Source organism: Castor canadensis, chromosome 2, assembly GCF_047511655.1.
Source record: "Castor canadensis chromosome 2, mCasCan1.hap1v2, whole genome shotgun sequence".
NCBI classification, from domain to species: Eukaryota; Metazoa; Chordata; class Mammalia; order Rodentia; family Castoridae; genus Castor; species Castor canadensis.
In genome coordinates, this window is record NC_133387.1 from 102,291,035 (window position 1) to 102,435,213 (window position 144,179).

General features: G+C 41.6%; 1 protein-coding gene and 1 long non-coding RNA gene across 6 annotated transcripts; one reads left to right on the top strand and one right to left on the bottom strand.

Annotated features, from left to right (window-relative positions):
* Positions 1–14,685: 14,685 nt before the first annotated feature.
* LOC109676331 (uncharacterized) lies at positions 14,686–103,520 on the bottom strand. 5 transcript variants are annotated; one of them, XM_074065396.1, is made up of 7 exons: positions 103,498–103,520; positions 36,119–36,208; positions 31,250–31,715; positions 29,310–29,435; positions 21,513–21,634; positions 19,801–19,890; positions 14,686–17,527 (listed from the first exon to the last, which is right to left on the bottom strand). In XM_074065396.1, the coding sequence occupies exons 6-7, from the start codon at positions 19,829–19,831 to the stop codon at positions 16,176–16,178; spliced, it is 1,383 nt and encodes a 460-aa protein (XP_073921497.1). In that variant the 5' UTR covers positions 19,832–19,890; positions 21,513–21,634; positions 29,310–29,435; positions 31,250–31,715; positions 36,119–36,208; positions 103,498–103,520; the 3' UTR covers positions 14,686–16,175. The 5 variants fall into 5 exon arrangements, with proteins under 5 accessions (XP_073921497.1, XP_073921495.1, XP_073921496.1 ...); XM_074065394.1 differs by lacking the exons at positions 36,119–36,208; positions 103,498–103,520 and adding an exon at positions 20,655–20,796 and having other exon boundaries at positions 31,250–31,331; positions 31,491–31,715; XM_074065395.1 differs by lacking the exons at positions 36,119–36,208; positions 103,498–103,520 and adding an exon at positions 20,655–20,796 and having other exon boundaries at positions 31,506–31,715.
* A 226-nt stretch (positions 103,521–103,746) lies between these two features.
* On the top strand, positions 103,747–114,180 carry LOC141417383 (uncharacterized). Its single transcript, XR_012441922.1, has 3 exons — positions 103,747–104,035; positions 112,390–112,524; positions 113,383–114,180. It is a non-coding gene; the product is annotated as an uncharacterized lncRNA (long non-coding RNA).
* The last annotated feature ends 29,999 nt before the right edge of the window (positions 114,181–144,179 follow it).

The following is a 144,179-nucleotide window of genomic DNA, read 5'->3' on the forward strand; positions in this document are numbered from 1 at the left end:
AGTGTGGTACACATGGAGTACTGCTCAGCCTTAGAGAAGAGTGAAATTACATTGTTTGGAGGTAAACACATGGAATTGGAGGACATTATGTTAAGCAAAGTAAGCAAGGTTCAGACACAAAGGTCACATGTTTTCTCTCATATGTGGAAGATAGATCCAAAAGATAAATGCATAGACAAAAAGAAACATGATCATGTACACATTTATATATCTAACATGTTTGTAATAATAGAACTTGCTATGGAACTTGGGGAGGAGGGAAAGGAAAAAAGAATAATATAGAGTAAATAATATCAAAACAATTACATCTCTGCATGTAGAGGACATAAAGATATATAGTGAAAGCTACTGAATGCTAGAGAATAGGAGAAGTGCACGGGAGGAATAATAGAGGGCGTGTAAATGACCAAAGTAAATTATACTCACCCCTTTGAACAATGGCCTTTAAAATTAAATATGAAGGACAGGATTGTAAAATTGGTCCTAGGAGAAGGGATATTGTGGAAGGGAGGAGAGAAAATGTGAAGATGAAGGAGGATGAATACAGTGAATGTGCTTTGAAATGGAACAAAAACACCTGTTGTAATTATTTTAAGTGGAGTGGGTTGAGGGACAGAAGGAGCAACCTATCAATGTTGAATGTAAGGTTATTCAGGATTGTCACAATGAATCCTCACTGTACAATTAATGTATGCTAATAAAAAATGAAAAAAAATAGAAGTAGTTTGAAGACAAGTGGTAAAGGGAAATAATTTTCATGGGCACGCCTGATGCCATCCTGGATTTCATGTGGATTGAATTTTAATGGAAATATTTAAAATACGTCAAGGAATATCTTACAGTGGCTTGAAAAATTATAAGAACATATGACCAAAGCACACTAAGTTAGGATTTACTGTTGTAAAGGCATGTTGATAGTGTTATATTTGTGCTTTGAACATTATGACACAAATATGAAATACAAAACATCCAGTGTTAACTGATCTCCCAAGCCTGACTCAGATTTAGATGCTGAGTATTTTATATCTTATAGAAAGAATTTTCAAAGTTCTGTCAATGCTTGTAGTATGTGCAATTATTCCTTACCAAGATCTTCATGACATTTAAAAGGCTGATATTAAAAGTACTTATTTCTTTTCTTGGATATCCTAAAATGTCAGTATGGGCTACACCTCAAGGTTTCGGGGCATGGGTACAAATAGAGTATTCAAGAATGTTTTAATACATTTAAGATCATTTCACTTCTAGTTGTGCCAGGAAAACCTTTAATATTTAGGTGTTTAAAAATAAAATACCCTAAGAAAACATAAAAAAAAGTTGAACTAGTAACAGGCAGGGTGATAGTTACAAAGGCCAAGGAGGGGAGAGGCAGGGAGCTATGGAAGGAGAAGGTGAGTCAAAGGGTGAGACAGGAGACATCACAAAACTGGGGGACCATGAATCCCATCCTGTGTAGTTCAAAGTCTTTTCAAGTGTCTCCCTGCAATTTAAGCACAAGGAGGATTCAGGACGCCATGCATCCTGATGTCATGATGTGTGGGATGAGCAAAGTGTGACAGAAACAGCAACAGGAGGGAGCTAGGAAGAAAGTTGATGCTGCTGTAAACAGCCAACCCAAAGGACTCAGGAAAAGTCCTTTGGAAGGAAGAAGTGCAAATGCACATGGACAAGAGGATATCCCACTCCAGACTGCCTGGAGATGGGCAGCCCAAGCCTCCACCTGGGGAATAAATCAGACATTCTTTCCCTTCACACATCTGCTCTGTACTTAAAAACTTCTGTTTCTCATTAGTTTTATAATGAATTGATTTTCCTGAATGTTAATCATAGGTCTCCCACTGTCTTGTACTCTCCTTGTGCCAGCTTCATTAGAGCATAGTGGGCATGATGCAGTAATGGGAATTACCCAAAATCCTAAGGGAAAAGTCATTTCAGAGATGATCTATGTCACCCCATCTGTAGCTACTGATTAAAAGCACTTTTGAATAGACATGGCTCTGAGTTCCTTCATGGCAGAAATGCAGACCCTATGTTCAGTGACCTTCAGACACTGGTTTCACCAGGCTACCATTTTCAGAAGGACCATAAGAATGTTAGATGCCAGTGTTCTGTCCTAATTCTGCCAGAAATTTGCAATCACATGGATGATGTCCTGTGATCACACACTGTTGGGAGTCAGAGATGAGGTGTGTATATTATCTCCAGAACTCTATTCTAGCATACAAGGGGTTTGATTTTTCCATGATGATCTCTCTCCTTTTTAGAGCTGGTTTGAGGTTCTGAGACATGCTGCGAAGTGAGCCAGATATCTTGAGGGTCAGAGGAGGATGGGTGGCAAGTGAAAGAAGGCCAGACACCTGCCATCGTTGCAGAGGTCCTGACCTGTCATTACACGTACCACAGACACATCCAACCCTGGAACAGGTTAAGAACTCCAACTGAAGTAGAGGTTCTGGCAAGGACCATGAGGTAAAATAAACTTCTCACGTACATCCTTGTAGCCAGAAAGAAAAGAGAAAGCTGGGTGTTATAACAAGGATCTTCCCTCAAACCACTTACACTCTGAATCAATAAGTGGATTAATCCATTCCTGAGGTCAGGGCCCTGATGTCCCAGTCATCTAACAAAAGTCCCTTTTCTGACTGCTGCATTGAGGGCCAAGTCTTCAACACATGAATGATTGGGGGCATTTACCATCTACACCATAACACTGAATCTCTGTCCCCAAAGGTTCAGGACCATCTCTCATGGAAAATGAATTCAGTTCTTCTGCATGAGTTCCCATAGTCTTAACAGTTCAGGAGTTGCTCAAAATTTCAGTGTCTCCTCAGATCCAACACAAACTCTCAGCTGTGAAACTGCAGAGAATCAAAAAGAATGTTACATATTTCAAGGTATAGTGGTTCATGGTTAAACATTCTCATTCCAAAAGGGAGGAACAGGAAAATGTAAGAAAAAAATCAGACCAAAGCAAGACCAAAAACAAGCATGGCAAACAAATAAGAAACTCTATACCATGAGACCCAGCCTCTGGGACACATGGTGGTGTGATCTGAGCTCCAAAGATCTCATGCAGTCTTATCTCTATGGCCTTGACTGGTACAACCAACATGGCTGCTCTTGGGCTGATTGTGCTCAGTGCTTGTGGCCTTCCCTTTTCATATCATCCACCTTCCTAGCAACTGACCTCTCAGAGTCTCTGTGGCAGCTCAGGTTCACTCTCACAGCTTCACACCTTGACATCTCAGTGGCTACTTGTAGAGATTCTGGCCCTCCTGTATATTGCTTTACCCCCTGGGTATTCCTTTGAAATCTTGATGGAAGCCTCTATGACCCCACATTTCTTGCATTCCGCAGACCTAAAAACAAGCATCATGTGGAGTATGCCAATGCCAGCCACTAACTTGTTCTGTACAGCTTGGGTCCACTTGAACCTTAGCTTCAGCAGCCTCTGAGAACCTAGATAACTGACCATGGGGAAATGAATTCCAGGGGGAAAGCAGAGAATTCAGGGCTCTACTCAGACAAAAGTCTCTAAAAGAAATGGGCATTTGTGGCTCACACCTGTAATCCTAGCTACGTGGGAGCATTAGGTCAAGTGGATTATGGTTTGAGGCCCACTGGGGCAAATAGTTATCAAGACCCCATTTCCAAAATGTCCAGAGTAAATGGACTGGAGGTGTGACTCAAGCAGCAAAGCTTTTGGTGTAAGGCATCTGCACTGTTTCCATAGCTTGGCTATTATGAATAGTGCTATGATGAACATTGTTGTACAGGTGTCTCTGTTGGATCTTGACTTACATTCTTTTGGGTAGATTCCAGGAGGGAGTGGTGTCGCTGGATCATATGACAGTTCTATCTTTAGTTTTTTGAGGAATCTCCATGCTGATTTCCATAGTGGTTGTACTAATTTGCATCCTCACCAACAGTGTATAAGGGTTCCTGTTTTGCCACATCATCACCAGCATTTGTTGTTTTTGCCATTGTATATGGTCATCCTAAGTAGGGCGAGATGAAATCTAAGTGTTGTTTTCATTTGCATCTCTTTTATAACCAGGGAAGTTGAACACTTCTTCATTTATTTACTGGCCATTTGTACCTCTTCCTTTGAGAATTCCCTGTTTAGTTCATGTGCACATTTCTTCATTGGAATGTTGATTCTTTGGGGGCTTAATTTATTGAGTTTCCTGTAGATACTGGAATTTAGTCTTTATGGGATTAGTAACTGGAAAGATTTTCTCCCACTCTGTGGACTGTGTCTTGAGTCTAGTGACTTTTTGTTTTGCTGTGCAGAAGCTATTTAGTTTGATGCAGTCCCATTTGTTCATTCTTTCTCATAGATGATGAACCTTTTCAGTTCTACTTATGAACTCATTCCCTGTATCTACATGTTCTGGTGTATTTTCTACTTCCTGGAGTTGTTTCAAAGTTTAAGGCTTTATATTAAAGTTTTTGATTCACTTTGAGTTTATTTTGGTACAGGGTGAAAGACAGGGATCTAGTTTCATCTTTCTGCATGTGGATATTCAGTTTTCTTAACAACATAAGTTTAAGTGGCTGCCTTTTCTCCGTCCTGCATTTGGGCTCCTTTGTCAAAGATCAGTTGGCTATAGATGAGTAGGTTTATGTCTAGGTCTTCTATTTTGATCCAGTTCTCATCCTGACTGTTTTTGTGCCAACACCAAGTTTTTTTGTTGGTTATTGCTCTGTAGTATAGTTTGAAGTCAGGTATTGTGATGCCTCCAGCATTGGACTTTTTGCTCAGAATTGTTTTGGCTATTTGAGGTCTTTTGTGTTTCCAAATGTTTTCAGGATTGAGTTTCCTAATTTTTGCAAAATATCATTGTAATATTGATAGGGGTTGCATTGGACATGTAGATGGCTTTTGGTACTATGACCATTTTCACAATGTTGATTCTACCAGTTCATGAAATGGGAGATCTTTCCATCTTCTCATGTCTTCTTCAATTTCTCTCTTCATTGGGTTTTAGTTTTCATTAAAAAGGTCTTTGGTTTCCTTTATTAAATTTATTCCAATGTACTTTATTGTTTTTATGCGTTTATTGTACATGGGATAGTTTCTGAAATTTCTTTCTCAGTCTGTCCATTGTTGGTATATAGGAAGGATACTGATTTTTGTATGTTAATTTTCTATACTGCTACTTTGCCCAAACAATTTATAATTTCTAATAGTTTTGAGGTAGAGTTGTTAGGGCCTTTTATGTATAAAATCATGTCATCTGCAAATAGGGATAGTTTGATGTCTTCATTCCCTAATTGAATCCCTTTTATTTCTTGCTCTTATCTTATTGCACTGGTTAGGAATTCTAGAACTATATTGAATAGGAGTGGAGAAATGGGCATCCCTCTCTTCTTTCTGACTTTAATGGGATTGGTTTCATTTATTCTCCATTTAGTAGATGTTGGCCATAGGTTTGTCATATATAGCCTTTATTATGTTCAGGAACATTCCTTCTATTCCTAGTTTCTTCAGAGTTTTTATCATGAAAGGTGTTGAATTTATAAAAGGCTTTTTCTCATTCTGTTGAGTAGATTATGTGAGTTTTGCCCTTGCTTCGCTTACATGATGTATTATGTTTATGGATTTATGTATGTTGAACCATCCTCACATCCCTGGAATGAAACCAACTTGTTCATTGTGTATGATCTTTTTGATTTGTTATTGAATTGTTTTCAAGTATTTTGTTGAGAATACTTAATACTTATTTAATGAATGTGTCTACATTCATTAAAGATATTGCTGTATAATTCTCTGTTTTGGTTGTATTTTTATTAGGTTTTGAAATGAGTGTAAGGCTGGGAATCAGAATGGTAGTGTTCCTTCTCTTTCTATATCCTGGAAAAGATAGATGTATTGGTATTAACTCTGCTTTGGGGTTTGGTGAAATTTGGCCATGAATCCAACAGGACCTGGACTATTCTTTGTAGGGAGGATCATCTTACTGCTTCAATTCCATTGCTTGTAATAGGTCTATTAAATGAGTTCAAATCCCAATCCCTCCCCCTACCCCTCAAAAACAGTCTCTGAAAGGAGATTACAGTTTTGGGCCCTTGAACTGTGCTGGTTGGGGTTTTGCTGATTCTGTAGAATAGAAAAGCAAAAGAAAAACCATTAACACCAAATATTGGTTCTTTGACAAAAACTAATAAACTTTACAAACCTCTAGCTACAATAGCAAAGAAGAAAACTAGAGGACTTAAGTTATAAAATTTGAAACTAAAGTGGAAATATTACTACCAACATTTCAGTAATAAAACGGATAATGAGTAATATACAACAGTGCATGCCAGCACCATAGAATTGAGTACTATTCAGCCATAAGCAAGAATGGAGCACTGATAGGTGCTAGAACATGGACGAATCTTGTGGATTATGATTCGATTTATAAGACACAGAATTCATAGATACACAGCAGTCATTATTAGGAGTGGAGAGGGAAATGGAAAGTTTGCATTTCATGCAAACAGAGTTTCTGTTTGGGTAATGAGAGAATCAGAGGTGCTTCATTTTTAGGGCATTGAAAAACTGCTCCTTGGCTACAGAACATTCTGGAGACTCTCATGGTTTAAACCACTAAATATATTCACCAGCTCTTTATTTTATTTTATTCCCAAAATACTCAGCCTAGATCTTTCTACTTCCAGCCTATATCTTTCTACTTCCTGCTTTTACATGCTCCTCTAAGCAAATGGTTTAGTTCTACATAATTAATTTTCAGGAGATCATATTTATTTGCCCATTGAAATACAGTATGATGTAGAAGCATTTCACAATGTAACATGTGTTGACTGCTTTTCACCACTGTGTGGAATTTCCTACTCCTTTATGATCACTTTATCTATGCTAAACCTGCAATGTAAGGTGTGCACACTTAAAATTGTCATAGCAGCCTGACAGGTGGAATTTTTTAACACTCCTTTATAGATTTGGAACTATCTTTAAAAATACTTTGTACTTTAAAGCCAACTCTGCCTGGAATAAGTATAGGTATTCTAACATACTTTTAGTTTCTCTTTCCATAAGATACACCTTAGCATTTATTTCTCTTCTATGTGAACTCACTGGTATTTAAAGTCTGTATCTTATAAACAGCATTTGGTAGATATCAGAGAGTGTGACCAGAGCATGGGCTGTCCCTAGTGAGCAGTGGTGGCAAAATTATGACTTTGACATCTGTCTTAGGATGGGAATTGGAGCCTGATCAGTAGATACCTGCGTGAAGTGATCTACTCCAAGCAGGTACACACTGAGATCTAAGACCAATGCAAACCTAATCAGAGTTCAGAAAAGGCTTGTGGATGTGGGAGAGATGTCAACACAGGTCTTAAGTGAAATAATGGATAAATATCAGTGGTCATAAAGTGTGGAGAGTGGAACATGAGAAGCCTCTGAGAAATTGACATGAGCACACCATGTCAAATAATCTGCAGGCTGGGATTGGCACAGCCCCCAGCTGCAGAAGAGAGAGAGAGCAAAATGCAGCACAGCTGCTTTGAGTATGAACAGGGATATTTACATCATGACCTTCAGACAGGAATAGTATGTGCAGAAAGTAATGATCACAGGTTCCCCCTGTTCCTGATAACTACAAGGTCATGCTTCCCCAGGAACTGTTGCCATTCTGACTTCTCTATCCCACTCCTTGTTTGTAGCTGTATATAATAAACTTGCTGGAGTTGGTTGAAGCTGTTCTGTGTTTCCACCAGAACACCCAGCCCACCTGATCCCAGCTTTTTGCATGTTTGTGTTTTGTCCTTTCTCAATCTCCCATTGCTCCCAGTTAGGTTTCTAGGGAGAGCTTGTGCAGGTCACAAGAGGTGGCCCCCAAACACCTAACTATGGGGGAACTTGAAGTCCAAGACAAGAAGATGCTCTCCAAGAAGTGCACGTGTAAAACAAGCAAGGTGTGTGGGAGAGTGAATTAAATACAGTCAGGTGTAAAAACATCGGATAGCACAAGTCTAAGGACCAAGAACTCCATATACAAACTTTAAACGCTATGCCAAAGACTAGAGGAGCAGGGTCAGGTCGCTTTGGCTTATGCAGTTTTTAGATTTTGTACAGTGATAGTCACTATGTGGTAGATTTTTTATGCCGCACTGAAACTGCTTATATCAGCCATATTAGTAGTGAAGAGTTATTTAGTCTTTTCTTTCAGTTGTGTAGTCTGGTGTGAACCCACCTTTATCCCTGTTTTGTGAGCCATTTGTGCTCACATTCTAATCTCCCTAGCCCACTTGCTGACTATAATGCCTGGGAAGATAACCTAGCCTCTGGGTTTGCCTTGGGCTTGCCCACACAAACTGCCACTCAATTAAGTCACACTTTGTACCCATCAAAATGCTTCAGCCTTGTGTAGTCAATTTCACCTTACTACAGAACAGGCTTCACAAATTAAATCATGCCAGCAGTGTGTTACCTTTGCCACATGTGACTGAGGAGGTTGGCCTCCAGGACCTTTGGCCTGGAATCTTGTCGCAGAAGGATCTCACTCACATTCCCTCCTTTGGTTGGCAGTACTATGTTCATCTGTCAGTGGACACTTATTCAGGTTATATCTATGCCTCTGCACATGCTGGTGAGGCTACTAAGCATGTCATCACCCATTGTTTGGCTTCCTTTGATGCCATCGGTAAACCCCAACAGCTCAAGACCAACAATGGCCCTGAATATACTTCAACTGCTTTCAGTGGTTTTGTGAGGCCTATCAGATACATCATACCACCGGCATTCCTTATAATCCTCAAGGGCAGGCCATAGTGGAACACACACATACCACTCTCAAAATGCAATTAAAAAATTAAAAGGGGGAGATGAGGTACTCCCCCCCCAGCTAGCCAATTACATAAACCTTTATATACCCATAATTTTTTGAATTGCCCAGAACAGGGTTTAACACCAGCTGAAAAGCATTAGCAACCTCAGGAGCTGACTGTCAGGCCTCAAGTCCTTTGGAAAGATGTGTTGACTGGAAAATGGCATGGTCCTAGTCCTGTCCTGATATGGAGTTGAAGGCATGCTTACGTTTTTCCTGAAGGTGCAGCACACCCAGCGTGGGTACCATCATGGTTTGTCAAGCCTCATGGACAAACCCTTGGTCCCAAAGATGAGGAGGCTGAGACTGGAAGACTCACCCCAGGACAGTGAACCACTGAAGCTGATTCCTCCACTGACCAGAGGGTGACCAAGGAGGTGGCCACCGGCAAGACAGGAGAGTGAGCCACCAACCTGGGGTCAAATCAAGAAACTGATGGACATGGTGACAATGGCAACCATCAGAAGCTGTGCAGTGCAAAGACAGCTCCTTTGATTATGGGTCAGGCTTCATCAGGAGCATTTAAGAAATAAAAAAGGGGGAGACGTGGAGAGCACATATGAGACACCTATGAGAACTTGACATGAGCACAGCTATGTCAAATAATCTGCAGGCTGGGATCAGCACAGCCCCAGCTGCAAAAGGGAGCAAGCACAGGTATGTCAAATAATCTGCAGGCTGGGATTGTCACAGCCCTCAGCTGCAGAAGGGAGAGAGAGCAAAATGCAGCACATCTGCTTTGCGTTTGAACAGGGATATTTGCACCATGACCTTTAGACAGGAACAGTGTGTGCAGAAAGTAGCGATCACACGTTCCTCCTGTTCCCAATAACTACAAGGTCATGCTTCCCCAAGAACTGTTGCTTTGTTGACTTCGCTATCCCACTTCCTTGTTCGCTGCTGTATATAATAAACTCACTGGAAGTGGTTGAGGCTGTTGTGTGTCTCCACCAGAGCACACAGTCCACCTGATCCAGCTTTTTGCATGTTTGTCTTTTGTCCTTTCTCAAATCCCATTGCCACCAGTTAGGTTTCATGATCAACTCATGCAGACCGTGAGAATAAAGAAGTGAATATTCACTCTATAACACAGAGTACAAACCTACTGTAATTTTAAGACATTAAAAAAAGATGTCAGAAACAGGGCAAATTCAGTCAATGTGGGACTCAATTACAAACAGAAGTGACCCACCTGTACAGACAGGGAGCCAAAGAAAAAAAACACCCAATGGAAAAAAAATACAGTTGTCTTCTATCAGTCACATAGGCTGGACCTCAGGGATGTTCAGAATACCTGGATCTTTAGGCGTTCAGTACACACTGCTCACAGCTTCTCTACACCTTATAAACACAGACTCCTGATGGTATGGGAAGCTCCAGGTTCACTTACAAAGTCAGTGATTATCAAGATTTCAGGGCCAATGGGCACTTACTTGCCACCTGCTATGAAGTGTGCACATGCAGCATTTAATGGCTGTCACATCAGGCTGAGGTGACATCCCTGTGGTCACACTCATGGCTTGTAATTAAAATACTGTGGGGAAGAAATGTTGGGCAGATGAAAGTAACAGACACCCCAAATAATCCTCTAAAATGTGATGGAGATGGAATTTTAAATCAGGGGGTGTTATGAACAGAATGTCTATTTCTTCCCTAAATTTTCATGTCAAAGCCCTAAACCCCAATGAGACTGCATTGCACACAGGGGATTTAAGATGATTTAGGTCAAATGAGGTAACAGTACAGGGGTCTATGATCACAGGACTGCTGTTCTTTTAAAAGGAAGAGACAACAGAGTGTTCTCGCTCATCAAAACAGTGGAAAGGTTACATGAAGGCACAGGGGAAAAAAGGCAGGTGTCTGAGTAAAAAGCCTTTCCAGGAATAAACCCATCAGTCTGTATCATGCACTTTTGGTATCTGACCAATGAGAACATACACATCTCATTTGGGCTGGGGGATATAGCTCAGTGTTGAAAAACTTGCCTGGCACATGGAAGGCCCTGGCCTCTATCCATATCCATAGATTAAATTTTTCAGAATGTGTGCTACTGGGCTCTCAGTTGCTCATCACACACACTCTGCCATGTACTGGATAAACTATAAAGAACAGGTTTATTTTGGCCTACAGTTCTGTTGCTGCAAGATGGAGGGGAACATATGGTGGTGGCCTCCTTGCTATTAGACTGATGCAGGGCAACACATGACAAGAGACAGAGAGCCTGTGTCTATGTATGCCTCCTCTGGTCTCTGCTCCCTATAAATCCATGAAGAGTCAATAATGTTGGTTCTTCCTCAATGACTTCATCTAATCTCAAATCACTTTTTGAAGGTACCACCTCAAAACACTATAGTTAGGCTAAATTTCTATCTTGATAACTTACAAAGATGATTAAATTTCAACACACAAAATCTTGGGGGACCACAGAACTGTGGTATTTTATTATGGCAGTCTAAGCAGCAAACCAGACAAGGTGAGGAGTAAATTAGACCATAAGAAGTAGTACAGGGAATAAAGATTGGAAGACAGGCAGGTACTCAACTCACACCAGATTTTGTCAAGCAACACCACACAGAGATGTCAGTGGACTTTTTTGTACTTTTATGCAACACTGGGGTTTAAATTCAGGGTGTACACCTTGAGGCACTATGCCAGCCCCCTTTTTTATGATGGGTTCAAACCCAAGTACCAAAAACAAACAAAATCAATAGTGTACAAACAATATACAAACACATTTCTTTCAAACAATTGAATATTTGGTCCTTGGAGTGGTCCTCAATGATTTAATAGCCATCCTTGAACATATTCTGAAAGGTAGCATTTCTTCCCTGGAAGTGCAATCTGCAATGCTTCCAAAGTGAATAAATGTTATAAAATTAACTTAACATGAAGATTTTAAGAAAGAAGAAAACACAACTTCACTGTTCTAAAGACAAGGAACTATTCTCCACATGTGCTAATGTGAACTCTAAAGAATCACGCCCTCAAATAAATCCTCTGTTCCAGAATGTGGAGGGGACCTGATATATGGCTCTCACAAACAATATGAGAAACATGCAGCAATGTGACTCACATGATGACATGAAGTCCAAGCTGATCCTAGCACACTGGAGTGAAACCCTGCTCCATGGGTCATGAGGAAGCAAGCAGTCCATGTGCTTTGTCTACAAAAAAGGAACCGTGAGTAGCCTCTAGTCAAAACCAGTAAGAAAGCCCTTGGACTATGTCACTGAGGAAAAAATTTGTGCCAAAACCCAAATGAGTTTGGAAGTAGTGCCCTTAGGTTAGTCTCCAGGTGGAATGCAGCCCAGCTGACACCTTGATTGCACACTTCTGAGATCTGCTGCAGAGGACCTGCCCAAGTCATCTTCAGACTCTGCCTCACAGACACAGATAGTAATTCCGTCATTTTTAGCTAATACTGGCTGTTTCTATTGAAGCAGGACAAATCCGATACCCAGTTAAATATCCTAAAACAAAGCAACTGCAAGTGGGCTCCTTCAGTTGCCTTCACATAATTCATGTTGGGTGTATAGCCCTCTGCCTAGGCACTCTCAGACCCAAATGAGGCCACATATGCAACCATAAGAATGTCAAAAAATAGCCATGTCTTCCAACACGTGTTCCATAGCTACAGTTTTACTTTGTGAGTATATTCTCAGACATGTCTCTGAATCCTGTTATATCCCTGAACAGTGGGGACATGGACTGAGAATAAAAGGATTCCTAAAGAAAGTATTACTCAAGTTAATCATAAAAAGAGGAACCAAAATAAATCCCTGAATCGCTGTGTAGAAGTGGATAACATAACCAAATCAAGATGTTGTCAAGCCAGGGATGGTGGTTTACACCTATAATTGCAGCTACTCAGAAAACAGAGATCAAGATTGAGGTTTGAGGCCAGCCCAGGGAAAAGAGCAAGTCCATCTCAATTAATAAGCCTGGTATGGTGGAGGCACCTTTGATCCCAGCTACATGAGCCACATAAAAGAATAGCAATGGGAGGCCAGTTCTGGGCAAAAACTTGAGACCCTACCTTAAAAATGAGTAAAGCTAAGGGAATGGCTCATGTAGTAGATGATCTGGCTAGCAAGCATGAGGTCATGATTTCAAATTCCAGTACTGCAACAACAAAAAAGTTGGTCAAACAATTGAAGATGGCTGTTTTGAAGCCCAACACATCTGTTACAGACTGCAGGGGCTAGGGGTATGGCTCAAGTGGTAGAGGGACAGCCTAAGACTGCTATCACTTTAATATAGTAATTTTATATGTGATGAGAATTACTGTAACCATCATGGCTAGACTGTATGCTATTTATCAAGTGCCAGGGAATATTGGAAGAACTGACCTAATTTACTGACTCTTTGATGCAGATTCCATTTTTATTTCCATTTTGAACATGAAGAAACAGAAGCCTAGCAAGGGGAAGGAGAGAAGTCTTAGCTTAGGTGGTGTAGCCAGAATTTAGTGTGTGGCCTTTCTTAGTGGGGTTGTGCCCACCACCCCATCACTGAAAATGCAGAGGCTGCTCAGAAGCACAGCACTCAGCACACACATGCACAGCTATGCTGCTACTCCATTGAGGATGGGTAACAGGAACCGAGGGGGAAATTCACTTCTAGACATTGTTGTTCACTGAATAGAACGAAACCAGTGGCACTGATCACAGGTGTGTGAGATGACTCAAGCTTAAGCTGTGGCTGTCTTGTTTGAGTCAATGAAAATGTTCCTTTTAGACCCACAAATGGCACTGTATTAGCTGCCGAATCTAGGTGAATATAATCTTCTTAAAAATTTGGAGGTAGGTACAGTGGCATACGCCTGTAATCCCAGGACTTGGGAGGCTGAGGCAGGAGATTTGAGGCCAACTTGGACCTCAGACCTGTCTCAAGGATAAAAAAATGGTAATAATGGCAATATATATTGATATACATTAACAGAAAAGCTTTTAAGACAACATTTTCTACTTAATATACCTAACAATATATAAAGCTAGAGTGACATTTAATGATAAAAGTCCTAATATGACAGTTTTGGTATGCTGTGTTCCATCAAAGACTCCTGAGCTACATGGAACCCAGAATCTCAGTGTGGTGAACTTTTAAAAGGTGTGGCCTAGTGGAGGCTCTTAGGACTGGAAAACAGTGCCCCAAAGTGAATCAGTGATAATCTTACAATTCCCACAAGAACGGGTCATGAAAAAGCCATACATTTGGCATGGACACAGCCAAACCAGGAGGCTGAAATTAAGGGACCACCTCATATTGGAATTTCAGTCTCCAAAACTGTGAGAAAAGTCATGATAGCAAAGCTTGTCAAATGATCGGCATGAGAAGCAACTGGACTAGTGAAGCACCCTGGTGAGTGTGCCTGTGAGGGTGAGGGTTCTGTCTACCTGAGAGCTGTCAGGCTCATTACAGGCTCCCTGCCAGAATGCTATGCCTCACCATGGGGCCAGAAGCAACAGAGCCAAGGACTGACGCCATGAGCCAAATCATTCTTCCCCTGTTGTTTTCTCAGACATTTTGTCACAGAAAATGGAAAGTGACTAACATGAAATTAAACCTATTTTCATAAAATAGTCTTGACAGAAATGGAGTGCACAAGAACCTCAATCACAATATTCTATTTGGTTCCCTTGGTGGTTCTGGGCCCTGTTAAAGAAAATTCTTGTCATAAAATACTCGTAAGCAGAGGGGCTGGTCTGTGTTCTGTATGCTGTAATCCCTCCTCTGAACCCTGGGGTCTAGATGTCATCACTACCTCCCAACCTCCAGTCGTGACAACAAAAATGTCTCCAAACACAGTAAATGTACCTTGGCAGGCAATAGCACCACTCACATCTCATTAGTGGTATATAATCAAATGTTTTATATTTTTGAGACTATAACTAAAATTTGTATTTGAAAAGCTACATCAGTACTACAGACCACAGATACTTTTCCTGTCATTACAAATTCTCTGATACTAACAAATAAAAATTTGGTGATAGTGGAGTATGAATTCACACTCTCTTTCACATTAATTTGCAAGGCATGTGCTCTACCACTTCAGCCACACCTGTGGCACAAAGATGGCTTTATACAAAGGTTGAATGCATTACAAATATAGAATTACTTTACTGTCAGTGTTCAGCAAGATAGCCCTCCCTGATAAAGACATTTCCAAATTTATTTCAGCATTTCTCCACTTTGGGGGGAGGGATGGTGGTGGTACCAAGGTTTAAAGTCAGGACCTCAAGCTTGCAAGGCATTCATTTACCACTTGAGTCATATTTCAAGCCTTTGTTTTTAAGTTATTTTTCACATAGGTTTCAGTTTTTGTCTAGAGCAATCTGGAACACAATCCTGTCTATACCAATCAGAGCTAGAGTTACAGCTGTATACATCTGTGTTGACACCTGGCTTACTAGATGAGATGAGGTCTTGAGAACTCTTTTTCCAGGATGGCCTCAAACCACAATCCTCCAAACTCCACCTCTCAAATAGTTGGGATTATAGTCACGTGGAACTGCTCCTGGGCCCTCACATTTCTTTCATTCTCCTAAAACCTGATTTGGAGATGAAAGATGACAAAACAGGTTTCTCTTCTGTATGAATTATCTGATAATCATGAACTGGGTGAGTCTCTCAGGAATACTTCCCAAACTCATAAAATGAGTAAGCAACAGTGACTATGGGTGCTGAAATGCACAGACCACACATAAAATGGTTCAACATAATAGGTATTTTCTCTCACATGTAACAAATATGGGTCATTGGGCCAGTATGGAAAGTCCTCTGCTCTCTTCAATTCTGTCTTAAACCATGATGATTTAAGACACCTATGGCTCCCATTCCAAGTCTGGGAGGATTTTTCCAACATGTAAATTCTCTGGTATTTCCTGAGGTTTAATTTCTATAAAACGCTCTTCCACCTTCAACGGCTCCTCTCTTGTGAGTGGTCTGATGCTTCCTGAGTGTGACTTCCAGTCAAAGGTTTTTCCACATTGATCACACTAATAGAGCTTCTCCCCAGTATGAATTATCTCATGCTTCATTTCTGTCTTAAATCACAGTGACTGAAGACACCCATGGCTCCCATCCTGAATCTGGGAGGACAGTAAAGTTATTGTTACATTACAGGCTAGGAAGTTAATTTTCATCACTTGTGTCTGAATCTCCACAGACTTGTGAACTTTTTGCCATAATAAGTGGAGGCAGAAAAAAGCACATGATATATCAGAAAAAAGAAAATGGCTTTTGGGGGACACATAGTCTCTGCCATACAAGAATTTCCCATCATGTGAATTCTCTGATGTTTTCTGAGGTTTGAAATCTGAGAAAGCTCTTCTGCCATCAAAAGACTCCTCTCTTGTGAGTGGTCTGATGCCTGCTGAGGTTTGACTTCCGGCCAAAGGTTTTTCCACACTGATTACACTTATAGGGCTTCTCCCCAGTATGAATTCTTTCATGCTTAGTGAGGTGTGATTTCCGGCCAAAGTTTTTTCCACACTGTTTACACTGATAGTGCTTTTCCCCAGTGTGAATTATTTCATGTATAGTGAGGCTTGACTTCTGGCGATAAGATTTTGCACACTGACTACACTGATAGGGCTTGTCTCCAGTGTGAATTCTCTCATGCTGGGTGAGGTGTGACTTCCAGCAAAAAATTTTTCCACAATGATTACACTGATAGGGCTTGTTCCCAGTGTGAATTATTTCATGATAGGTGAGTTGTGACTTCCAGCCAAAGGTTTTTCCACATATATTACACTTATAGGGCTTCTCCCCAGTGTGAATTCTCTCATGCTTGGTGAGCTCTGACTTCCAGCCAAAGGATTTTCCACATTGATTACAATGATAGGGCTTCTCCCCAGTGTGCATTATTGCATGGTCAGCAAGTTGCGACTTCTGGCCAAAGGTTTTTCCACACTGATTACACTGATAGGGCTTCTCCCCTGTGTGAATTATCTCATGTCTATTGAGGGTTGACTTAAAGTGAAAGGATTTTCCACACTGACTACACTGATAGGGTTTCTCCCCAGTGTGAATCATCTTGTGCATAGTGAGTTGTGATTTCCAGACAAAGCTTTTATGACACTGACTACACTTATGGGGCTTCTCCTCATTGTGAATCATCTCATGATAGTTGAGGAGTGACTTCCAGCCAAAGATTTTACCACACTGATTACACTGATAGGGCTTCTCAGTGTGAATCATCTCATGCATGGTCAGGTATGACTTCCGGCGAAAGGTTTTACCACACTGACAACACATATATGGCTTCTCTCCAGTGTGAATTCTCTTATGTTGGGTGAGTCTTGATTTCCAGCCAAAGGTTTTTCCACATTGATTGCACTTATAGGGCTTCTTCCCAGTGTGAGTCACCTCATTCTTGGTGAGGTGGGACTTCTGGACAAAGTATTTTCTATACTGATTACACTGATAGGGTCTCTCACTAGCATACATCCTCTCAGGCCTACTATGGAGATGCGTGTTCTGACATACATTCAAATTCTCAAACTTCACTCCTAAAGAGCTTGTATTCTTTACAATCAAATTTGAAATATGGTTGGAACTGAAACAAAAGGCATGTCCTATTGTGACTCTTTCCTTAGTTAACATGTCATTCCTAGTGATTCCACCTTGCCGCAAATGTCTGTCTTGTCTTTCCTCACTGGTCTCAATTACATCAACCTTCTGGACATCTGAAATGAGAAAAAGAAAATAACCATATGCATGTAATACAACTAACATTTCTATGAAATGTGCATGTGTATACAAAGGATGTTCTTCCCCTCCTATTGGCGTAAGATTACAATAGGTATTGGCTTATAAGTAAATAATTTTCTTCCTTCTGACTTCAAATAATAAATAACACTGAAAAATTTTATATTGTTGAACTGTTTTTTTCTTACGTCTTTAATTTTATTTCCATGAGGAAGTACTTGATTAAAATATTCACCTACAATCTATCATGTTTTCCATGGTATGCTTCTCCCCTGTCATCTTTCCCCCATTCTTTGAATCTATTGTTTTGACAATGCTGGGGTCTCCTACTTCTGTTCTTCTCATTATTCTACATACAAATTTGCAAGAATTTTCAGGCCAGCAACTTAAATAATACAAGTGAGGTCCAAGTGACTGCCACCTGAACAGGAACATGGCTTTGGGACAGCAGTTTGCATCTATATTTGTTTAGCTTTCATTCTTACCTAGGAAATAACCATACAAATCTAGGGAATTGTTCCAAAAAATATATATTCTTTATCATTCTAGATGAAAACAGTTTCCTACAAAGTCCTAATTTAACCTCACTTACTCTGTTTCTCAGAATTACAAGTTTTTTTCTTCACCGTATCACCCTGGACACCCACCTTTGAAACCCACCATCTTTATAAAGTGCTTTTCTGGCTCATTCTGAGATCAACAGACCTGGAATTGTCAATTCCAGGTACAGGCACCCTTGCTTGATAATCTACTTCTCCCAAATGATGTTATCTTGTGCACTGGTTTGTCAGCTTTCTCCTACTTTCATAGAAAATAAAGTCTTCTGAACATTTCTTTCTTGTTTGTAATGAAATTCACTAAGAGAAGATGGGACTTACTCCCAAACAGAGATCTGTGCTCTTGAACACGAAACCCTTTGTTCACTCGGGCTTGGGATCAAGAATGTCCTGGCTCTTCCCCAAATACAGACCAATATGATGGATTCTCCATTTTCATGGTGTCTGACACCATGGTTCACCAGGCTAACTCTTGATTTTTCTCATTTTATTATCCACTCCCTATGTGAACTGCTCTGTAAGTTTAAATAACAGCTTCAAGCTACTAATTTCCAAATTTGTGCTTCCAATAGTGATGTAGATTTTCAAACGTAGATCTTCATATTCACCTATTATGTGTAAAAATTTTGAAAACAGGAACTAAAACTCAAGCTATGTCAAAATGAACACTTAATAATCCCACTACAAATGTAGCCCAGTGGTACAATACTTGACCAGCACCCTTGAGGCTCTGGGTTCAATCTCTAGCACAGCAAATTTAAACGAACCAACCCCACCTAAGACTGTCTTCTCTAACCATCCTTCCTAAATGATCACATTGTTTTTCTCATGTTGATATAATATTGCTCTGGTTCTTATTTGACTACTTAAAAAACATTACTTTTTTTTTTCTCTCAGCACACTATAAATTCAATGAAAGAGACATCATTTTGATAATTTCTTTCATCATTATAACTATGAAATCTCCAAAGCTTAAAATCAGCTTCAGTATGTGATGAAGCATAAATAATTTATGAATAAATATCAGACAATACAAGTCCATGAGAAGACAAGTATGGTGGCAGGCACCCATTCCTAAGGAGGCAGAAGCAGGAAGATTGAGACTACAAGGCCAGCCAGGATATGTGTCAGGAGTCTGTCTCAAAAAAAAATTTTTTGAACCAGATGCCAGAGGTTCACACCTATAATTCTGCCCATGTAGGAGGGTGAGATCAGGAAGATATTGGTTTGAAGCCAGCTCAAGGGAAATATTTCACAGGATTCCACTTCCAAAATAACTATAGCAAAATGGACTGGAGGTGTGGCTCTATTGGTAGAGTGCCTGCTTTGCAAGTGACTTCCTGCTTTGGAATACTGAAGCCCTGAATTCAAACCCCACTCCCACAAAAAAATAGTTAACTAAAAGTAAATAAATTTTTTAAATTCCATGAGGAAGGAGAGTGAGGCAACTGAGAACACCGAGAAAGTAAACAAGCAAAGAAAAATAGGAAGAACAGGGTTTAGACTTGGAATAAAGATAACAATATAAGTGTGAGAGCCTTCCCTGGACACTGTAATGCACAGGTTTGATGTGTGCAAGCCCACTGTCCTCAGGTCTGCAATCTGCAAGATAATCTGGTGAAGTCAGCACAACATGGCCAGCATCGGCTGGGCTCCCTTTGCATGGCCTCCGCACCCAGAATGCACTTGCTGACCTAAAGGGCTCTGATTTTGGCAGTCTTCCATGCATGTCTCTGCTCCTTGCTCCAGCTTGAAGATCAGCTTGGGTTTGGTGATGCATTGCCCTGTTCATGGAAAACAATGTAGAATTTTGTCAAATGATTAAGTCAGGACTTTTCTGTCAATATCCCTTTCTGAAATGATGGACATGATCTGGACTGGTGGTGCCAGCATGGAAGCTGCTAGCCACAGTGGTTACAAACACATGAACTCGGACTAGAATGACTGTGGGGGTACATTTAAAATTTTAGTTAATTTCTTTTTCTTGTTTCTTTTATTGATATATTATCCTGATATAGTTGTACGGGGGGGTACAATGTGACATTTACAAAGTGCTTACATACATTATAGTTAGTTAGATTCAAACTTTCCATCATTCTCCTTTATCCTACCTCCCGCCATTCTTAGAAGAGATGCAATAGGTCTCACTGTCTCCTTTTCATGCACAAATATATAATACTTTTACCATATTCACCCTCCTTTCTTATGTTATTCCAAACCCTGGACTTCTTTTTACCTATCTTCCCTTTATTTTTTTTAATTTTGTTTGTTTATGAGGGCTACACAGGGAATTTCACTGTGACATTTCCTTAAAATACATACATGTATTATACCCTGAATTGGTTTATCCCCTCCATTATAAATTAGGTTCTTTAAAACTGGACAAACCCCAGCTTTGTAATGGTGCAATGAAAGGGCACATGTGAACTTTTCATAAGGGAGGGTAAAGAAGTGAGTTCTTCATGGGCTGGAACTGTGCAACTAAATAGTTTTCATATATTTACTAAGTCAGCACTTGCTCCTGAGGGCTACAGGGCATTTCACTCACCCAGGGACACCAGGCTGCTGTAGGTCTCCAGCATTACCTCCCTGTACAGGGTCCTCTGAGCCTCATTCAGGTCTTGCCACTCCTCCCAGGTAAAGTTCACAGCCACATCCTCAAAGGACACCAACTTAGTCGCAGAAATGTACTGCCATTGTAGTAATATATTAAGTAGTAAATAATATTAAAAATGTTATAACAAAGTTACCTCACACTTCTAAAAACATCCTTATCCCTCAGGAATAAAGTATGAATAAAAACAGGCCTGGTGGTACATGGCTGTAATCGCACCACTGAAGAGGATGAGACAGGAGCACTCTGAGTTCAAGGCAAACCTGGGCTACACAGCAAGTTCAATTCTATTAATAAACAAAACAAAACAAAACAAAACAAAAAGCCATGAACAAAATTTTGCTCCTTTAAGATGCTTATGATCTGATATGAAGAAACCATTAAATATAAATAAAAACCCAGAATCTGTTAGATGAATTCATTTACAGCTTCAATATATATGGGTCAAGGAAGGAGACCATATACTTCTATTTTGCATGATGAGGCTGCACTTCACTGAAAAGTCTAGAATGTTTAGCCCTTCCATTTGCTAAAAACATGTTCTCAAGGCTGAGGCAATAGCAGAAGTCCAGTCACAATCCCACAAACAACACCTACCATATTATTGGAACTACACATAAGTTTCATATTTAGCTTAATGACATTGGAACACGATGAAAATAAACACAATATTAAGGGCACTAATTATGCATTCTGTATACATAAATAATCTGTCACATTTTATGTGTTTGTTGTTTTCTAATGACATAAACTAAAAGTATACATGCAAGCATCACAACATCTCCTTCCTACCTCCAAAAGATTGTTTGTGTTCACTCCAGGCATCTCAGCCATTTCCCAAACAACGGGTGTAAAACATGAGGTCAGGTGAGAACAGGTGAGCAAACAGCAGATCTACATTCCAACAGTTATCCCTGGGAAGAGAATTGGAAAGGTTTAAGGGAAATTGAAGGGTAAGAAACCACAGTGAGACATCAGGTGATACAGAAGTAAGACTGCGGAACAGTGAGGTAACCTTAGGGAGATAAAGAAAACAAGGGCAGGAACAGAATTTGGTTAAGAATTTGTTGAACAAAGATAAAAAGATACTTTACTTCCACATGACCTGCATGATTGCTGCTACTTAAATACTGGCATCGTAATGTGAAATTTGGGAAATAGAAGAAGAATAAAACAGCAGGCCTGATGCGACTGGCTCACACCTGTAAACCTAGTTACTCTGGAGGCAGAGATCAGCAGGATCCAGGTTTTAAGCCATCCCAAAGAGTTCATGAGACCCTATTTCAAAAATACCCAATGCACACATACACACAAGAAAACAACAACAAAAAGAAAGAAATGAAAATACCTAGTATTAAAAAAAGGGCTGGCTGAGTACCAAAATGGTAGAGCACCTGCCAGCCCAGAGTTCAAACTCCAGCACTGCCAAAAAAGAATTCAACAAAGTGACCCAGACTTGAATATACCACATTTGGAATATCTGATACCACATGTATGGGATGGCCAACAACCACATATATACATGATTCCAGAGCTCAGGAGAGAGATGGAAGCTCAAGATTTAAAAAAAAAAAAAAAGGTAAAAAACAGAATTTTAGTGCTGCCTAAAGTTATTATTATAGTGAGTGAAATGGATGGTCTTCAGAGAAGGAAAGTAACAAGAAAAGAACATAAGGAAACTACTATTTCCTAATCAAGGACAAGAAATAGACTATAATGACCAAGAAAGAATTTTCTGAGTTTGTCCCAAAAATAAAGAAAAGGTCAATGTTAAGAACTCTGAGGCTTCATGGTGGTGCATGCTTGTAATCCCAAGACTCAGGGAGCTAAGGCAGGAGGATCATGAGTTCAAGGACAGCCTGGGCTATATAGTGAGACTCTGTCTCAGAAACAAAAATGGAAAAAGGAGCTCCACTAACATAATTAATTATATTCATATTCTATGGAGACAAATTATTTCTATGGTTCACACAGACATTGAGAAGGTTCTTTTTCAAATACCACCCTGGGCCAGGCATGCTGGTATACACCTGGAATCTAAGCACAGAGCGGGTAGAGACTGGACGGATCAAGAGTTTTAGGCCAGTCTGAGCTACACAGGGCTGATAATGACAGTATGAGATAAAGAGGGATCTTGCTTCAAAAATAAATAAATAAATGAAAAAATGGTGGAGTTGGGGTGAATGTGAACAAAGTACATTACATGCACATATGTATATAAAAATCACAATGAAACACCTTTGTAAAATTAATATATACTAACTAAATGTTAATTTTAAAAAGTAAATGGAGAAAATACTAATCAAAGGAAATCAGGGGCTGGTGACATAGCTGAGTTGTAGAGCACAAGCTTGGAAAGTGACCAAGAAAAGGGGCACTGGGTAAAAATACAGTGATCAGTTCTGCAACATGTAACAATTCTGAACTTGTATACATCTAACAAAAGATTCTGAAACTATGTGAATGCAACACTGCTGGAAGTTCAAGAAAAAGATGAACCCATAAGCACAAGTGAAGACTTCAACAATCCACTCTTCAAAGTGGACAGACCCACCAGGCATATAATCAGTAATGACACAGCGCAACTCAACAACAGTTGAGTTCCAGTGCATGTAATTGGCATCAATAGATCATCGCTTCCAGCAACAGATTACACGTCCTTCCAAAGTACATGTGGACAACCACCAACACAGGCTACCTTGTCAGCCATAAAACACACACTGGATTTAAAAGACTAGACAGCAGACAAAGTCTGCTTTCAGACCAGAGTGGAACAAATAACAAAAAGATAACTGAAAAATTCCAAATATGTGGAGATTAAACAATATACTTACAGATTGTAAAAAAGAACTCTCAAGAGTAACTTTTTAATTTTGAACTAAATGAAAACAAAAGCATATTTTATGAAAATATGTAGGATGCATACAAACCAGTGCTTATAAGACAATGGATGGCAGGAATATGTATAATAGACAAAAACAAGGGTTTAGAATAAGTAATCTAAATTCCTACCTTAGGAAACTAGAGGGGGGAAAGTAAAATTTAAAACCAGCAAAAGGAGAATTATAAGTGAAATCAGTGAAATTAAAACAGAAACTCAACTAAGAAAATCAGTAATGGGAAAAAAATGTTCCTTGAAAACATCAATAAAAAATAGAGAAGATGAAACAATTCAGGTTATAATAAATATATACATAGGAAATGTCACAAGGATACTCCCCATGTAGCTACCTTAAACAAAAATGATAATTCTTTTCATTTACAAAATCAGAGAAGCACAGGGAGGAACAGGTCCTGCCTGTGGGGGAGGGGTCCCAGTGGGAGGAGGGGAAAAGGTGTGCAAGGTTGAATATATTGCAAATACTGTGTACTCATGTACGTAAATTGAAAAATGAAATGAGACCTACTGAAACTGTTCCAGTAATGGGAGGAAGGAGAAAAAGGAGAATGATGGAGGGGGTGAACTCAAATATTATATATATGATACATTGTAAGAACTTCTGTAAATGTACCCCAACCCAGAACAACAATTTTTAAAAAGGAAGAAAAAAAAGCATACTGGCTGAAAAAAGAGAAACCATCAATAAAATTCCTAGTTATTGTGCCTCATGCCCTTAATTCCAACTACTCAGGAGACAGAGATGGACAGGACCACAGTTTGAGATCAAGCTGGGGTGGTGGCATGCTCCCAGCTACTTGTAAGGCTGTAGGTAGGAGGACTGCAGTCTGAGGACAGCCCAGCAAAAACCACAAGACCCTATGGGAAAACTCCCTATAGCAAAAATGGCTTGGAGGCATGATTCAAGTGGCAGACCACCTGCTTAATAAACACAGGGCCCTGAGTTTAAACACAAGTACCACCAAAAAAAAACTCAATAAAACCCTTAAGCATATAGACAGGTATGAAAAAATAATGGACAAAGGACACACAGTACAGAACACAGAAATGAAGAAAGGGGGTCAACTACTTTTTCTATGAACATTAAAAGAATAACACGGAATACTATGAACAAATCTATGACCACATACTCGACAGGAGAGGTAAAGTGGAACAATTTCACAAAAGACACAATATATGCAAATTCAGAAGTTAGAAATACACAGTGTGAACATATTTCTACTAAATTGAGGGCTACGAGGGTGGCTCAAGGGGTAGAGTGCTTGCCTGGCAAGAACAAGGCCCTGAGATCAAACCCTAGCACCACTTCTCAAAAAAAAGAAGGAATTCAAAAAGCAATGAATAATCTTTCAAAAACAGAAAGTATAATGACATTATACTTTGGTAAATTCAACCATGCATTACAAAACAACTTCTATCAATTCCCTATAATCTCTTCTAGAAGATAGAATCACAAGTACTTACTAATTTATTCTCCAATGACAGCATTACCCTAACACCAAAACCAAAAAATGCTTGTGGAATGGCTCGAGTGCCTGGCAAGTATGAGGCCCTCAGTTCAAATCCCAGTACCACTGGGAAAAAAAAAATCCAGAAAGCATCAATATTTGAAAATCAAATATTATACTTTGGAATAGTAGATTCAAAGAAATGTTCACAAGGGAAATGACAATGTATTTGTGGCAAATGTACACACTGTTACCAATGGCTTTCTGGAAGATTATAGGGACCACAAGTCCTCTTCAGTTCTTCTGTGTTGGAAATGTGAGCCTCGAACCTTGCCCAGCCTCAGTGATTTGGCTGGCCACCCAGCAAAGGTGGCATTTGGGGACTTCAGAGGTAAGGCTGCAAGAAGTCATGCAGCTTCACTAGTCTCTCATGGAAGACTAATTTTGGAGAAAGCCAGTCACTAGGTAGTACATCCAACTACCCTGTGACCTCTTTGGTACAGAACCACATGGAAGTAGGTGTGCTCGTAGACAGCCCCAGCAAGCCCCAGCAGCACAGTGCCAGCCCACAGTGAGTCTCCTCCAACACCAAGCAACCATTGGGTTTTCAGATGATCCTCCCCAGTTTTTTCTTCACTGCATCTGTACCTGAAATGAGCTAGGCACCAGAGTCTCCCTAAATCATGGAGTCAAGGCAATAACTGTTTCTAGTCACCACAATTTGAGCTGATTATTTTTCTTTTTTGAAGGCAGTAACATTTGAACTCAGGGCCTCATGCTTGCTGGGCAGACACTCTTACTAGTCCTGTGAGCCACTCCACCAGTGGGGTTTTTTTTTTTTTTTTTTGTAATCAGTTGTTGTCAAGATAGGATGTCAGGAACTATTTGCTAGGGATGGTTTTCAAACCTTCATCCTCCTGATCGCTGCCTCCTGAGTAGCCAGGATTAGACATTTTGCTCAAGCACCCATGTGAGTAGATCTTGTACACAGATGGGATAACTAAAATCTGGAATTCAGGAGTGTTGCTGTAATAAAAAGCTATAATGTGCCACACTGCTGGGGAAACAAGCAGAGGTGTGGCCTGCAGGACTCCTAATGCAAGCTAGAAGTGAGTCAGAACTCTTGGTAAGGATACATGTGTCACTGAAACCTACAGAAAAAGTTTTGTGGATCACAGACTGGAGAATAGTCAGCAAAACTTCTACCTCTCACAGCATGGAAACCTGAGAGGAAGGTTCACCTTGTCAGGATCTGCCTATGGAGACACCTGGGAAGAAGGTGGGGACTACCAGACCACCTCTCTCTGCCTCTAAGAAAAATCAGAGGACAGCAATGAATTAAAGACCATTTGACATTCCAAGTTTGCCTTAGAGAAGGGAAGGCCAGTGAACAGGACCGGTCACAAAGAGTTTGTATGAGGTGAGGAGGGGATAGCTTCTGTCTAATGGATTTTGGTACAAAGTAAGCATACTCTTAAAAAAAAAAAGTGATTACACTGTGTCATTGCCTGTATCCAAGGAGACAAGTGTCAGAAAAAATGAAAAGTAGGGACAACTAGAGGTGAAGCTCAGTAGTAGAGTATATGCTTAGCATTGAGGCCCTGAGATCAATACATACACACACACACATGAAATGAAAAGGGGGACACTGAATACTCAATTTAATGTAAGTAAGCCATAGGTGGAGAAAGCTCATCAACTGCAAACTGAGGTTTTTCTTAAGGAAACATAACATCAACTCAGAGAATGGCAAGATCCCACAGAGCAGAATGAAGAGGCATGAGCGTCTTTCCCAGGGACTAGAACTAGGTAATCAAAAAATTGGCTCAGGTGCTTGAACTCAGATCAGTGTGGGTAGGGTGCCTCCTGTAGACCCAAACCCAACACATTCATGTCACTGTCCTCACTGTGTGCTGGGTGTGTGTGGACAAGTTGATAAAGACCACTATGATGTAGGAGTCAAGGGCATGCAGGGTTAATGTGAAGATCTACAGGGGAGATAAGATCCAAAGCTCTCTGGCACCAAGATTGTGACAGGTAATAATAAGTTCTATTTAAGCCAGTAAGTTTTCTAGTTGGAACACCTTAAAAGTCACTAGCAACTTTAACAAGTACCTTAGATTTAGATTGAAACATGGAGTTTGGAGGCTTAGATTTAATTTTAGGCTCAAAATAAGTGAATGATAAAGCACATTTCACAATTTTGTTGTATCTCAAAATCAATTGTGAATTTAAATGTTCAGCTAATGAGGTTACCATGTTTTATCCTTTACCAACTATAAAATACAGTTATAGCCCATAAACATAGCCATAACTGGTGTAAATATCCATTTTTTGTTCTTCATTCTTAAATAGTTAGGTAAAATAGCAGAGAACTTAATAAATGCAGTATTTAAAGGAGTTTGTAAACATGACAAATCCTATTGAATTAAGACAGCAGTATATTAATAAAAAGTATAAATTTAGTCTCTGACAAATTTATATGAACAAGTTAGAAATAATGATAATTTGTGTTTCTGGTTTTATTCTTTGCATGTTTTTCCATTGACCTTTTCTAAACTGTGTTCCACTAACTCCTGAATGCTCTCTTGTAGGGGACTCCAGAGAATGTCACCGCATGTGCTGTTTAGAGGCACTATTCTGTGCAAATACACTCTTCCAGTTTTGCTAGGAACGACATCTCCAGTTAACCATGTTTATTCATGAGCATGATCAGATCCTCTCCCTACATGCACTGGGCTGACAGTAGGACAAAACGAAAAGAATAAACAAAAAGTTGCACAAGTTGATACCAGATGAGCTTAGACCTAACACAGAGGGAGGAGTCCAGGAAAAATCCCACTTTTGAGAGTTGGAACATTGGCAGGATGGCTGTGGTGCTGTATGTAAGGAAGTGTGAACCACAGTCAGTTAGATCCATATGGGAGATCCACTGAGTGAGAAGAAAGGAGCCTAGGATGGAGCACTTGGTTGGGTTATGTTAAGGAGCAGAAAAGGCAGAAGAATTCAGGGCAACAGAGAAGACATCATGAGAAACACTGTGATGGGGACTAACAAAGAATGTCAAGGAGTACATTACGTATAGTATCTTCAAATATGGTGAAATGCAATGGATGTGGACTACAACTTAGGTTACTAATGGGCTTCTGAATAGCTGAACTAAGCAATGCTGAATGAGTTAAAGGACAAATGAACAGTGAGAAGATCTGCCAGGAAATTTAACTTTGAACAGTGTGCAAATGTACATGTGGGCTGACAGATACCGAGTCAGTGAACAACCTGTGGTAAACTCAATCTTCAGATATTCCAGGTTTTATCCATGAATCAAATATAGCCTTTCAAAAGCTGCCTGAGATCACACTAATTTAGCAACTCCAGAAAAATTTATTGAGAGTATTACATTCGTACCAGATAATCATTTCCACTGCAGAACATTAGAAGTGATAATTCCAGGTTGGTTGTGAAAAACTCATTACACCATCTATGAAACAAGATATGTTAGCCTTTGGTGAAGTTTTTATGTCCCATGAGAAGTTAGCACGCTCTCTTCTCAGGTAGCATTCAAATCATGTAACAAATGTGACTTCTCCTTGTCATGGCATCAGAAAGACCAGAGATCAGGCCAGGCATGATGGCACACACTTTTAACCCTAGATACTTTGGAGCCAGAGACAGGAGGATTGTGGCTCAAAGTAATAAGGAGCAAAAATGTTAGCAAGACCTTATCTCAAAAACCAAGATGGGAGTGTTGGAGCACAACTACAATTCCAGAAACAAAGGAGATGGAGATAGGATTCTGGCGCTCCAGGCACAAACTCAAGTTCCTGCCTGAAACATAACTAAAGGAAAAAGGAGGCATGGCTTAAGTGGTACAGTGCATGTCTAATAAGCACAAGGTGTTCAAATCTCAATAATGAAAGTCCAGAGACAAATTTGTTCAACACAGACGTTTTTAGCATCTTAAAACCTGCCTGTGGCTGATGAGGTGGCTTAAGTGGTAGAGTGTCTGCCTACCATGTGGTAGAGTGTGTGTCCCTGAATCCCTGAGTTCAAACCCTAATACTGCAAAAAAAATAAAGAAAGAAGAAACCCTGCCTGTGTCTACATGTCAACTCTATCTTATTTATGTGCATTAACCTGAAGCCGTTTTATTCATTTCTACAATTCCATTTGTATTTACAGACTTCACAAAGCTCATAATATACTATATGAAACAAAGTGAAGAATAAACAAACAACTCACCAGAAATAGAGCCATTTTTAATTTTTCTCAGAAGCACATTCTGGAGGTGTAGCTGAGAAGAACAGACTCATCAGTCAACAGGTATTATTTGGTTCTGATTCTCCTGTGCAGAACTCTGTAAGTTAACTGGAAATATAGACCAAAAAAAAGAAAAATACCTCTGAGTGGAATAGTAGTCCCTTACACAAGAAAAGGCAACAAAGACCCCAATGTAGTAGAGAACATGCCTAGTAAGCTTAAGGTCCTGAGTTCAAACCCTAGTGCCAGCAAAAAAAAAATATATATATATATATATATATATATATATACACCTACAAGTCCATTAACTGGACTTGTTAATGGGCTGGGTGTTGGTGGCTCACATCTGTAATCCTAACTACTCAGGAGATAGAGACCAGGAGTGATAGGTAGCAGTTAGATATAGGTGGTGGTCACAAGAGTAGACAGGGAAATTATATTATTTTAATAAATTTAAAGGGACAGGCTCTGATATTGGAACCAGGAGAGCCAGAACAGCTAGCCCTCTCTCATGTCCTTTTAGATGCTAAGGAGATAGCTGTTTCTATCTTCCTCTTTGAGATGTTAAGGGGTTACAAGGATTCCTGGAAGGATGGGCAGTATTCAAAGGAAAGTTCTAAAGCACACCTATTGTCTAGATGATTTGGGTGGATGTGTGTGTGATTAGGTAGTGTAAACCCTCCCTGTTTTAACAGTCATCTCACCTACCCAGACCCATTATCTTTGATCAAGGATATTCCTTCAGCTCTCCAGTATAACAATTTTGAAATGGGGACCGCCATCTTGAGTTTTTGTTCCCATGTGTGGCATGAGGAACAGGAAATGTCTCTCCTGCCCCGACCCCTTGCTGTCATTCTAGAGAAAACCAGCTTTCAGTCTCTTGAAAGTGTAATGTTTTGTAATAAACTTTACTGTTACTTTCACTGAATCTTTGCATCTTGCTTTAATTCTTCTCCTGCGATATGGAAGAACTGAGGTAATTTTCAGGACCATTTTTCCATTAACAGGAGGATTGTGGTTTGCATTCAGCCTTGGGTAAATAGTTCCAGAGACCCTATCTTGAAAACTCCCATCACAAAAAAGGGGGCTAGGATAGCAGCTCAAGTAGCAACCCTGAGTTCAAACCCCAAACCCGTCTAAAACAATTGGGTTAATTAACACATAATCAACTCAATCAGCAATAAATAATGATCACAGTTTGAGGCCAGTACCAGCAAATATTTCATGAGACTCCCCTCCATCTCCAAAATAACCAGAGCATGGGCTGGCAGGATGGCTAAAGTGGTAGAAGTGCCTACTTAGCAAGCATGAGGTCCTGAGTTGAAACCCCACTACTACAGAGAGAGAGAGAGAGAGAGAGAGAGAGAGAGACAGAGAAAGAGAGAATACTTTAAACATTAAGTCTTTGATAAATACGCACCTGGGGCACACAGCATAATAACTAAATAAAAAAATTTAAAAAGGGTACTTATTCAGAAAAAAATGCACCTGGGGACCGGATATGGTGGCACATATCTTCAATCCCAGCTGCGAGGGAAGGTGAGGTGGGAGGAAGATCACAGTCTGAGGCCTTTCCAGGCAAAAGCAAGCACTATTTGAGAGATGGGGCATGGCTTCAAGGCCCTGATTTCAAGTCCAATTATCTCTAAACAAAAAAGTGTGGTAAAAAGACCCAATTTGAAAAAAGTAACTACAAGCAGAAAGGGTTGGGAGTAAAGCTCCAGGATGCAGTGCTTTTGAGGCTCTGCATCCAAACCCCAGTACTACCAAAAAAAGAGAAAGTCACTTGGGCTACAGGAGGAACTACTTACTCCCCCACGGGACTCCAAACGCGCATTCCCACTGTAATTCCTCCTCTTTTCATGGAGACATGCATGCTGAAACTCAGTATTTTTGCCATTGTGCTTGCATAACAAATGTACCTGGAACTTGGGGACACCATCCTGTGACAGTTCCAAGAAGGCGCCTCCACGCACCCGCAAGACAACGATCCGCGCTGTGCCACTAGACGTGACAGGACCAAGTAAGGAAAGGCTCTGCTCCAAGTTGAGCCTTCCCAGCCGCAGTCACACTGCAGACCCACAGCCAAGCAGCGACACACATGGCTGCTGCGACTTTCCCCACTAGCCCGGCTTGGCTCCACCCACCACCTGTGTCACTGACCCGAGGAAGGACAACCTGCGGTTCCGCCAACACCTCGTTAGGGTCGCTGGTCCTGCATCCTAAAGTCCTCAAAGCCGCTTTCTCTGTCACCCTCCAAGGTTCATCACCCCACAAGAGGATTTCGTGGAAGAACTCAAAGACCCTGCCACAGCATCCTCAGAACCGCCGGTCTGGCAACTTCCGGGGAAAACTTCCGGGTGGATTCTGGCGGGAGCGAGCCTGCGCCTGCGCAGAAGAAACCCGTAAGAGCCACTCTCCTGTTGATTCTGGTGACTGATCTGGATGAGACTACATTTCCCACAAGCCTCTGTGAAGGTTCCACAAGGGCAAGGGACACTACACCTCCTAGGTGATCTTTATTGCAAATAGACCAGGATGAAATGCTTTCAAACTGGTTCATACCCAAGTAATACCAGGAGGAATCCTGCTTCAGTATTAAATACTGCAGTCACATTCCAGCACATTGTGGGATAAAAGTTTAAAACTTTAAGCTTAAATACGTTGCGCCACAGCGGTGGCTCAATGCTGTATTCCTACCTACTCCAGACAGCAAGATAAGGAACATGATTGGACTGCCCTGGCAAAAAAATTCTAGAGATCCGGTTGAAGAACTCTCTTCTGCTGAAGCTCATTCCTTTGCTGTCCAGAAGATTCCCGGGGTTACTGGCATCGTATTTCAATTGGGGAAATTCCATGATGGACAACATGAGGTTTTGACCTAAAAGAGCTCCTGCCAAAAAAGGCAATGGCATCTTGAAGAGAGAGGGAAAATGCACTGCCTGCCCAGATGGGCCTCCAATCCCAGAGATTAAATTGCTGCCTCCAAACAATCTTTTAAAATAAGGGGGAGAAAGGCAAGGTGCTGGAGCAAAGCCTGGCCTCTGGGAAAGAAAATTTTCATTTAGCAAAGAAATTCATGAAGATATCTCAGGCATGTAATGCTAGAGCCAGGGCGGTGCCAATGTCATCAGTATCCAGTAATTATGAATGTCAGAGGGAACACTAGCAACACTGGATATCTTATTTTAGGACTCACTGCAGAAGACAACAGGAGGGCTCTGGAGTCAGACTCTTGTCTTAGAGTCTTTGTACAGATGAGCCTCGGTTCTGGAATCTGTAAAATGGGCTGTAATGGTAGTCACTTCTCCTTTGAGTGGTTAGGAGCAATACAGTATTTTATAAGTGATAGCTGCCATTGGATGTGTTAGATTGAATCTGGTGAAGTTGCCAATATTTGGCTGCATTGTTCACTTAATGGTACAGAGGCAGGCTAAGATAGGGAGAGACCAGGACTCTTTGACTTAATATTGTATTTCAGGATGAGCATTTTTCTCCCTTTCTCTTAGCCTTCCTTTCCATAGCAAATATGTGCAGATTGTTCACACCTTAGCTCAAACCACCACCTAGGGGCAGTGAGGCAATTTGCATTCAGTGTTAATATTGAGAGGTAAGTAAATCTCAATTCAAAATGAAACAGCAAGACAACCACTTTCTCTGCAAAGCCAACTCCAACACTAAGGATCTAAAAAACTGCATAGAGGAAAAATATCAAATATTGAATTCCAAAAAATAGTAATGATGATTAACAAGCTCAAAAAAGGGACACAAAAGCTAGTGTCTGACTCAAAGAGGACATGAATAAACTATTAAATGAGCTCAAAGAGAATACAAAAAACACCAGATTAATGAAAATAAGACTATGCAGGATATGAAAAGAGAGTTAATAAAGATATGGAAAACCTGGAAAATAATCAATTGGAAATAAACAGCTCAAAATCCCAAATAAAAATCTCAATTGAAAGCATGGTGAACAGGGGGTGGGGGCAGGGGGGAGAAATAAACCAAGCCTTGTATGCACATATGAATAATAAAAGAAAAATGAAAAAAAAAAAAGAAACTCCATATGGTATCTATATGCTGATGCCTAAAATAATTAAAGACAATATGGTTTCTAAAAAAAAAAAAAAAAAAAAAAAAAAAGCATGGTGAACAGAGTGGTGGCAAGATGAAAATAGAGTGTCAGTAACAGAAGACAAAGTAAAGGAATTAGATAAAACAGTAAAAGATCACAAAAAAATGCTAATATGTATGGAAAATCCAAGACATCTGGGACACCATGAAAACACCAAATCCACTAATCATGGGTGTAGAAGAGGGAGAAGATAAACAAACTAAAGGCATAGACAACATATACAATAGAATAATAGTTGAAAACTTCCCTAATCTCAAGAAAGAGAGAGTCATCCTGGTGCACGAAGCTTACAGAACATCAAATTGTCAAAACGAAAAAAGAAACACCCCCAGAGATATCATAATCAAAACACTCAGCACACAGAACAAAGAAAGCATACTGAAAGCAGCAAAAGAGAAAAGACAAGTCACAAATAAAGGCAAACCCATTAGAATAACAGCAAATTTCTCAACTCAAACTCTAAATACAAGGAGTTCATGGAAAGACATAATTCAGGCCCTGAAAAGAAGCAACTGTCAACCTAAATTAGTCCATTCAACAAAACTATCATTCCTAATTGAAAGAGAAATGAACACCTTCCATAACAAGGAAAAGCTAAAGGAATTTATGACTACCAAGCCAGCACTGCACAAGATAGTTCAAGGTCTTTTACACACAGAAGAAACAATAGTAAGACAGGAAGAGTCAAGAAAGAATAAACCCTTAAGACAAAGCAGACCAATAAACAAGAAAAGGTAACAGTAAACAACACAGGAATGAAAATGACTAGAAACAACATGCACGTTTTGACATTCTTTATTGGTTTGACAATGCTGGGGTCTCCTGCTGCTGTTCTTCTCATTATCCTACTTTGAACAGTGCAAGAATTTCAGGACCAGGTACTTGCAGAATACAAGTGAGGTCCAAGTGACTGCCAACTATACAGGAACATGGCTTTGGGACTGTGATTTGCATCCATGTTTCTTTAGTTTTTATTCTTACCTGGGAAATAACTTCAGGCATCTAAAGGAGTTTTTAAAATATAAAACCTCTTCTTTCCCACTCTGGATGAAAGCAGCCCTCTGTGAAGCCTAATTTAACTTCACTTACTCTGTTTCTCAGAAACATCAGTTTTTCTTCATTGCACCACCCTGGACACCAACCATTGATGCCCACCATCTCTATAAATTGCTTTTGTAGATCGTCTGAGATCAACAGCCCCAGCCTTCTCAACCCAATTCCAGGTACAGACACCCATGATTGATAATCAACTTCTCCCAAATGATGTTATCTTGTACACTGGACTGCCAGCTTTTTCCTACTTTCCTAGAAAATGGAGCCTTCAGAATATTTCTCCTATTCTTTTTTGTTTGTAATAAAATTCACTAAGAGAAGATAGGGAATGCTAACTTCAAACTCCACTGCCCAACAGAAATCTGAACTCTTGAACATAAAACACTTTGTTCACTTGGGCTTCAGACAAATAATGTCCTGGCTTTTCCTCTGATGCAGACCCATACGCTGGATCCTCCTTTTTCATGGTATCTGACACTATGGTTCCCAAGGCTAATTCTGGGCTTTTCTCATTTTCTTCTCAACTCCCTAGGTGAACTGCTCTGTAAGTTTAAATACAAGCTTCAAGCTACCAATTTCTAAATCTATGCTTCCAAGAGTGATGTAGACTCTCAAATACAGATCTTTGTATTCATAATTATGTGTAACATTTTGAAAACAGGAACTAAAACTCAAGGGACACCAAAAAAACCCTTAATAATCCTATGACAAATGGAGCCCAGTAGTACAGTACTTGATTAGCACACTCAAGGCCCTGGGTTCAATCCCCACTACAGTGAATTCAGACAAACTCCACCTAAGACTGTCTTCTCTGATCATCCTTCCTAAATGATCACATCTCATGTTTCTTTTTCTCACTTTGGTTAAATATTCCCCAGGTTCTTAAGGTTCTTAAAAATACATTACCTTCTTGTTTTTCTCTCATCAGACTGTAACTTCTACAAAAGAGACATTATTTTACAGTCTCTGTCATCAAGAGAACCATAAAATTGCTAGTGCTTAAAAACTGCTTCAGTGGAATGTGCTGAGGAGGAAATCATGTATGAATAAATGTCAGACAATACAAGTCCAGGAGAAGCCAAATGTAGTGGCAGGCACCTGTAATCCCATCCCTGAGGAGGAAGAAGCAAGAAGATTGAGAATACAAGGCCAGCACAGGCTATATAGCAAGAGTCTGTCTCAAAAGGGATTTTTAAACCAGGCACCTTCTTTGCAAGGGTCTCTCTGCTTTGCAAGCTCAAAACCCTGAAATCAAACACCAGTCCCACAAAAATTTAATTAGCTAAAAAGACAAATCAATATGGCTTTTATTTTTTAAAAAATCTGTGAGAATGGGGGGTGAGGCAACTGAGAACGCTGAGAAAGTAAATAGCAAAGAAATATATCTAAGAAGAATAGGGCTTAGATTTAGGATACAGGTAACAGTATACATGTGAGAGCCATCTTTGGAGACTGTAATGCACATGTTTGATTTGTGCAAGCCCACTGTCCTCAGATCTGCAATCTGAAAGGTAACCTGGTGAAATCAGTGCAATACAGCCAACATCTGTTGGGCGTTGGGCACTGCTCTTGTGGTCTCACTACCCAGTATTCAGTGACTGACCTGGTGGGCTCTGGTTTGGGGGTTCTCCTATCTAAGGCTCTGTTCCTTGCTCCAGCTTGAAGAACATCTCAGGTTTGATGGTTCATTGCCCTGTCATGCAAAACAATGTAGGATTTTCTCAAACAATGAAGTAAATCTTAAATAGATTCACCCCCTCCATCGTTGTCCTTTATCCTCCCTCCTCCCAATTCTTACAACAGTTTTAATAGGTCTCATTGTTCCATTTTCATATGTGAATACATAATACTTCCACTATTTCTTGTCTAAGACCTAATGTTACACCTAACTCTAACGGTAGTCTAAACCTAAAGCTAACAGCAGCTCCAACCTTAACCCTATTACTAGGCGTAACCCAAATCTAAGATCAGGACTAGCCCTAACTTTAACCTCTTAATCATATACTAACACAAGTCCTAAACGGAGATCTAGACTTAAACCTATCTTTATCCCTAGTCCTAGACTTCAACCTAAGCAGCACCCTAACATTCAATATTGCTCATAATGCAATTATATTCTCTAGGAGTAAGATACAGGCCATTTAAAAGCACACCCTTTCTCTAACACTACTCCTAAAACTAAACTCAATACTGGACCTCCTCTAAATATTACCCTAAACCTAGCCTTAATCCAAGAACAAGACTATACCGGTTCTTAAACATAATGTGAAGGATTTTTTTCTCTATGCAAAATAGTACCTATAAGAAAGAAAAATTCATTTTTATTCCTAAATCCATTATACAATTCCTGGGACAGAAGCATGTAATTGCTGTTCTAAAAGCAACTTAAGAGTTTGGAATGCTACAGCATATTATAGTCCATTAAATCATTCTGTGCCTCATAGGACTTCTATCAATTTTAAATAGACATTATTTTGGAGCAACTTTATCATTGATCAAAATGCACATATATGCTGTATGCAAAGAAGCATTTACCTGCCATTCAAACCCTCTCATTGTCACTAACTGACCCAAACCCTAACACCACACCTAACCCTAATCTTAAATCTAACCCTAATCTAGCACTTGTCAGAACACTAGCACTAGTCTTAACAACAGTCGTAACCCAACCCTAACACTAACCATAGCCTTAGCCAAATCTGAACTTGATACTAAACATAAAACTGGCTGTAAATTAGCCATAATAACCCAAGACAAAGACCTAGCCCTAACCCCAAATCTCTCCCTATTCCTATTCCTAAAAGTAGCCCTATCCTTAAGCCTAACTCAAATACTATCATGCACTAACCATAGCCCTAAAATTAACCCTAGTCCTACTGCTAACCCTAAATCTAACTTAAACCTAGTCTTAGCCCTAGACAAACCTACCACTGTCTATAACTCTAAACATGAACTTAGCTCTTGATTCAGCCCTCACTGTAGCAATCACCATAGCCCAAGTCCTATCCCACATCCTAATACTAACATTAAATCCTAACCATAATCATAGCCCAAGCCCTAACTAGGCCATCACATAACCTTAAAACTAACCATACTCTTACCTATTCCCAAGAACTGCCCTAACAAACCCTAACCCAAACACTAATATACTATCATACTCATAACCCTATCTTAAGAGTAAACATAATCCTACTACTATCCAAACATGGCATAAACCCAAACATAGCAAAAATTGAGACCTAGCCCTAGCATTACCCATAACACTGAACAAATATCAAAACCCTACTATAGCCTTAGACATTAGCTTAACAGTAACCCTAGCCTTAGCCCTAACCTAACTATAGTCCTAGCCATATCCCCAGCCTTAATCTAAAACCTGACCATAACTCTAGCTCTAACCATAACCCTAACCAATTCTAAACCTAATGTAAGCATAACCCTAACCCTTGCATGAGCCCAAGAACAAACGTTAACTCTAATCTTACCATTAAGCCAAAACCTAATTCTTACCCCATCCTAGACCTAGCATTAACCTTAGACTTAAAGACAACCCTAACTCAACCTTAACGTAGCCTTAACCGTAATACTAAACCATATCCTAGCCCCAATCATAACACTATGTCTAACCCTATGTCCAGTTCTACCCCAACCTGAATCATTCCCTATCCTTAGCACTGCCACAAACCATAGCACTCACTGCAAACTTAAAGCTAAAATAAAATCCTAACTATATCACTAACACTAACCATAACAAAACTTAATGTTAACCCAATCCCTAACCCCAAAAATAACATTACCCCTAAACCTACCCCTATCCCTGGCCCAGAACTAGCTTTGACCCAGACCTTACTCCTTGCCAACAACTTAATCCTAGCACTAGCCCTAACTCTAACTTTCAAACTAACCCTAAATTTAACCACAAAAGAAACCTAACCACAACCCAATCCTTTTCCTACAACTAACCCTCACACTAGCCGTAAACTTAACTCTATCCCCAACCCTAGCCCTAATCCTAACAAAAACCAACACTAACCATAGCTATATCCCTAAACCTAATCCTAACACTCGTCCTAACCCTAGGTCTAACAATAATGATGAACTTAATCTAAACCTAACTCTAATCCTAAGCATAACAACCACCCTAACTCTAACCATAACTGTAGCTCTAGCCCTACCATAGACTAATCTTATGACGACCTGGATCTTAACTTAGTATTACCCTGGCCCTTACATTAGACCTTTCCCTACAGCTACCTAAGCCCTACAACTTGCCCAAATTTCACTGCTAATCCTAACAGTTATAGCATAAACCATAACTGTAAGCCTAACCATACCATCATCCATAAAAATAGCTGTAAATCTAGTGGTCACCCTAATCCTAAAACTAGCCCTAGACCAAGAATTAACCTAAACAGTATCCATAGCCCTAGCTTTAGGTAGGGTTAACCCTATCCATAACCCTAAAGCTCAACCCAGTCATAAGCAAACCCTATGAAATCCTAACCATAAATCTAATGTAAACCTAGCCGAAGCCATCACCTTAATCTTAACACTACCTCTAATTGTACCTTAAATCTAATAATAACACTAACCTCTAATCTAACCCAATTCTTGCACTAACCCTAGACTTAGCCTTCATCCAAAGGCTAGCAATACCCCTAAGCAGAACCAAAATCATTAACATAATATTTAAATATTCCTAATCCTTGCACTAACACTATACCCTATCAGCAGCACTAATTGTAAACCAAAATCTAAACCAAACCCATCCTAAATCCTAACACTACCTTAACCCTGGTATGGCACTTAAGTTAGCAATAGGCCTAGTCATACTCTTAGCAACAGCAGTAATCATAACCTAACCCTAAGGCAAACCTTAACAGTAGCCCTAAATCTAGCCCTAGGAATACCCTAACTCTTTTCCTACACCACACCAAACACTGACCCACCCATAATCTGAGCCTTGATCCTAGACATATCCCTAACCCTAGCCCTAACCATAAACCTAACCCTAAAACTAACTGTAACTCTCTAGCCTTATAGCCTTAGACCTAATCTAAACTTAGTCTAAGCCTAATGTTAATACTAGCGCTAGCCTTAACACTATCTCTAGACCTAATATTAATCTCTGACTAGGTCTAGTCCTAATCATAGCCTTAATCTTAACCATATCCTAACTGTAGTCCTAGACTTCATTCTAACACTAACCCTGAGCTAAGTCTTGTGCTACCTCTAGCCCTAAACCATAGCCATAACCATAACATTAAACTTTGCCCTAGCCATAACCCTAAATCTAATCGTAACCCTAACCCTCAAACCTATTTTACCCCTAACCCAAACCTACCCTTACACTAAACATGAACATAACCTAACACTAACCACAGTACAAGTGTGAGACTTAAGCTGGGGGTTGGTGGCTCATGAATGTAATCCTCCACTACTCAGGAAGCAGAAATAGGACAATTGAAGTTTGAAACTAGCCTATGCAAATAGTTTGTGAGTCCCTATACCCCCCGAAAAAAAAAAACTATCATAAAAAAGTGCTGGAAGAGTGGCTCAAGGCCCTGACTTGAAACCCCAATACAACCAAAAAATAAAAAATAAATAGAGAGCCTTAGTCAAATCCTAGCCCCAATCACAGTCATAAAAATAGATCTATCCTTAACTACAACCTTGACTGTAATCTTAATCTTAACCCTAGGGGTTGATGTGTCCCTAGCCCTAACACAACTATAGCCCTTGTCATACCTGTAATTCTGACCAAACCCTAACCCTATCCTAGAGCTAGCCCTAGCCCTGGACTTAGTTGCTGTGCTAACCCTAACCCTATGCCTAGGCTGAATCCTGACTTTAATACTAATATTAGCCCTAACCCAAACCCTGACTCTAATTTGAAGGAATTTTCAATATATATTAGAGTTCTTATTCAAAACACCTTTCAAAATTGCTCATAAGGCATTTATATTCTCTAGGAGAAAGCAATACTTACACTGATATAAAGCATACTATTTCTAACCTTGCGACTAAATCCAAACTCAGCACTGTCACTACCCTAAATGTAAACTTAACCCTAAACCTAGTCCTAGCCCAAGACTAAGCCCTAAACCCATTCCTAAGCCTAATGCTAACGTTTTTTTCTCTATACACAATTGTTCTTATTTGGGAACAAATTCCACTTTTTCTCATAAGGTAATTTACATGACGCATGGGAAAGAAGCATATAGTTGGTGCTGTGAAAGTAACATAGTTAGGTTCAGAATACTATGTAAGAATACTATGTAATATTACATTTCAGGAACTTATTCTATGCCTCATAGGACGTCTATCAATTTTAAATGAATAATACCTGGAACAACAGAAATTACTACTCAGAATGTACATATATGCTGCACAGCAAAGAAGTATTTAAGTGCCATTCAAACCGTAACACTGTTTATAACCTTACCCCAAAACATAATGTTACACTTAACCCTAATATTAACACTAATTTTAATCCCAGCACTTGTCCTATTCCTCACAGTAGTCCTAACCATTGCCCTTGACAAACCCTAGCACTAACCCTAGCCCCAGCCCACATTTCAATATTAACCCTAAATATACACTAGACCAAACCTAACCATAACTGTAAACAAAGACTCAGACTAGGACTCACCTTACTTTAGCCCTAACCCTAAAAGTAACCCTAGTCCTAACCCTAACCCAGACACTTATCACTCTCCTTAACCATATCCCTCAAAGTAACCCTGATCCTTATGCAAAACATAAATCTAACCCTATACCTAGACTTAGCCCTAGAACATACCTTAACACTGTAATTCTAAATGTAAACTTAGCTCTTGATTAGCCCTTGCCCTAACACTAACCACAGCCTAAGCCCTAACATGAAGCCTAATCCTGACCTTCACCCTACCCTTAATCCTAATCCAAGCCATATCAACACTAGGCTATGTCCGAAACCTGAATTTAGCCATACTCTTACCCTTGCCCTTGCAATACTCTAACACTAGCCTCAACACAAACCTTTAGACTGAACTATCCATAAGCCTAACTCAACCATAATCCTACACCTAACTGCATCCCAAGCCCTAGCCCAAAAGTAGCCCTAAAGTGAAAACTGCCCTTGGCACTATCCCTATACGTAAATATGAATCTCAACTTAACCATACCCCTAGCCATCAACTTAACCCTTTTTCCTAGCCATAATCTAAGCCATAGTCTTAGGCATAACCAAAACAATACTACGAATCCTAACCCAATCTCAGGCTTAGCCCCCTAACCCTAACCAATATCCTAACCCTAGCTCTAGACCTAAACTTAAACATAGCCCTAAGCCTAGTTCTAGACCTAAACCTAATCCTAACATTAACACCAACCCAAACCCTAACTATAACCCTATTTCTAGCTGTAGAACTAACCCTAGACCTAAAACAAACCCTAACCCTCACCCTAAAGCTAGTCTTAATCATAATCTTAAGCCTATTCCTAGCTCTAACACTAGCAGTAACTCTGAACCTAACCCCACTACCAGCCCAAATGGAAGCTATTCCTGTAATTAGTACTAACCCTAACAATAGCACTAGCCATAAACCAAATCAAATGCCGTCACCATACAGAACTAACCCCAGCCCTAACTGTAACACTACATTAACCCTAAACCTAACCTTATCCCTGACCATAGCAAACCCTAGCCTTGACCTAGCCTTACCTATTGTCCAAAACATAATTCTAGCCCTACCCCTAACTTTAAATCTAACCCTAAACTTAACTACAACATAAACCTAACCATAGTCCAAATCCTCACCCTACAATAAATCTTAACACTAGATCTTAACATAACCATAACATTAGCCCTAGCACAAAACATAACCCTAACTCTAGAAAAAACCTTAAACCTAACCCTGACCCTAGTTCTAACAGTAACCCTAAACCTCACACAAAACATAACCATAACTGTAACCTTAAACATTGCCCTAGCCCTATCTATAACACTACCCTATGCCAAACCGTAACTCAAAGCCTAGCATTTCCCTTGCACTTTACCTTAGACCTTTCCCTGCCCTTAACTTTACCCATGCCTACCACTAACCCTAACCCAAAAGCTAACACAAACCTGAAGTTTAATCCTAACCATAATATTCAAGACTTAGAAATAACCATAGCTATAATCTTAATTTTAAACCCAACCATAGCCCTTCACCTAACTCTAACCTTATCCAAAGCACTGACCTTAGCAGTAACCCTAAACATAACCCTAAACCATACCCTAACCATAAACATGACCCTATGACTAGCCATAACCCTAGTCCTAAATCTATCCCTAATTCGAAACTAAACCAGACACAGCATTACCCGCAACCCTAATCCTAATGCAAACCGTAATCCTGCCTAAACACTAATCCATATCTATAATGCCAGTCCTTGAACTAATCCTAGTCCTAGTCCTATCCCTAGCTTTAAACTAAACCTAACCCCAAAAACAAACTCTTAGCCCAAATATAACCTAAACAGTCGGGAATACCATAGCTACTGTCCAGGACTTAACCTTACCTCAAATCTCTAATGTTAAATCTAAGCCTAACCTTATCCTTCCCAAACCCAAACTGTAGCCTAGCACACAGTTCCCTAACAGTAACACACACACTACCCCAGTCTTAGCTCTATCCATATCACTAATATTAACCTAAACCCTACCACTATTCCTAGGTGTAGTTCTAGCACTACTCTTAGTCTTAGATCTCACCATAAACCAAGCAATAAATTAGCCCGAGCACTATCTCTAGACCAAACCCTAACCCTAAGCCAAGAACTAGCTTGGCCACAGTCCTAGCCCTAAAAATAAATTTAAGTTAAATAAACCTAACCCTAAGACAACCCCTAACCTTAACTCTAGCACTAGCTGTTGCTGTAGCCCTAGGACTAATCCTAGATTTATCCCTAACCCTAAACCTGACCTTGACCACAGCCCTAAATCTATACCTTACCTTAGTCCTAACAATAACTCTAAACAAAACCTTAAACCTGACCCTAACATTAAACCTAAATCTAACACTAACTTTAGCCCTAACCCTACACCTAATCCTTACTCCAACCTTAGCTCTAGCCTTAGCAAGAACCTTATTAACACTAATTCTAATCTTAACCATAACCTTAATCCAAACCATAACACTAAAAAAACCCTAGCCCTAAACCTAACCTACCCTCCACCTAACAATAAGATTATCCCTATACTTAACCTTAGTCATAATCCTAGCCTTGAACCTAGCACTATCCTCAAAGTAGTATACTAACTTAACCATAATCCTAAATCTAAATCTAACTCTAAATCTAGTCCTAACCTAGACCTAAAATGAGCCTTAGCCCTAAATTGGGGTACAACCCTAAAACTAGCTCTTGTATTAGTCCTAGCCCTAACTATAACTCCAAACCTAACACTAGCCCAAATACAAGCCTAACCATTGCCCTAACAAAATGACTAACCCTAACTCTATACCTAACCCCAAAGCTAGCCCTACCCCTAAACCTACCACTAGACCTAACCACCACCTTAAACTTAACTATATTCCTAAACCTAAGTGGAGTTCTAGCCACAACCCTAATCCTAAGTGTAACACCAGCTCTAAAGTTAACTCTAATCCTAGCACACCTTGTTCTAAGCCTAAAACTAAACCTTGTAATTGCTCTAAACTCAGCCCTTACCATAACCCTAACCTAACATTAACCCTAGTCCTAGCCCTAACCCTTAAACTAGCTCTAAACTTAAGGCTATCTCCGACCCTAACCTAACCCTATCACTAGCCCTAACACTATTACTAAAGGAAACACTACCCAAGAGATCCTAACCCTAACCTTAAACGCACACCTAACAGAGTATCACTTGCATTAACACTACCCCTAACTGCCTAGACCTAACCCTAAGCATGACACTAACCCTAAACCTAACGATAGCCTAGACACTTACTTTAGCCCTAAACCTAAATCTAATCCTAAATCCAGCCATAATCCTAATCATAACCATTAGCCATAATCCTAATCATAACTCTAGCACTATACCTAACAGTAACCTTATAACTCTAGACCTAAACTTGACCATAAGCCTCAGCAAAGCCCTAACTCCAACAGTAGCCTTACCCTAACCATAACAGTATCCCTACACCTGACATTAACTCTAATCATATCTCCCTACTCTAGCCCTAACACTAAGCCTTACTTACCCTACTTCTAACCACAATGTAAGAGTAACCCAATACATAAACCTAATCATAAACCCTAACCATAACATAAAACCTAACACTTAAATAAGCCCTCTCCCTAAGACCTAACAATAACCCTAACTATACATTTAACACTAGCATTAACCCTAACCATATCCCTAAACCTAAATGTAACTCTGATCTTAGTCTAACACTAAAATTAACCCTACCCCTAAATCTACAAGTAACCAAATCATATCCCTAACCCTAGCTCTAGTGTTCATGCAAGTCCTAGCCCTACCACTAGCCAGAGTCCTAACCTTATTCCTCTCCGAACATAACCACAGCCTTAGCCATAACACAAATCCTAACCACAGCACTAACACTAAACCCAATCCTAATCCTAACCCTTACCTAAAACTAGTCATAGCCCTAATATTTAACTTAATCTTAACACTACTCCAAAACATAACCCTAACCCAGAACTCTAAAACCAAACCTTACCTTAGCCCTAAACTTAACACAAACCCCACACATAAAAAAGTACCAATCTAGCTCAATCTAGGTACAGAGTATCTACCTTTAACACTATCCAAACAGTAGCCATAGCACTAACAATCTAACACAGGCATTAGCCATAAACCTAAACCTAAACTTTACTCTAACCCTATCTCTAGCCAAAACACAAACCCTGCACTGCATTGACCAATAACCCTAACCCAAACCCTAAACATGACATTTAAGGAAACCAAAACCCTAAACGTCTCCTAACACAAACTGTAACTCAAACCCTAACTAAAACCTTAGATTTAGTTAAACCCCCAAACCTAGACCTTTCTGTAACAGTAGCCGTGGAATCCTACACCAAACCCTAGCCCTAAACCTAAACCTTAACCTATCCCTAACCCAAAACCTAACCTAAACCCTAAACCTAACCAGAGTCCTAACTCTCAACCTTGCATTACCTTAACCCTAAACCAAACCTAAATCTAACAGGAAAGTTAACCTTAACCCTAAACCCTAACAATCACACAAACTAAGAGTTAAACAAGCTTTCACTCTAACACTAGGCTAACCCAAACCCTAAACTTAACCTTAGTCCTAACTCTATCCCTAAACTTAAACGTTATGTCCTAGACATAACACCTAACACTAACTCTAATCCTAGCCCTAACACTAAAGCCAAACCTAGTCCTAGTTCTATGTAGCCTAAGTCCTAAAGCCACCAACAGTTCTAATTCTAAACCTATCCTGAAATCTGGCCTATCCTGAAATCTGACAGGAGCCATCGACTAACCTTAACATTAACCTTAGCCCAAACCCAATCCTCATCTTAATTCTAGCCTTAACCCTAAACATAGCTACAGACCTAACACTCAGTATAACACTAAACCTAACCTTAAACCTAACCCTTACACAAACAGAAATGCTAAACCTAAACTGAATCATAACACTAACCCAAACCCCAACTATAAACCTATCCCTAATTATAGCACTACACCTAACTTGGTAATTTACCCTAACATTAACACTTACCCTATTCCTAACCTAGCCTTCCCCTAAACTTACACTAACCAAAACACCAACCCTTCAACATGTTAACTAGACCTAACCCTAACTTTAGAAGAACCCTAACAGTAAGTAGCTTTAGCCCTACTCCTACACATAACCCTAGCCATAAACCTAACCCTCATCATAAACCAATCCCTTAACAAAACCTAACTCTTAACCATATATCTAAACCTAACTCTAGCCCTAGTCCTAACTCTAACCATTATCTTTTCCTGACTATAACTCAAACTGAAACTTAACCAATACTGAACTCTAACCCTAGTCCTAGTCTTAAATCTGAAATTTACAACTAACCCTAACCCTAAACTGAACCCTAACACTAATCCTAATTCTAGCCCACACACTAACCCTAACACAAGTATCCTTAAAACCTAAACCTAGTCCTAAACCAAACAAGAGCCTCAACCCTAAGCATAATACTGACAATAACCCTTATGCGAAATCTAAACCTTATCATAGTCCTAAACATAAACGAAACCCTTACCCAAACCAAACCTCTGTCACAAACACAAACCCTTCCCCTAACACAAACCCAAAGCCATGCCCTAAACCCAAACTTAAGTTAAGAAAACCCAAACCATTACCCTCTCCTAGCACTAGTTCTAACCCTAAACATAGTAACAAATTTAACCCTAGTCCTAGACCTACCCCAACCTCAGATATAACCATATCAGTAGGCCCAGCACTAATCCTACACCTAAGCTTAGCTAGCCATAAAACTAACCACAACACTTAGTCTATCCCTAGTTCTAAAACTAAAACTAATTCTAAATCTAGACTTACCCCAAATTTAACCAGAAATCTGATAAACCATAATCCTAACCCTAAATCAATCCATAAACCTATGCACTGTCAAATCAGAAAGTGGCTCACCCAGCTAACTATAGGAAGTTCTAACCATAGGAAGTTTTCCAGAAGGGTGGCTTCCACAAAATGTGAGACATGCTCTATATATAAATGTGTTTTTGCTCTAAGGAGCATGGATAGATTTAATTTCCAATCTGTTTTGTAGGGAAACTGAGCCATGTCTTTGCTCAACTCCAGCCAGCAGTTAGAGGTCTAAAGAAACTGCAAGGTGCATATAAATGCAATCAATCATGTTTTGAAGACTGGATAATATCAAAAGGAGAATTTTCAGACCTTACATAACCTAGCTGTTCAAGTTAACATACTGTCATTTTAAATTTTGTAATAAAACTTTTTAATGTGAAAAAAAAAAAAAAAAGTGGCTCACCCAACATGTCACAGGTGGCACTTTCTGTCCCTTCCCCAGTTCTCCTACTGTCTATCTCCAGCCCACACACAAGCATTCTGTACAACCAACAGTTTGTCCTATGTCTGCCATGGCTATAGAACACATCAGACCCTTAATGAGTGCTGAGGCTTGGGAAGTCTCCTGGGCAAACACAAATGACTCATGGACCAGGCTGCATCTCTATCCCAGTCCCCAAATTTTCTAGTACCTAGGGGGTTGGGCCATATCCACTACACAAAAGGGAATTGAGGTTTTCATTTGAGAAACACTCCTTGGTCAATGCATTTTTAATATTGGAGCTGGGATTTGGGCCAGAAATTGGCTTTAGACCTGGGAATAGAATGTCTGGGGCAGCAGAGGACAGAAGGAAGCTCACCCACACCTGCGCTGCCAAGCCACTCACCACAATCATCCCAGTGAACTGCTCTGCCATCAAGTCTGGAGGAAACACCAAGATGTAAGGCATCTTCTCACTCAGCCTGTTCCTTGTTGCCACAGCTGAGGACCAGGAAGTCTCTCCTAATGAAACAGGTATCAGAGCTGCCTGCAGCTCTAGAATCTGAGGGAAATTACCCCAATTCAGAAGCAGGCTCTTTAGCTGGTTGTGGTTCTAATCCTGGAAGTCGACCTGGTTCCAGTTCTAGAACAGATGGACAGCTACCTCTGACTCAAATCTGGTTTAGGCTTTATTTCTAGACTTATTTCTGATGATGCCATTTGGCTGCATGCCAGAACCAGTGCAGGAACTGTTTTAGCTCTGGGGCAGGGGCTGGAGTTAAGACTCTAGAACTTGCTTGTGAGCTGTCACTTGCTCCAAAGTGTATACTAGAGCACATCCTGTCTCTAAATTTGCAGTCATCTCTATCTACATGTGTTGCTGGTACTGTCATTGGCCAGGTCCAAAAAAAAAGTGCTGTACCAGGGTGTAGCACTGGAGCAGCTAGTGGATCTGATCTTGAGGTCTGTTTCAGACACTTGAAATTACTCTTGGTTCTGATCAGGTGCTAATGCTGATACTGTCTCCAAATCTGGTGCTTTCTGCTCTAGACTTGATGCTGCTGTTAGTATTATGTGTAAGAACTTGTGCTGGAACTGGCTTTAGCTCTGCAGCAGGTGCTGGTGATGACTGAGTCTCTGTATGTCACACTTTTATTGGCTGGTGCTCTAAAACAGGTGCAGCCTATGGCCCTAGGACAACCCGTCTCTATTCCTAACCCTAACTCCAACCTTGACCCTACCACAATCTGACCTTTAATCCCAGCCCTCTATCTAATTTTAACTCTGGCTTAGACTCACTGATAAATCCAACCCCATCCCTAATGCTAACAGTAAAACTAGACTTCACCTTAGAGCCAGCCCTAAATCTACCCTAACCCTAATGTAAGCCTACTCTTCACACAATCTATAACTTTAACCCTATCACTAGAACTATCCCTAATCTAACACTACATTTAGCCCTAATCTTAACCAAGCTTAACCCTATCCAAACCCTTGTCCTATATTTAAACCTATCCTAAACCTGGTCCTAGACTTCACCCTAAACACAATTATACATCTTAGCCTACTGTTGCCTCTAGCCCTAAGCCATAGCCATAGCCATAACCTTAACTTTGAGCTAGCTAAAACCATAAACCTAATCTGAACCATAAGCATCACACTTGCCCTAGCCCTAATCATAACTGAAACTTACACTAACACTAACCAAAATGCTGAACTAATGATAAAATGGGACTAGAATGAGTCTTAACTCTAATGCTAGTCACAGCTAAGAGCCACAGTCCTGGACTAAGATTTATCCCTAGACTTAATTATACCCTAAATGTAGCCTTAATATTAACCCTAGCCATCGATGTATGCCTAGTCTAATACAACTATTGTCCTACTCCTGTTTTGAACTCTGACCAAATCCTAAACCTAGACCTAACCTTACCAGCCTTAACCTTAGTCCAAATACTTCACTCTAATGCTAAGCAGAGGCTAAATTCTAACACAAAACTTAAAGGTAACACAAGCCCTAAGTGAATCCCTAATCCTAACCATAAGAAATTTTTTTTTATATACAAGAGTTCTTATTTTGGACCAACACTCAATATTGCTATTATAGCATTTATATTCTCTACAACAAAGGCATAGGCAACTACAGTTATAAAGTACACCCTATCTCTAACCATTCATTTAAAATTAAACTCTATGCTGCCCCTCCCCTAAAGCTAAGCTTAACTGTAAACCTAGTCCTAACCTAAGACCATCTCTAAACATACCCTTAACCCTAATGCAAAGGACTTTCTCTATATAGAATAGCTATTTTTTTCTTTTTTATTAACATATTGTTGTAGTGCGGATACAGTGTGACATTTACAAAAATTCTTGCAATGCATCATGCTGGAATTCACCCAGTCCATCATTCTCCTTGACAATCACACCCCACATTCCTGGAACAGTTTCAACAGGTCTCATATTTCCCCTTACATACATTATTATAATATTTCCACCAAATTCTCTCTCCCACACACATAGAATAGGTCTTAATTGGGAGAAAAATTCATTTTTCTTCATGTGACAACTATGTGATAATTTAAGGTTTAGAATGCTACTCAAAATCATATCTCATATTTCATACTGTGTGCCTCATAGAAATTCTATCAATTCTAAAAAGATGTTCTACTGGAACAACTTTAATCCTTGCTTCTAAAGTCCACAATCAAATGTACCCTTAAATTGGGATCTAAACCTGGCATTATCCCAAATATCAACATAAACTAAACCTGTTTATGATCCTAGCCACTGACTTAAAATTAACTCTAGTCCTACCCCTAACCTAGCCATAGACCTACCCATAGCCCTAGGCTTGAATGTAAAACAAACCCTAACTTTAGCCTTAGGCCGAAACCTAACCAATAATACCTTAACCCAAAACTGAAAATGGCCCCAATACTAGCTTTAACCTTACCCTAAACCTAACCTTTACTATAATACTAACTAAACTCCTAACTCTAACCCTCTTTCTAGCCCTACCATTAAACATAGACCTAAGCTAACCCCAATACTCACCCTTAACCAGGACTTAATCATATTCTGGAACCTAATCCAAACCCTAATCATAGCACTAATTCTAGCCAATCCCCACTTCTTACCCTAACCCAAAATTTGCCCTGTCTTTGACAACTGCCTAAAGATACAACTGTAAACTCAAACAAAAATAAACTCTTACCCTCACCATAACCATAACAAAACAGACCACTAACCTGAGGCCTAACCCTAACAAGAACATTAACCTAACCCTATCCCTGGTCCAGGAAAAGCACTAGTGTTCATTCATATTCCACCCCTTGTCCAAAACTTAATCCTAGCAACTAGTCAAGGCCCGAACTTTCAGTCTAACTCTACATTAACCAAAAAAATAAACCTAACCATAACCAAAGTCCTTATCCAACAACTGCCCTTAACAATAACCATAAATGTAGCCCTAATACTAGCCCTCGCCCTAAAGCAAACCAAAACCAATCATAACCTTAGCCACTTCTGAAAACCTAACACTATGCTGATGTTAACATTAACGTTAGCTCTGACAATAGCAGCCAATATAAACCTAAAGTTAACTCTGATCCGAAGGGTAACCACTACCCTAACTCTAAACTTAACCAAAGGTTTAGCAGTCTCATTTTAAAACGAGCCTTAATTCTATCTAATCTATTTGTAGCACTAACACTAAATCTAACCTAATCCTTGCACTAACCCTAGCCTAAGACCCCATCCAATGGCTAGCCCTAATCCTACCCTAACTAAAACCATTCATCTTATTCTCAAATAAAAAATATCCCTAAAACTCACACTAACACTAGTCCTAGACCTAGCCCTAGGCCTAACACTTGTCCAGCACTCACTTCTGTACAAATATCTAAACCTAACCCTATGAGAAACACTAAAAAATTCTTTAACACTAGCTTAACTCTAAACTTGCTCTATCCCTAGCAACAATTCTAGTAGTAACCCTAACCTTATAGCAAGGCAAAGCCTAACCCTAATCCTAATCCTAACTCTACGCCATTTTTATCCCTAACCTTTAACTCTACCTTGATCCTACCTTATCCTGAGGTTTAATCCTTGCCTGTACCTAACCCTAACATCACACCTAGAATGGCCATAAACCTAAGATGCCTAACCCAAACAGTAAACCGAACAGTAAAACAAGCATTCACCTAAGACCTAACCCTAACCTAACCTTTACCCTAGTCTAAGAATAATGCTGGCATTAGCTCTAGCATTAACCCTATCACTAGACCTATCCCTAATCTGAGACTAGGCAAAACCCTAACCTTAACCTATCCTAACCCTAGTCAGAGCCTAGTCCTACACTGAAACCTATTCTAACCCCAGAACTAGATTTCAACCTAGCCCTCACTCTTTAAGCCTTGAGCTACCTTTAGCCATAAACCATGCAATAACCTTAACCTTTGTCCTAGTCATAACCCTAAGCCTAATCCTGACTTCACATTGACATAGCCCTAACCCAAACCTACCCTAACACTAACCATAATCCTAACCTACTGCTAAACTTAGGAGTGAAGTGAGCCTTACCTTAATCCTAGCCAGTCCTATAGCTATAGTCCTAGACCCAAACCTATCTCTAAACTTAACTGTTCCCTTCTTTGTAATTCTAGAATTAACACTAGCCCTGACGTATCCCTAGTGTAACACAACTACAACCCTAGTCCTGTTCTGAACTCTGACCAAACCCTAAGTATGTACCTGAATATAACCATAACCTTGGACTTAGTCACAGAGCTAACCCTAACCCTAATCCTAACCATAACACAAAGTCCAGCCTAAATCCTAATCCTAAACCTAATGCAAGCAAAAGCCTTAGACCAATCCTTTACTTAACTTTGAGAAACTTTCTCCATTTACAAGAGTTTTTATTTTGGACCATCATTTAATATTGCTCATAATGCAAGATTATAGTCTGTTGGAGAAAGAATGCACTTCCTTTCTAAAGCGAACCTTACCCCTAAATGTACACCTAAAACTGAACTCCACCCTGGCCCAAACTTAAACCTGAACACTAAACCTAGCCCTTGCCAAGGATAAAGCCTCCCCCCTCCCTTAACCCTACTGCAAAGGAGTTTTTCCTTTATAGAGAAGAGTTAAGTTTTTTCATATTTTATTACATCATTGTTGTTCTGGGGGTACATTGTGACATTTTCAAAACTTCCTATAAGAGGAATTTTGTTTGAATTCAACCCCTCCATCATCAGTCTTTATACTCACACTCTTTGTTTTTGGAATAGTATGAACATGTGTCATATTTCCATTTACATACATGATTATGTAATTTTCCACCACATTCACCCACCTATACCCATAGAATAGTTTCTTATTTGGGAAAAATGGTATTATTTTTCCTCATAAGGCAATTATATGATCCACTGCAAAGAAGCATGTAGTTGTTCCTCTAAAAGCAACTTAAGCTTTAGAATGCTACACAACATTGTATTCCAGGAACTCACTCTGTGCCTCATAGAACTTCCATCAATTTTAAATTGACATTATTTTGGAGCAACTTTCATTGTTGCTCATAATCTCCTAATTCAAATGTAGTCCAAATTTTGGACCTAACCCAAGCACTACCCCTATACATAAACATAAATCTAAACCTAACTAAAACCCTAGCCATTGACTTATCGCTAACCACAGCTCTAGACTTAACCCAGCCAAGCTCCTAGCCATAACCTGTTCTTAATTCCAAACCAAAACCTAACTCTAACCAAAGCCCAAACCCTAATCAATACCCTTACCATAAACCAAAGCCCTGTGCTAACTAACACTAGCCTTAGTCTAAAACATAACTAATACTACATGGTAACACAAACTCTGTTTTCCCAGTCCTGCCACTAAACTTACAACCCACCCCTCACCCTAAACCTAGCCTTAATCATAATCTTAAACATAATCCAAGCCATAACCACAGCACTAACCCTAAGAGAATCCCCACATCTAGCTCTAACCCAAATTTGCCTAATCCTTTGCAAGGTCTCTAAACATACACTAGCCATAAACCGAAAATAAAATCATACCTTTACCGTATCACTAACTGTAACCAAAATAAAACAAGAATAATCCAGGCCCTAAGCCTAAAACATTATACCTAAATCTAACTCTATCCCTAGCCCAAGCAGAGCACTAGCCTTGACCAGGACCCAACCCTTGCCCAAAACTAAATGCTACCACTACTCTTTGTCCTTAAATTTCAGTCTAACTCTAAAATTGACCACAGCATAAGCCTAAACATAACCCAAATCCTCACCCTACAATTAAATCTAACACTAGCCAGAATGTAACCCTAACACTATCCCAAGCCCTAAAACAAAGCAAAACACAGTATTAAACCTAGCCATATAAAAAACCTTAACCCTAAATACTAATCCTAACCTTCGCTATGACAATAATCATAAACATAAGGCTAAACCTAACACTAACCCTAAGCATAACCCTCACCCTAACCTCACCCTAACTTTCACCTTAACCGTAGGCCTAGCCAAAACCTCATCATAACACTAGCCCTAATTCTTCCTTAATTCTAACCTTCACCCTAACACTAAATCGACTTAGGCCCCTGAACTATCCCTAGATTAAATCCTAATGCAAGTACTAGCCCTTATCTTAACCCAAGCAAAACCATTTAGGTATGTCTGAAAGAAAAAATTTCCCTGAACTTCCCACTAACACTCATCCTAACACTTGTCTCAGCACTACCCCTAAAGCAAAATCTGTATGTAATCCTATCATAAACACTAACCTCTCTAACCATAGCTTGGTTCTAAACTTGCCATAGCCACAGTCCTAGCCATAGCAGTAAACCTATTATTAACCTATGGCAAACCCTAACCCTAACGTTAATCCTAACTCTAGCCCTATGATTATCCCTTATCTCAACCTTGATCCTACCATAATCTGAGCCTTAATCCTAGCCTTATCCCTAACACTAACCCTAGAATTATCCGTAAAATAAAACTACATAACATTAACCATAAACGTAATAGTAACACTAGCATTCACCTGAGACCTAACCTTAATCCCTGTCTAAGACTAATCACAACAGTAGCTCTAGCTTTAATCCTATCATCGGACCTAACTCTAATCTAAATTTAGGCCTAGTCCTAACCTTAACCTATTCTAACCCTTGTTCTAACCCTAGTCCTGGACTTAAGCTTATCTGAACCCTAGAAATTGTTTTGACCCTAACCCTAACCCTAAAGCAAGGCCTAGTGCTCTAACCCTAAACCATAGCCATGATCATACACTTGGCCCCAAGCCATAACCATAACCTAACCCTAACACTACCATTAACTGTAGCCCTAGGACAACCCCTATTTCTGTTTCTAACCCTAAGTCCAATCTTGACCCTAACACAGTCTGACCCTTAATGACATTCCCAATACCTAACCTTAACCCTGATCCTAGACATAGCCATAAACCTAACCCTATCCTTAACCTAACAGTAAAACTCATTTCACCTTAGTCCAAGCCCTAAACCTTAACCTAACCCTAGTGTAAGGCTATTGATAACACTATCTCTAGCCTTACCCTATCACTACACCTATCCTTAATCTAAGACTAAGTCTAGTCCTTTCCTTAATGTAGCTTCTCCCTGTCCTAACCCTAGTCATAACCCTAGTCCTGTATTTAAACCTATTCTAAACACAGTCCTACACTTCACCACAGACCTAACTCTAGATCGAAGCCTAGGGTTACTTCCAGCCCTAAACCACCAACAAAACCATAACCTTAACCGTTGTACTATCCATAACCCTAAAACTAACCTGAACAATAACACTATCACTTGCCCTAACCTAATCCTAACCCAAACATACCCTAACACTAACAAAATTCCTAAGCTAATGGTAAATAAGCAGAGTTAGCCTTAGTCCTAATTCAAGTCAAAGCCACAGCTGTATCCTAGACCAAGATCTATCCATAGATTAAATTATACCCCTGACCTAATCCTTAATATTAACCATATCCATTGATGTAACACAACTATAGTACTAGTCCTGTTTTGAACTCTGACCAAACCCTAAACCTAGCCCTAGCCTTAGAGTCAGTCATAGGGATAACAGTAACCCAAATAGTAACCCTAATGCTAAGCCGAGGCTAAATTCTAGCCTCAAGCCTAATGCTAGCCAAAGCTATAAACCTATCCATATCCCTAACCATAAGAAATTTTCTCCATATAAAACAGTTCTTATTTTGGACCAATATTCAATACTGGTCATAATGCATTTATATTTTCTACTCTAAACATACACCTAAAACTAGCTTTAGGTAGCTACAACCGTAGCTTTCCCCTAAACTGAAACTAAATCCTACACCTAGCACTAGCATAAGACCAACACTAATCCCATACTTGACCATAATATGAAGGATTTTCCCTATATAGAATAGCTCTTTTTATTTTATTATATTGTATTACTGGGGTACATTGTGATGTTTACAAAAGTTCTTGCAATTGATCGTTTTGAAATTCACCTAGTTCATCATTCTCTTCTGTAACAACATCCCTCATTCCTGGCATACTTTCAACAGGTCTCATTTTTATAGTCAAATACATGAATACATAATACTTCCACCACTTTTGATCTCCTACAACCATAGAATAGTTCTTATTTGGGAGAAAAATTTATTTTTCTCCTAAGGCAATTATATGACCCAGGGGAAAGACACATGTTGCTGTTCTACAAGCAACTTTAGGTTAAGAATGCCACACAATGTTATATTCTAGGAAATCACTCTGTGCCTCACAGGACTTCTCTAAATTTTAAATAGACATTTTGTAGCACCTTTAACTCTTGATCATAATGCCCTCACTCAAATGTAGCCTTAAAATGGGACCTAACCTTGCACTACCCTGAAACATCAACATATATCTAAACCTCACAAAAACCCTAGCCATTGGCTAGGCCTGGAAGAGACTGCAGTCTCTGAACTGCGAATGCCACTGGCTGGGGACAATCCACAGCCTATGCTATGAAGAATACAGGTGTTGGCAACAGGCTGTAATGTTTTCCTTGTATATACACAGGGATGGAGTATAGAGGTGTCCTCTGCCCTGTAGATGCCTGGAACAATCCAGATGACTATGCCCTGCAAAAACCATGAGCTGCACACAATCCAGAAACACTGTGCTTCAGACACACAGGGACCAGGTAGGGGGTTGTTCTCTACACAGCAAACACCCAGGAGTGTAAGACACATTGTTGCCTCTCATGGAAAAATCTGGGGTCCTTAGATAGGACTGTCCTTTGCCCTGAAGACACCACCACACTCTGCTCTGCCGGCACACAGGGTCCAAGTCAGGATGCGGTCTCTGACAATAAGACACCTGCAATGAGTCGAATATGTTCTCTGCTTGGCGCACCAGGGGCTGAGTACAACACAGAGCCTCTACCCTGAAGATAATCCAGAGGCCAGGAATAGGCCACAGTCTCTGTCATTCACACCTCAGACTCTGTACTGCAGAAAAACAGAACACTTCAGCATCTTCTGCTCTGCATAAACACAGGAATTGGTTGAGGATACACCCTCTGCCCTGTAGCCCTCTGAGCCTGAGAGCAACAGCTGACACCTATGTTTACAAAAACCTTGAGAAATCCAGTGTCCACTGCCCCATAAATTAAAAAGCCAGGCCTAGGAGTTAGAGTACAGAGGTATTCTTCCAAGGATAATTTATCCCAAACATTTTTAAAAATTAATACCAATTTTATGGAAACTTTTCCACAAACAGAGTGCATCTGCTTGGTAATTCACACTATGAAATTGGAATTCCCCCAGTAACAAAACCAAAGTTATCACAAGAAAACCATGCCCAATATGACTTAGGAATAAAGAAACAAAAGCCCTCAACAAAATACTAACAAGTTGAATATAGTAACACAAAAACAGTTATATACCATGACCGATAGGGATTTTCCAAGGAATGCAGGATTAATTAACACCCAATTTCAAATGAATGGAGTATGTCCTAAATAAAATAATGATGAATGGATCATCTCAACAGATGAAAGATAAGTGGGATCTTGGGTACATTCAGTGGTAGAGAATTTGCTTAGCATATGGAAGGGAATCCATGGGTTCAATTAACAGCACCAAAAAAAAAAAATACTACTAATAGAAGGGCATTACCTCAACCTGATAAAGAATATTTACCAAGTACCCACAGATGATCTCACAAAAGAAACAATGAATCAGTGAATACTTAATCCCTACTAGAAGGAACAAGGTAAGTATAGCAACTAGTGCCAGGTATATTTAATATAGTAACACAGGTTCCAGTCATGGTGATTAAGCAAGGAGGAAAAAACTCATCTAGAATGGAACAGAAGTTAAATTGCCTCTACTAGCACATGATATGCCCTTATATACATGAAATCCTAAGGGATATGAACACAAACACAAAATCTGTTAGGATAAAATGAGTGCAGTCAAGTGGCAGAACTAAACTTCAAAATTTTTAAAACTCAAATGAATTTACGTATGTGTGTGTATATATTTATCTCATACATATTTTTTTAACTAGCAACAACCATTCCCAACAGTGAAATTTCAGAAGAAAAAATAAGTAGCATTGAGAAGAGTAAGACACTTAAGGGAAAAAAACTAACAAAAGTGACACACTTTTGCATAGAAACTAAAACATTTTTGAAGTAAATGAAGATCTAGATAAATGAAAACACAACACAAAATATGAGATTTGAGGACTTAATTTTGTTTAGACATCAACAATCTCCAATTTTTCTACATGTTCAACTCATTCACAATTCCAAATGGCTTTTTGACGAAACTGACAAACCGTATTTTTATTCATATAGAAATGAAACTAAGAACAGTCAAAAGTCTCAAAACAGCAAATAATTAGACAGAACTTTCCTAATTGCAAAACTTACTATCAAACTACAGTAATTAAGACAATGTGCTAAACGTAGACATACAGATTAATGACAGAATTCACATTCCAGCAATAAATCTGGTCAGTTGAGAGAAATGAAAAAGTGGAGTCAGATGTGGTGACACATGTCTATTATCCCAGCACTGGGGAGGCGAGTCAGAAAGACCACAAGTCTGGTACAAAACTGAACTACTTTGTGAGACCCGGTATTATAAAACGGCAACCAGACAATTCAGGACAGAAATAGCCTTTTCGACAGTACTGAGACAACCAAATGCAAACATGCAAAAGACTGAAGTCAGACCCCTCACTCACAATATACGCAAAAATTAGTGAAAAATGTATCAGACATGAATGTAAGGCCTAAAATTTTAAAGCCCTTTGAAGAAAAGTGGAATAAATTTGCATGAGTTTGGTTTACGCCATGATTTCTTAGACATGACATTAGAAGAACAAGCAACAAAAGAAAGAATATGCTGGATTTCATGGAAACTAAAAAAAAACCTTTTGTGATTCCAGTAACACGATCAAAAAAATTAAAATGAAAACACAAAATATGAGACAACACTTTCAAGTCATACATGTGAGAGGGGAAATGTGTATACAATTTATAAGAGTTCCTACAATTTGAAATAAAAAGTTTATAAATTTATGAGAATTAAAAAATCACCTAATACAGTAATGAAGACAACCAAAGTAAAACACAGTTAATAAGTTGGAAAGAAATTTCTTCAATATATATGCATGACCAACAAACACATGAAAGTGAGCTTGATCTCACTCGTACAAACGCAAATCAAAAGTACAGTGAAGTACCACTACCTCGCCATTAAGTTGGCTAAAATCAAAGCAGGCAATGAAGATCGGTAACAATGGCAATGAAGAATGGTCATCCTCATTACTCAGTGATGAAACTACAAAATAGTGCAATATTTCTGAAAAGTTTCACAGTTCCTCCAAATCTAAATGTAGGAGTTGTTTTATGTCCAACACAGTTACTGCTAAAGAAAAACGGATCTACACACACAAAAAAACTGTGCTCAAAATAGCATTATACCTAATAGTCCAAGTATAAAATAACCCAAATGTCTATTAATTATAGCTTCCCGGTCCTTTGGCAAAGATCAAGTACAAATGTTTATTAACTGATAAATGAATGTTAAAAACTTGGTATGTCCACAATATGGAAACTTACTTAACATTAAGTAAGAATGAAGGAGCCAGGCAAATTTGCCTAGTGTCGATAATCCCAGTGATGCGGGTGGTGAACATCAGGAAAAACCCAGTTTGGATCCAACCCTGACCAAAAAGTTAGCAAGACCCCCATCTCAACAAGAAAGATGGCTGAAAAGCCCCCACCTGTACTACCAGCCATACGTGACAAGGATCATGGTCGCAGGTGATCCAGACAAAAAAGTGAGACTCCATCTAAAAAATGACCTAAAGCCTTTTATTACTTACGACAAAAAGCACACCTCGCCAGGAGGAGACTCGGGGTTGGCGCCCGCAGCCCCTCCCCCCTCCTTCCCCCTCCCCCACTCAGACCCCGAAGCCCACAGCCCAGTGCCTGGGTCCGCTCTACCCCCCAGGCCGCCACTCGCCCGCTCCCGCAGGCACCGGGAGAGACGGACCCCGCCAGGCGCGCTGCCCGACTCTCCCAAAGGAGAAGGGCCCTGCCTTCAACTACCCCACAGTGTACCTCAAGTCCATGAGCGCCTCCACTCGGTCTGCGGCCCACTCCACTGCGCGCGGCTTCTTCATGCATCTCTTCCCTGGGAAAAACAGCTTCCAGAATGTTCTGGAAGGCGCATGCGGCCTTTTCCTCCACAGCGGGCTGGCTGTAGCGCGCGCCGTGATTGGCTGGCACTGGGTCGCTGGGCGGGGCTTCTCTGCATCAGGTGCGTCCTGTGCTCCTTGTTGTGGCAGCCCTGTTACCTCGCTCTGAAAATAATCTCAAATATAAACCTCAATTTAACTCCATCCCTAAAGAAACATCGCCCTAACTCTAAGCTTAATCACAGTTCTAGCTGTAAGCCTCATCTTAACACTAGCCCTGATTCTACCTAAAACTACTCCTAACAAGCACTAAATCTAACACAGCCCTTGAGCTAACCTTAGCCTAAGTCCCAACCCATTACAGCTAGTTCTGATGCTAACCCAACTAAAACCAGTCACCTAACTCTCAAATAAAAAAATACCCTAAAGCTCACACTAACACTAGGCCTAGCCCTGGCCCAAGGCCTAACACTAATCCTAGGATTATTCTTTATGTAAAATAGTTCATACATGGGAGACCAAAGATCAATTCTATTCCCATTCTTAACTCTAATGTAAAGGATTTTTCTCTATTTAAAATGGCTCTTATACAGGGGAAAAATTCATTTTTCTTCACAAGGCCATTATATGATGCATGGGACAGAGCCTGTAAATGCTATTCTAAAAGCAACTTGTGGGAGTTTAGAATGCTACAATATATTATATTCCATGAAATCACTGTCTGCCTCATAGAACTTCTATCAACTTTAAAAAGACATTTTTTTGAGCAACTTTATTACTGGTCAAAATGCACATGTATGCTGCATGGAAAGAAGTATTTACCTGTCATTCAAACTCTCTCACTGTACCTAACTTTAACTCAAACCCTAACATCACACCTAACCATAATCTTAAATTTAACTCTAACCTAGCAATTGTTCTAACACTAGCACTAGTCTTAACCATGGCCATAAGCCCAAACCTAACACTAACCATGGCCTTTCCCAAATATGAACTTAAAACTAAACATAAAACTAGCCATAATTTAAGCATAACAATAACCCAAGACCAAGACCCAGCCCTATCCCTAACCTACTCCTAAAAGTAGGTTAGTCCTTGAACTAACCCAAGGTTAAGTATCAAAGTGAGTGCTAGCACTAATCCTAACCCAAGCAAAACCATTTAGCCATGTCTGAAAGAAAAAATATCCCTTAACCTCCCACAAACATAGTCCCAGTGCTACCTCTACACCACAATTTAAATGCAACCCTATCATAAATGATACATCTCTAACCCTAGCATAGTTCTAAACTTTCCCTAACCATAGCAGTAACCCCAACCTTAACCTAAGGCAAACCCTAACCTTACTTTAATCCTAACGCTAGCCCCAGGACTATCCCTTACCTCAATCTTTATCCTACCATAATTTGAGGCTTAAATCCTACTCCTGCCCTAATACCATGGCTAGCCCTTGACCTAGCCATAAAATTAAACCATGTAACCCAAACCCTAAACCTAATAGCAACACTAGCATTCTCCTAAGACTTAACCTTAATAATAACCCTATCCCTGATAAGACTAATGCTAACATTAGCTTCAGCCTTAACCCTATCTAAGTCTAGGACTAGCCCTAAACTTAACCTATCCTAATCCTATCCTATGCTCATCCTAACCCTAGTTCTTTACTTAAATCTATTCAAACACTAGTTTTAGTCTTGACCCTAAATCTAAACCTAAATCAAAGCCTTATGTTCTAACCGTAAACCATACCACAAACATATCCTTAATCCTTGCCCTTAACCATAACCCAAGCTAACCCTAATGCTAACACTATCTCTAAATCTAGTCATAGGACTACCTCTATCTTTACTTCTAAACCTAACTGCAATCTTGACACTACCAGATGGAGTTAACTCCACCTAACCCTTAATCCCAGCCCTATACCGAACCTGAACCCAGGCCTGAGACCAAGCCCTAAACCTAACCCTAACCACAATGGAAGGCTACTGATATCGCTATCTCTAGCCTTAATCCTACCGGTAGACCTATCCCAAATGTAAGACTAAATCCTTCCCTTGCCTTAACACTATCATAACCCTAGGCAAAACCCTAGTTCTAGATTTAAAATTTAAAGCTATTCCTAGACTTCACCCTAAACCTACCTCTATATCTAAGCCTAGTGTCACCTCTAACTCTAAACTATATCCATTGTAACCTAAACCTTACCCTAACCATAACCCTAAACCTAATCCAAACCATAACCCTATCACTTCATCTAGCCCTAATCCTAAACCAAAATTACCCTAACCTTAACAAAAATCCTAACACAATTGTAAACACAGAACTAAAGCAAGCATTAGCCCTATTTATAGCTACAGCTAGAGCCATAGTCCTAGACCAAATCTATCCCTAGACTTCACCCTGGTCATAATCCCAGTATTAACTGTAGCTATTGACATAACCTAGCCTAACATAACCACAGCCCTACCCATTTTCAACTCTGACCAAACCCTAAACCTAGCCCTGCCCTTAGATTCAGTCATAGGGATAACCATAACCCAAGTACTAACCTTAATGCTAAACTGAAGCTAAATCCTAACCCTAAACCTAGTATTAGCCAAAACCCTAAATCAATCCACAACCCCAACCATAAGAAATTTTCTCCATATACAAGAGTTCTTATTTTGGTCCAACACTGGATGTTTCTCATCATGTGTTTATATTCTCTAGAAGAAGGAAGTATGCAACTATAGTTATAAAGCACACCATTATCTAAACGTGTATCTGTGATACATGGTACAAACATGTATCTGAAACTAAACTCAACCTTAGCCCTCCCCTAAGCCTAAACTTTATCCTATATACTAATCCTAGCCAAAGACCAACCCAATTCCCATCCTTAACCGCAATGGAAAGGATTTTCTCCCTATAGGGCATCTCTTTATATCTTATTGTCATATTGTTGTACTGGGGTACACTGTGACTTTTACAGAAGTTCTTGCCATTTATCATTTTGAAATTAAGCCAATCCATAATTCTCCTCTATAATCATACCCTTCATTCCTAGAACAGTTTCAATTGGTCTCATTTGTATATTTACATACACAGGTAAGTTATATTTCCACAACATTTACTCTTGTACAATGACAGAATAGTTCTTATTTGGGAGAAAAATTCGTTTTTCCTTGTAAGTCAATTGTATGATCCATGGGAAAGAAGCAGGTAGTTGCTGCTCTAAAAGCAACTTAAGGTTTAGAATGCAACATAACACTGTATTCAGGGAACTCACTCTGGGCCTCATAGGTCTTCTATCAATTTGAAATGAACATTATTTTGCAGCAGCCTTAATTGTTACTTATAATACCATAACCCAATGTAGTCCTAAACTGAGACCTAACCCTGGCAATGTCCCTAAACACACACAAATCTACAACTAAATCTAACACTAACCATTGAAATAACACCAACACCAGCCCAAACCTTAACCCAGCCATAGTCCTAGCCATAGCCCTAACTCAAAACCTACACCAAAACCTCAATCCAAAACCTCAACCTAGCCCTAGCCCTAAACATAATGCTACCTCTAACACTAACCCAACACCTACCAATAAACCTAGATCTAAAGGTAAGTAGCACCATCACCCTTAACCTAGACTTAATCTTAATCCTAATCCTAACCCAAGTCCTACCAATCCCGAAACCAATCCCTACTTCTTCTCCTAAGAAAAACTTTGCCCTATCCTACAAGTAACCCTGACACTAGCTATAAACAAACCCTACACTAGCCTCAGCCCTAAAACAAACCAAACCACAATACAAACCCTAGCCATATCTGAAAACCTAACCCTATCCTAATGGTAAGCCTAATCTTAGCACTGTCAATAATACTAAATATAAACTTAAACATAACTCTAACCCTAATCATAACCCTCACCCTAACTCTAATCTTAACCATAGGTCTAGCTGTAATTCTTATATTAACAGTAGCCCTTATTTTACCTTAAATCTAATCCTAACCTTAGCACTAAATCTAACTCAGCCCTGGAAGTTACCTTAGCTATGTCTTAACCCGAGGACTAGCCCTAACCCTAATTCAAACAAAACCATTCACCTAATTCTCAAATAGAAAATATCCCTAAACCTCACACTAACGCTAGGCTATATCAACACCTAGCCCTATATCAAGTAAGTCTCAGCATTACTTCTAAACTAAAAGCTAACCCTAATCCTATGATAAATGCTAAGACTTTTCTAACTATACCTTAAAACTTGCTCTAGCTATACCCACAGTCCTAGCTTAGCAATAAACCTAATCTTAATCTACAGCAAACCCTAACCCTAACATTAATTCTCACACTACCTCTAGCAATAATCAGATCACTAGACCTAACCCCTATCTAAGTCTAATACTAGCCCTAATCTTAACCCTATCCTGACCCTTCTCGTAACATTAGTCCTAGATTTAAACCTGTCCAAATCCTAGTCTTAGTCTTGACCCTAACCCTAATTAAACACTGTGCTCCCTCTAGAGAGAAACTATAGTCATGACCACATACTTAACTTTGCCTTAGCCATACACTAGCTCCTAACTTTAATTCTATCACTAGGCCTATCCCTAATCAAGACTGAGCCAAACCCTGACTTTAACCTAGCCTAGCCCCATCCTAACCACAGTCCTAACCCTAGTCCTAGAATGAACCCAATTCTATCCCTAGTCCTAGATTTCACTCTAACCCTCACTCTGTATCTAAACCTTCTGCTACATTTAGCCATAAACCATAGCCATAATCATAACCTTAACCACTGCCCTAAACCATAACCCTAAACCTAATCCTAACCCTTACTTTTACACTGGTGTAGCCCTAACCCTAACCAAAACCTACCGTTAACACTAACCATAAACCTAACCTAATGCAAAACGTAGCTCTAGAACAAGCCTTAGCCCTAAACTTAGTCACACCTGTAGCCATATTCCTAGACCTAAGTGTAACTGTATCTGTCCGTAATTGTAGTATTAATCCTAGCCATGGATACACCCCCTACCCTCATACAACTAGAGCTCAATCATGTTTTGAACTCTGACCAAACCCTAACCCTTTCCCTTAACCTAGACATGGCCCTGGATTTAGTCATAGGGCTAACCCTAACACAAAGTCCAGCTTTAATCCTAACCATAAACTTAAAGTAAACTCAATTCTGGCCCTCACCTAAACATTACCCGAAACCTAGGCCTAGCCCATGACCAAGTCTATTCCCATTCTTAACCCTAATGTAAAGGATTTTTCTCTACGTAGAATAGTTCTTATGCGGGAGAAAATTTCATTTTTCTTCATAAGGCAATTATGTGATCCATGGGAAAGAAGCATGTAATTGCTGTTCTAAAAGCAACTTAAGAGTTTAGAATGCTACAGTATATTATATTCCATGAAATCACTCTGTGCCTCATAGGACTTCTATCAATTTTAAATAGACATTATTTTAGCAATTTATTATTGTTCAAGATGCACACATATGCTGTATGGAAAGAAGTATTCCCTGCCATTCAACCCTCTCACTATCCCTAACTTTAACCCAAGCCCTAACATCACACCTAACCCTAACCTTAAATCTAACCCTTACCTAGCACTTCTTCTAACACTAGCACTAGTCTTAACCATAGCCATAGTCCAACCCTAGCACTAACCATCACCTTGGCCAAATTTCAACTTAACACTAAACATAAAACTAGCCGTAACCTAACCATAACAATAATCCAAGACCAAGACCTAGACCTAGGCCTAAACCTATCCCTATTCCTAAAAAGTAGCCCTAATCTAAACCTAATTCAGGCACTGTAACTAACCATAGCCCTAAAACTACCCCTAGTCCTAGTGCTAACCCTAAATCTAGGGTAAACCTAGCCTTAGCCCTAGCCTGACCTTACCACTATCTATAACTCTAAACATAAGCTTAGCTCTTCATTTAGCACTCACCATGTCCCAAGTCCTATCCCACATACTAATACTGACATTAACCCTAACCATAATCCTAGCCCAACTTCTAACCCTAACACTAGGCAATGACCTAAGCTTAATAACCTCACCTATTCCCTAGCACTGCCCTAACAAACCTTAACATACTAATTACTTATAACCCTACCTTAAGCGTAAGCATAATTCTACTGCTAGCCTTGACCCAAATGTAGCCTTAAATTGAGACCTAGCCCTGGCGCTACCCTTAAAACTAAACATAAATCTCAACTGTAACCCTTGCCATTAACTTAACACTAACCTTAGCCCTACCCCTACCCTAGCTAAAGTCCTAGCCATATCCCTAGCCTTAATCCAAACCTAATCATAACTCTAGCCCTCACCATAATTCAACCAATACCCTAAACCTAAACATAACCCTAACCCTTGCACTAGCCCAAGCACAATAGCTAACTCTAACCTCACCACTAAGCCAAAACCTATATATAACTCTTTCCTACACCTAGCATTATCACAGACTTAAAACTAATCTCAAATCTCACCCTTATTCTGCCCTCAATCATAATCCTAAACCAAAACCTAGCCTAATCATAACACTATGTCTAACCCTATGCCCAGTTCTAGACCTAACTTGAATTATTCCTTAGCACTATCACTAACCATAGCACTTGCTGTAAATTGAAACTAAAATCAAACTCTAACCCTATCAGTAATATTAACCATAACAAAACTTAACACTAACCCAAGCCCTAACCCTAAAAATAACATTAACTCTAACCTAACCCTATCCCTGGGTCCAGCACTAGCACTGACTCAGACCTCATCCTTTAGAAAAACTTAATCCTAGTACTAGTCCTAATCCTAACCTTCACTCTAACCCTAAACTTAACCACAAACCCAATCCTACTTCTACAACTAAACCTAAAACTGGCCATAAACTTAACTGTAACTCCACCCTAGCCCTAATCCAAACAAAAACCCAACACAAACCCTAGCCATATCCTTAAACCTAACCCAAACACTCATCCTAACCCTAGCTCTAACAATAACCCTGAACTTAATCTAAACGTAACTTTAACCCTGAGCATAACCATCACCCTAACTGTAGCCATAGCCATACGCTAACACTAACCTTATGACAAAGCTGGGTCTCAAGACTTAGCATTACCCTGGACCTCCAATTAGACCTTCCACTACCACTAAAACTAAAACTTGCCCAAATTCTCTTGCTAACTCTAACTCTATTGTAGCATAAGCAGTAGCCCTTAGCCTAACCATATCATTATCTATAAAACAGTCATAACCCTTGAGGTCCCCCTAATCCTAAAACTAGCCCTACACCAAGAATTAACCCTAACAGTATCCACAGCCCTAGGTTTAGGTAGGACTAACCCTAACCATAACCTTAAAACTCACCCTATCCACAAAGAAATCCTATGAAATCCTAACCATAAACCTAATGATCGACAAAATGCTAAACTTATCCTTAGCTGCAACCCTAGTCATAACCCTAATCTTTCAACACTACCCACATCTATCTTAAATCTAACAGTAATACTAACCCATCCCTTGCACTAACCCTAGCCCTTGTCCTAACCCAAGCACTAGCCATAACCCTAACTGAATCAAAACCATTAAACTAACATGAACAAAAAACTACCCCTAATCCTTGCACTAATGCTAACCCTAGCCCTAGCTTTAGCCCTAGGGCTAACCATGGCACACACACTACTTCTAAACTAAAATGTAAATCCAAACCTATCCTAAGTCCTAACACTACCCTAACCTTAGCATGGCTCTTAAGCTAGCAATAGGCCTATTCATAGTCCTAGCAATAGCAGTAATCATAACCTAACCCTAAGGCAAACCATGACAGTAGCTTTAAGAGTAGCCCTAGGACTAACCCTAACTCTATTCCTCCCAAATCCCAACTTTGACCCCATTACAATCTGAACCTTAACCCTAGCCATATCCCTAACTCTAACCCTGGCCCTAGCCATTAAACTAACCCTTACCCTAAACATATCTGTAACCCTACCCTTAGCCTAGACCTAATTTAAACTAAGCCTAACCTAAATTTAAATCTAGTCCATGCCTAATGTTAACATAGCTCTAGCTTTAACACTATCTCTAGACCTAATAACAATCTCAGACTAGGTCTAGTCCTAACTATAACCTTAACATTAACCCTATCCTAACTGTAGTCCTAAATTTCATGCTAACACTAACCTGAATCTAAGGCTAGTGATATGTCTAACCCTAAAACCATGGCTATGAACTTTGCCCTAACCATAACCCTCAATTTAATCCTACAACTAACCCTCACATGTGTTCTAACCCTAACCCAAACTTACCCTTACACTAACCATAAAAAAAAACCTAAGGCTGAACATATTACAAGAGTGAGCCTTAAACTGGGCGTCAGTGACTCATGCCTGTATTCTTAGCTACTAAGGAGGCAGAGAGCAGGAGGATGAGTTCAAAGACAGCCTGGGTAAACAGTTTGTGAAACCCAAATCCACCAAAGAAAGGGCTGGCAGAGGTGCTCAAGTCATGAGCCCTAAGTTTAAATTCCAGTACTACAAAAAAATGCAAAACAAAAAAAAGCCTTAGCCAAATCCTACCCCAATTATAGCCATAGTATATCCCTAACTATAACTGTAATCCTGATCTTCACCCTAGTGATTGATGTTGTCCTAGCCCTAACACAACTATAGCCCTTGTCATAACTCCCTAAAGCTAGCCCTAGCCTTGATTTTAGTCACTGTGCTGACCCTAACCCCATGTCTATGCTAAATCGTAACTTTAACACTAATGCCAGTCCTAAACCAAACACTGACTCTAACTGTAAGGAAGTTTCATCATATACAAGTTCTTATTTTGGATGTTCTTATTTTGGATCAAATTTCAAAATTGCTCATGATGCACTTATATTCTCTAGGACAAAGCACTACTTAACTGCACTTATAAAGTGAACTCTTTTTCTAACCCTGAACTCAAATCTAAACCCCACACTATCACTAACTTAAACATAAACTTAACTCTAAACCTAGTCCTAGCTCTAAGACCAAACCCTAAACCCATCCCTAAGCCTAATGCTAATGTTTTTTCTCTATATACAACAGTTCTTATTTGGGAACAAATTTCATTTTCTTATAATGTAGTTATATGATGCATGGGAAAGAAGCATGTAATTGGTGATCTAAAAGTAACATAGTTAAGATTCAGAATACTATACAATATTATACTCCAAGAACTTACTCTGTGCCTCATAGGACTTTTAATCAATTTTAAACAGGTATTATTTGGAACATAAATTATTGCTCAGAATGTACATATACACTGCACGGCAAAGGAGTATTTCACTGCCATCCAAACCCTAACACTGTTCATAACCTTACCCCAAAACATAACATTACACCTAATCCTTATATTAACACTAACTTTAACCCCAGCACTTGTCCTAGTCCTGGCAGCAGTCCTAACCATTGCCCTAGTCAAATCTGAACACTATCCCTAGCCCCAGCCCGCATTTCAACATTGACCATAAACATACACTAGACTTAACCTAATCATAACAGTAACCCATGACTCAGACTAGAATTTACCTTACTCTAGATCTAATCCTAAAAGCATCCCTAGCACTAGCCCTAACCCAGGCACTATCATTCTCTAACCACAGCCCTAAAACTAACCCTAGTCCTACCACCAAACATATATCTAACCCTATACCTAACCTTAGGACTAGCCCAAACCTTAACACTATCTGTAATTCTAAACGTAAACTTAGTTCTTGATGTAGTCCTCGCCCTAGCACTAACCATACCCTAAGCCTGACCCTGATCTTAATCCTAACCCTAATCCTAGCCCAACTCCCATCCCTAACATTAGGCCATGACCTAAACCTAAACTAGAACCTTACCCCTGCCCTTGTAATACTCTAACCCTAACCTCAACCCAAAACCTAACACTGAACTATCCATAAGCCTAACTCAACCATAATCCTATACATAGTTCTACCTCACACCCTAACCCAATTGTAGCCCTAAATTGCAACCTAGCCTTGGCACTATATCTATACTTAAACATAAATTTAAACTTAACCAGAGTCCTAGCCATTAACTTAACACTACCATTTCCCTAGCCATAACCTAGCCATAGTTCTATCTATAACACTAAACCTAACCCAACCTTAGTCTTAGCCCTAACCCTAACCAATAACCTAACCTAAACATAACCTGACCTTAGTATTATACCTAAACCTGCTCTTAATAGTACACTAACCCAAACCCTAATTCTAACCCTATTTCTAGCTGTAGCACAAACCCTAGATCTAAACTAACCTTAACCCTCACATAAACCTAGCCTTAACCATAATCCTAAAACTAATCCTAGTCCTAACCCTAACAATAACCCTAATCCTAACCCCAGTTCTAGCCTAACTGCAAACTTCTCCTATCCTTAGCACTAACCCTAACAACAGCAGTAACCATAAACCAAACCTACGCTATGCCAAGCTGTAATTCAAAGCCTAGCATTAATCCTACACTTTCATTAGACCTTTCCCTATCCTTAACTTTACCCATGCCTACCACTAATCCTAACCCTAACCCAAAAAGTAACACAAAGTTAACATTCATCCTAACCATAACAACATCCGTAGACTTAGAAATAACCCAGCCATAATCTTAATTTTAAACCCAACAAGAGTTCTTCACTAACCCTAACCTTATCCATAATGCTGACCTGAGCACTAACCCTGAACATAACATTAAACCATACCCTAGCCATAACCCTGATCCTGTGGAAAACTGACTCTAACCATAATTCTAAACCCATCCCTAACTCTAAACTTAACCACAGCCATAGCACTACCCATAATCCTAACCCTAATACTACCTAACCCTAACTCTAACCCCAGCCCTTGTACCAATCCTAGCTCTAGCCCTAAACCAAACCTAACCCCAAAACAAACTCTTAGCCTAAACCTAACCTAAACACTAAGCATTACCATTACTCTAGTCAAAGACTTATCCTTACCTCTAACCCTAAGACTAAACCTATCCTTCCCAAACCCAAACTGTAGCCTAACCATAATCTAAACCAATACTCTAACATTAATACTAGCTCTACCCCTAGTTTTAGCCCTAGCCGTATCACTAACACTAACCTAAAGCCTACCATTATTCCTACCTCTAGTCCTAGCACTAATCCTAGTCTTAGGCCTAACCATAACGCTAGCAATAAATTAGCCCTAGTGCTGTTTCTAAACCAAACCCTAAACCTAACCCTAACCATAAGCCAAGATCTAGTCCTAGCCCAAGCAATAAATCAAACCTAAATAAACCTACCCCTGAGACAAACCGTAATCCTAACTTTAACTGAAAAACTAGCTAGAGTTCTAGCCCTAGGAACAATCCTAGCTCTATCTCTAAGTCTAACACTGACCTTGATCCCAGTCCTAAATCTAAACCATACTCCTAAAAATAACTCCCAAAAAACCTTAAACTTGACCCTAACATTAAACCTAATACTAACTTAAACTCTATCCCTAAACCTAACCCTTACCCTAACCTTAGCTCTAGTCTTAGCATAAACCCTATACTTAACAGTCATTCTAACCCTAACCCTGACTCTAATCCAAACCCTAACACTAAAAAAGCCCTAGTCCTACCTAACATATCCTCACATGAACACTAAGATTAGCCCTAGACTTAACCTTAGTTATAAACCTAGCCTTAAACCTAGCACTACCCCAAAGTATTACATTAACCATAACCTCAAACCTAAATCTAACTAGTCCTAACCTGGACCTAAAACTAGCTTTAAACATAGGTTGGAGTATGTTGGCAATAATGGTGCCAATAGGTTTCCAGTTCTTACTGCACCCTTAAGTTTCTATTTCCCAGGGTTACGGTCCTGCCTCAGGTCTAACGTAAATTCCCCTTCTGCCCCAAACCTCAATCCGCATAAACTATAAGATCCTAACCAACCAGCTCATGCCCAGTCTCACTAAGGGGGTATTTAAGTCCCTGCCTTCTCTCTTGCATGCTCTTGGCTTTTTCCCCTCTCCTGCTGGCAATAAAGAATCTCTTGGCCAGATCACTCCTCTTCGTGTGGTCACTTTGGGCCTACAGGGTACACCCCTAAAACTAGCTCTTGTGTAAGTCCAAGCTCTAACCATAACTCCAAACCTAACACTAGCCTAAATTCAAGCCCTAACCTAAGGACTAACTCTAATCCTACCCCTAAACTTAAATATAGCCCTACCACCTAAACCTAATACTACACCTAACCAGTCTTAAATTAACTCTATCCCTATAATGAAATGTAGTTCTACCAATAACCCTAAACCTAAATGTAACCCTAACCTGAAGTTAACTCTGATTTTAGCCCTACACCATGTTCTAATCTAAAACTAAACATTATAATTGCTCTAGACCTAGCCCTTTCCAGAATCCTATCCCTAACCCTAGTCCTAGCCCTAATTCCAAAACTAGCTTAATAAATAACCTTAATGCTAGCTCTATCCCCTAACTGAGCCTAACCACTAGCCCTACCACTATTGGTAAAGCAAACACTAACCAAAACAGACCCTAAACCTAAGAGTAGCACTAGCCTTAACCCTAACCCCTAACTTCAACAATACCCTTAACACTGATCCTAATCCTAGACCTAACCACAGGCCTAGGCCTAACCCTAAGAGTAACCCTAACCTTAACACTAGCCCTAGCTAAATCTAATCCTAAATCCAGCCCTAACCCTAATCATAACCCTACCCCTACCATAAACAGTAATCTTAGAGCTAACCCTATACCTATATTTGACCATAACCCTTACCTAAGCCCTAATCCTATCAGCCTCAGCCTAACCCTAAAAGTATTCCTAGTCCTAACATTCACCCTAAATCTGAACCTAGCCCTAAACTTAACCCTAATTCTATTCTTACCCTAACCCTAACTACTAAACCACACTTATCCTAATCCTAACCCAAATCTAAAACTGACCCAATACTTAAACCTAACCACAAATTCTAACCATAACACAAACCCTAACACTTAAACAAGCTCTTGCCCTAATCCAAGGCATAGCCATATCCCTAAATCTAAATGTAACCCTGACCTTAGTCTAACACTAAAAGTAACCTTATCCCTAATTCTAAAGCTAACCTTATCAGATTCCTAACCCTAGCTCTGCTTTTCATGCAAGCCCTAGCTCTGGCAGTTGTCAGTCTTAACCTTGCACCTCTCTGAACATAACCATAGCCTTAGCCGTAACACAAATCCTAACCGTAACACTAGCACTAAACCCAATCCTAACCCTAACTCTAAAACCAGCCACAGCCCTAATATTCACCTTAATCTTAACACTAGCCCTAATCATAACCCTAACCCTAACCCAGAACCCTAAACCTAAACCTAACCTTAGCCCTAAGCCTATACAAACCCCATTCCTAAACATATTAACATAGCTCCAAACCTTACAGAACAGAGGAACTACTCCAACACTAAACAAACTATAAACCAAACAGTAACCAGGCCTTAGCCATAACCCTAAACCTAAACTTTACCCTAACCGTACCTCTAGCCAAAACACAAATCCCTTTGGCTGTCCCATCACTGGCAGGCCAGGTCATCAGATTAGGGTGACAGTAAAACTCCATGGGATTGAGCCCTAGGTCTAAAGTGTGAGTAACTACCTCTTGAGGGAAGCGCCACATCCACCCTTGTGTGTCTCTGGGCACCCTCCCCTTGTCTTTCAATTTCATGAGTCCATGTGCTCCTGTCTGGCACCATAAAGCCTTGGTGGAACCTCCACAGTTGGCTAGTGCTACTTCATTCACCATTAGTCAGTGTGGGCTATCTTCCATGACACTATTCTCTTTAGCCTGTGACTCTGCTCTGCAACCCAGTTATTCTGCACCCTACCAAGATCTCTCTGTGAGGACAGCTCTGTTTTCCTCCACCTGCAAAAGAGTACCACAGAAGATATGGGACCCACGGTTTACCTAGTTCTCACCAAACTCAGCCCTTAAATGTCCCCATTCTATAGATGGGCACCATCCCTCCTGACCCAAAGCCCACACAATGTTTTGTAGGGTCCATAGTTGCCACTGGAGTATAGCAAGAAATATCTAAAGGAGGCCATGATTATCACATGTACCTCCTCAGGACATCTAGTTTCCTTGGCTGACTCCACAATAGAACTGGAGCCCAGAATGTCAGGGACTGTCCTGTAAGTTTCACATAATTATGCTTATTGCCTGAAAATGTGCCCCCACACAATAGTCTTGATTTATATTTATGCAATGAATGAGCCAAACTATCTCCTTCACAGATACTTCAGTGGGTCTGGAGCATTCAGTCTTCCACTGGGGCTCCCTGATACTGCTACATCTAGGCCAAGGGACCTCCCCAGATGGCCTGTGGACCTTCCTTCACAAAAGGGATCAATGCTTATATAAGTGAGACTTCAGGCAAAGAACTTCTTCATGAGTTGGAGAGTCACCCAGAAGAGCACATAAGCCAGGTCAGCCCTCTGTGCAGTGCTAAGCCTTGGCAAGACTTCCTATATTCACCCCCACTTTCTCCTAGAAAGACCCAATAGGTATTGTCCTCTCAATAGCCCAGTTTACATGGTCAAACTAGAGCAATAGATGTAAAAGGCATGCGCAAGGCATAATCAGGAGTTGGGAAATCCTCTAGCCTTGGAGGTGGGGCATACCTAGTGAAGATCAGGTCCAGCACTTGCTGGGTGGTAGTAAAACTTCAGTAGGAGAACAGGAAGACAAGGATGTATAATAGGTTCCCGAACAGCAGCGTGACACCAAGTAGTCTGCCAGTTTTTCCAGTATGCCTGCCTTCAGGGTCCCTGTTTTATAGGGGTCAGAGAGGGTTGGGACCAACACATTTGCATCCTGGGGTGGGAAAAATGACAGTTCAACCATGAAACCATTAGCAAACTGGAAAAAGACTCCATGCTATACAGTAAAGTGAAAACATCCCAAAATACATGAAAGATTCTGCTGTTCTCTAGAAAAATGGGAGTTGTGAGATGGCCTGCCTTCATATGCTCTGGGTTTCCCTGTGTCACCTTTGGGATCCTCAGGAAAAATCACAAGAAGCAATGGGAGCCAGGGCTGACCCAGGATCTTAAGATGGGATCAAGAACCTCTGCTGGGTTGTACTGTGGCCTGAGCCTTCACAAATTCAGAGACAGCAAGATTACATATTGGACTCACCACGGTCTCCAGCTTGGGCTGCTCTGGAATGTGGGTGCCTGGTCACCACATGTCCATCTTCTGCTTTCCCCACTGTTGGAGAAATGAGGTAATCCTGAGTCTCTTCCTAAGACAAGACCTCAAGTGTCCTCTGGAATGCTCAATGGTCACCCACACATGATTGTGGATATCTAGACACAGTCACACCCACTTATCCAACCTCACTGTCCTGGGGCACATCTGGGTACAGTCAGCATCCCAACTTTGAGGAGACAGAAGTTTGTTGAGACCCAGTTCCTCCTCCAAAACTGTAAGTTTGACCTGTTACAAGTCATTAAGTCTCTCACAGCCTCCCTAGTCTCCCCACTTGCATCATCTGGATCAACTTACCATCTGCTTTCTAGGATGTCACAAGGTGTAATACCCATGCATACCTATATTCTCTGTGAAATCTGAGGGCTTGTGTCACTTATTGCTAATGTGCTAACCAGAGATGGAGCAATTAAAAGCAGCAGAGGAATAAAGAATGAAAAGTACACCAGATGTGGTTGTGAATGCCTGCATTCTCAGTAGATTGATGCAGGCGAATAGCAAGTTCAAGGCCATACTAGGTATTTATATTCTGTGCACTCAGATGCACAGCAGAATCTAGGGACTATCACAGGGCATACACAGTGAAACAGTCATAGGGACACACAAAGCCTTATGTAAACAGTCACATGCACACAGAAACATATATGTACATGCACACATATGCACAGACACCTGGACATGCTCCCAGACATACACATGCACACATACATTCCCACACATACATGCACAAGAGCAAGCTGATGAAGTGCTGCTGTTGTGTTAAGTGTGGAAGCAAAAGAGAGGATGAATGAGAGCTGGGAACTAGACCACCAAGTGGGACACTTCAGTCAGTGGCTTGTCTCCTTAGCCCTGATGGATCCTGATAGCACTGCTGGGAGGAGGTGGATGTGGGGAGGTTCCAGGGGTCTGGTTGACAGGGAAATTGGGTGCATGACTGAGGATATGGAGAGTTACTGATTTCTGCATGATCCTCACAGATGTGCACGTGGGGAGAGGACACAGGATCTAGGAAGTTGATAGGTAAAGAGGATAGCTTCACAGGGGTCTGGGCTGTGGGCACCATTGGGCAAGGAGGAAAAGATCTACAGCGGAGCTTAATATTCTTAAATTTTGTGGAGGTGCATGGACACTATTTATGGTTGAAACTAGGCCATGAGGATGGACAAACAACAGGAGGGTGTCAGTCAGAATCTGAGCTCATCCTAGAACCTGAGGACTGAGGGAGAATGAGGAACACTTATGTCATGTCCTGGTGTTGGATTCCTAGCTGAGGCACTTTACATGCTGATAACGTTTGCCACTGGTCAAAGCCTTTAGAGCAAGAGTCCAAACATTCATCATGGCTATTTATACAGAGGACCAGCCCCTTCCCCAGGCTCAGCATCCATGGGCTAGGGTGGAAGATGTGCTTTTGCTTTCCAGCAGCTTGAGATCACAGAGAAGGGGAGCCTCCTACTATCTGCCTTCACAGCTTCCAGTGGTCACCTCATAACTTGGCTCCTCACTCACTGTCTGTCTTCCTAGACAGCAGTGCAGCATATCCTCTTCTTCTGCCCTTTGCTTCTGGCACAACAGGGTAGTTAGGAATTACTGAAACTGAACAAAAGGCAAACAAAAAGAGGTAAATAGGTCATTAACCCTGTTCCCTGTTAAACACTTCTTTCAAAAACTTTGTCATAAGATACCAGATAAGGGCACAAGGCCCTAATGTTTACAGAGCTAGAGACCTTTAAAATAGATGAAGCTACAACGAACAAATGGAACTGCATCAAACTAAAAACCATCTCCTCAATAAAAGAAACAGTCACTAGACTCAAAAGGCTAACAGAATGGGAGAAAATCTTTGCTAGTTATTCATCCAATAAAGGACTAATATCCAGAACCTATAGAGAGCTCAAAAAACTCAACCCCATAAAGTACATATGGAAACACAAAAGACCTTGAATAATCAAAGCAATTCTAAGCAGAAAGTCCAATGCTGGAGGTATCACAATACCCAACTTCAAACTATACTACAGAGTCGTAACAAAAACAGCATGGTATTGACACAAAATCAGGCAAGAAGACCAAAGGATTAGAATAGATGAGCCAGAAAGAAACTCATGCAGACATAACCAACTGATCTTTGTAACAAAGGGGCCCAACACACATATTACAGAAAAGACAGCCTCTTCAACAAATGTTGCTGGAAAAACTGATATCCACATGTAGACAACTGACACTAAATCCCTGCCTCTCACTCTGCACCAAAATCAACTCAAAAGGGATCAAAGACCTTAATATAAGGCCTTAAACTTTGAAACTACAGAAGTAGTAAGTACGTACAATGGAACAGAGAGGAATAGGGGAAAACTTCCTTAAAGAAAACACAAACTATTCAACATCTAAGAGAAAGAATGACCAAATAGGACTGCATCAAACTAAAAAGCTGCTGCAAAGCAAAAGAGTCACTAAACTCAAACGACTGCCCACAGAATGGGAGAAAATCTCTGTTATCTATTCACCCAGTAAGAAACTAGTATCCAGAATCTACAGGGAATGCAAAAGAAGCAGCACCCCAATGAAGAAAAATGCACATGAATTAGGGAATTCTCAAAGGAAGAGGTACAAATACCAGTAAATGCATGAAGAAGTGTTCAACTTCCCTGGCTATTAAAAGAGATGCAAATCAAAACAACACTAAGATTTCATCTCACCCAAGTTAGGATGGTTATATTCACGACCAATAACAACAAATGCTAGCAAGATGTGGTGAATCAGGAACCATTATACACTGTTGGTAGGAATGCAAATTAGTAAACCATTATGGAAAGAAATATGGAGATTCCTCAAAACTCTAAAGCTTGAACTGCCACATGATCCAGTGATTCTGCTCCTAGGAATATAAGTAAAAGAATGCTAAGACAGGATATAGTACAGACACCTGTACAATGATGTTCATCACAGCACTATTCACAATAGCCAAACTATGGGGAAAGCCCAGATGCCCTACACTGATGAATAGATTAAAAAAAAGTGATATATATACACAATGGAATTTTACTCAGCCATAATGAACAACGATATCTGGTTGAAAAGTAAATGGATACTAATGGAGGACACCATGTTAAGTAAAGTAAGCCAGGCTGAGAAAGACAAAAGGCATGAATTTTCTCTCATACATGGAAGACAGAGCCAAAAGATAAACATACACACAAAAACGAACAGGATCCTATAGAAACTCATAATGTAGAACATGTTTGTAATAGTGGAACTACTCTATGGAATTTGGAGGAGAGAAAGGAAAAGAGAATGACAGAGCACCAACAAAGTCATAAAACGTAACACCTGTGAAGGCAGAGATGTAAGGAGCTATATTGAAAACTATTGAAATAATGGGGGTGGGTGGGAGGTAAAAGGGTAAGGGAGAACAAGGAAAGGAGTTGAACAGATAAAGTAACTGAAAAACACTGAAAAACCCATTGGACCATTGACTTAAATATTAAGAAGAAAGCCAGGACTATAAAATAGGTACTGCCGGGTATTTGTGGGAGGGGACGGGTGAATGGAGGAGATTAAGGTGAGGGTGGATGGACTTCATATATTTATATGAAATAGAACAAAGCAATCTCTTGTAATTGGCTTTAAGTGGGGCCAGAGGTGGTGGAGAGGGAGAGTTGGTGGGAGTGATCTAACCAATGTACAATAGAAGTCTATTTGGGATTGTCACAATGAATCCCCATGTACAACAAACATATCCTAATAAAAAAATTTTAAAAACAAACCCCAATGAAGAAATGAGGACATGAATTGAACAGGGAATTTTCAAAGAAGAGACACAAATGACCAGTAAACATATTAAGTGTTCAACTTCCCTATTAAAAAAATGCCAATCAAAGCTATATACACTAAGATTTTGTCTTACCCCACTTGGAATGGCTATCTTCAAAAACAAAAACAAATGTTGACAAGGATGCAACAAAACAGGAACCTTTATACATTGTTGGTGGGAATGTAGATTCATATAACCATTTTGGAAAGCAGTATGGAGAGTTATTAAAGAATTAAAAATAGAACTGCCATATGATCCAGTGATACCACTTCTGAGCATATACCTGAAGGAATGCAAGTCAGCATACAATAGAAAGACCTGCACACTGATACTTACTGCAGCACTCTTGACAACAAACTATAGAAAGGACTCAGATTCCCTACAACTGATGAATGGATTAAGATACTATATTGGAATTTTATTCAGACATAACAAAGAATTAAACCACATGGATTCAAGGTAAATGGATGGAATTGAAAGAAATCATGTTAAATGAAGCCAGGTTCAGAAAGACAAAATACCATGTTTTCTATCATATGCAGAAGACAGATCCAAAAGATAAATGTATACACAAGCATGATCATGTACACATCTACAGGTAGAATATGTTTGCAGTAATGGAACTATACTATGGAACTCAAGGGAGATAAGAAAACAAAAGAGAATGATAGTCAACAATACTTCCACCCACACAGGCAAAGGACATAATGATATCTTTTGGAAGCCACTGAATCCTGGGAGAATGGGAGGAAATGGGTAAGGGAGAGTAACAGGGGGTGGAACTGACCAAGTAAAGCATATTTACAGCTGGGATACATTGAGAAACTCCTTTCAACATTGCCTTTGAAATTAATAATAAAGGAAAGACTGTAAAACAGGCACAGTGTGTGCAGGCACATGTATGGGAAGTGGGGATAAATGGAAGAGATGAAGATGCAACAGGGTTGATGGGATTTAAATACATAAAGGAAGCAGAATAAATGAAATGGGAAGGTGATGGCAGTAGGAGGAGATGGAAGGGGGGGCCTAACTAATGTACAATGTAAGGCTATTCAGAATTGTTAAAACAAATTCACCCATGCAATGAATATATGCTAATGAAAATGAATGAAATAAAAATTAAAAAGTAAAGCAGATTAAGCTAAATCTGGTGTATACATCATGATCCCACAAATGCACAAACCAACCTATCTCTTTTTTCAGGAACTAAAGAATTTCTGGTTTGCTTTACAACTTGCATAAAACACAACAGGAGGGATCCAAAATGGCGCCTAGGGTGCAGAAGCAGACAGCACGAGCTTGATAAATCAAAAATCTTGCTGAGACGCTGGAGCCACACTTGGCAGGAATAAAGCACCAGGAAAAATCAAAACTACTTCACCCTGAACCCCTAGCCTATACAAAGATTCTCCATGCCACATTACACTGAGAAAACAGGAGGGCTCCCACGCAGCCAGATGCCAGCTCCAAACCTGCCTTGAAGACATTCGGCAGACCAACAGGTGAGCACCAAGCACCACACGGTGTTCCCAAAGCCATCCCTGGGAGAAACCAGCATAGCCCCCTGGGCAGACTGATCCTCCACCCCACAAACAAAAAAACAAAACAAAACAAAAACCTGAACAATAAACAAAGAACTGAAAACTAACACAGCAGAGGTGGAGGGGTACTGTAAGCACACCAGAGAAGGGGGAAGGAGCAAGAAGCTGATCTCCAAGCAAATTTTCATTAAACAAAGGCTGGAAGACAGAAGGACTGACAGCAGGTGGAGGATAAGCCGATGCCTGAAATAGAGCTGGCAGTGGTCCACAAAGCTAATCTCTGGAGCCAGTGAGCAACATCCAAAGTCAAAGTACACTGCAAAATTGAAAACCATTCAGCAAACCATCACAACACGCTGACAGCAGGGGGCCAGCTGATGGATTACTGACCTTGCCCCACAGAAAGGGGGCAAGGCAATGAAATAAGTCCCCAGTAAACTAACACAGCAAAAACCCAACTCCAAAGCAGGATGGCTGGTGGGCTACAGAGCTGATGTCCAGAACCTGAGGACAAGCCACACTTCACTGAGGAAGGAGCTAACTAAGCAGCTGCCACTGAAAGACAAGAAAGTCTGGTGAGACTCCCCAACCACCTGGCCAGATTAAGACAGATCCTCTGCTTAAATGCCAACACAAGGACTAGATGGTGAAGGAGTAACACCAGAACTACTAAGACTGAAATTCTATTGTTCCTGAACCTGGAGTTTTTCTTTTTTTCTTTTCCCCTGGTGTGTGTTTGTTTGGTTTCTTGTTTGTGTTTTGTTCATCTCTCCCCATTGATTTCTTTGGGGTTTTTTTCCTACGGTTATTTTGTTTTGTTACTTTTACTATTGTGAGTGAGTTAATACTAGTTAAATTATAACCAGACTAGGGACAGAAACAGCATACACACACTAAGGTAAAAATCCAATATATCCACTAAACAAAATTTAAGCAAAGGAAAGAAAACAGGTGACTGAAACCACCAATAGCCTATCAAGAACATAGTTACACAGTACCAAGTGGAGCGATGGGAAGACGAAAAAGGGATGGCAACCATTGTCCCCCCAAAAATAATTTAATACAGGATTCAGAGGGAAATGAAGAAAATGGATACCCAGTTCCAGATGCCAACAAAACAAAGATAAATGACACCAAGGAACACAGCAATGCCCACAAGAGCAACCTGAAAGAAGAAATCCTGCAAGTAATCACTGATAATTTCACGGAGATGTTACTAGACATGCTCAACCAAAACGTGCAAGAGGCAGTCAAGAAACTCCAAGACACCAAAAATAAACAACACAAGGTGGCACCGAAACAAATAAATGAACTCATAGAAGCCCTAAATAAACACCAAAGTGAAACAGAGAACACTATATAGAGAGAAATAAATAAATTAAAAGACAAGAGTTGACAATATTAAAGAGGAAGTGACCCATACATGGAAAATCTCAGAAAAAAACAATGAAACAGAAATACAAAACACAATGGAAGGCCACTTCAGCAGACTAGAACAAGTGGAAGACACAATCTCAGAACTTGAAGACAAAACAGAAATTAAAAGGAAAAACTGAAGACCTACTAGTCAAACAACTCAAGACCTGTGTTAGACATATCCAAGAACTCAATGACTCCATCAAAAGACCAAACCTGAGAACCAAGGGTGTTGAAGAAGAAGAGATGCAAGTAAAAGGGTTTCATAATGTAGTCAACAAAACAGTAACAGAAAATACCCCAATCTAGAGAAAGTGATGCCCATTCAGGCACAGGAAACCTTAAAAGCAAAAATAGCATGGAGTGAGGTCATCCGGTCACTGAATGAAAATAACTTCAACCCTAGGATACTCCACCCAGCAAAACTATCAAACGAAATAAATGGAGCAATAAAAGTCTTAAACACTAAGCAGAAACTATGACCATATATGGCCACCAAGCCACAACTACAAAAGACTCTTTAAGGAATTCTGAACAAAGAAAATGAAAGCGAACAAAACCATGGAAGGACATGCAGTACCAAACCACAGAAGACGACAAGACAAGGAATCAGAGAGTAACATTGATTCAGCTGCAATCAAGCCCTTAAACAAAAACAACAAAATGACAGGAATTACCACATATGTATCAATACTAACACTGAATGTTAACTGACTTAACTCTCTCATCAAAAGACACTGGCAAACTGAATTAAAAAGGAAGGTCCAACAATATGTTGTTTACAAGAGACCCATCTCATTGACAGAAACAAACACTGGTATAGGGTGAAAAGCTGGAAGATTTACCAAGCGAATGGCCCCTAAAAACAGGCAGGAGTAGCAATACTTACTTCAGACAAAGTAGACTTCAAACTTACATTGATCAAATGAGATAAAGGAGGACATGCCATACAAGTAACAGGTGAAATATGCCAAAAGGAAAGAACAATTATCAACGTAATGCACCCAATGTCAGTGAACCTAATTTCATTAAATATACTCTGAAGGACCTAAAAGCATATATAAACTCCCAGTAGTAAGTGGGAGACTTTAACACCACCCCATCACCAACAGATAGGTCATCCGAACAAAAAAGCAATAAAGAAATTCTAGGACTAAATCACACCATAGATCAAATGGACTTAGCTGATGTCTACAGAATATTTCATCCAACTTCTGCACAATATACATTCTTCTCAGCAGCCCATATACATTCTTTTCCAAAACTGGTATCTTAGGGCACAAAGCAAGTCTCATCAAGTATAAGAAATCAGAAACAATCCCATGCATTCTATCTGATCACAATGCATTAAAACTAAAACTCAACAACAAAAACAGTAGAAAACATGCAAACATTTGGAAGCTGAACACCACAATGCTCAGAGATCAATGGGTCATTGATGAAATAAAAGAGGAAATTAAAAGGCTCCTGGAAGTTAATGAAAATGAAAACATGACTTAACAGAACCTATGCGACACAGCAAAGGCAGTCCCGAGAGGAAAGTTTATAGCCATGAATGCATATATGAAAGGACAGAAAGATCTCAAATCAATGACCTAATATTACATCTCAAATGCCTACAAAAACAAGAAGAAACAAGCCCCAAAACAAGCAGGACAGAAATAAAAATAAGGGCCAAAATTAATGAAATACAAACAAAAAAAAACCCAAAGAATCAATGAAACAAAGAGCTGATTCTTTGAAAAAAATAAACAAGATTGACAAACCCCTGGCAAACCTGACTAAAATGGGGAGAGAAAAAACCCAAATTAGTAAAATCAGATATGCAAAATGGGAGATAACAACACACATCACGGAAATCCAGAAAATCATCAGAGACTACTTTAAGAACCTATATTCTAATACATTTGAAAATCTTGAATAAATGGACAAATTTCTAGATACTGTGACCATCCAAAATTGAACCAAGAGGACATTAATCACCTGAATAGATATATAACACAAAATGAAATTGAAGCACCAATAAAGAGCCTCCCAAAAGAAGAGTCCAGGACCTGATGGATTGTCTGCTGAATTCTATCAGATCTTTAAAGAAGAACTAATACCAACCTTCCTTCACCACTTCTCCACCAAATAGAAAGGGAAGGAAAACTGCCTAACTCATTTTATGAAGCCAGTATTACACTCATACCAACACCAGAAAAAAACACCTCCAAAAAGGAGAACTATAGGCCAATCTCCTTATGAACATCGATGCAAAAATCCTCAATAAAATAATGGCAAACTGAATCCAACAACACATCAGAAAGATCATTCACCAAGACCAAGTCGGCTCATCCCAGGAATGCCGGAGTGGTTCAACATACACAAATCTATAAATGTAATACACCACATTAATAGAAGCAAAGACAAAAATTACTTGAACATCTCATACATGCAGAAAAGGCCTTTGATAAGATCCAACACGACTTCATGATAAAAGCTCTAAGAAAACTAGAAATAGAAGGAATGTACCTCAATATTGTAAATACTATATATGATAAAGCTATAGCCAACATCACACTTAATGGAGAAAAACTGAAACCATTTTCTCCTAAAATCAGGAACAAGACAAGGGTGCCTACTATCCCCACTCCTATTAAACAGTCTTGGAATTCCCAGAAAGAACAATTAGGCAAGAAAAAGAAGTAAAAGGAATACAAATAGGTAAAGAAACTGCCAAAATATCCCTATTTAAGGATGACATGATCCCACATCTTAAAGACCCCCAAAATTCCTAGGCAACAAACAGCTACAGCAAGGTGGCAGGACATAAAATCAACTTGCAAAAATCATTAGTTTTCCTATACACCAACAACGAACAAATAGAGAAAGAGTATATGAAAACAATTCCATTTACAATAGCCTCAAAAAAAAAAAAAAAAAAAACCAATACCTAGGAGCGAACTTAACAAAGGATATGAATGACCTCTACTGGAGAAACCCCTGATGAAAGAGATTGTGGAAGACTACAGATTGTGAAAAGATCTCCCATGCTCATGGATTGGTAGACTCAACATAATAAAAAGGGTTATACTACCAAAAGCAATCTACATATTTAATGGAATTCCTATCAAAATTTCAATGACTTTCATTAGAGATTGAAAAATCTACCCTTAAGTTCACGTGGAAACACAAGAGACCACGAATAGGTTAAGGCAATACTCAGCAAAAAGAGTAGTGCTGGAGGTATCAAAATACCCAACTTCAAACTGTATTACAAAGCAATAGCAATAAAAAGGCATGATACTGGCACAAATGGTACTGGCACAAAAAGAGACATGAAGACCACTGGAACAGAACAGAGGAGTCGGATTTGAATCCCACAGCTATGCCCCCCTTATTTTTGACAAATGCCCCAAAAACATATGATGGAGAAAAGATAGCCTTTTCCACAAATGTTGCTGAGAAAAGTGGTTATTTGCCTACAAAAAAACCGAAACTAGATCAGTGTTTATCACCCTGTAATATATAATGTATCAACTCAAAATGGATCAAAGACCTGAATATCAGACCCAAAACTCTGAAGTTAGTACAGGAAAGAACAGTGAATACTGTGGAACTAATAGGTATAGGCAAGGACTTCCTCAATAGAACCCCAACAGCCCAGCAACTAAGAGAAAGGATGGACAAATGGGACTACATAAAATTAAAAAGCTTCTACAAAACAAAAGAAAAGGTTTCTACACTGAAGAGCCTACCCACAGAGTGGGAGAAAATATTTGCCAGCTATACATCAGACAAAAGACTGATAACCAGAATATACAGGGAACTCAAAAAATTAAACTCTCCCAAAATCAATGAACTAAGAAATGGGCAAATGAACTAAACACAACTTTCTCAAAAGAAGAAATTTAAATGGCCAAAAAACACATGAAAAAACACTCACCATCTATGGCCATAAAGGAAATGTAAATCAAAACTACACTTATATTCCACCTCACCCGTTAGAATAGCTAGCATCAAAAATACCAACAGGTGTTGGCGAGGTTGTGGGGAAATAGGAAACCTCATACACTGCTGGTGGGAATGCAAGCTAGTGCAACCACTCTAGAAAACGATATGGAGGCTTCTTAAAAATCTAAACATATATCTGCCCTATGATCCAGCAATCCCACTTGTAGGGATATTCCCAAAGGAAAGCGACTCAGGTTACTCCACAGGCATCTGCACACCAACGTTTATTGCACACCCGTGTTTACTGCAGCACTATTCACAATAGCCAAGTTATGGAAACAGCCAAGATGCCCCACTACTGAAGCATGGATTAAGAAAATGTGATATTTATACACAGTGGATTTTTACTCAGCCATGAAGAAGAATGACATCATTCTCTACAAGGAAGTAGTGAAGAGGTCAGGTAGAGATGAATCAATTTAGGTTGTAATACACTTGTGCATGGAAGCAATGCTAGGAAACTCTATAGCTATCCTTATGTCAACTAACAAATGCTATGTCTTTCTTATTATAGCAAGGATAATTGCAAAGGAATGTGAAATACATCCAGAATATATATTTTTTACTTTCCCACCACTAGGGGGCACAAGGGAAATTTAAAGTGTTTTATTTTCACTGACTGAAAACTGGTGCTTTTCCTCTCACTATCACAGCAACTTTGTGACAGAATGTTTTGGGTTTTTATTGTTTTATTGGTTTTATTGTTTATTCATTTATTCATATGTGCATACACTGGCATCTGATTCTGAATGCACTGATTGTAAAAATGAAAAAAAAAAAACATTTATCTCCCTAAAGGACTGAGAAAATTTATTATCTACAAATATGACACTGAAGATGAAATTAAACTTCAATAGTTTCTCCCCACCCCACCCCTGCCTCCCACCCCCCTCCCTTCCAGGCAGAACTCTGCCCTGTTCTCCAATTTTGTTGAAGAGAAAACATAAGAGCTAAGAAAGACAAAGCATTTTTACTAGTCTGAAATAAAGATGGCTACACAGAGAGATACCTAGCATTGCTTCCATGCACATCTGAATTACAACCCAAATTGGTTCATCTTGACCAGACCTGTTCACTACTTCCTGGTCACCTTCCCATAGTGGCCTCTATCAGTTTAGGACTACTTTATTCGCTCCCCTACAGTGGGCACATAAAACACTTTCAAGTTTTGGGTTTCCCAGCTTTCCCTATTCCTCCTATACGTTAAACAGCATGTGACCTATGTCCAATAATATTACTTCATATGTTTTATGTCTAAAGTCCATATATGAGGGAGAACATACAATTTTTGGCCTTCTGAACCTGGCTAACTTCACTTAAAATGATATTCTTCAGCTGCATCCATTTACTTGCAAATAACAAAATTTCATTCTTCTTTGCGGTCGAGTAAAATTCCTCTATGTATAAATACATTTTCTTAATCCAATTGTTGGTAGTAGGGCATCCTGGCTGGTTCCATAACTTGGCAATTGTGAATAATGGTGCAATAAATACAGGAGTGCCTGTGCCCTGAGAATAACCTGAGTTGCATTCCTTTGGTTATATCCCCAGGAGTGGGATTGCTGGATCATATGGCAGATCTATGTTTAGTTCTTTATGCAGCCTCCATTATGTTTTGGTTGTCCTAACTTTATTCCCAAGAGCAGTGTATAAGGGTTCTTTTTTCCCTGCATCCTCGCCAACATTTGTTGGTGGTGTTTTTGATGACAGCTATTCTAACAGGACTGACGTGGAGTCTTAGTGTGGTTTGGATTTGCATTTCCTTTATGCCCAGGGATGGTGAGCATTTTTTCACGTGTTTTTTTGGCTATTTGGATTTCTTCTTTGAAAAAGTTCTATTTCAGTTGCCCACTTCTTTTTTGGTTCACTGGTTTGGGGAGAGTTTAGTTTTTAATGAGCTCCCTGTATATTCTGGTTATCAGTCTTTTGATGAATAGCCAGCAAATATTTTCTCCCACTCTGTGGGTAGTCTCTTTAGTTTAGCAACCATTTCTTTTGTTGTGCAGAAGCTTTTTAATTTCATGGAGTCCCATTTGTTCATCCTTTCTCTTAGTTGCCTGGCTGCTGGAGTTCTACTGAGGAAGCCCTTGCCTATAGTTATTGCTTCCAGAGTATTCCCTGCTCTTTCCTGTACTAACTTCAGAGTTTCAGGTCTGATATTAAGGTCCTTAATCCACTAAAAGTGCTATCTTTTCCTAAGGATAAACTGGGTCTCTAAAATTCCCTTGGCAAACCCCTAGGATTTAAAATGTCAGACCATCTGAGCATAGTCATGACACCTTCTTAATAAATCTATCTCCCTTGGTGTTACTAGGAAAGAAACCTACATAAATCCTCTAGCTTCATAGCTCTCAGTTGAGCTAAGTATCACTAAGGTTGGAGGTCACACAGCCAGGCAATACCTTTTTAGCTTCCCACTACCTTTGCTGTAGATAACATTTCTGCTCTGTGGGTTACAGTAACAGTTGCCAAGTTTATTTTGCAGAAATTTGAAGGCTGCTCTTTACTAAAAATGATGACTTTCTTAAGCTTTCAGGGGTATGGTGAATAAATGAGATAAAAATATTGGCATTTCTGTGTTTATGTCTGTCCCCTTTGCTGTTTGGTATCAGATTCTGTTCATCTCTTCATGCACACAAGATGATCATTAAAAACTTTTATACAAAACTATAACAGAGTTAACTTGGCCTCTTCCCAATTGGAGTTAGTGTTTCTTCTACACTGTGCTTTCTCAGCAGCTCAACCACCAAAAGTCCTCCTCCAGCCTTATCATAAGTCTCATAAGTCTCACACCAAACCTAAAAGCCAGGACTTTATGCAAGAGATCATGATGCCCGTTCTAGAGTAAGTCAGCAGTTTTGGGTTTTGTAATCCTCTAAGTAACAGGGCCAGATGTTTAAATTTAAGAGGGAAAACAAATTTAAAGGTAATAGCTGAGGACTGATGGAGTACTTCAAGTAGCAGAGTACCTGTCTTGCAGGCATGATGTCCTAAGATCAAACCCCAGAACCAACAAATAAAACCATGCCCACATACAATTTTAAAAAACACAAAATTTGGTCTACCACAGAAAAAAAGAGCCTGCTGCTTCCTTTGCTCCACATGCAGCCTGATCATCTGTTTGATCCTGTCTGCTCAGGACTTCAGTCTCAATAAAGAAGCCTTGTCTATCATTTTCATATTTGGTGCAGTCTCATTTCTATCATTTTCATGCCATAATATCCTGCCATCCTGTATCAGTAACACAATCTCTGTCTCATATATGTTTTCTCCCCTTCCCTCTGCCTTCTATAGTTACAATGAACCCACCCATAAAATCCAAGATAAACTCTCACCTCAGGATCCTTAATAATTCACATCTGTATTGTCACTTCAACATAAATCTCCACCAACTTATGTCTTACAGATACCAGGAGCCCTGCATTGGCCCCTGGTCTTCCCCTAGTCAGGGCAAGCCACTGGCTCATCCCAGCAGAAATCCAGGCAGATCAAGAGATCAAGCCATGGCCTCTTTCTTACGTAGACTAGGAGCCTTGGAGTGGTCCATTATCTCAGACCCTTGGACAGGCTAGCACTTCTGCCTAGCGGACAACATGGGGTTCAGGAGCCAGGTATATGCTGCAGCCTCTACTTTGCAGGCAACGGGGACCCTCCAGCTTCCTCTGCTCTACAACCAGTGGTATGGTGTAGGCAATTGCTATTATTCTGAAGACACTAGAATCCTTCCAGGTTCCACTGTCCTGAAGACACACAGTTCCATGGGTCCTCTTCCCTGCAGAAATCTGGTGGAAAGGTACAGGCACCAGCATCTGGCCTGGAACTCCCAGCATGTGCCAAGCTGCAGTCTCTGCATTGCAAACAGTAATTGCCTTCCTATGGCCTCTGACCTTCAGTCACCCGTAACACTCAAGCTGCCTTGGTCCTACATACTAACAAGAATGGAGACAGGAATCAGGCCCTTCCCTACAGACACTCACTCTCACATGGTCTCTTCCCTACAGAGCCCTCTAGTGGCCAGTCTCTGTCACACAAGTCTTTTGTGAGGCCTCAACCTCTAATTCACAGACACCAGAAGCCATCCAGCATCCCTTGCCTGCAGGTAACGGGGAGCCTGGGAGCCAGGGACATGTCTCATACTCTTCCCTGAGGACACTGAAGCTGGACACCATACATGGTCAATGCCCTCCAGTGGCATCTTCCAGGTAGTAATTCCCCAAACAAGGACAAGATGGGACTCTTCTCTGCATACAGACAGATGGCCCTGCAGATAACCAGACCACTCAAGTGACCTAATCCCTGCACGTACACAGTGGCTGAAAAAGGACACTGCTTCTGCCCTCCGTCTATTAAGGGCAGGCCACAGTCCACATCCTTGAGGGTAGGCAGGGTGCAGCCTATGCTTTGTAGACGCCTGTGAAGGTAGGCGAGGCCAGGGCCACTTCCTTGAGGACATATGGAAAATAAGAAGTAGAGACCACACTATTGCCTCTTCCCTGTAAACACTCAGAGAGAACACAAGTGACCTCTGCCCTGCAGACATATCAGGGGCAGGTAACAGGCCAAGGACTCTGCCTGATAAATTCTTGAGCCCTCAAGCAACCTCTACACTGCAGAGAACCAGGAACCATGGACAAGACTGGCTTTTCCCCTGCAAATACCAAAAGACCTCCAACAACCTCAGACCTGTCAGCACCCAGGGGCCAAATCAGGACACAACCTCTGCCATGCACACACCTGTTCCTCAACAGATGGGGCTTCTACCCTGCAGAAACCATATGCCAGAGACCGGCCACAGCCTCTTCCAAAAATACATATAGGACCTGGGGAAAGGATGTACTATATGTTCTGCATTCCATCAGGGGATAAGGGGAGATAATACCCACTGTCTGGCATGCCTGTCGTGGCCTCTATGCTTCAGACACATGGGGGACATGAAGTGCTGACCTTTTCCCTGCAAACAAAAGAGAACTCCAGTGACCTCCACTATGCATATAGCAAGGACTGGGCACAAATCACACACTTGCCCTAGAGACACTCAGGGGCAAGAGACAGATTATGGTGTATGCACTGCAGATACGAGGTGTGGCACACAACCCAAAGCATCTTCCCTGCATAAACCTTGTGCTAGGGATAGGACTTGGCTTTTGTCCTGCAGACACGTGACAGCTGGGAGATGTGGCTACCTCTACAGTGCAGTCCCCAAAGGGCAGGTGTCATGTTTTGGCCTATATCCTTTGGTCAGCCTCAGGTTATACACTGGACCTTGTTTTGCCCTGCAAACAGCTGTACCACGAAGACACCATTGCCTATGTTTTGCAAACACCATGAACCATCCAGTTGTCTGATGGCCAGACACCTGTGGAATAGGGAAACAGTCCACATTCTCTTCACCACAGACACCAGAAACCCTGAATGTTCTTCCCTCCTACAGAGACCTGGGGGCCTGGAAGAGACTGCAGTCTCTGAACTGCGTATGCCACTGGCTGGGGACAATCCACAGCCTATGCTATGAAGAATACAGGTGTTGGCAACAGGCTGTAATGTTTTCCTTGCATATACAAAGGGTTTGTGTATAGAAGTGCCCTCTGCCCTGTAGATGCCTGGAACAATCCAGATGACTATGCCCTGCAAAAACCATGAGTTGCAGACAATCCAGAATCTCTGTGCTTCAGACACACAGGGACCAGGTAGGGGGTTGTTCTCTGCCCTGCAAACACCCAGGAGTGTAAGACACATTGTTGCCTCTCATGGAAAAATCTGGGGTCCTTAGATAGGACTGTCCTCTGCCCTGAAGACACCACCACACTCTGCTCTGCCGGCACACAGGGTCCAAGTCAGGATGCGGTCTCTGACAATAAGACACCTGCAATGAGTCGAATATGTTCTCTGCTTGGCGCACCAGGGGCTGAGTACAACACAGAGCCTCTACCCTGAAGATAACCCAGAGGCCAGGGATAGGCCACAGTCTCTGCCATTCACACCTCAGACTCTGTACTGCAGAAAAACAGAACACTTCAGCATCTTCTGCTCTGCATAAACACAGGAATTGGTTGAGGATACACCCTCTGCCCTATAGCCCTCTGAGCCTGAGAGCAACAGCCTGACACCTATGTTTACAAAAACCTTGAGAAATCCAGTGTCCTCTGCCCCGTAAATTAAAAAGCCAGGCCTAGGAGTTGGAGTACAGAGGTATTCTTCCAAGGATAATTTATCCCAAACATTTTTAAAAATTAATACCAAGTTTATGGAAACTTTTCCACAAACTGAGAGTGCATCTGCTTGGTAATTCACACTATGAAATTGGAATTCCCCCAGTAACAAAACCAAAGTTATCACAAGAAAACCATGCCCAATATGACTTAGGAATAAAGAAACAAAACCCTCAACAAAATATTAACAAACTGAATATAGTAACACATAAACAGAGTTATATGCCATGACCAATAGGGATTTTCCAAGGAATGCAGGATTAACACCCAATTTCGAATGAATGTAGTATGTCCTAAATAAAATAATGAATGGATCATCTCAACAGATGAACGATAAGTGGGATCTTGGGTACATTCAGTGGTAGAGAATTTGCTTAGCATATGGAAGTCCATGGGTTCAATTAACAGCACCAAAAAAAAAAAAAGAGAAACCTCAAGAAATAAGAGTCTCTCAACATACTACTACTAGAAGGGCATTACCCTCAACCTGATAAAGAATATTTACCAAGTACCCACAGATGATCTCACAAAAGAAACAATGAATCAGTGAATGCTTAATCCTTACTAGAAGGAACAAGATAAGTATAGCAACTAGTGCCAGGTATATTTAATATAGTAACACAGGTTCCAGTCATGGTGATTAAGCAAGGAGGAAAAAACTCATCTAGAATGGAACAGAAGTTAAATTGCCTCTACCAGCATATGATATACCCTTATATACATGAAATCCTAAGGGATATGAACACACACACAAAATCTGTTAGGATAAAATGAGTACAGTCAAGTGGCAGAACTAAATTTCCAAATTTTTAAAATTCAAATGAATTTACATATGTGTATATATATATCATACATATTTTTTTAACTAGCAACAACCATTCCCAACAGTGAAATTTCAGAAGAAAAAATTAGTAGCACTGAGAAGAATAAGACACTTAGGAGGAAAAAAACTAACAAAAGTGACACACTTTTGCATAGAAACAAACATTTTTGAAATAAATGAAGATCTAGATAAATGAAAACACAACACAAAATATGAGATTTGAGGACTTAATTTTGTTTAGACAGCAACAATCTCCAATTTTTCTACATGTTCAATTCATTCACAATTGCAAATGTTTTGACGAAACTGTCAAACCGTATTTTTATTCATATAGAAATGAAACTAAGAACAGTCAAAAGTCTCAAAACAGCAAATAATTGGACTGAAATTTCCTAATTGCAAAACTTACTATCAAACTACAATAATTAAGACAATGTGCTAAACATAGACATACAGATTAATGACAGAATTCACAGTCCAGCAATAAATCTGGTCAGCTGAGAGAAATGAAAAAGTGGAGTCCGATGTGGTGACACATGTCTATTATCCCAGCACTGGGAAGGAGAGTCAGAAAGACCATAAGTCTGGTGCAAAACTGGACTACTTTGTGAGACCCGATATTAAAAAACCGCAACCAGACAATTCAGTGCAGAAATAGCCTTTTCGACAGTACTGAGACAACCAAATGCAAACATGCAAACACTGAAGTCGGACCCCTCATTCACAATATACACAAAAATTAACTTAAAATATATCAGACATGAATGTAAGACCTAAAATTTTAAAGCCCTTTGAAGAAAAGTGGAATAAATTTTCAGAGTTTGGTTTAGGACATGATTTCTTAGACATGACATCAGAAGAACAAGCAACAAAAGAAAGAATATGCTAGACTTTATGGAAACTAAAAAAAAAGCTTTTGTGATTCCAGTAACACCATCAAAAAATTAAAATGAAAACACAAAATAAGAGACACTTGCAAGTCATACATGTGACAGGAGAAATGTGTATACAACTTATAAGAGTTCCTACAATTTGAAATAAGTTTATAAATTTATGAGAATTAAAAAATCACATAATACAATAATAAAGACAACCAAAGTAAAACACAGTTAATAAGTTGGAAAGAAATTTCTTCAATATATACGCATGACCAACAAACACATGAAAGTGAGCTTGATCTCACTCGTAGAACTGCAAATCAAAACCACAGTGAAGTACCACTACCTCCCCATTCAGTTGGCTAAAATCAAAGCAGGCAATGAAGATTGGTAAAAAAGATATGGAAAATCAAAATCCTCATTACTTGGTCATGAAACTACAAAATGGTGCAATATTTCTGAAAAGTTTTGCAGTTCCTCAAAATCTAAATGTAGGAGTTATTATATGTCCAACACAGTTACTGATAAAGAAAAACGGATCTACACACACAAAAAAAACTGTGCTCAAAATAGCATTATACCTAATAGTCCAAGTATAAAATAACCCAAATGTCTATTAATTATGGCTTCTCGGTCCTTTGGCAAAGATCAAGTACAAATGTTTATTAACTGATAAATGAGTATTAAAAACTTGGTATGTCCACAATATGGAAACTTACTTAACATTAAGTAAGAATGAAGGAGCCAGGCAAATTTGCCTAGTGTCGATAATCCCAGTGATGCGGGTGGTGAACATCAGGAAAAACCCAGTTTGGATCCAACCCTGACCAAAAAGTTAGCAAGACCCCCATCTCAACAAGAAAGATGGCTGAAAAGCCCCCACCTGTACTACCAGCCATATGTGACAAGGATCATGGTCACAGGCGATCCAGACAAAAAAGTGAGACTCCATCTAAAAAATGACCTAAAGCCTTTTATTACTTACGACAAAAAGCACACCTCGCCAGGAGGAGACTCGGGGTTGGCGCCCGCAGCCCCTCCCCCCTCCTTCCCCCTCCCCCACTCAGACCCCGAAGCTCACAGCCCAGTGCCCGGGCCCGCTCTACCCCCCAGGCCGCCACTCGCCCGCTCCCGCAGGCACCGGGAGAGACGGACCCCGCCAGGCGCGCTGCCCGACTCTCCCAGACAAAGGAGAAGGGCCCTGCCTTCAACTACCCCACAGTGTACCTCGAGTCCATGAGCGCCTCCACTGGGTCTGCGGCCCACTCTACTGCGCGCGGCTTCTTCATGCATCTCTTCCCTATGGAAAACAGCTTCCAGAATGTTCTGGAGGGCGCATGCGGCCTTTTCCTCCACAGCGGGCTGTAGCGCGCGCTGTGATTGGCTGGCACTGGGTCGCTGGGCGGGGCTTCTCTGCGTCAGGTGCGTCCTGTTGAGGCAGCGCTGGTACCTCGCTCTGAAAATAATCCCAAATATAAACCTCAATTTAACTCCATCCCTAAAGAAACATCGCCCTAACTCTAAACTTAATCACAGTTCTAGCTGTAAGCCTCATCTTAACACTAGCCCTGATTCTACCTAAAACTACTCCTAACAAGCACTAAATCTAACCCAGCCCTTGAGCTAACCTTAGCCTAAGTCCCAATCCATTACAGCTAGTTCTGATGCTAACCCAACTAAAACCAGTCACCTAACTCTCAAATAAAAAAATACCCTAAAGCTCACACTAACACTAGGCCTAGCCCTGGCCCAAGGCCTAACACTAATCCTAGCACTACTTCAAACCAAAACCTAAACTTAATCCTATGAGAAACACTAACACTTCTCTAATCCTAATTTAGATCTAAACTTGCTCTATCCCTTGCCTCACAAGGCAAACCCTAACACTAATTGTAACTCTAGCTCCAGGACTAACCCTGTTTCTACCCCTAACCCTTACCTCAACCTTGATCCTACTGTATTCTGAGTCTTAATCCTATGCCTACCCCTACCTGAAACACTAAACTTAGACCTAGCTGTAAAACTAACCTGCCTAACCCTAACCATAAACCCAACGTTAACCCTAACATTTGCCTAAGACCTAACCTTTCACCTGACCTTAACTTGTCTAAAGCCTAATGAAAACTTCAGATCTGCCCTTAACCTTATCACTAGACCTAACCTGGATCTAAGACAATGACTAGCCCTATTCTTAACCTGTCCCAACCCTATACTAACACAAGTCCTAACCCTAGATCTAGACTTAAAACTATCCTTATCCCTAGTCTTAGACTTCACCCTAAAGCCTATGCACTTATATTCTCCAGGAGTATGAAATATGTAACTACCATTAAAAGGTACACCATTTCCATAACCCTATTCCTAAAACTAAACTCAACACTGGACCTCCCCTAAACATAACCCTAAACGTAGACCAAGACCAAGTCTACTCCCATTCTTAAACCCTAATATGAAGGATTATTCTTTATGTAAAATAGTTCTTACATGGGAGACCCAAGACCAATTCTATTCCCATTGTTAACCTTAATGCAAAGGATTTTTCTCTATTTAAAATGGTTCTTATACAGGGGAAAAATTCATTTTTCTTCATAAGGCCATTATATGATCCATGGGACAGAAGCATGTAAATGCTACTCTAAAAGCAACTTGTGGGAGTTTAGAATGCTACACTACATTATATTCCATGAAATCATTGTCCGCCTCATAGAACTTCTACCAATTTTAAAGAGAAATTATTTTTGAGCGACTTTATTACTGGTCGAAATGCACATATATGCTGCATGGAAAGAAGTATTTTCCTGTCATTCAAACCCTCTCACTGTACCTAACTTTAACTCAAACCTAACATCACACCTAACCATAATCTTAAACTCTAACCTAGCAATTGTTCTAACACTAGCACTAGTCTTAACCATAGCCATAAGCCCAAACCTAACACTAACCATGGCCTTTCCCAAATATGAACTTAAAACTAAACATAAAACTAGCCATAACTTAAGCGTAACAATAACCCAAGACCCAGACCCAGCCCTAGCCCTAACCTATTCCTAAAAGTAGCCCTATCCTTAAACTAACTCAGACACTACCACTCACTAACTATAGCCTTAAATTTAACCCTAGTACTAGTGCTAACCCTCAATCTAAACTAAACCTCATTTTAGCCCTAGACTAACCTTAACACTATCAACTCAAAACATAAACATCTTAATACTGACATTAACTCTAACTCTAATCCAACCCCCTACCCTAACTCTAACACTAGTCCATATTAATGACCTAACCCTAAAAACTAATCGTAACTTTACCCGTACCCCATAGCTCTGCCCTAAGCCAAACCCTAACATACTATTATCACTCATTAGCCTACCTTAAGCATAAACATAATTCTACCACTAGCCTTAACCCAAATGTAGCCTGAAATTGAGACCTAGCCCTGGCACTACCCCTAAAACTGAACAAATACCTAAACCTAACTGTAACCCTTGCCACTAACTTAACACTAAACCTAGCCCTAACCTAGCTGTATTCCTAGCCATATTCCCAGCCTTAATCCAAAACCTAACCATAACTCTAGCCCTAACCATAATCCTAGCCAATACCCTAAACCTAAATCTCAACATAACACTAACGCTTGCACTAGCCCAAGCGCAAAAATAACTCTAACATTACTACTAAGGCAAAACCTAAATCTAACCAAATCCTACACCTAGTGTTATCCATAGACTTAAAGCTAACCCTCTCACCCTTAACCAAGTCTCAACCATAATCCTAAATCAAATCCTAGCCCTAATCATAACACAATGTTTAACCCTATGCCCCAGTCTAGCCCTAACCTGAATCATTCCCTATCCTTAGCACTGTCACTAACCATAGCACTTACTGTAAACTGAAATGAAAACCAAATCCTAATGCTGTAACTAACACTAACTATAACAAAACTTAACACTAACCCATGACCTGACCCAAAAAAATGCCTTAATCCTAAACCTCTCCCTATCCCTGGGCCAGCACTAGCCTTGACCCAGAACTTACCCTTTGCCATAAACTTAATCCTATCACTAGTCCTAACCCTAACATTCACTCTAACACTAAACTTAGCCACAACATAAACCTAACCACAACTCAATCCGATTTCTACAAGTAACCCAAACACTAGCTATAAACTTAAACCTAACTCTAACCCTAGCCCTAATTGTAACAAAAACCCAACACTAACTCTATCTATACCCCTAAACCTAATCCTAACACTCACCCCATCCCTAGCTCTAACAATAATCCTAAACTTAATCTAAATCTAACTTAAATCCTAAGCATAACCATCACCATAAATCTAACCATAATTGCAGCTCTAGTCCTAATACACAGCAATAACCATAACCTTAAACTTTGCCCTAGCCATAACCCTAAATATAGTCCAGGGTTAAAAACCTAATGCTAAACACAGTACAAAAGTGAACCTTAAGAAGGGCACCAGTGGTTCATGCCTGTAGAGATCAGAAGCATTGTGCTTTGAAGCCAGCCTGGGAAAATAGTTTGTGAAACGCAATCTCAAAAAAAACAGTCACAAAAATTGACTGACAGTGTGTTTCAAGGTGTAGTTCCTGAGTTGAAAACCCAATACTGTCCCCCAGCCCAAAAAAAGAATGAGCCTTAGCCAAATCCTAGCTCCAATCATGGCCATGGTCACAGATCTATCCCTAATTTAAACTTTCACTGTAATCCTGATCAAACCCCTAGTAGTTAATGTTTCTGTAGCCCTAACACAACTATAGCCCTTGTCGTATCTGTAACTCTGACCAAATCCTAGCCCTATCCCTTAAATTAGCCCTAACCCTAGACTTATCTTTGTGCTAACCCTAACCCTATGCCTAGGGTAAATCCTAATACTAACATTAATGTTAGCCCTAACTCACAATTGACTCTAACTGTAAGGAATTTTCACCTTAACCTTTGCCCTAGCCACAGTCTAATCTGAACCATAACCCTTACACTTGCCCTCAGCCTAACTATAACCCAAACTTACAAGAATACTAACCAAAATACTAAACTAATGATAAACATGGGACTAGAATCAGCCTTAACCCTAATGCTAATCACAGCTAGAACCATAGTTCTAGACCAAGATCTATACCTAACTTAATTATAACCCTGACCACAACCATAATATTAACCTTAGACATTGGTGTGTCCCTAGCCTAACACAACTATTGCCCTAGTCCTGTTTTGAACTCTGACCAAATTCTAAACCTAAACCTAGCCATAGAGTCAATTGTAGGAATAACCATAACCCAAATACTTAACCCTAATGCTAAGCCAAGGCTAAATTCTAACCCAAATTAATTCTATCCCAAGAACTAAACCAATCCCTAACCCTATTTCTCCATACAGAAGAACGCTTATTTTGGACTAACACTCTATGCTGCTCATAATGAATTTATATTCTCTAGGAGAAGGACATATGTTAACTAGAATTATAAAGCACATCCTATCTGTAACCTTATACCTAAAACTGAACTTAACCTAAACCTAAATTTAACCCTAAATCTATTCCTAACCCAAAATGGACCTGAACCTCATGCTTAACCCTAAAGCAATGGATTTTTTTAATAAAGAATAGCTGTTTTTCTTTTCTTTTTTTATTATCATATTGTTGTACTGGGTAAATGGTGACATTTATAAAAGTTCTTGTGATATGTCATGTTGGAATTCACTCAGTTCATCATTCTCCTTTATAATCACATGCCTACTTCCTGGAACATTTTCAACATGTCTTGTATTTCCATTTATATACATGAGTACATAATATTTCCATCACATTCACTCTCCTACACCCATAGAAGAGGTCTTAATTGGGAGAAAAATTCATTTTTCTTCTTAAGGCAATTAAATAATCCATAGCAAAGAAGCATGTAGTTGCTCTTCTAAAAGCTACTTCAGATTTAGAATGCTACTCAAAACTATATTCAGGAAATCACTCTGAGCCTAATAGGACTTCCAGACATTATTTGGGAGCAACTTTAATGCTTTCTCATAATGCCCTAAATCAAAAGTAGCCTAAAGCTGGAACCTAAACCTGGCATTATCCTCAAACATCAACATAAACTAAACAATGATAACTCTACCCAATAACTTAAAATTAACACTAGCCCCTACCCCTAACCTAGCCAGAGTCCTAGTGATAGCCCTAGGCTTAATCCTAAACCAAACCCTAACTCCAGTCATAGCCCTGTACCAAAACAATACCTTCACCTAAAACCTACCTAAACACAGCACCAACACTAGCCTTAACCCTAGGCCTAAACATAACCATAACTCTAAAACTACCACTAAACCTACACCAAAGGTTACCCTAACCCTTATCCTAAATCAGGCCTTAATCAGAATCCTAAACCTAATCCAAGTCCTAATCATAGCACTAACCCTAAGACAATCCCCACTCTGATCCATAACCCAAAATTTGTCTTATCCTTAGCAAACTGCCTAACGATGCCACTAACTATGAAATGAAAACAAAATCAAACCCTTACCCTAACACTAACCATAACCATAACAAAACAGAACATTAAGCTGAGGCCTAACCCTAACAACATTAACTCTAAACCTTACCCTATCCCTGGGTCCAGTCAAAGTACTAGCCTTGATCCAGATCCTACTTCTTGTCCAAAATTTAATCCTAGCAACACATCTGGTCTCTCATTTTCACTCTAACTCTAAACTTAACCACAAAATAAACCTAACCATAACCAAAATCCTCATCTAACAACTACCCGTAACAATAGCCATAAACATAACCCTAATATTAGCCCTATCCCTAAATGAAACCAAAATTCAGTTATAACCCTAGCCATATCTGAAGATCTAACACTATGCTCTGACCATAATCACAAATAGAAACCTAAACTTAACTCAAACCCTAACGTTACCCTAACACTAACTTAACCATTACCCTAAATCTAAACCTAATCATAGGTCTAGTCATAAGCCCCATTTTAAAACTAGTTGTAATTCTACCTAAATCTATTCCTAACCCACACTTGAGCTACCCCTAGCCTAAGACCCAACCCAAGAGCTATTCCTAACCCTTACACAACCAAAACATTCACCTATCTCTCAAATTTAAAAAAATCCCTAAAACTCACACTAACACTAGTCTTAGCCCTAGCCCTAAGCCTAGGATTTCTCCAGCACTACTTCTATATTGAAATCTAAACTTAACCCTATAATAAACTCTTACCACATCTCTAACCCTACCTTGGCCCTAATTTTGTTTAACAATCCTAGCCAGAGTAGTAACTCTAACCTTACACTTACAATAACACAAAACCCAGAACTATCCCTAATCCTCACTGTAGCCTCAGGTCTAACCCTGTCTCTATCCCTAACCCTTACCTCAACCATGATCCTAACTTAACCTGAGCTTTAATCTTACACCTATCCCTATCTGTAACATCACACCTGGACCTAGCCATAAGCCTAAGGCCTAACCCAAACCATAAAACTAAGGGTGACACAAGCCTAAGACCTAACCTTAAAGCTAATCTAGCCCAGTGCTAACATCAGCTCTATCACTAAACCAATCACTAGATAAATTCAAATCTAAGACTAAGACTAGCCCTAACCTTAACCTATCCTAACCCTATACTAACACAAGTCCTAACCCTAGACTTCAACCAATCCTATCCCTAGGCCCAGACATCACCCTAAACCTAACCCTAACTCTAAGCCTTGTGCTACCTCTACCCTAAACCATAGCCATGACCATAACCTCAGCCTTTGGCCTAGCCATAACCTAAACTTAACCCTAATCTTAACACTAACCCTAACTCTAGCCTTAGAATGAATTCTAACTGCATTTCTAACACTGACTCCATCCTCGTCCCTACCGTAATGTGAATCTTAATCCCAGTCTTATCCCTAACCTTAATCATGGCCCAGGACCTAGCCACAAACCAAAAGGAAACCATAACCCTAACAGCAAAACATGCCTTAGCCTTAGACCCAGACAAAAACCTAACTCTAACCTTAGAGCAGGCATAATGCTAACACTACTTCTACACTTAATCCTATCACTAGCCCTATCCCTAGTCTAAGAGTAAGCCTACCTCTAACTTCAACCTAGCCTAACCTTATCCTAACCCTATTAATAACCCCAGTCTTAAACTTAAGCCTATTTTAACCCAGTCTGAGATTTCATCCTAAACTTAATCTGACATCTAAATCTAGTGATACAGTTACCCCTAACTATAGTCATAACCATAACCTTAACCTTTTCCCTAGCCATAAACCAAAACTTAATCCTACCTCAAAACGTCACATTTGCCCTAACTCAAACTTACCCTAACGCTATCCATATCCTATAGCCTAATCTCATGCTAAATGTAGGACTAGAGTGAGTCACAGCCCTAACGTTAGCTGCAACTATCACCAGTCCTAGACTTACACCTATCCCTAGACTTAGCTATAGCTCTGACCATAATCATATTACCCGTAGCCTAACATTACTTATTACTTAGTGATGAAACTACAAAATGATGCAATATTTTTGAAAAGTTTTGCAGTTCCTCAAAATCTAAATGTAGGAGTTATTTTATGTCCAACACAGTTACTGATAAAGAAAAACGGATCTACACACACAAAAAAAACTGTGCTCAAAATAGCATTATAACCTAATAGTCCAAGTATAAAATAACCCAAATGTCTATTAATTATAGCTTCTCGGTCCTTTGGCAAAGATCAAGTACAAATGTTTATTAACTGATAAATGAATGTTAAAAACTTGGTATGTCCACAATATGGAAACTTACTTAACATTAAGTAAGAATGAAGGAGCCAGGCAAATTTGCCTAGTGTCAATAATCCCAGTGATGCGGGTGGTGAACATCAGGAAAAACCCAGTTTGGATCCAACCCTGACCAAAAAGTTAGCAAGACCCCCATCTCAACAAGAAAGATGGCTGAAAAGCCCCCACCTGTACTACCAGCCATACGTGACAAGGATCATGGTCGCAGGCGATCCAGACAAAAAAGTGAGACTCCATCTAAAAAATGACCTAAAGCCTTTTATTACTTACGACAAAAAGCACACCTCGCCAGGAGGAGACTCGGGGTTGGCGCCCGCAGCCCCTCCCCCCTCCTTCCCCCTCCCCCACTCCGACCCCTAAGCCCGCAGCCAGGCGCCCGGGCCCGCTCTACCCGCCAGGCCGCCACTCGCCCGCTCCCGCAGGCACCGGGAGAGACGGACCCCGCCAGGCGCGCTGCCCGACTCTCCCAGACAAAGGAGAAGGGCCCTGCCTTCAACTACCCCACAGTGTACCTCAAGTCCATGAGCGCCTCCACTGGGTCTGCGGCCCACTCTACTGCGCGCGGCTTCTTCATGCATCTCTTCCCTGGGAAAAACAGCTTCCAGAATGTTCTGGAAGGCGCATGCGGCCTTTTCCTCCACAGCGGGCTGTAGCGAGCGCCGTGATTGGCTGGCCCTGGGTCTCTGGGCGGGGCATCTCTGCGTCAGGTGCGTCCTGCGCTCCTTGCTGAGGCAGCGCTGTTACCTCGCTCAGAAGTTAGCGGCTTGTTTGGAGTCGCCTGCCCTGGATCCTGTGGCCCTGCAGCTCGTCCTCATGCTTCTGATTCAGAAGCTTCTGGACGGGGCCATGGAATCGGAAGCAGCCTCCAAGCAGTGTATTTCAATTTAAGTATGTGCCGCCATGCACCACCAGCCCACCAGCCCAGCTAGGACCCTGAGCACACCAAGTGTGGGCCAGGCAGAGCAGACTGGGAGGGCCGGCTGGACCTGACTGTCCAGGTGTCACACTTGGCTGCTGTTGCTCCTATGGGGTCTTCTGCAAGAAGAAATGGTAAGAATTTTAACAGTTAGATTTTAATATTATTCTAACTTTTCTGTGTGAATAGCCCTTGATTACTCGATGGTAAAGTTAGTCACCAGGTAAATGGTAAAGAAATCACCAGGAAACCAGTGGGAAAATTGTAACTGACAGGGCTGTCCAAGTGGAAGCTTCACTGAGACCGTCCCCCCGGCCTCCTCATACAGGCCACCTCAAGTCACATCACCTGCACAGCCAGAAAGTCTCTCCCACTCTGGGAATGCCCAAGTCCAGGGACTGCCTAAAGCCACTGTCCCAGGCCTCCCTCTCACCCTGCGATCTAAAGGACAGAGGGTAGACACAGAAGGAAAAGAGCCACCAGCTCAGGGGACATGTGTGGAAATCAAGAGTCTGGAAACAGGGCCAGGTTGGACCAGGAGTAGGATTGCTGGAGAAGGAGCTTGTTGGGAGAGGAAAAGGAAGGGGGGGGGAGGAGAAAGAGAGAGAGAATCAGAGCCCAAGAATGGATTCTACTCACTTCATGGTCTCCTCCTCATATCTCAGGACCCTAAGGATCCATGCATACTACACAGACAGGACCCTGAGCGCCCATCTCAGCCTAGGCCCTAGGCCTAAATGCACCTACCTGAGTCACAGAACCCGAGGTGGGTTAACTGTGTCCCCCAGGGCTAGCTCCCAGGAGCTCCTCCCTGACCTCTGAACACTGCATTTCCTGCAAAGAAAAAGCCAGAATTTAATTGAATGCTGTTGGTACACCTCTCACTCCAGAGGAGTCCTGCCTGCCAGACCCACCCCTCACCCTCTCCCTGCACCCAGTCTGCAGCTAGACCAATGCAGTCCAACTGTAGGAGCCAAGCCTCTGAGCCAGTGATGATCATCCACCCCCCACGTCTGTACCCCAGGGAAAGAAAAACTTTAGACAAAACACACTTAATAGAATTCATTTGAACAAAGAAGGGTTCGTGAACCAGGCAGTCCTTACAACAAGAAGAGGGTCAGAGCTCAGCCCTGCAACCCAGGCAGGTAGGCAAACAGGAAAAGACCAAAGAGGATAGAGACAAGGAACAAAATGCAGACAGATTATCTCCAAGTTACTTTCCTTGTGAAGGTGGAAGCTGAGGACAGCCTCATCGTGCCAGCCAACTTGGCTCTGTTCGGGGATTTCCTTCCTTTCTCTACCCTGATTCCTCAGCTCAGAGAACTTAGTTTGGGCTGGTGGTATGGGACTTTGGCATGAGTGATTTGGTCTTGTTAGCCTGATGCAGGAGGTCAATCCAAACTAGCCGCTTCTGTGAACCCATCCAGGGTCATTAGTGGGGCCCAGCACTCTGTCCAGTTCGCCACCCTCTGTCATCCCTCTCTGTGCAACCCATGCCCTCCTGGCTGCTGCCAACATGGCTGTGAGCACAAGAGAAAAGGGACCCCCCTCCCTTGTGCTGCACAAGCTAAGCAGGAGACTCTCCCCTCCCCCAGCTCACAATGGGACAAGCACTCACTCCCACAGGACTGATCTTTTTTTTTTTTCTTTCATGGTGGTACTGGGGTTTGAACTCAGAGCTCTCAAGGCACTCTACCAATTGAGCCATGCCCCGACTTTTTTTTTTTTTTGGCTTTAGTTAGTTTTTTAATAGGTTCTTTGGGTTTTGCCAGGGACCAGCCTCAGACCACAATCCTCTTACCTATGGCTTCCCAAATAGCTGGGATTACAGACATGATACCACCACACCCAGCTTGTTTGTTAAGATGGGGTATCAACTAGCTTTTTGCTTGAGCTGGCTGTTTTCTCTTTCTGACACTGTCACCATGTTGGACCTTCCCAATGGACCCTCTAACTTTGTCATCTTTTTTTCTGTTGTTCATCACCTATTTTTCTTTATTTCTACTTTATGAGACAAGTCCTCATGGTTACATTCCAATTCTTCTATTCCAATGTTTACAATTGATGGGGCTAGGCACTGGTGACTCACACCTGTGATCCTTGCTACTCAGGAGGTAGAGGTCTGGAGGATCGTGGTTCAAAGCGAGCCAAGGCAAATGTTCTCAAGACCCTATCTTGAAAAAGCCCATCACAAAAAAGGGCTGGTATAGTGGTTCAAGGTGTAGGCCCTGAGTTCAAATCCCAGTGCCAGAAAAAAAATATGCTACTACATGTTTTGTTCACCTGAATGTTTCTTTTTAGCATGTTTCCTCTGTGTGCATGTTGTGTCTTTTGTTCTTCCTTTTGTTGACCGAGTCCTTCCTCAGAACTTTCTGGAAACTTCTGTAGATTCTTGGCAGTCTGTCTGCAAGAGGAGTGCTGGTGCTCGGCATTTAATCCAGGGCTATGGGTTCTAGACCAACCAGGCAGGAGATGGCTCCATTTTTCAATACGTGACAGCTCAGTTTCTCCCAAAGGCCTCTCCTGATGTCCTTCGTGAGGGACAAGCTGGAGCAAGATTGAAGGCAGCCTAGGAAAGGGGTCTTGCTCAGGATCTGTTGTCACTTGGCACCCATTATTTTTCTCTCTCTCTCTGTCTCTCTCTCTAGTGTCTAGTGTCCTGAGCAGAGACTCACTCAAGTTCTCTGTGAGTGACAGGATGTGGGCAGCTGACCTGCCCTTGCTCTCCTGCAAACACAGATTCTGGGAGCTCAGCTGATCTGCAATGCAACCCTGCAGCAGCTGCTGTCCGTGGTCCAGCACCCACCTCTGCACTGCACTCAGAGATGCCTCTGCCTCCCATCTCTCTGCGCTGGGGTCTGAGGGCAAAATGACCTGCTTCTTATGCCCCTCACCCCTCCCATTTTCTCTGGTCTGTGAAGTAGGCCCATTGTTAGCCAACTTCAGCACGTGTTGGGTTTTTATTGTTGTTGTTCCTGGTGGGACTGGGATCTGAACTCAGGGCTTCATGCTTACGAATCAGGCACTCTCCCACTTAAGCCACACCTCCACTCCATTTTGCTCTGGCTATTTTGGAGATGGAGTGTGGAGAACTGTTTGCCCAGGCTGTCCTCAAACCTTGATTCTCCCCATCTCAACCTCCCAAGTAGCTAGGATCACAGGCATGAACCTCTGGCACCTGGCAACTTCAGCATGTTTATGGAACTCTCTCTCTCTCTCTCTCTCTCTCTCTCTCTCTCTCTCTCTCTCTCTGTCTTTGAGGACAGGTGTATATACTTCATCCCCATTTATGGCCCTTTGCTCCTCCACAGCCTCTTAGCAGATTTATCATCAAAACACCCCATCTGGAGACCCACCACCATGGGTCACACCCTCTCCTGTAAAGCCTCCTGTCTCCCTCCCACTCCCAAGTGTCAGGGTAGGCACTGAGACCCCAGACCAACTTTGTGCCTTGATCCCTCCAGAGTTGGTGACTCTGATCAGGAATAGCTGGGCACCCTGGTCTTCCCTCATCACCCAGAACCACATCTCAGTAAGCCCTTATAAATTCATGAAGGAGCCCCATTTGCAGTCTTCCCCAAATCCACAAGCCTCATCCTCTGCTAACCTCTCAAGCGTGCAGCCATCAGCACAAGCCACTGTTCTCCCAGTTTCTTTACACAGCACCTCTCATTCTTGCTAAGATCAGTTCTCATGAGGACACTCTTGTTGCTTGCAGTCCTCTCCAGTGGTGACATTTTGACCTCTTCACCTCAGGCCTGAGGGTATGGTTGCTGTCCTCTGTGTTCCTAGTTGCCCCTTCCTGCCTTCTAGTCCTCCACACACAACCCTCATAGAGTTACTTCAGCCATCAGACCATGGCATCATTACGGACCCTTTGTCACCCTTGCAGATCCTACACAACTTGGGCATTCCTCTCACCCTGTGGGTCTTGACTTTTGGTTCCCTGTCATTCTCAGTGCTCCTGCCATAATCCTTGGTGACCTTGGGCCCATGTGGACTCATACACAATTTTCCAAGTCCCTGGCCTCTCAGCTCCTTGGCCTGCCCCCACCAGTGATCTTGTCCTCTTCCCCACCCCAACCTTCCATTGAGATGGTCAGCATGAGTGCTGGCCCCTCCTTCATCTCAATAGAAAAACAGAAAGCTCCAGAGTGATGGCGCACGCCTGTAATCTCAGCATTTGGGAGGCTGAGGCAGGAGGATTCGAGTTTGAGGCCATCTGGGCTACATAGTGAGACTCTGTAAAAAGAGGGTAGGACATTGGGGGAGAGAGAAAGACAGTGAGAAAAAGAGAGAAAGAGAAAGAGTACAAGAGGGACAGTGTCAGAGAAGGTGAAAGAGAGACAGAAAAAGAGATAAAAGAGTGAGAAGAAGAGAGAAGGAAAGAGAAAGAGAGAGAGTCAGAGGGAGAGAAGGAAGGAGAAGAAAGAAAAGAAAAAGGAAAAACGTATATAGACAACGGAGCCCTGCCCTTCTGAAGCCTCCATTCTCCTAAAATAGCTCCCTGGCCTCTCTCCCTGGTGTCCAGCAGGCAGTGCAAACTGGAATCTGGATTTCCTCCCTGCCTGAGCAGCGCCATCCTCCTGCTGCTACAGCACATGGACGTCCTGCCCGAGTCCCTGTTCTAAGTCCCCGTTGTGAGGAGGTGTGGTGAGGCACACAGCCATGCAACTGCCATCTGGGCAGTGTTGACAGTCGCCAGGAACTGACCGGCACCGCCTTGCACACCGCACGATGGGTGATATGGGCTCAATGAAAAAATTCAATGGCTGATAAACACGTAGAAGTTTACGCTTTACTGATGATGACAGCCAGGGAACAATGTTCTGATTTTTAATTTGCAATTTTAAGTGATCATTTCCGTTTTTGGTGAAGGTCAAGGTTCTCCATGGTGGGTGGTGGAAGTGCAAATTGGGGCAAGTTTAGTGGAAGACTGCTTCTTAGAAGGACGAAGAATCTTAAAAACCCTGCAGAAACTTTCTTGCAAGAGTTCCGCTGGCGGTGTTTATTCTATTTATTTGAAGTTGTCTACATTCAAACTACAACTGACCCCAAGAACGTCAACAGCCTGCCTGGCCTTTTTAGTAGAGATGCAGGCTCTGGCTGAGGACCTCATGAAACGAGGGAGCAGGCAAGGTAAGGAAATCCCTCCTAGTTGGGACGCTGCCTTCCTGAGCACAGCTTAGGGGAGCTCCTGGAGGCCATGAGAGCCCAGCGTCATTTCAAATCCTGGAGCCTTGGGCCCTCTGCTGTCCCTGTGGTCTCAGGAGAGCTGCGCCCTCTGCTGGATGAATGTGGTCCTGCGGCCGGTGGGCAGAGGAGAGCCCAGCTCCCCAGCCTTCAGAGAGGCTGCCTCCCACCCCAGCCTAGACTCCAAGGCTACTGTCTCTCCACCTCCCTCCTCTCTCTTCTGCTGCCATCTTTCCTTTTCACGTCTCTTTCTAGTTTTCAGATCTGTCCAACCTGCTCCAGACAAACACACGCTTCAATTCCTTTCCTCTTTCTTTGCATGAGGCTTGCATTGTTTCATGTGACTAAAACTTGCTTATTTATTTGTTAATTTATTTATTCATTCTCTTTTTGTTGTTGTTTATTTAAGACAGGACCTATGTGTAGCCCAGGGTGGCCTCAAGTTACAATCCTCCTGCCTCAGCCTCTCCAAAGCTGGATTCTCAGGCATGAGCCACCTTGTCTGGCTTGTTACTAACACTTTAATTCTGGTCTTGTATGATTAGTGTGCTTAGATTTTAAGTGTTTTGGATTATTGGGGTAGATTATTTTCTCAACAAAGCTATTTTCTGTGTGTTATGAAAGTACTTACATCATAAGAGCTTAGACTCTGATTGACAGATCTATGGTAGAGACAGTTAGAAGGGATAGAGATCTTTGACAGTTCAGCTCACAAATGAAGTCCGCAGGTCAGAGCGGCAGCCAGGTGTCTGTGTTCACGTTCCCTTCTGCCTACTGCAAGCTTTGTTGAACAGGGGCCACAGGCATCGTGTCTCTCCTTCTACGTCCACGGCTTTGCTATAAAATATAGGATATTCAGTTAACAAAAAATTCACACAACCCATTAAAAACATATATGCATACATCTTTCTCTTTCATTCTCTCTCTCTCTGTCTCTCTCTCTATATATATACATGTGTGTGTGTATTTCAAATACTCCATTTTCTGTGTGAAATTGAAATTTAAATGGATGCCCTTTGTTTATATTTAATAAATCTGGAAATCTTAGATGCTAACTCAAATTTTTACTTTTATATATATTTATCTTTGTCTTTGAGGAGTATATTACAGTACATAGCTTGAAAAGTTTGGGAGAAACTGAAGATGAGCACCTAGAAGAGACAGCACTTTCTAGGAGAGAAATGATCACCATGGTCAAGGTGGGGTAGGAGGACAAGCTGAGACCTCCCTGAAGCCTGATGGACTCAAAATGTAGGAACAAAAGACAGAGTGGCTTCAAACTCAAATGATGGAGTTTTTCTGTCAGCCTGAGCATGGGCTTGGTGTGCACATCTGTAATCCCAGCACTTCGGGCTGAGCAGGACGATCATGCGTTCAAGGCCAGCCTAGGAATATAGTGAGACCCTATCTTAAGAAAAGGAACAATGTCCTCCAAATGAGGTTTCCCATGTCACTGAAGGAAGAATTGATAGTGGGCTTTTGGTGGTAGTGTGGTTTGAACTCTGGAGCTTATGCCTGGTAAGCCCTGGCCACGCCTCCTTTTTTTTATTGCTTTAGTTATTTTAGTTATTGCCTTGGTTGGGGCTTGTTTGACTGCAATCCTCCTATTCCAATTCAAGTGTCTGGATTACAGGTTGGCCCACCACATGCTGCTGTGAGTTAAGTTTTTAAAGATGATGTCTCCACCTTATTTTCAACTTGCTGTCACTTGAGTGATTTTCCATGGGTCATATAATTGAAAACAATCAGAAACCGTCATAGTTTCACCTTCATTTTCCTCCTCACCTTTTCCTTCCTTTGTTCTTCTTTATTTCCTCTCCACTCTCACTTTCCTGTTCTGAACATTCACAATGCATGGAGGAATGATAGACAGATAAAATGATACAGGATTTTTGGCAAAATTATTGAAACTTTGATGACAGTTAAATTTTGTTGCAGGAATGTGATTTGGAAGTCAGCACTGATGGTTCAGTTCAGCTTTATTCTTTTGTGGGTTTCTTCCTCATTGGTTTTGGCCTCTTCATGCTTCATTTCCCTAAAAACTTTATTCACTCAGCACACACTTTTGTGCAGATGGCCGAGCTGATCTCTTCAATCTGCTTTACTGTAGGTTCTTCTTATGGTTCTAGATTTTTGATAGCATGTATCTTCTGGCTTTGGCAGTACTGGGATTTGAACTCAGTTTTTACCCTTGCTGGGCAGGCACTCTGCAGCTTGAGGCAGCCTGACAGTAAGTCTCTGAGTAGAAGTTTGAAACTGGGTCTCCAGAGAGATATCATTAAGTTTGCAACACTTTTTAAAAGTTTTGTTTATACTTTCAACCACTTCTTTCTAAAGATTTAAATTTTAGTAACAAGTAAGCAGGAGATGGGTTTGACAGAGCCATGTTCAGTGTAGACATGGAGGGAAAGATGAGGTTTTTCTTCAAATAAAGCTCAGCAGGACTGAGGATGTGGGTCAGTGGACAGTGCTGGCCCCGCAGGCAGGCCCTGGGATCAATCCGCAGCACAAAAAACAAAAAGCAACCAAAAAAATGCAGAACAGAAACAAGGCCTGCAGCCTTCTCCTGATTGTCCCTGTGCAAGTGTGGCTCTCAGGGTGTTCCCGCCCCCATCTCTCCTGAGGTCTTCTTTCCTGAATGCTTAGGTGGGAGATGAAGACCTGTCAGGGGCAGGGTGCTCAGGGATTCATTTCTTTATTAGCTTCACTCATTGCAATTGCTCTGCCAAGCTGTCCTTGTCCACACACAGAGGTCTCTGGAGAGTCTGTTCTCCTGGGTCCCAACAAAAAGCCACCATTATGGGTAATAAGCTCCTGTGTTGGCTTTGCAGGAGAGGCAGGACAGCAGGCTGACCCAGAGCAGCTGCAGGTCCTCTCCTTCTTGTGGCATCCTGCAAGCTGGTGCCTTTGACCCACCTTTGACTGGGCCACCAATTCATCTCTCGCTGTCCTTGAAACCTGCAAGCGGCCAGCTGAGACTCTAGGAGGGCCAGGGTGAGATGTGTGAAGTATAGGGAATGTGATCTCCTGAATGTTGCTGGGCTGGCACCCAGGGAAAGGGGGCATGTTTTCCATAGAAGTTTGAACTACACCCTGTGGGTTTGGGGATATCTTTGTCACCTTCAATCCTAAATCCATATCCATACTTTATACTTTTTCATTATCTCTGTGAGGTAAGTGTGTGAGGAATCCCATTTTGTGCACCCTACACTGACTTCCCACATTAAGGGGCCACACATGACCCTGCTCCCTCTTGTGTCAAGTCACTCTAATCTGTGTGATGTTTTTCCCTCAGAATCCTGCTACTGCGCAAACATGGCAAAGGCAGAAGCCAGAGGAAAGGAACTTGAAAATCATGACAAGGAAGACTGGGCTTAAAGCATGGGCTGATTGCATTGGGTTGGGTTGGTGTGCGTTGGATTGGATTGGAGTGAGTTGGGTCGGGTCGGGTTGGGTTGGATTGAGTTGGGTTGGATTGGGTTAATTGGTTGATGTTGCATTCTTTGAGCCATTCATTTTCTAAGAACTTTCCATGAGCTAGCACATGTGATTCTCATGCCAGAGGCTGAGGAATTAAGGACTTGGAGTTCTCATGGTTCAGATGGTTCAGCTTTGGTGCTGGGGCCTTTGCCCTTAAACTTCAGGACAAGTGATCTCAGAAGACAAGGCAATGTGTGGCCACTGCTCTTAAACAAAATCCCCTGCTCATCTAACTCTGACTTGTTTCTCAATCTTAAATGGTTGTCTCCTCTCTTGGAAGATTTTCATAAATCTAGTGAGACCTTCTTATGACCTGCCTTTTAATCTAGAGACTGCTAGAAAAGCAAAAAGAGGTTGTCTTCACCAATTTCCTACATGCTCCTTTCTTTTCCTTTCTCTTCTCTCCTCTTTTCTCCCCTTTCTTTCTTTCTCTCTCCCATTCTCTCTTGTTCTTCATTTCACTCTCTTTTAACTCTCTTTTCTTTTTCTCTCCACCCTTCCCTCCCACCTCCTCTCAGTCTCTCTTTTTCTTCCTTTCTTTCCTTCTCTCATTCTCTATCTCACTCTTTCTCTCTCTGTTTCTTTCTTTCTTTCTCCCTCTCTCTCTTTTCTTCTGCATGCTCCTGTGCCTCACTCCCAGACCCCTACATAGACTTCAAGTCCACTGATTTCCTTTTCCTCTCACCTCCCCCCAGATGTCTATCACTAGGGTACTTGGGTAGATTTGTACTCTTCAAATTGTTGATTGTGATCTCCACTCACTGAAGCTCCCCACTACCCACCCCCAACTTAATGGTTACCTACTTAGGTCGAGGACACAAAGTATGGAAAAGGACAAGCATTGCCCTGGGCCTGCTAAGCTAGGGTGAAGACACCCAGCAAGTCTTCCAAGGGCTCTTATTTCCTGTCATGAACTTGGCCTAGAGTCTTCCCTCAACGCCTTGCTGGACTCATCTTCTGTGGACATTGTCACCTGTAATTCCCACCCTGTGTCCAGGCCTCAGTGTTCCTCTTCTGCAAGACTGCGATGTCTCCTATCCTGTCCTCACACCAGAATGATTTAAGAAGCTGCACGAGGGTTTATAATATAACTTCCAGGGATGGTGGGTGTCCGTGATGATCGCCTGGTCTAGTGACTGGACAGGGGAGCTCAGCTCCTTGGAAAGGAAGCAGAGCGCAGACAACAGGTATAGTTGATCCTGGGGCCTGAAATATCCAGTGCAGTTCTGTGTTTGATGAGATTGCGCAGTACCATGCAAGCCCTGGACCACACCATGCCAACCAAGGAGCAATGACATGGTCGGGTGAAGGAGGATTAAAGAAAACAAGGGACTTTCATTTTCCTAATGTATATTTCTGTTGCTTGCATTTAGTACAGTGAATATGTTGCCTTTAAAATGAAAAAACATGTTTTAAATTAAAAAGTTTATATTCTTGAAATACTAGAGAAAAATATGAGACAACAAACAATTTTCCCTATGGCAATAAACAGTGAAAACTACATAAGGGTATTTCAGTAGAAATAAGAAAAATAAAATAAAATAGCATAACAATACATGTTTTGACAAATAATTTCCTGTGAACAGACAAAATATGCAGACTTAATATTGCCTACAAAAATAAAGTTAAATTATTATAAACTTCCTTATGTATGTGCTGAATTCTAATAAAATTAAGTGAAAAAAAAAAGCAAGGGTGTGTTGATTTTGTGAGAAGTGAACTAAACAAGAGGGTTGGAAAGATTCAAAATGTGAGTATTTAACAGGTAAACACTAAGTAGTAAGAATATTTCTATGAAAAAATAACACTCCACATAAATTCATAAAATTAACAACTTTATTTGGAATATAGAATAGTCATAACAAATCATGAAATGGACACATACAGAGAAACAGTGAGGGAAAGAGGGGGGACTGGGTCTACTTTAATGGAGAACAAAGATGATAAATAAGGAAAATTTGACAGCAACCATTGGTTGGCAATTTGAAACTAACTTAAGTGTGTCTTTGAAAATTAACATTTGCAAGAAATATGAAGAGGTAAACTAAATAAACAATATTATGAATACATTTGTACACATACATTCCAGCGACAAAGCTTTGAACCTTTCAGTGAACTTTGAAGGTGCAGGGAAATGAGTTGAGGGACTACCTGCAGGCCAGGGTTAATCTATGATAGAAGGGCCTGGCTTCCAGCCAACAAGATCCTGGTGAAACCTCCTAAGGGACAAGGGACTCCTCTCTTCTTCCTCCAAGAGAGGTTTGAGCTGGCACTGTTCTTGATAATTGTTTGCTTTTTGAATATCTGCTCCTTCAGCAGGAACTGATAGGTGGACTTCATGCTAATGGTACAGAGCTTCCGATCTGGTGTGAGAAAGGAAAAGGAGTGGTCAGTGTCACCCACATGGACTGTAGCACCCCTACCTCTTGCAGCCATCTCTATGACAGGTCTATGCCATGGTTCTGAGATCCCTCTAATCCAGCAAGGAAACTGCTGAGAACTCACACCTGTGCCTAAGTCTGGGGAAAGACAGTGCTGAGGCCCTGATGACACCTAAGGACTATTGCTCAGAGAAGTGCTTGGATTACTGCATGTCCCAGCTCAGCTGTAGCTGGAAAAGGGTCTTCCCAAGCTCCCATTCTGCTGTCTTTGCTGGTGGGGAGCACCAAAACCAACAAACCCAAGCCTGTCTGAGAAGGCTATTCCTGACCCCATGACATCATGCCTTCCCAGATGGTGCTCCAACTGCTATACATCATAGCTCCTCATTGCTCCTGAATCAGTGACAGACTTGGGATGTCCACATGTTGACACCAGGACCCTAACACTACTCACAACTCTATGTTTCTGCCCCAGGCTTCTCACCCTCAGTTTCTGCCTTATTGGTCTCCAGGACCCAGGAGAAACTGGACACAGCACTTTCTGTCCACCTGAGTCACGGTTGGCTGAAGGAACACTATAAGCAGCCTTAGGCAGGCAATGTCAAGGGGCTGGCGGAAGTCCTCCGGGTACACGTCCAGCCAGGTCATAAGGATCGAGTAGACAGCCCTGGAGGCAGATGGATGAGGAGCAGAATCAGAGGCCTGACCTTCAGTTCTGCCCTGCCACAGTAGACATTTGGGTGCTAAGTTCCTGTCCTTGTCCCTGTCAACCCAGAGATCATCACAGGCCAGAAGAAGCAGTTGGTCTGTCCAGGCAGTGGAGGACAATGTAAACCGGGAGGAGCTGTAGGGAACTTCCATGAGCGGAAGCCCAAGCTAAATGGTTGGTGTATGAGTTGATTATTTAGAGACTCTCCAGGCTGTCCTGTGTGTCTCTGGGAACATCTTTCCTCCCATTCACCTGGGTACATCCTCATTCCTGGGAATCACAGGTGCTGGTGGCCCTCACATATTGGTTCCTACTGCCTCATCTCCATGAGCAGCTTGTGAGATGTCACCCATGACCATTTTCACCTCATAGGCACAGCAGGCCTTCTGAGAACTCACTGGGTCTCAGGGGACCACGTAATTTCTGTGAGAAACAATTCCCTCCACCCTTCTCTGTTGGATTGAGGAACAACAGGGAGTAGGCTCTGGGTAGAGTATGATGAATTCTCACAGGGGCCTGCAGCCCTAGCAGCCCCTGTCATCCTTCAGTCCCCAGGACAATACCGGTAGTTATCTAGACTTCCCTCTCATTCAGGGAAGCCCTAGACCTCAGCCCTCTAATTGAAGTCAAAAGATTTTTTGGACCTACGGTGTGCCCAGTCCTACTGAAAATTTCCCCAAATGTCCTCTCTCTTCAGACTGGTGCCCACCTACTTTAGGTAACATCTGCTCACCTTTTGAGTTGCTCCTGAGTTGTGTGATTTCTGTTGGAGTCATACCTAGAAGAATCCAAGAATGGTTTACATCCACTGAACTTGCTGGAACACACACGTTACCTACTGCCGTGACAAGGGAATGATACCCAGGACATCAGGGATTTTCCTGCTCTTTTATGGAATTATGCAAGTGCCAGGAATCATGCTCCTACACTGTAGGAGACTCCAATATTAGTTTAAAGAAAGAAACCCACCCAGGGCCTTCCCTGAACTCTCACTGTGTTTGGGGTCCTCAGTGAGCGCAGGACTTCCCGGTCTGCACAGCCGTATCAGGAATGAACCCATGGAACAGTGAAGCTTATTTGCAAATTGCCACAAATCTTTGACCAGGTCAAGGAAAGTGGGGAACAAGGCAGAGATCTTTTCCAAGTTCCAATGGGGACATGCAGATGAGGGCCGAACATGGTGCTGCCTACTGTCCTGGCTTGGGAACAAGCACCTCGATGGCTTAGTAACACTCCATCTGCAACACCTCATAAGGGGGTTCCCATGAGAACCCCAGTCTGCAGTTTGAAACTTAGAGCAGGGAAGGGCACTGCCAACTGCAGCCAGGAGGTAGGGATGGTTATAAGTTCTGAGGTTGTGCTCACCATGAAAACAAGATCTGCAGTGCCTGCTGAATCATACTGACTCTTCCTTGGGTGCCTTGCAATCCAGTGGGCATGAAGAGCAAGTCTCGAAATGGCAGGGAAGGCAGCTGTTGCTCCCCCAACATCTCCTGTGTAGCTGCCTCTGGGATGTCCTCAGTGCAGTTCTCATCCAGGGTGGATGCTGACTCATTTTCACTCTGCATGGGTATCAAGGAGGGACAGATCAAAGTGGAAACGCTAGCAAACTGGAAGAAGACTTTGCCAGAAAATGAAGTGAGGTTCCTTCTGTTGGAGTTCAGATTGCTGCATGTGGTCTTCTCACATGATCTGAGCTCTCTAAGTCAACTTTGGTAACCTCTAGGAATCCATATCCACCTGAAGCAAGGACTGCCCCATTCTTTCCACATGTGGACATGGGCTCCATTGTGGGCTCACCTGGGACATGCTTGTATACAAACTACAAAACAACAAGAGAGCATGCTTGTCTCTATAGGGTTTCCAGAGAAAGGAGCTGACTGTTGTTGCTGGGGACTATGGGTACATGTAAACCCAGTCGTACAATATCTGGGGTCCTTAATGCAGGAAGTGAAATCATCTTTTTAGGTTTCCTCATGTGAGCCTCTTCCTCAGACATGACTTCTCTCCCTGAGATTCACTGTGATGCTACCCCCACTACTTTCCAAGTCCATGTTGAAAAGTAGATCCAGACAAAGCCACACCCCTCATCCCACTGTCACTAGGCCTTGCTGGCTCTGACAGTGTCACAACTTTGATGAGCTAGAGCGGGCTTCATACCTGAACAAACCTTCCTATCAGGTGTGTGACAATGACCAGGTCATTGTGCCTCTCCTATCTTCCCACTCTCCCCATGTGCACACTGGGTATCATTGCAGGATCAGAACCCTAGGAAGTGCTGATTTCTGCACCTACACACCTATAATTCCTGGAATATAAACTCTTTGTTGTACTCTTTTAAGGGAGTAAATTCAGCCATTTCAGGCCTCACCCAAAGCCCTGAGTTTCTGGCCCAAGAGAAATATGACTTCCTGGCTACTGCAATCTCACCTCTGCTTGAAGTGATATAGTAACTGGAGGAGCCCACTACTCCTGTAAAGAGCATTGAGCTTTCTAGTTATGAAAATGTTCATGGTTATTGTGTGCCTAGGATTTCAATCTCAAGAATGAGTCTGGGGGAGGGGGGGGCAGTGGGGAGAAATGAACCAAGCCTTGTATGCACATATGAATAATAAAAGAAAAATGAAAAAAAAAATAGAAAGGAAGGGCAAAAAAAAAAAAAAAAGAATGAGTCTGGGTTGAGGAATCACTGGTTTGGGGAGAAAATGTCGGGGGGATTCCTGGCATCACACTGCCCTGCACAGCAACTCACAGCTTCTGTTGTGACCTGCTCAGGCACCAAATCTTGAAGGACATCCAAGAGTGGATTCTTCTCAATTTGCCCATTCTCTGTGTCCACAGCTGAAGGATCTGTGGGCTCCTGTGATGGGCCAGGCACCATTTCATGCTCCAGTTCTGGAGGCTCATTAGGAGTTGCTTTGACCTCCATAGGTTCTGAGTGAGCTGATTCCAGTTCTGGACTTGATGAAGTAACTGGCTCGGCTTCTGTAGTTGGATCTAGAGGAACACATTTATCTGTTGATACATCTACAGGATGAGACAAGAACCTCTATTTCTTCTTTGCCCTTGATCTTTCCAAAGGAAGAAGTTACTACAGCCTTCCTGAGAAGACTGGTGTAGCCAAGTCCACATTATTAGGTCTTGGCATAGTTTTTCCTGGAATCCTCCTACTAGAATTACTAACCTCTGATGGTAAACTCTACCACTCTGAATTCAAGCTAGCTGGGCCCAGTGCTATCCTGAGGCACAGCTAGGAGGTGACATGTCCTCTGGGCTTTGGAGGTGGTGCTTACCATTTGAATCATCTGTTGTGCTCATGTTGAGTTGTCCTGGTTCATTGGTTGTTACATAAGAAGGTGGGGATGAAGAAGTGGTCCCAGAACAGCAGGGGAGGCAGCAGGTCCTCCAGAATGATGGTGTTGAGGATGTCCTCCCTGATGCACTCACCTGGGATGTGGGCTGATTTATTTCCACCCTGGTTTGTGGCCAAGGTAGGTTAGTTAAAACATGGAAACAGGAGCACACTAGAAAAAGACTTTGCCTTACAGTAAGTCAAAACAGCAGCAATGAATTTTCCTGTAAACACTCATACAAAAAGGAACCCGTGAGTGTGTATACACCCACCCACACACGCACACACTCACACACACACACACACACACACACACACCCCTGAGGATGTGGTCTGTGTAAACTAAAAGGAATTGGGTGGGCCCCATCATCTACTGTTTCAGACCATCACTCACCTTTGTTGTCCTCTGGGAACATCTCCACTGGGGGTGTGGTTGAGTCCTGAAGCAGTTTCTCCAGAACTGGGCTGTTCTCTATGCGGTGTCCTGGGGCCTGAGCCCCAACACCATTGGAGACAGCAAGAGAACATCTTTCTCTCTACAGAGTTAGTAGAGACATGAGTTAACAGTGGTTGTTCAGGAATTTAGTTGCCTGGTCACCAGGGTTCTAAATTCTTTTTTGTCCTTATCCAGGAAGTGAGGTCATCTCTGAAGGTCTCAGCTGACACTCTGCCTCAAACAAAAGCCTTCCCTAGATCTACCATCATGTTGATGGTTTCCTGGCCCAAACCATGTGAACAACTAGACGCAGTCACACCTATATCCTCCACACTACTCTCTCTGGCTGGGTGAAACATGATCCTTACTTTGAGGACCCTGATGTGGGTTCACTCCTCGCCCCTTTTTCCAATGAGGCATTTGAGCCTGGACAGGTCACTCTGCCTCTCTTAGCTTTCCCAGTTGTGAAACGTGCTCTGTTGTGATCGTCCCATTATCTGCCACCTAGGCCTCATGTATCATGCCTGTATCTCTACCTATTTTTCTGTGGCAGCATCACAGACTAGTGACACCTTCCCTAGAGATGAGACTATTACCCAAGCCAAACCCGTTCTAACAGATCAAACATGAAACATGAGTAGAGCCAGATCTTAGGACCAAAGTGGTATCTAGTGAAAAATCAAAAGTTAATCCAAAGAAATGTACACAAAAGCTTCTATGAACATAAACATTTACACACCCACAGGGAAACACATTTAAAACTGTCACAGATGTGTGTGGGTATGTGTTTGAACACAGGCACACAGCCACACATATGTGCACACACGTGTGTCCAGGAACAAGGCACTGGTTTGACTATGGTGAAAGGGTTGGGAAGTTTAGAGAGGGTGAATAAGCAGTGGGCACCAAATGGCTTTTGGCAAATTCAGTTTTAGCTTGTGTCCTGAGTTTAATTGGAGCCTGTAGTAAAGGAATAGGTGGAAGTCCTCTGAAAAGGTGAATGGGGGGACACTGTAAGGGCCTAATTATTAGGCTGATGGGGCTCACCCAGACACAGGGAGTGGAGAGTGAGTGATTTCTGCACTGTCCTCACAGTGTCATACATGGGAAGATATATAGGAGCCAAGTGCTGGAGAGCAAAAGGTGCAATTCATCTAACAGTTAACTGTGCCTGAGGGTCTCCACTGGGTGTCGGGTAAGGTTTGGAAAAGGGTTGGGTGCTCTGCTTTGGGTTTGAAGATGTGAAAAGAATGTGGGAGTGAGTGAGCTTGCATTTGGTGGGAAATAGCACCTGTGCATAGACTAGTGTCTTCAGGATGTCTCATGGACCAGATGTAATCCTGACTTCTGGGGATAGATGTAGTACAAGGAGCTCTTGCTGTCTGCCTAGTCCCAGATTCTCAGGTAGGGCACTTCCCAGTATGATACTTTTTTTCTTCATCTTGATTTCAGAGAAAGTTTTAAGAGCACTTAAACCCTGACAACAGGGTCATTGAGGTCATCCAGTAAGCACTGGATTACATGGTACATTAGTAATGGTTGTTCCATGCCTTGTGACTGTACCTTTAACCTCTATCCCAAGTTATCTTATTGGGCCTGGTAGTTCCACACCCAGTTTCATTATATAAAAATGAGCACTTCTTCTGTGTTGAAGGAAAGACAGCATTCTTGAGAAGGTTGACTGGTTCTGCCTTTTTTGTAGTAAGTAAGCTGAGAATGTGTAAGATTTGTTATTTCAACATGAGATGTTAGTGTCTATTTTAATTATAACAAAGGAAATAAGAAAACAAGACCACCACAACCATGTAATATCATATTAATTTTCAAGTTATCAAAAGATCACATTGCCTTATGTCCTTCTGATGTCAACTGGCACCACAAGATTTTAGGTGGCCCTGGCTTCTAGGACAGTGGAACAACAATGCCCAGTAGAATTCATGAATGAGCTAAAAAAAGCCCAAGTGTGCAGGGAACACAGAGGGCTCATAGGCTGCTCAGGCTCACTGAGTCTGGCCATGCCTGCACCTGCCACCCTCCAGAGAGTGCGGGGTCCTTGTTCCATGCACTCTGAAGCAAAAAGGCCAACTTCTGGGTTTGGGGGAGGGGGACTGTGAGGCCAGAGTACATAGTGGGGGTGTAGCAGCAAAATGGATCCTGAGCCACCCATTCTGCAACCTCCAGAGACCAACTGCTTCCATTGTTTTCGTTTCCAAGTCTCTGTTGTGGAACTACCAAAATGTACATGCTTTAATAAATTAGTGAGATAGTTGTTTCAAGAAAGAGGAGGACTAACTGTATCTATTACTACCAAGGGGAAAGACGGTCAGTGGGATGTGGATCTCTTTCTGCATCAGCAGTGTCGAAAGGTTGGTGAGCTCTGTTTATGCCCAGGAAGGCCTGAAGGCAGCCCCCTGGATCCCAGTCATACCCTGGTGAATAGACAAGACTTCTTAGCTGACACAGAGCATCTAAAACTCTGTAGTGCTAATTTATCTGCTATTTTGTAGCCTTTTATTGTCATTAGGTTCAATATCAGGGGTGTTGTGTAGACTTTGAATCCATAGAAGGGCTTTTCGTGTGGTTCAGGATGTTCAGTTACTCTTGAAGTCACTGCTGAAAATGTCACCCATACAGGACCAGTCTGGGGAGCCTCTCATCCTCTGAGTCCAGGGTCCTGCAAACAGCTCCCCCTTGGGGACAAGTGACTGCTTCTGCTAAAGGCCGCTGTAACTTCTTCCTTTGGAAAGATCAAGGGCAAAGAAGAAATAGAGGTTCTTGTCTCATCCTGTAGATGTATCAACAGATAAATGTGTTCCTCTAGATCCAACTACAGAAGCCGAGCCAGTTACTTCATCAAGTCCAGAACTGGAATCAGCTCACTCAGAACCTATGGAGGTAGAAGCAACTCCCACTGACCCTCCAGAACTGGAGCATGAAATGGTGCCTGGCCCATCACAGGAGCCCACAGATCCTTCAGCTGTGGACACAGAGAATGGGCAAATTGAGAAGAATCCACTCTTGGATGTTCTTCAAGATTTGGTGCCCGAGCAGGTCGCATCAACAGAAGCTGTGAGTTGCTGTGCAGGGCAGTGTGATGCCAGGAATCCCCCTGACCTTTTCTCCTCAAACCAGTGATTCCTCAACCCAGAGTCATTCTTGAGGTTGAAATCCTAGGCACACAATAACCATGAGCATTTTCATAACTAGAAAGCTCAATGCTCTTTACAGGAGATGTGGGCACCTCCAGTTACTATATCAATTCAAGCACAGGTTAGATTGCAGTAGCCAGGAAACCATATTTCTCTTGAGCCAGAAACTCAGGGCTTTGGGTGAGGCCTGAGATGACTGAATTTACTCCCTTAAAAGAGTACAGCAAAGAGTTTACATTCCAGGAATTATAGGTGTGTAGGTGCAGAAGTAAGCTCTTCCTAGGGTTCTGATCCTGCAATGATACCCAGTGTGCACATGGGGAGCGTGGGAAGATAAGAGAGGCACAATGACCTGGTCATTTTCACACACCTGATAGTAAGATTTGGTCAGGTATGAACTCCGCTCTATCTCATCAAAATTGTGGCACTGTCAGAGCCAGCATAGCCTAGGGACAGTGAGATGAAGGCTATGGCTGTGTCTGTATCTACTTTTCGACATGGACTTGTAAAGTAGTGGGGGTAGCATCACAGTGAGTCTCAGGGAGGGAGGTCGTGTCTCAGGAAGAGGCTCATGTGAGGAAACCTAAAAAGATGATTTCACTTCCTGCATTAAGGACCCAGAAATTGTATGACTAGGTTTACATGTACCCATAGTCCCCAGCAACAACAGTCAGCTCCTTTCTCTGGAAACCCTATAGAGACAAGCATGCTCTCTTGTTGTGTTGTAGTTTGTACACAAGCATGCCCCAGGTGAGCCCACAATGGAGCCCATGTCCACATGTGGAAAGAATGGGGAAGTCCTTGCTTCAGATAGCTCTGGATTTCCCAGAGGTTACCAAAGTTGACTTAGAGAGCTGAGATATTGTGAGGAGACCACGTGAAGCTATCTGAACACCACCAGAAGGAACCTCACTTCATTTTCTGGCAAAGTCTTCTTCCAGTTAACTGTTTCCATTTTGATCTGTCCCTACTTGATCCCCATGCAGAGTGAAAAAGAGTCAGCATCCACCCTGGATGAGACCTGCACTGAGCACATCCCACAGGCAGCCACACAGGAGATGTTGGGGGAGCAACAGCTGTCTTCCCTGTCATTTGGAGACTTGCTCTTTGTGCCCACTGGATTGCAAGGCACCCAAGGAAGAGTACATATGATTCAGCAGGCACTGCAGATCTTGTTTTCATGGTGAGCACCACCTCAGTACTTATGACAATCCCTACCTCCTGGCTGGATTGGGCAGTGCCTTTCCCTGCTCTAAGTTTCAAACTGCAGACTAGGGTGCTTATGGGAACCCCCTAATGAGGTGTTGCAGATGGAATGAGCCATACAGGTGCTTGTCCCCTCCTGAGCCCAGAGAGTATGCAGCACCATGCTCTGCCCTCATCTGCATGTCCCCATTGGAACTTGGAGAAGATCTCTGCCTTGGTCCTCACTTTTGTTGACCTGGGCAAAGACTTGTGGCAATTTGCAAATATGCTTCACTGTTCAACGGGTTCAACCCTGATATAGCTGTGCAGACTGGGAAGTCCTGCGGTTACTAAGGACCCCAAACACAGTGAGAGTTCAGGAAAGGCTCTGGGTGGGTTTCTTTCTTTAAACTAAAATTGGAGTCTCCTACAGTGTGGTAGCAGGATTCCTGGCACTTTGCATAATTCCTTTAAAGAGCAGGAAATCCCTGATGTCCTGGGTATCATTCCCTTTTCACAGCAGTAGGTAACGTGTGTGTTCCAGCAAGTTCAGTGGATGTAACCCATTCTTGGATTCTTCTAGGTATGACTCCAACAGAAATCACACAACTCAGGAGCAACTCAAATGGTGAGCAGATGTTACTTAAAGTAGGTAGGCACCAGTCTGAAGAGAGAGGACATTTGGGGAAATTTTGTGTAGGACTGGGCACACCGTAGGTCCCAAAACTCTTTTGACTTCAATTAGAGGACTGAGGTCTAGAGCTTTCCCTGAATGAGAAGGAAGTCTAGATAACTACCAGTAGCATCCTGGGGACTGAAGGATTACAGGGGCTTCTAGGGTTGCAGGACCCTGTGAGAATTCATCATCCCCAACACAGAGCCTACTCCCTGTTATTCCTCATTCCAACAGATAAGGGGTGAGAGAATTGTTTCTCACAGAAATTACCTGGTCCCCAGAGTCCCAGTGAGTTCTCAGAAGGCCTGTTGTGCCTATCAAGTGAAAATGCTCATGGGTGACATCCCACAAGCTGCTCATGGAGATGAAGCAGTAGGAACCAGTATGTGAGGGCCACCAGCACCCTGTGATTTCCAGGAATGAGAATGTACCCAGGTGAATTTAAATGCTAGAGGAAAGATGTTCCCCAAAACTCACAGAACAGCATGAAGAGTCTCTAAGTAAGTAAGTCATACTCAAACCATTTAGCTTGTGCTTCCTCTCATGAAGTTCCCTTCAGCTCCTCCCTATTTACATTGCCCTCCACTGCCTGGACAGACAAAGGGCTACTTTTAGCCTGTGATGATCTCTGGGTTGACAGGGGCAAGCACAGGAACCTCGCACCCCAATGTCTACTGTGGCAGGGCAGAACGGAAGGTCAGGCCTCAGATTCTGCTTCTCATCTATCTGCCTCCAGGGCTGTCTACTCGATCCTTATGACCTGGCTGGACGTGTACCCGGAGGACTTCCGCCAGCCCCTTGACATTGCCTGCCTAAGGCTGCTTATAGTGTTCCTTCAGCCAACCGTGACTCACGTGGACAGAAAGTGTCATGTCCAGTTTCTCCTGGGTCCTGGAGACCAATAAGGCAGAAACTGAGGGTGAGTAGCCTGGGGCAGAAACATAGAGCTTGTGAGTAGTGTTAGGTCCTGGTGTCAACATGTGGACATCCCAAGTCTGTCACTGATTCAGGAGCAATGAGGAGCTATGATACATAGCAGTTGGAGCACCATCTGGGAAGGCATGATGTCATGGGGTCAGGAATAGCCTTCTCAGACAGGCTTGGGTTTGTTGGTTTTGGTTCTCCCCACTAGCAAAGACAGCAGAGTAGGAGCCTGGGAGGACCCTTTTCCAGCTACAGCTGAGCTGGGACATGCAGTAATCTAAGTACTTCTCTGAGCAATAGTCCTTAGGTGTCATCAGGGCCTCAGCACTGTCTTTTCCCAGCCTTAGGCACAGGTGTGAGTTCTCAGTAGTTTCATTGCTAGATTACAGGGATCTCAGAACCATGGCATAGACCTGTCATAGAGATGGCTCCAAGAGGTAGGGGTGCTACAGTCCATGTGGGTGACACTGACCACTCCTTTTCCTTTCTCACACCAGATCGGAAGCTCTGTACCATTAGCATGAAGTCCACCTATCAGTTCCTGCTGAAGGAGCAGATATTCAAAAAGCAAACAATTATCAAGAACAGTGCCAGCTCAAACCTCTCTTGGAGGAAGAAGAGAGGAGTCCCTTGTCCCTTAGGAGGTTTCACCAGGATCTTGTTGGCTGGAAGCCAGGCCCTTCTATCATAGATTAACCCTGGCCTGCAGGTAGTCCCTCAACTCATTTCCCTGCACCTTCAAAGTTCACTGAAAGGTTCAAAGTTTCATCCCTGGAATGTATGTGTCCGAATTTATTCATAATATTGTTTATTTAGTTTACCTCTTCATATTTCTTGCCAATGTTAATTTTCAAAGATACAGTTAAGTTAATTTCAAATTGCCAACCAATGGTTGCTGTCAAATTTTCCTTATTTATCATCTTTGTTCTCCATTAAAGTAGACCCAGTCCCCCCTCTTTCCCTCACTTTTTGTCTGTATGCCTCCATTTCATGATTTGTTATGACTATTCTATATTCCAAATAAAGTTCTTAATTTTATGAATTTATGGGGAATGTTATTTTTTCATGGAAATATTGCTACTACTGTTAGTGTTTACCTGTTAAATACTCACCTTTTGAATCTTTCCAACCTTCTTGTTTTGTTCATTTCTCACAAAATCAACATACACTTTATTTTTTTTCCATTTATTTTTATTACCATTGAGCAAATACAGTAAGGAATTTTATATTAATTTTACTTTATTTTTGTAGGCAGTATTAATGTCTGTACATTTTGTCTGTTCACAGGAAATTATTTGTCAAAACATCTATAGTTATGCTATTTTTTTTCTTATTTCTACTGAAATACACTTATGCAGTTTTTACTGTTTATTGACATAAGGAAAATTCTTTGTTGTCTCATATTTTTCTCTAGTATTTCAAGAATATAAACTTTTTAATTTAAAACACTGGTTTTAATTTTAAAGGCAACAATTCGCTCTACTAAATGCAAGCAATACAAAAATACATGAGGAAAATGAAAGTCCCTTCTTTTCTTTAATCCTCCTCCAACCCATGTCATTGCTCCTTGGTTGGCATGGTGTGGTCCAGGGCTTGCATGGTACTGCGAAATCTCATCAAACACAGAACTGGACATTTGAGGCCCCAAGATCAACTATACCTGTTGTCTGCGCTCTGCTTTCTTTCCAAGGAGCTGAGCTCCCCTGTCCAGTCACTAGACCAGGCAAGCATCAGTGACACCCACCATCCCTGGAAGTTATATTATAAACCCTCGTGCAGCTTCCTAAACCATTCTGGTGTGAGGACAGGATAGGAGACATCGCAGTCTTGCAGAAGAAGAAGACTGAGGCCTGGAGACAGGGTGAGAATAAGAGGTGACAATGTCCACAGAAGATGAGTCCAGCAAGGCGTTGAGGGAAGACTCTAGGCCAAGTTCATGACAGGAAATAAGAGCCCTTGGAAAGACTTGCTGGGTGTCTTCACCCTAGCTTAGCAGGCCCAGGGCAATGCTTGTCCTTTTCCATACTTCGTGTCTTCGACCTTAGTAGGGAAGCATTCAAGTGAGGTACTCTGGGGTCCAGAAACCCTGCTGGGGTGTGAAGTCCTTACTATAGAAGGCAGCAATGGAGGCAGGAAGCTCCAATTTTACTGTACACAAAAATAATCATTAATTTGGGGGTGGGTACTGGGGAGCTTCAGTAAGTGGATATCACAATCAACAATTGAAAGAGTGATGAGACACAGTAACCAAGGGAGTGTCTGGTGAAGACAGACACTGATGAAACATAACAATACATGAACTCATAGCCTAGCAATCACAAGGCCCTGAGTTCAAACTCCAGTGCCCCAAAAATAAATAAATAAAAACAGTAAAACAAAATGACATTTCTTGAAAACAAACAAATTCATAAAGCCACAGGCTGGTGGCTCACACCTGTAATCCAAGTGACTCAGGAGGTAGAAATCAGGAGGATCATGGATCGAAGCCAGCTCTGGGAAAATAGTTCTCGAGACCCTATCATGTAAACTATGCAGCACCAAACAGGGCTGGTGGAGTGGGTCAAGTAGTAGAGCACTTGCTCAGCAAGTATGAGGACCTGGGGTCAAACTCAGTACTGCCAAAATCAAAAACAAAGTGAACTCATAAATCTCTAGACTCACCAAGGAAAATATGCAAGTTATCAACGTCAGATGTCACTGAAAGAGCATCACTGCAGAAGGAATAGCTGTTAAAAGGATCATAAGGGGTTGCACATCATTTTCATCCATAAATTCAACAACAGATAAAATGAACATTTCTTTGAACACACAACCTACTAAAGCCCACTGGAGAACAACTGGATTGTATGAACAACCTGTATCTGTTAAATAAACTTACAGTCAAGGACCGTCTGACAAAGAAAACTCAAGGCACACATACATTTATTGGCAAATATAACAATCACCTAATGAAGAAATACCAGTTGTACATAAAATATTCTAGAACATAGAAATGACAAGAGCACTTTTCAACACTTTTACTCAGGATTATCAGAATTCATTTGGACAAAATTACCAGATGCCCGAAACAGACAAAGAATTACAAGACAAGGAAGAGATAAATATGGCTAACAGCACACATGAAGGGGTGCACAAAAAAATATTAGAAATTTATCCCAGAAAAATATCAGTCAAATAATTAGATATAAAGAGGGTTGATCTGGGAATTCAACACTGCTTCAACATTGAAAAGGACATTAGTGTGTATGTATTTCCATATCAAAAGACATTAGAAGGGGTTGGCAAAGTGGCTCAAGTAGTAAAATGCCTGCCTAGTAAGCATGGGGCCCTGAGTTCAAACCCCAGTGCTTAAAAAAAAAAAGAGAGAGAGAGAGACATCAGAAGTCACAAGAGGTGAAGAAGTAAGTTTAACTCGATGCAAATTCCAAAATTCCAAGCAGGGTAAATATGTCCATGAATCAGGAATACAAAAGAATTTCCTGACCAGATTTTTTTTTTAAATTTAATCAGGGGACAGGACTCTTGATCACAGCATCTAGAAAGTCTTGTGTGCTCACAACACATTGAATGAACTTCAATTTGGGTTGCATCTAAGGACTATAGAGAAGAAGCTTCAGGTAGAGTGCACAAACCACACACACATCCACATCCAGCTCCCCACCCACCAAACTGTGCTGCTCCTAGTCACATGACAACTGCACAGCAAAGCTTCTGAGCAGAGGCACATGCCACAGTGCGCACAGGACACAAATCCATCCAAACTCTAGAAACACAATTTCATCCTGAAAGTGGCTGAGTTGATGTGGAAGAGTTGAGAAGTCACTGGGAACCTGGGGTTGCAGGAGCCAATATTGCCCCAAAAATGAACCATCCTGGGATTGGGACAAGTTCTGCAGACAGTCACACAAGGGAGGGAACTACATGGATTCCCATTCCTGTTGTCCTCATTCCAGTGACTGAAGCTGGAAACATCCTCTCCACAGGTACAAATGTACCCAAGTACCCCAGTGATAGACATCTGGGGGAGGGGAGAGGAAAAGGAAATCAGTGGACTTGAAGTCTACATAGGGGTCTGGGAGTGAGGCACAGTAGCATGCAGAAGGAAAGAGAGAGAGGGAAAAAGAAAGAAAGAAACGGTAGGAGAAAGAGAGAGAGAAAGAGTGAGATAGAGAATGAGAGAAGGAAAGAAAGGAAGAAAAAGAGAGACTGAGAGGAGGTGAGAGGGAAGAGCGGAGAGAAAAAGAAAAGAGTTAAAAGTGAGTGAAATGAAAACAAGAGAGAATGGGAGAGAGAACGAAAGGGGAGAAAAGAAGAGAGGAAAGAAAAAAAAGAAAGGAGTATGTAGGAAATTGGTGAAGACAACCTCTTTTTGCTTTTCTAGCAGTCTCTAGACCTAAAAGGCAGGTAATAAGAAGGTCTCACTAGATTTATGAAAATCTTCCAAGAGAGGAGACAACCATTTAAGATTGAGAAACAAGTCAGAGTTAGATGAGCAGGGGATTTTGTTTAAGAGCAGTGGCCACACATTGCCTTGTCTTCTGAGATCACTTGTCCTGAAGTTAAGGGCAAAGGCCCCAGCACCAAAGCTGAAGGTCTTTGACCATCTGAACCATGAGAACTCCAAGTCCTTAATTCCTCAGCCTCTGGCATGAGAATCACATGTGTTAGCTCATGGAAAATTCTTAGAAAAATGAATGGCTCAAAGAATGCAAAACAACCAATTAATCCAATCCAACACACTCAACCCAACCCAACCCGACTCGACCCACTCCAATCCAATCCAGCGCACACCAACCCAACCCAATGCAATCAACCCATGCTTTAAGCCCAGTCTTACTTGTGATGCTTTTCAAGTTCCTTTCCTCTGGCTTCTGCACTTGCCATGTTCTCACAGTAGCAGGATTCTGAGGGAAAAACATCACACGGAATAGAGTGACTGACATAACAGGGAGCAGGGTCATGTGTGGCCCCTTAATGTGGGGAGTCAGTGTAGGGTACACAAAATGGGATTCCTCACACACTTACCTCACAGAGATAATGAAAAAAGTATAAAGTATGTATATGGATTTAGGATTGAAGGTGACAAAGATATCCCCAAACCCACAGGGTGTAGTTCAAACTTCTGTGGAAAACATGCCCCCTTTCCCTGGGTGCCAGCCCAGCAACATTCAGGAGATCACATTCCCTATACTTCACACATCTCACCCTGGCCCTCCTAGAGTCTCAGCTGGCCACTTGCAGGTTTCAAGGATAGCTAGAGATGAATTGGTGGCCTGGTCAAAGATGGGTCAAAGTCACCAGTTTGCAGGATGCCACAAGAAGGAGAGGACCTGCAGCTGCTCTGGGTCAGCCTGCTGTCCTGCCTCTCCTGCAAAGCCAACACAGGAGCTTATTACCCATAATGGTGGCTTTTTGTTGGGACCCAGGAGACACAGACTCTCCAGAGACCTCTGTGTGTGGACAAGGACAGCTTGGCAGAACAAATGGAGGTGAGTGAAGCTAATAAAGAAATGAATCCCTGAGCACCCTGCCCCTGCCAGGTCCTCACCTCACACCTAACCCTTCAGGAAAGAAGACCTCAGGAGAGATGGGGGCGGGAACACCCTGAGAGCCACACTTGCACAGGGACAATCAGGAGAAGGCTGCAGGCCTTGTTTCTGTTCTGCATTTTTTTGGTTGCTTTTTGTTTTTTGTGCTGCGGATTGATCCCAGGGCCTGCCTGCGGGGCCAGCACTGTCCACTGACCCACATCCTCAGTCCTGCTGAGCTTTATTTGAAGAAAAACCTCATCTTTCCCTCCATGTCTACACTGAACATGGCTCTGTCAAACCCATCTCCTGCTTAATTGTTACTAAAATTTAAATCTTTAGAAAGAAGTGGTTGAAAGTATAAACAAAACTTTTAAAAAGTGTTGCAAACTTAATGATATCTCTCTGGAGACCCAGTTTCAATCTTCTACTCAGAGACTTACTGTCAGGCTGCCTCAAGCTGCAGAGTGCCTGCCCAGCAAGGGTAAAAACTGAGTTCAAATCCCAGTACTGCCAAAGCCAGAAGATACATGCTATCAAAAATCTAGAACCATAAGAAGAACCTACAGTAAAGCAGATTGAAGAGATCAGCTCGGCCATCCGCACAAAAGTGTGTGCTGAGTGAATAAAGTTTTTAGGGAAATGAAGCATGAAGAGGCCAAAACCAATGAGGAAGAAACCCACAAAAGAATAAAGCTGAACTGAACCATCAGTGCTGACTTCCAAATCACATTCCTGCAACAAAATTTAACTGTCATCAAAGTTTCAATAATTTTGCCAAAAATCCTGTATCATTTTATCTGTCTATCATTCCTCCATGCATTGTGAATGTTCAGAACAGGAAAGTGAGAGTGGAGAGGAAATAAAGAAGAACAAAGGAAGGAAAAGGTGAGGAGGAAAATGAAGGTGAAACTATGACGGTTTCTGATTGTTTTCAATTATATGACCCATGGAAAATCACTCAAGTGACAGCAAGTTGAAAATAAGGTGGAGACATCATCTTTAAAAACTTAACTCACAGCAGCATGTGGTGGGCCAACCTGTAATCCAGACACTTGAATTGGAATAGGAGGATTGCAGTCAAACAAGCCCCAACCAAGGCAATAACTAAAATAACTAAAGCAATAAAAAAAAGGAGGCGTGGCCAGGGCTTACCAGGCATAAGCTCCAGAGTTCAAACCACACTACCACCAAAAGCCCACTATCAATTCTTCCTTCAGTGACATGGGAAACCTCATTTGGAGGACATTGTTCCTTTTCTTAAGATAGGGTCTCACTATATTCCTAGGCTGGCCTTGAACGCATGATCGTCCTGCTCAGCCCGAAGTGCTGGGATTACAGATGTGCACACCAAGCCCATGCTCAGGCTGACAGAAAAACTCCATCATTTGAGTTTGAAGCCACTCTGTCTTTTGTTCCTACATTTTGAGTCCATCAGGCTTCAGGGAGGTCTCAGCTTGTCCTCCTACCCCACCTTGACCATGGTGATCATTTCTCTCCTAGAAAGTGCTGTCTCTTCTAGGTGCTCATCTTCAGTTTCTCCCAAACTTTTCAAGCTATGTACTGTAATATACTCCTCAAAGACAAAGATAAATATATATAAAAGTAAAAATTTGAGTTAGCATCTAAGATTTCCAGATTTATTAAATATAAACAAAGGGCATCCATTTAAATTTCAATTTCACACAGAAAATGGAGTATTTGAAATACACACACACATGTATATATATAGAGAGAGAGACAGAGAGAGAGAGAATGAAAGAGAAAGATGTATGCATATATGTTTTTAATGGGTTGTGTGAATTTTTTGTTAACTGAATATCCTATATTTTATAGCAAAGCCGTGGACGTAGAAGGAGAGACACGATGCCTGTGGCCCCTGTTCAACAAAGCTTGCAGTAGGCAGAAGGGAACGTGAACACAGACACCTGGTTGCCGCTCTGACCTGCGGACTTCATTTGTGAGCTGAACTGTCAAAGATCTCTATCCCTTCTAACTGTCTCTACCATAGATCTGTCAATCAGAGTCTAAGCTCTTATGATGTAAGTACTTTCATAACACACAGAAAATACCTTTGTTGAGAAAATAATCTACCCCAATAATCCAAAACACTTAAAATCTAAGCACACTAATCATACAAGACCAGAATTAAAGTGTTAGTAACAAGCCAGACAAGGTGGCTCATGCCTGAGAATCCAGCGTTGGAGAGGCTGAGGCAGGAGGATTGTAACTTGAGGCCACCCTGGGCTACACATAGGTCCTGTCTTAAATAAACAACAACAAAAAGAGAATGAATAAATAAATTAACAAATAAATAAGCAAGTTTTAGTCACATGAAACAATGCAAGCCTCATGCAAAGAAAGAGGAAAGGAATTGAAGCGTGTGTTTGGAGCAGGTTGGACAGATCTGAAAACTAGAAAGAGACGTGAAAAGGGAAGATGGCAGCAGAAGAGAGAGGAGGGAGGTGGAGAGACAATAGCCATGGAGTCTAGGCTGGGGTGGGAGGCAGCCTCTCTGAAGGCTGGGGAGCTGGGCTCTCCTCTGCCCACCGGCCGCAGGACCACATTCATCCAGCAGAGGGCGCAGCTCTCCTGAGACCACAGGGACAGCAGAGGGCCCAAGGCTCCAGGATTTGAAATGACGCTGGGCTCTCATGGCCTCCAGGAGCTCCCCTAAGCTGTGCTCAGGAAGGCAGCGTCCCAACTAGGAGGGATTTCCTTACCTTGCCTGCTCCCTCGTTTCATGAGGTCCTCAGCCAGAGCCTGCATCTCTACTAAAAAGGCCAGGCAGGCTGTTGACGTTCTTGGGGTCAGTTGTAGTTTGAATGTAGACAACTTCAAATAAATAGAATAAACACCGCCAGCGGAACTCTTGCAAGAAAAACTTTCTGCAGGGTTTTTAAGATTCTTCGTCCTTCTAAGAAACAGTCTTCCACTAAACTTGCCCCAATTTGCACTTCCACCACCCACCATGGAGAACCTTGACCTTCACCAAAAACGGAAATGATCACTTAAAATTGCAAATTAAAAATCAGAACATTGTTCCCTGGCTGTCATCATCAGTAAAGCGTAAACTTCTACGTGTTTATCAGCCATTGAATTTTTTCATTGAGCCCATATCACCCATCGTGCCGTGTGCAAGGCGGTGCCGGTCAGTTCCTGGCGACTGTCAACACTGCCCAGATGGCAGTTGCATGGCTGTGTGCCTCACCACACCTCCTCACAACGGGGACTTAGAACAGGGACTCGGGCAGGACGTCCATGTGCTGTAGCAGCAGGAGGATGGCGCTGCTCAGGCAGGGAGGAAATCCAGATTCCAGTTTGCACTGCCTGCTGGACACCAGGGAGAGAGGCCAGGGAGCTATTTTAGGAGAATGGAGGCTTCAGAAGGGCAGGGCTCCGTTGTCTATATACGTTTTTCCTTTTTCTTTTCTTTCTTCTCCTTCCTTCTTTCCCTCTGACTCTCTCTCTTTCTCTTTCCTTCTTTTTCTCTTTTTCTCACTCTTTTATCTCTTTCTCTCCATCTCTCTCTCACCTTCTCTTTCTCTCTCTCTCCCTCTTTTATACACACACACACACTCTCTCTCTCTCTCTGTCTCTCTCTTCCTCCCAATGTCCTTCCCTCTTTTTACAAACAGGGTCTCACTATGTAGCCCAGCTGGCCTCAAACTCGAATCCTCCTTCTTTGGCCTCCCAAATTCTGAGATTACAGGCATATACCATCACTCCTGCAGCTTTCCGTTTTTGTATTCAGATATTTACTCTCTTCTTCATTTATGTGCATGGTTTGTGTTTTTAATATAATAAGTTTTATTACTTTTATAAGAAATATTTTCTTCCATGCCTTGCTGTCAATTGTATTTTAGCATTGAGCTCTATTACTGCTGAAAGATAGTACATATTAGATGTTTTAAAATTTATGTCCATTGGAGAAAAGGTGAGAAGAGGAAAACACTAGGAGCAATATATAAATTCCGATTCTAGGGCAATAGGTAAGTAAACAGAAGCATATGTTTGTAAAAGGATTTTCTTTCACCTTTCAAATTTGGGTTCCTGCAAATGTACTCTGCAGAGGAGGTCAGAGGGAGGACAGGTCACCTAGGAAACCTCAGGGCCCTCATCCCACCGGCTCCCACTCTGTGGGACCAGAAGCTGCAGGGAATCCATGTTGTGGCTGAACCTCCAGTCATTCCAACTGTTTTTGCCTTCCTGTCCTTCATTTCTGTAAAAAGATGTTTTTGTTTGTAGAAGATAGCTACAGAGTAGTTTCCTTGTCACAGTTGTCTGTTCATATGTATTACAGCTGGAATTCATTCATCCCCTCTATTTCTCTCCTTTCTACCTTAGTCCTGTTTGCATGGTGATTTCACCAGGTTTAAATATTCTAATTTGGGCTGAAGGAGAGGCTCCAGCAAGAAAGGTGCCTGCCTAGCAAGCAGGAGGCCCTGAGTTCAAACCCCAGACCATTAAAAAAAAATACATGAATAAAATAAATATATACACAAAAGTCATTCTTGTATACAAAGTACATCAACCATACTCACCTTCTTAACTTCCTTCTCTTACACTCCCCCTTGGTTAGCACCCTCCCCTCAGTGTGACCTGTTTTTCACTCTTGCCCTCCTTGTTTAAGTCTCTTTGTTGTTCATTGAAATTGTTACTTGTTATTATACCTGTGCGTGCATTGTCTTCAGTCAGTGTGACCCCCTGCAATGCACTTCTTCGCCTCTTCCCCCCATCCTGCTTTGTTTGTGTAACAGTTTTCAGTGTGTTTTGTTGTATTTTGTTCTGAAACAGATGTGCTATATTTCATTATTAATTGCTCTTTCATTCCTTCTTGTATTCCTCCCTTGTCTCCTCTGCAGTCCCACTTTTGGATACATGTTCTGTATATTTGTGTGAATGTATAATATTGCTTGTATTTGAACTGGGCCTGTATTCCACTTCTGAGAGAAAACATGAGACCTTTGGCTTTTGAACCTGATGAATTGCACTTAAGATGATGTTCTCCAGTTCCAGCCATTTATCTGCAAATGACAAGATTTCATTCTTCTTTATTTGGGAACAAAATTCCATTGTATATACATTCTCCTTTTTCTTAATCAATTAGTAAGTTGTGACATACCTGGATTGTTTCCACAGCCTGGTTATTGAGCATAACGCTGCACTAATGTTGCAATGTACACGGGTGTGCAGGTGTCTTATTTGTAAACCGACTTACACACCTTAGGTAGATCCCTAGGAGAGGTATTCCTGCACCATGTGGAAGATCTATGTAGTTTTCTGAAGAGCCTCCACACTGTTTTCCACAGTCGTTGTACTAATTGATATTCCAACTAACAATGTATAAGGTTCCTTTTCCCCACATCCTCAACAAGGTTTCTTGTGGTTTGTATTTTTGATGGTAGCTATGCTAACAAGAGTGAGGTGGAATGTTTACATGGTTTTGATTTGCAGTTCCTTTATTGCCAGGGATGGTGAGCATTTCTTCATGTGTTTTTTAGCCATTTGGACTTCTCATTTGAAAAGCTTTGTCCAGTTCATTTGCCCATTCCTTCATTGGTTCATTGGTTTTAGGGGGAAGTTAAGTTTTTTCAACTCCCTGGTTATTAATTCATTGTCAGATGTATAGCTGGCAAAGATCTTCTCCCATTCTCTTGTCAGCCTCTCCAATTTAGTGCCATATATTTTGTGTACAGAAGCTTTTAATTTTCATGTAGTGCCATTTGTGAATCATTTCTCCTAGTTGCTGAGCCACTAGAGTTCAATTTAGAAACTTATTCCCTTGCCTATAAGTTCCAGTGTATTCTCTACTCTTACCTGAGGGAAGACTCTAGCCAAGTACATGACTAGAAATAAGAGCCCTTGGAAAGACTTGCTGGTTCTCTTCACACCAGCTCAGCAGGCCCGGGCAATGGTTGTCCTTTTCCATACTTCTTGTCCTCGACTTTAGTAGGAAAATGGAGATTCTCTGCACAGGCTGGAGGTGTGGAGGGGTCAAAGTTTTGCCAAAATCTGATTCTTAAGAGCGTAACCATTAGTCTTGTAGCCCTTTCTTTTTGGAAAGAGCATGGAGCCTTCATGATCATTCCTCATATTTTGAAAGAAAACAAATTTTAGAACATCCTATCAAATTATTAAGGATTATAAAAATACTTCTACAGATATGTAATACCAAGACCAACACCTATTTTGCCGATAATTGTCACTTAATTAAGACCATGTCATAAGAACGCATTGAAACTCTTCTTCCAAACTTTTAACTTTTACTTATACGCTAAGAATTTATTCACCATTAAAAAACATGTTGCATTTCTTCCTTGCATGGAAATCTTAAAATCAAAGCTACAATGTAAACAAATGTGATTGTGCAATTCACAAGTCTAAAAAACATTAGGACTGAACTGGTTACTTCTCTACAGAGACAGTAGGAGATTTTTCCATTGCTCAGATGCTTGCAACAGAACTTCTCCCCTTGCGACTCGGCATGCAATAACAGGTACCTTTGGACCACCCATATTACCCCATAAGGAAGAGGATGACTCCAACTTTAACACATTCACCTGATACAATCCACAATTTCAACCACATCAATGGCCGCACTGTTGGGTACAGCTGATGTTTTTTTCACAACAGGACTTTCCTGATGAAAGAAGCAATACATTGACTTAGGACCTCACTGAGACTTCTGCATCTGGACGATCACTCCAGATTTGTCTGTCTTAGTACCTGTGACCATCAGGCACTCCTGCATAACATTTGACCCCTACCCACATTTCCATGATAAATTCTGCATAGCTGTATGCAGTTCAGAGCTAGTTGTGGCTCTGGCACTGAAGTTGAAAGATATACAAGAATGCATTCATATCATTGCGTTCAAATTGCACAGAGCAGAAGAACAGCGGTGCTAGCAGCATCTGTGCATCCTTGCATCCTTCAAGGTGCCACGAAAAGTACTTTGCTAACGGTATTTGTTTTACTAGGTAGTCTTCAGCATCATTAGCTAATTCCTAAGTTTGTCCCCCTAGCTCGTCACTGGAAATGATATTTCAGCTCCCTTCTTTGCCCAATATTTATTTATTAACCCAATATTATGAAGCAATTTCTGTTGTAGTTTTCCAAGAATGTTTTGGCAATTGTGGGTGGAGTTTTATTTATTTTATTTTTGGTGATGGGATCAAACCCAGGGTCTCTTGAATGCTAAGCAAGTGCTTTGCCCTGTAAATGGATTTGTTCATCCTTGCAATATGAAATATTACTTCACAGGAAGCCCTCAGCACATGAGAGATTATGTGTAAAATACTTGTGACTTTTCAGAACCTTCTAACCCAAAGCTCTTCTTTTTATTTGTTTGTTTGTTTCATTTTTGTTTTTTGTTTCTGTTTTGGTTTTTTGGCAGTACTAGGGTTTGAACTCAGGGCTTTGTACTTGCTAGGCAGGCAGCGTACTGCTTGAGCCACACATCCAGCCCTCTTCTCTGTTTTTAATCAAAGAAGTAGCTTGTTTTAACCTTGTGTTTGTGAATTTTATATGTAAATGCTACTTTTTTATGGTGTCATTGCTTCATTAGCCTGTATAGCTCAACAAATAACTCACTGGGATTAATACTTCCCCACTAATTATAAATACAAAATTCACACTATAGAAGTATGGTAGTTTTTTATTGCTGCCATTACGAATTATCATAAATCCAGTGGCTTAAAATGACACAAATAAATTGTCTTATACTCTGTAGAGCAGAAGCCAGAGGGTCTTGCTGTTTTCAGAACAAGGTGTGGGCAGGCGTATTGCTTGCTGGAGGCTCTAGGGGAAAGTCTCTTTCCTGCATATTCAGGTCCTTGTCAGAATTCAGTATTCTGCAGGGGGTGGTTGGTGGTTGTAAACCAAAGGCTGTCCCAGCTTCTAGAGGCCACCATGTTCCATGGTCCATGGCCCCTTTCCTCCCTCACCCAAGCCATCGACCATAACTGAGGTCCCTCTCATGTTTCATCAGTCTCTAGCCATAACTAGGAAACATTCTCTGCTTTTGAGTTTCCTGTGATTCCACTGAGTTCACCCAGATAAGCCAAGATAATATTTCTAAGTCAAGGTTATTAATGTTAATCACATCTGAAAAGTCCCTTTTGCCACATGAGGGGGCATAGTCACAGGTTCCTAGGATTAAGGTGTGGACATTTTGGGATCCATTATTCCACTATCACAATGAGGGATTCTATTTTCAAATAAAACTCATATAAACTCTTAAAATAATTTCAGAATGAAAATTGTCTTTGGAAGCAACTCTACACCACTTTCAAAGATGTGTCTTTTCTTGACACAAAGTTCAATGACTTTTGTTTTACTGTTTGTTGGAATTCTAATTAACCAATCACTATTCAAAATTAGCTAACGGTGTTATACTTTAACACCACTAAAAAAAAAGATTTGATTAAGACTGAAGTGGTAGGCCAAATGTTAGTAGTATACAATTTGAATCCCAACTACTTAGGAGGTGGAGCTAGATCAAAGATGTAGGCCAGCCTAATCAAAAGTTAGGGAGACCCTATGGCAGAAACAAGCTGGGCATGGTGGTTCATGCCTGAAATCCCAGCTACTTGGGAGGCAGAGGTAGGAGGATCGAGGTCCAAGGCTGTCTCAGGTAGCAGTGTGATACTCTATCTGAAAAAAACAAGCTTGGCTCAAGTGTAGAGCTTGTGAGGCCCTGGACAGTCTCCAGTACTTAAGAAAGCTAGAGGGGGAGGGGAGAAAGAGAGAGAAAGAAAGAGAAAGGAGAGAGAGAGAGAAAGAGATGAGATGGGGAGGAAGGAAAGAAGGGAGGAAGGAAGGAAGGAAGGAAGGAGGTGGGGTCTTCTCATGAACTTCTGTCAAATTGTGATCCTCCCCATCTCAGCCTCCCAAAAAAGAATAGATGCATTTTTTTCAGACATTTACATGCTTTGGAGAGATAGCTATCAACTTCCCTTACAGTATCACATGCAGTATCGTGTGTACTGTTTGTTACCAGCACACAACTGGCTCCATATCTAACTCTCCTTGTCAGTGAAACAACACCCAAAGCTGGTCTACACCCTGGTCAATAAGACAAGTTTATTAATCACGTGCTTAGCTCTTGAGGGAATATCAAATTTGCATAAAAGACTCAAATTCCTCCTCCCAATTTTTATACCTACCTCATGTGTGAGTCACAGACAACTTGTACCAGCACAGCCCATAGATCAATAACACTCAATAACACAGGTCTACAGTTCCAGAGTGCTCCAAATATCTCCTCCAGGTAGACACATGGGTTGCCCCTGGCCAGCACTGTAGGTGTCCTAGGTGGGACAGTGCCCCCATGGGACAGGATGATGTCCACATGTCCATTGGCCTGGAGCTGTCTCCAGGGAAGACCTTCAGGGCAGTCCCTGGCTGTGGGTGTCCAGGGCCAGGCACCCTCCTCTCCAGGCCCCTCCCAGCCCTTCCCCCAGCTTTTGGGGGAGGTTCCTCCCTCATGGACCCCACATAGTATATAGACCTAGTTGAGGACACTGAGAGTCCCCACTTGCTCTCACACCCTTAGCGCTGACTCCACTTTCTTTCCCTCTGCCCCCCACGCACCTGCAATAGCCATGTCTTTTTATTCTCCATAGTTCCCACCTCTTTGCCAGAGGCAACCTTCCTGCAGCCTCTACCAAGGGCTACAAGCACAGATAGATCTGGGGCCTTACTGGGAAGTTGGGAGGTAGGGGTGGGGTGGTGGACAGGAAGCTAAAAAAATCTCAAAATCCAGAGGGGCCATGAAAAGCTCTTCCTGATTGTGGAAGCTCCAGGGTACCCAGGCCTGTGCAACAGAGCCAGGGGGGTCAGGGTGTGAAAATGGCCCTTCTGAATCCCCACCTAGGCCACCGTCCCCAGACAGCCCAGAGGTGTAAGAAAGCTGGTGGCAGGCAGAGGTGAAAGGGCCTGTGCTCTGTGACTGTTTCCACAAATGGTGGAAACATTAGGTGGGAGGCCCGGCCTCCTGACTGTTATTCCAGTGCTCCTGGCTCAGATGCACCTACACTAGCACCTGATAGACCCAGGCACCCACAGCCCTGTCTGATCGTAAGCCAGGGAGATCATGGCCCAGTCCCCAGCCCCAGCAACAAACTGCTTTTCCCCTCTGGACCACCAGGTTCTGTGCTCAGTCTTTCCTGCTGGTGGGAGAAGAGGACTGTCCTGCCCACTAGTCAATGTCCTTTGTCTTGCCCAGCAGCCTCGGCTTCCACATGGACGACCTGGTCTCTCCACAGCCTGATCTCCTCACAGTCACAGAGCCCTGTGCCCCAGACTGGAGAGGCCTCTAGGGCTCCACCTGCCAAGTGAGTTCAGGGTGGAACCCAAGCCACACATGCCTGGTGCCAGGGATTGCCACTAGCCCTGTCTTCTCCCCTTCTTGTCCCTCTGCCTCCAGACTGCAGAACTCTACCCTTCTCTCTGGCCCTGCAGCCTCTACTGACTGCCCTGGTCCCCGTGTTCAGTGGACTCCTTGTCATCAAGAGCCTTGGGCTGTCAGCTCTGCTCCTCTGGTGAGTGATGTGGATTGAGCTAGGAACTAACAGAGCAGGGAACTGTTTCTGCCTGAGGATGGAGGATCCCTGGGGAAATCACCAGGAAACCAGTGGGAAAATTGTAACTGACAGGGCTGTCCAAGTGGAACCTTCACTGAGTCTGTCCACCTGGCCTCCTCTTACAGGCCACCTCAGTCACATCACCTGCACAGCCACAAAGTCTCTCCCACTCTGGAAATGCCCAAGTCCAGGGACTGCCTAAAGCCACTGTCTCAGGCCTCCCACTCACCCTGCGATCTAAAGGACAGAGGGTAGACACAGAAGGAAAAGAGCCACCAGCTCAGGGGACATGTGCGGAAATCGAGAGTCTGGAAACAGGGCCAGGTTGGACCAGGAGTAGGATTGCTGGAGAAGGAGCTTGTTGGGAGAGGAAAAGGAAGGGGAGGGAGGGTGAGGAGGGGAAGAAAGAGAGAGAGAATCAGAGCCCAAGAATGGATTCTACTCACTTCATGGTCTCCTCCTCACATCTCAGGACCCTAAGGATCCATGCGTACTACACAGACAGGACCCTGAGCGCCCATCTCAGCCTAGGCCCCAGGCCTAAATGCACCTACCTGAGTCACAGGACCCGAGGTGGGTTAACTGTGTCCCCCAGGCCTAGCTCCCAGGAGCTCCTCCCTGACCTCTGAACACTGCATTTCCTGCAAAGAAAAAGCCAGAATTTAATTGAATGCTGTTGGTACACCTCTCACTCCAGAGGAGTCCTGCCTGCCAGACCCACCCCTCACCCTCTCCCTGCACCCAGTCTGCAGCTAGACCAATGTAGTCCAACTGTAGGAGCCAAGCCTCTGAGCCAGTGATGATCATCCACCCCCCACATCTGTACCCCAGGGAAAGAAAAACTTTAGACAAAACACACTTAATAGAATTCATTTGAACAAAGAAGGGTTTGTGAACCAGGCAGTCCTTATAACAAGAAGAGGGTCAGAGCTCAGCCCTGCAACCCAGGCAGGTAGGCAAACAGGAAAAGACCAAAGAGGATAGAGACAAGGAACAAAATGCAGACAGATTATCTCCAAGTTACTTTCCTTGTGAAGGTGGAAGCCGAGGACAGCCTCATCGTGCCAGCCAACTTGGCTCTGTTCGGGGATTTCCTTCCTTTCTCTACCCTGATTCCTCAGCTCAGAGAACTTAGTTTGGGCTGGTGGTATGGGACTTTGGCATGAGTGATTTGGTCTTGTTAGCCTGATGCAGGAGGTCAATCCAAACTAGCCGCTTCTGTGAACCCATCCAGGGTCATTAGTGGGGCCCAGCACTCTGTCCAGTTCGCCACCCTCTGTCATCCCTCTCTGTGCAACCCATGCCCTCCTGGCTGCTGCCAACATGGCTGTGAGCACAAGAAAAAAGGGACCCCCTCCCTTGTGCTGCACAAGCCCAGGAGACTCTCCCCTCCCCCAGCTCACAATGGGACAAGCACTCACTCCCACAGGACTGATCTTTTTTTTTTCTTTCATGGTGGTACTGGGGTTTGAACTCAGAGCTCTCAAGGCACTCTACCAATTGAGCCATGGCCCGACCTTTTTTTTTTGCTTTAGTTAGTTTTTTTAATAGGTTCTCTGGGTTTTGCCAGGGACCAGCCTCAGACCACAATCCTACCTACGGCTTCCCAAGTAGCTGGGATTATAGACATGATACCACCACACCCAGCTTGTTTGTTAAGATGGGGTCTCAACTAGCTTTTTGCTTGAGCTGGCTGTTTTCTCTTTCTGACACTGTCACCATGTTGGACCTTCCCAATGGGCCCTCTAACTTTGTCATCTTTTTTTCTGTTGTTCATCACCTATTTTTCTTTATTTCTACTTTATGAGACAAGTCCTCATGGTTACATTCCAATTCTTCTATTCCAATGTTTACAATTGATGGGGCTAGGCACTGGTGACTCACACCTGTGATCCTAGCTACTCAGGAGGTAGAAGTCAGGAGGATCGTGGTTCAAAGCCAGCCTGGGCAAATGTTCTCAAGACCCTATCTTGAAAAAGCCCATCACAAAAAAGGGCTGGTATAGTGGTTCAAGGTGTAGGCCCTGAGTTCAAATCCCAGTGCCAGAAAAAAAATATGCTACTACATGTTTTGTTCACCTGAATGTTTCTTTTTAGCATGTTTCCTCTGTGTGCATGTTGTGTCTTTTGTTCTTCCTTTTGTTGACTCAGTCCTTCCTCAGAACTTTCTGGAAACTTCTGTAGATTCTTGGCAGTCTGTCTGCAAGAGGAGTGCTGGTGCTCGGCATGTAACCCAGGGCTGTGGGTTCTAGACCGACCAGGCAGGAGATGGCTCCATTTTTCAATACGTGACAGCTCAGTTTCTCCCAAAGGCCTCTCCTGATGTCCTTCGTGAGGGACAAGCTGGAGCAAGATTGAAGGCAGCCTAGGAAAGGGGTCTTGCTCAGGATCTGTTGTCACTTGGCACCCATTATTTTTCTCTCTCTCTCTGTCTCTCTCTCTAGTGTCTAGTGTCCTGAGCAGAGACTCACTCAAGTTCTCTGTGAGTGACAGGATGTGGGCAGCTGACCTGCCCTTGCTCTCCTGCAAACACAGATTCTGGGAGCTCAGCTGATCTGCAATGCAACCCTGCAGCAGCTGCTGTCCGTGGTCCAGCGCCCACCTCTGCACTGCACTCAGAGATGCCTGTGCCTCCCATCTCTCTGCGCTGGGGTCTGAGGGCAAAATGACCTGCTTC

What these genes read in the sequence shown, in the direction of transcription:
- LOC109676331 (XM_074065395.1), bottom strand. Translation starts at nt 21,554, where the DNA reads ATGGCTGAGATGCCTGGAGTGAACACAAACAATCTTTTGGAG. An exon ending in ACACAAACAATCTTTTGGAG is followed by an intron (nt 20,797 to 21,512) that starts GTAGGAAGGAGA and finishes CTACAATGGCAG; the next exon opens with TACATTTCTGCGACTAAGTT. An exon ending in CCAAAATCAGAGCCCTTTAG is followed by an intron (nt 17,528 to 19,800) that starts GTCAGCAAGTGC and finishes TTCTCATTTCAG; the next exon opens with ATGTCCAGAAGGTTGATGTA.